Source organism: Amphiura filiformis, chromosome 17, assembly GCF_039555335.1.
Source record: "Amphiura filiformis chromosome 17, Afil_fr2py, whole genome shotgun sequence".
Taxonomy (NCBI): Eukaryota; Metazoa; Echinodermata; class Ophiuroidea; order Amphilepidida; family Amphiuridae; genus Amphiura; species Amphiura filiformis.
The window spans coordinates 51,580,510-51,702,405 of NC_092644.1; the positions used below are offsets into that span (position 1 = coordinate 51,580,510).

General features: G+C 36.6%; 2 protein-coding genes across 4 annotated transcripts; both read left to right on the plus strand.

Annotated features, from left to right (window-relative positions):
- The first annotated feature begins 41,355 nt into the window (after positions 1–41,355).
- On the plus strand, positions 41,356–96,688 carry LOC140137942 (A disintegrin and metalloproteinase with thrombospondin motifs 6-like). Its single transcript, XM_072159745.1, has 30 exons — positions 41,356–41,517; positions 42,314–42,377; positions 45,012–45,304; positions 48,818–49,010; positions 55,252–55,466; positions 57,128–57,211; positions 57,602–57,744; positions 60,340–60,483; positions 60,917–61,057; positions 61,375–61,543; positions 61,715–61,807; positions 62,297–62,445; positions 62,693–62,756; positions 63,326–63,437; positions 64,179–64,315; positions 65,077–65,197; positions 65,427–65,507; positions 65,641–65,952; positions 70,681–70,872; positions 71,232–71,402; positions 71,908–72,037; positions 72,811–73,018; positions 73,542–73,707; positions 74,784–74,995; positions 76,009–76,201; positions 79,641–79,865; positions 81,228–81,383; positions 84,239–84,415; positions 85,075–85,280; positions 91,938–96,688. Exons 1-30 carry the CDS (start codon positions 41,440–41,442, stop codon positions 92,106–92,108), a joined length of 4,800 nt encoding a protein of 1,599 aa, XP_072015846.1. The 5' UTR covers positions 41,356–41,439; the 3' UTR covers positions 92,109–96,688.
- Positions 96,689–101,798: 5,110 nt separating this feature from the next.
- LOC140137943 (A disintegrin and metalloproteinase with thrombospondin motifs 6-like) lies at positions 101,799–120,813 on the plus strand. Of its 3 annotated transcripts, XM_072159746.1 has the most exons (24): positions 101,800–101,955; positions 103,675–103,738; positions 104,012–104,304; positions 104,859–105,030; positions 105,544–106,130; positions 106,429–106,512; positions 107,060–107,214; positions 107,560–107,703; positions 108,652–108,783; positions 109,928–110,090; positions 110,679–110,771; positions 110,965–111,064; positions 111,491–111,673; positions 112,210–112,339; positions 112,629–112,842; positions 113,135–113,320; positions 113,618–113,771; positions 114,397–114,617; positions 115,102–115,269; positions 116,028–116,193; positions 116,657–116,812; positions 117,149–117,331; positions 117,907–118,085; positions 118,955–120,813. In XM_072159746.1, the coding sequence occupies exons 1-24, from the start codon at positions 101,890–101,892 to the stop codon at positions 119,123–119,125; spliced, it is 4,164 nt and encodes a 1,387-aa protein (XP_072015847.1). In that variant the 5' UTR covers positions 101,800–101,889; the 3' UTR covers positions 119,126–120,813. The 3 variants fall into 3 exon arrangements, with proteins under 3 accessions (XP_072015849.1, XP_072015848.1, XP_072015847.1); XM_072159748.1 differs by lacking the exon at positions 113,618–113,771 and having other exon boundaries at positions 101,799–101,955; positions 113,135–113,288; XM_072159747.1 differs by lacking the exon at positions 113,135–113,320 and having other exon boundaries at positions 101,799–101,955.
- The last annotated feature ends 1,083 nt before the right edge of the window (positions 120,814–121,896 follow it).

The window sequence follows — 121,896 nt, forward strand, 5'->3', positions numbered from 1 at the left end:
TTGCAATATTGCACTATAGACACAACAGGACACAACAGACATGTTTGCTAATTTTGAAATAATGAACAATCATATTGAGCTACCATTCACCAGTATACATTGGCGTGCCTGATGTTGGGGATGCGGAGGCGGGGGATTGCCCCCTGACAACTAAAACAATTACTTCTTCTCAATACTGTTTAAAATACGCACACATTTGGTTAACACCTTGATTTGGGTGTAAAATTTGATTAGGCCGGTGCAAAATATGAACAATTTCTATCAATTTTTACTTTTAATAGTATGAACCTGAACATTTTTACGTGATGGGCGTGCAGATATGGGCGTGCAATTTGGCCGAACTACTGGTCACTTGCATTTTTTCTTTTTGATAAAAAGTTCAGGTACGCCACTGCCTGTACATAAAGGGCTGCATTCGTAGGTTAGGTTTGAATAAGGGGCTAGTATATAATGCAAATAACAACAACATGGAGTCTGCTTGTAATTATAAGGTAAGTTCAATTTCGGCCAAAATGCTAGGTTACCCTACAGTCGTTTTAGGCTAGTACGGTAGTACCGGCATACTACATTCAGTTAGTACGCAGTAATAGATAGATTGCGAAATTAACGTGAAACGTGATGCGGGAACGCCATTAGTCGAAAATCAGTTAGTATGCCCTCTAGAGGGTGAAATCCATTGTGAATTGGTCAATCGTGGAATTACCGTAAGCGGTTTAATTTTGGTAGCAAAAAATGACGTTCCAAAATGACAAAAAAGGCAAATATTATGTTTGTCATGTAATGAAGTGATTTCAAGTATCCAAATAGAACAAGTAGAGACCAACATAATAAAATCCATTTTGGGGGTTACAATTTGACCTAGTATAGACAAGAAGCGAATTCGAACGGGCAAATTGCCTATTAATTTGTGTGTGGAGAATGCCGTCCAAAAGTCATCTTGCGAAAAGGCGTTTTTCGTGTAACTTTATGTTTACATAAAGTGGTGTAATTAGGTTTCAAGGGGTTGTTAATTCAAGCATGGCCGTAAAATTGATTCGATCGATATTTTGGTTAATGCGTTGTATCGGAGCAGAGTTGGGTTTGGGCTTTGATAAAAGCCAGGTACCTCTCCGATACAATGCGCCATCGAAGACAGCAAAGCATTGCTGAGCTCAGTAGCCCATAAAAACTGTCCTCCCTTTAATAGATATATTTGTCTCAGCATAGCTTCTTGCAATTGCGTTTACATGTAGTCTCTGTTCAGACTGTATGCGGCTATCACTAGGAACGACGAGCGTTAGGACCGACACAAACTGGCTGTGTAGGAGGCTAGTTTGGATGTGAACGGCACTATGGCGTTCTACCGCACAATGTCGTAATACGTAACCCGTATGGCGTTTTTACTGATTTTAGCAATGACTAGAGGAAGACCTAACAGAAGTGATTCCTCAAAAGTCTCCCGATGTCGTTCTAAAATAGTCGTTCGTTTTCTATATTCGTAGGGCTTGTTCTAGAATTCCCGTGTTGATCACACACCTTACCGGTAAGTAAATAAGGCAATTCTGTCAGCTTGACATGCGGTTGCTTCGAAAACAGCAGATTGTTGCAGCCACTCATACAGAAATCCTGTCAAACAATGTAATGATGAAATTAGAATTACATAGCATGCAGGAAGCTGCAGGACATGTTTACAAGTTGTCCGTCCCTTAACGTAGTTAGTTTAACGTTGCGTGCTATGTGGTCTGCCAGTTGTAGTGGCTGTTTATCCCTTCATTCACTGCTAAGAACTAGTGTCTACACTATACATAGAGCTGGTATTTCTCCCTTGATAAAGAAAAGATTTTTTTTGAAACGTTGGGTTTTTAACTTCCTGTATTTATTTGTTTTAAGCCCCATTGGATGTTCTGTTTGATGTTTTAAATTTATTCTTTGTTAATAAAATAGTGTGACATCCGTTGGTTCCCTGCTGTTCAGGTGGAATAGAATTGTATAGTTTTTACATATAAAATGATTTGGCATAACACATACACACATCTCACCCCGACAAGCAAACGATCTTAAAATAAATAAAGAACAAATGCTTCCTTCTTTATCTTGATCAGAGATCAATAATGAGGGGAAAATCGCGTTTTGACACTAGCAAATTGACCTTGTCATCAGTGATTGCAATCATCCAACATGCCTACGACACTTTTCTATTTGTTTGTTGCTATATATGCCATGCTTGCAGGGAACGATGTCCCAGTCTACCATTTTGCCGAAATTAAGGTTCTTCCAAAAAATATCTTCAAGGCCAATATCATTAAGGTCAATACACTAGTCTCAAAGTTCATTTATGCTCAAACTTTTCGAGACTTTCTAAAAAGTTGAACCGTCGAGGGAATGGCCTGCATGGGAGCTAGTACGGATAAGGTTAAAGAACGCGGTTTGAATGAAAAATGCTGAGTGCTTACATTATAGCCCTGTTTACATTAAAACATCACCAAGATATTTACAATTGGGGTAGGGGCAGAGAGTTAGCGTAGCGGTTCTGACCCGAGCTTTGCACTGAGGTACCGGGTTCGAACCCCGGTCGTTCCAGACAACTTTATGTATACTAATATTTGGTTTCCAGTCCATACTCGCTGCAGCCTGTCGCATGTTTTCTCTGGGTCAGCTGGCTCCTAAAACTGAACCTTCTTAAACGGTTGTAAAGTTTCGGACCGATTTCCGTATTGAATATATTTCAAGATATAATATAGGCCTATCCGGTATTGAAAATGGCACAAATATCATGAGTAGCTGAAAGCGCCAACAAAGTCAAACAAATAATAAAATTGGGGTGTTTTTAAACACCCCCAATTTTATTCACATTTTACTATAGCGCACAAACTACATAAATATGAAAGGCGGGGCAAAATCTTGTGGGAAATCAGCGAATATCCAAGCATCTTTTTAGATTACAGTCTGATGAATGTCAATGTCGCTCTTACATGTAGATATCAAGGTCTGATTTTAATAATACCCCTCAAGTAATACTGATTGTACATTGAACTATGCGTTCAAGGTTGATAGAGAAAATAATAGAGGATTTTTGTGATTTTGATTATATGGTTTTAAGTAATTGTCTTACAAATAACAGTTCAATTTGAATTTTGACCCCTGTATTAACTTTGACCTTGGTTTCTGCCCACCAGGTACCTATTATATTCTTTATTCTTTACACTTCTGGAATCAACTTGAAACAACAAATGTTAGTCGTAGTCAACGGCAATATCTACAGATCTACTTGAACATAATGGCTTCACTTAGAGTATAAATGTATGGTGACCAAGGAAGGTCTTATGGATGGATATATACTTTGGAATATTTTGATCATAAGTTACTTCTGCTACGTCGATTATGAGAAAAGGCAGGTATATAAAATAAAATATCTTTTGGACAATGCTCTAACAATAACAACAATATTCAACAATAATTTCTACATACCTGCGATTTTTTAAATATTATTTTGTAAGATTTTCTGTTTTTGCTGCACTTTGTTGAGTCGCATACTATTAAACTTCTGCTGAAACTTTACTTAACTAAATTGATGGTTTATTTTTGTTATTTTATTTTTCAACAACGTCAATGCCAAAATTACTCTTTTTCAAATAAAATAAAATAAATTTAGCATCACAATAATTGTCGGTAGAAGAAACATTGTTTCTTTAAATAAAAAAAAAGGAATCTTTTTCATCGTTTTCATGCTCTTTCCTTTCAATCATTCACTCAATTCACAATTTTTTCAACGTATATTATTTATGCCAAACTACATTCAATTTTCCAATTAGAAACCAAATCATTATGAATTCATAACAATTTTTGACGATATAAAAGCAGATGTTATGTAAGCATAATAACGTCAACATTTATTGCCTGCTCTTTTTGCAACATAAGAAACACGCCAAACTATATTGATATTAATCTAGCACGCCCTTATTGCCAATTTAATGTAGTATGCTATTTATAATTGGCGCCACATCACATTTTTGAATGTACACTTTAAATATACGCCTCATCTCCTTTAGTAGTTGTACTAGTAACTTAAACCTTTTTAATTATTCTACTCTATATGAGGGATTTTCCTGATATGAGCAAAGTAAATGGAGCTAGGAAATGGGTCTAGGATGTTACAAATGACATAATATTGTTATTGTTGCTGTTGCTCTTACCAAATAATATTCGATAGATAATGTTGTAAAATTATTGGAAAGTAGAAGAAGGTAAGGTTGATTGATCGCTTATGTCAAATGCAGTCCGCTTATATCATTTTTCACCCTGATGTTACAGTGACGACAGTATTCCGTGACCAAGTCATTTGTTGAGAACCAGAAAGCCTTAACTCACAATAGTTTTCATTGTGAGTAAAGGCTTTCTGATTCTCAACCCTCTTAGTGTTTAGGGTGCAGGTCTCACATACCTAAGTCCTGGTTTCGACACCCATTTTTCTTGTTTCATTCATTAAAGTATATTACTGTTTAAACCCATTATTAATGGGTTCATTCCTGTAGTTTAACCCACCCTCCGCTTTTAAGTGTATGTCGAATTTACAGTATCTTGAGGAACAGCTTTCGCAATTCTGACGTCCTGGGTTCCTCCTTTATGTTACGACGCCAAACTGTTGAAGTATCACACAGAATATGAAAGATGATAAAATGATATGATATGATACATGTCCTTGATAAAGTCTATTAGTCCTGGCCCTGTCCTACAGACCCGTATACAATTTTTCAGGGAGAAAGTTTGAATGTTGATTCGAGTAGGGTATGCATAGGTCTTTCAAATTCTACTAGGTGGAAAATTCCAAACCCGGGCAAACTCTGTATATGGCCGTTTTTCAAAATGGCCGCCAAAATGTACTTATGAACCAGGTATAATGACAATAACTCTGAAACTATTTGACCTAGAGGGGTGATTGAGGTGTCTATCCCCACTAAATCAAGGCTGTCTGATTGAATGAAGGGGTTTCATGGTTGTCCGAGGTCTAGGACACCTGAAATCCAAGATGGCCGCCCGTAGCAACCATAATCATCATATTCGCCAGATGAAATGACAATAATTCGGAATCTGCTTGACCTACAAGGGTCATTAAGGTGTCTATCCCCACTAAATCAAGGCTTTCTGATTGAATAAAGGGGTTTCATGGTTGTCCGAGGTCTAGGACACCTGAAATTCAAGATGGCCGCCCATAGCAACCAGATAATCATCATATTTAATATTAGCCAGATGAAATGACAATAATTCGGAATCGAGTCTGCTTGACCTGCAAGGGCCATTTAGGTCTCTATCCCTATGAAATCAAGACGGTCTAATTGAATGAAGAGGGTGTCATGGTTGTCTGATGTCTAGGACCCCCGGGTCTAGGACACCCACAATCTAAGATGGCCGCCCATAGCAACCATATAAATATTCATATTAACCAGGTGAGATGACAATATCGCTAAATCAGGGCTGTTTGATTAAATGATGTGATATCATGGTTGTCTGAAGTCGAAGTCACACCAAACCAGATGGCAGCCATAGCAACCACTATTAAGCAAGTAAAATGTCATCAATTAGAACCTCTGTAACATAGAGGCTGGATTAATGCCGCCAAAATGTGTTTTTTCACTAAAAAAATGGGTTAGAGTGTCATTGAAACAGCATTATAAGCAATAAATATTCAAAATAATCGATGAAAAATGGCTTTGAGGGTTATAGCAGAAACGTTTCTCCCTAAATGATGTTGCTAATATGTTTTTAATCCAAAATGGCGCCGATTATGAGGTCCAAAATGGCCTTCAAAATACATTTTTTCACTCAAAAATGGGTTAGAGTGGCAAAAAAATGGGTTAGAGTGGCATTAAAACAGCATTTAACAAATTAAATATTCAAACTTATCAATGGTAAATGGCTTTGAAGGTTACAGCAGAAACATTTCTCCCCAATTGTGTTGTTAACATGTTTCAAATCCAAAATAATGCCGATTATGAGGTCAAAAATGGCCACCAAAATACTTTTTTCACTCAAAAATGGGTTAGAGTGGCATTAAAACAGCATTATAAACATTAAATATTCAAAATAATCAATGAAAAAATGGCTTTGAGGGTTATAGAAGAAACATGTCTCCCCAAATTATGTTGCTTATATGTTTTAAATCCAAAATTATATTTTTGATATTATTAGGATGAAAAGGCGACCAAAAATATATATATTCACTCGAAAAATGGGTTAGAGTGGCATTAAAATAACATTTAACACATTAAATATTAAAACTTATCAATGGTAAATGGCTTTAGAGGGTTACAGCAGAAACATTTTCCCCCAAATTGTGTTGTTAACATGTTTCAAATCCAAAATGGTGTCCATTATGAGGTCCAAAATGGCCGCAAAAATATATTTTAAGCAGCCATAAGTAGTATTAAAACAGCATTAAACACATTAAATATTCAAAATAATCTATGGTAAACCGTTTTAGGGATTACAACAGAAACATTTTGTACCAAACAATAGGTTGTTAACATGTTTTAAATCCAAAATGGTGCCAAAAATGAAAACCAAAATGACCGCTAAAGTATTTTTTTCATACTAAAGGCGACATTAAAACAGCATTAAAAGCTGAGAAAAATGTATTTGGCCGCTATTTTGGGCTTCACTTTGGGCGCCATTTTGAATTTGACACCTGTGAATGACACAATTTGGTTACAAATGTCTATCTGTAGCCCTCAATGCCATTTACCATTGATAAGTTTGAATATTTAATGTGTTAAATGCTGTTTTAATGCCACTCTAACCCATTTGTTGAGTGAAAAAATGTATTTTGGAGGCCATTTTGGACCTCATAATCGGCGCCATTTTGGATTTAAAACATATAAGCAACATAATTTGGGGAGACATGTTTCTTCTATAACCCTCAAAGCCATTTTTCATTGATTATTTTGAATATTTAATGTTTATAATGCTGTTTTAATGCCACTCTAACCCATTTTTGAGTGAAAAAGTATTTTGGTGGCCATCTTTGACCTCATAATCGGCACCATTTTGGATTTGAAACATGTTAACAACACAATTTGGGGAGAAATGTTTCTGCTGTAACCCTCAAAGCCATTTACCATTGATAAGTTTGAATATTTAATGTGTTAAATGCTGTTTTAATGCCACTCTAACCCATTTTTTGAGTGAAAAAATGTATTTTGAAGGCCATTTTGGACCTCATAATCGGCGCCATTTTGGATTAAAAACATATTAGCAACATAATTTAGGGAGAAATGTTTCTGCTATAACCCTCAAAGCCATTTTTCATCGATTATTTTGAATATTTAATGCTTATAATGCTGTTTCAATGACACTCTAACCCATTTTTAGTGAAAAACGTATTTTGGCGGCATTAATCCAGCCTCTATGTTACAGAGGTTCTAATTGATGACATTTTACTTGGTTAATAGTGGTTGCTATGGCTGCCATCTGGTTTGGTGTGACTTCGACTTCAGACAACCATGATATCACATCATTTAATCAAACAGCCTTGATTTAGCGAAGTTACACGCCTTAATTGCTCTTCTGGATCAAATAATTATTGAGATATTGTCATCTCACCTGGTTAATGTGAATATTTATATGGTTGCTATGGGCGGCCATCTTAGATTGTGGTTGTCCGAGACCCGGGGGTCCTAGACATCAGACAACCATGACACCCTCTTCATTCAATTAGACAGTCTTGATTTCATAGGGATAAAGACCTAAATGGCCCTTGTAGGTCAAGCAGATTCCGAATTATTGTCATTTCATCTGGCTAATATGATGATTATCTGGTTGCTATGGGCGGCCATCTTGAATTTCAGGTGTCCTAGACCTCGGACAACCATGAAACCCCCTTTATTCAATCAGAAAGCCTTGATTTAGTGGGGATAGACACCTTAATGACCCTTGTAGGTCAAGCAGATTCCGAATTATTGTCATTTCATCTGGCGAATATGATGATTATGGTTGCTACGGGCGGCCATCTTGGATTTCAGGTGTCCTAGACCTCGGACAACCATGAAACCCCTTCATTCAATCAGACAGCCTTGATTTAGTGGGGATAGACACCTCAATCACCCCTCTAGGTCAAATAGTTTCAGAGTTATTGTCATTATACCTGGTTCATAAGTACATTTTGGCGGCCATTTTGAAAAACGGCCATATACAGAGTTTGCCCGGGTTTGGAATTTTCCACCTAGTAGAATTTGAAAGACCTATGCATACCCTACTCGAATCAACATTCAAACTTTCTCCCTGAAAAATTGTATACGGGTCTGTAGGACAGGGCCAGGACTATATAAACACTGCAACACACTTGGAGTTCGTTAAAATTGTGATGAAATTGTAAATCGGAATACAGAGAATCAATAAAATCTGTATTCACCTTCAATTGAACTTCTGCCGTTAACAACCAACCTATTTCCAGCTAAACAGCACAACTCCTGTCAATCAAAGGAAATCTTCGATAGTCAGGCAATTTGAGAGAAATCTTACATCACTTTATCCCTTAATTCCTCAATTATGATACTTGTGTTCAATCTAGATAAACAGCTACAGGTTTGATAATAGAAGGATATGAACTTCCTTGTTTATTTTCTCAAATACCTTAACTTGTTCCTGCGGGCAGAGGAGGCATTAGATTCGTCCATTAAGAATAAAAGTACATTAAACAAACAAATTCATTAGTACAATAATTACAACAGTAACGGTTGAGATATTATTGGAATTAAATAAGAAAAGCAAAGATACTGAATGTGTAACTGTAATAGTATAAATGATAGAAATGATAGAGAGGATATTAAGTATCAAACGTTCAAAAAGAAAGAATGAAATAATAAAATGATGAATGGATGGTAAAAGTAAGATTGTCATAATTATGCGTGTGGTTGGCCGCGTTTATCCCATGTAATACAGAACTGTATGAAAATCTGATTGGGGAGTGATGGGTAAGCCGAGGGAAAGCCAATCCAATAAGGTAAAGACAACAACAACGGTATAAGGCTTCATTTCACTACTACTGAAAGGTCAATCAAATAAAAGGTCGTTACCATTATACCCTGCCTCTAACCTTACGGCTATATAGTAATACCAAATTGGAATTATGGATGAACGTAGGACTAAAAGGGGACCGAATACACCGGAGTTAACTTTTGCAGAATCTGTAAAACCATCTTTGGTTAAGAACACTGAACAGGAAAATGTGGAGAATTTGAAGACGTAAAGAAATCTCTTGAGTTAGAGCACATAAGACAGAAGTAATAATTGAGACCTTACTGGTCGGATCCACAAGTTGCATTAACGGCTTCCCGAGATGCAATGCTCTCCAGCAGCTACAAACCAGCAGGACTGATATTACACTTTTGCTCCTCTTTAAATATCCTTCTTAATATTTTTAACCGTTTTAAGAAAATCTTAAAACATGCTTCCATGAATCCTTTTTAAGTGTTTTTTTAAATTGTATTTACCAAGCTGTCTTAATGTAGAAAACAACTTAATGTCCAGTTAAAAATTGAAACAGTTCTAGAGCGCGGATATTATGGTTTCGATTTGCTTAGCATGGGTAAGGCTTTTTAAACTTTCACCTAGACTTGATTTTAACTGTAATATCATATCAAGTTCCTTTTTAACATTGTTCCTGAAACCTTCATTCTCATCATTCATCCATGCCTTTCAAATTAATAATTGAACAAACCGCGCATTGCATCGGCAATTTTGATAGCAGGAGCCCATCTGCTGGAACGCGCTTTATAGCATCGTTTTGATTTTCAACTTTTGAAAATGCACCATCATTATATGCACTTTCATTATTAATCTTTGTCAATTTAGAGTTTTTGGTAGCAAATTTGGAATCACATTAGAGTTAAAACAAGATTCTGCACACGACCTCATCCATGCGCGTATTTTGAGGGAGGCGTGGGGGCGCAAGCACCACGGGGTAAAAGCAGGGGGCGGCAAAAACGAAGGGGCTGCGGAAGATGAAGGGGCGGCAACAAGAATTATTAAAGAAAAAAAGGTGTGGTAGAATGGGCGGGAAAAAGAATTATAGATTAAAAAGGGCGGAATGATGGAAACTAATGTAACTATAACTTTTAGGGCCACAGCTCGAGGAGGTGGTGGGGTTAATAGGGGGAACACCTCGAATTCTTTAATTTAAAAAATTTGGTGAAAACATTTTTTGTTCCAGCTACTACCGAAACTTTGAATGTTTCCACGTGTAATCTGAAGCGTGGACAAGGTAACATAGCTGTGGGAAAAAGTAAAAATAATTATCAAATATACAGATAAAATTCCAACACGCTCATAAAATTTGAGGTCAACATTATTGTAACAAATATTTTAGCAATGAAGACTGAACAATAAAGATGGAATGCTTACAGGTGCAGTCAAGTGACTTTATTAGAATGAATTATGGGATAGTATTAATACAACCGCTGGGTCTGATCAATATTGTATCTACCCTTAGATAAAGTTTGATCTCCTTTGGGTCTCGACATACGAGTAACCATGTAATGGAACTTGACTTCATGAAATGGGATGTGTATAATACAAACACCGCAGGGCGTTTTCCGAGTAAGATGTAACATATTACATTTTCTTCGACACTTTCATTTTTTCGCTTATACTTTTTAGTCGGATGTAGGCAATCTTATCTCATAGGATATACCCATGAATGCCAATGTATACTGTAGGTTACAGGTTTTATGTGACTTATCATTTGATAATGGCATTGAAGGTACCTCTCAAATAAAAACGAAATTGCCTAGTACATGTAGTGCAGTTAATCTGTAAAACAATTATTATATCTTGTATATATCTCGAAACCATTTTCTGCTTGTGACACTATTATTGCTAAAGGCTCTGGACTCACAATCAGAGGATTGGGGGTTCGAACATCGGCGGTGCCATCATGTTGTGCAATTAGGCAAGGTGCTTTACCTGATTTGTCCCACCCACCCAGGTAATACGGATTTTTATCCGAGTGGTGTTTGACCAATATATAATTCTTATTAACTAAAGAATAAAGTCCGATATTAATAACGAATAACGCCGCTATAAGGCGATTCAATACATGGGTATCGGATACCGGTTAAAAGAGATGCTGATGGAGATAAGGACGCAGAACTGAGATAAAAACAATAGTGTTTGTTGTTGAACCATTTGCTGTCAAGAAAAAAAAATTTTTCAAATATGTATCTTTAATATTTGAAGACATCGAAACCTTGAAGTGGAAAAACATTTGAAAAATTGAACAAAATAGGTAATTCAATATTCCCGGAGAGGAATTGTTTATTCCATATTGCTAATGAGCTGGGCAGATCCGATGAGTTATTTTGAAAGCTTATCAATCCCGTTTTATCAATCAGAGAGTTTGTTTGGAAACATTGGAGTTTTGGTACCAAAGCTTGGGAGCAATGTCAAAATGTCAATTGATGTAGCGCAATGTCAACTGATGTAACTTATTAAACTAAAAGCCAACTGATGTAACTTAGTGTCAACTGATGTAACTCATTAAACATTAAATTGTAAGTTTTACAAAGAACTGGAGGGAACACATTTATATAACGGTCGATATTCAGACAGGCCCATCTTTTCAAAACAAGTCTGGTTCCGTTAAATACCCTTTTTATTGTTCTAATTACTACGTTATTGATCATTGATACTGTTCGTTACCTCAGATAACATTATAAGCTAATTTTGCCAACAATGATGAGGACTGAAAAACATATATTCTGTTTCTCTAGCATGAGCAACAATGGAGCAGCAATGGTCTATTTATTTATTTATTAAAAGACACTTACAAAAAGAAAACCAAGGCAATTTTATAATTTTATAAGAAAATAACTTTAACAGAAAACCCATTACAGTATACCGAGTATATATAGAAAGTGTACATTATCATACACCTAGGTTCATTACATATTTTTCACGGAAGGTTCTTCACAAATAGAAATAATATGGACTCTACAAACGAGGAGTGTATATACAATATATTCAATAATAGAATGGGTTTCTTTATGCTAAAGCAAATGTATACCGGGCCCGGGGGTTCTTAGTGGGAATGAGGGTACGAGGATGTGCGGCAGATTCATCGCCTTTTTTCTTTCTTTCTTTTTTTTTATGGCAAAAAAAATCCATCCAATCGCTGATTCTATTTCATTCATCGATCACTGATAACTAACACGAAACATCGCTGATGCAGATTTAATCCTCAAAATATTTCCGTAGTGAAATAGGTCCATCATTTATGATGCTAGCAATTACAAATCATTGTTCATCTTCGTGTTATTTTATTTTATTTGGATAACCATTCATGTCCACAACCAAATCAATCACTCTTTTATTTGTAGATGTGGTGATGATTTCAGATTTCTTATCATTATCATAATTTCAGAAGCGTTATGAAGATTAATTTATGCATAAGTGGTAAAGGTAAACCAAGTTCATAATTCCAGGACTGCGAATGGTTGTCAAAACACACAAGTTTGTACAAGCGTGGTTAATCAGGAAGCGAAAGTTAACGTTGTGTGATGAAATAATTTTATACACATATCCTACCCTCTCACAAGCCCACCCCCGGGACATGTGTGTTTTTAATTACTCAACCGAGGACATCTGCCAACCGGGGACCTCCCCGGTTGGATAGACTATGCCCCTTGCTCTTCCTATGGCTAAAAACCTTAAAATGCGATGTTCATAGGGGTCATGCCCACGAATGGTTCTTATTTCATCAAAAATGTTTTTGGAATAGGGCATTTTGTGCCCGGTTCGGGGATTGAAAGCAAACTTAGTGTCCCCGCTTGCCAAACAGCACGGACAGGGGTGAGATAGTTTGGGCGCATACATACAAATCTCGTTCTAAGAAGGTACATAATGCGCCCAGCCAAAAGCGCCCTATATAGCTCTCTTAAGCCCAACGAAGCTGTATATCGGTTTTAACACTGGCAAATTGAATTTGTCAGTGATTGCAATCATTCAACATATATGTTTAGGACTATTTCTTATTGATATATTACTGAAACATTTCCAAGCCTGTCGTTTTGCTGAAATTAATTGGTTCTTTAAAAAATATATTCAAGGTCAATATCACAGCCAATTCATGTACAATAATGCTTATCTCGTATTAAACTTTTCAAGACTTTATATTGATGCGACATGAAAATGGTCTTGATACCAAAGCACGACGTCATGACGGACTCTTAATATTCACATTTTACTATAGCGCACAAACTACATTAAGGCGGAGTAACAATCTTGTGGGAAATCAGCGAATATTCAAGTAACTTTCTGCTAACATAATGGCACTATAGACATATTAGATATAGTCTGAATGGGCTATTCCAGTTGAAATCCATACACTCTTATATGAAAGACATGACCTTCATCCACCACACAGGGGGTGTAGATTACAAATGGAGTCACTACACTCTCTGTGTGGAAGATTAATGTCATGCGTTACAAAGGGGATGTAACTGAAATAGCTCACTCTTACATGTAGATATCAAGGTATATTGTACTTTGCTTTCGTGGTTGATAGACAAAAATAATGATTGTTCATCTTGCAAGAACGATTCCATTTGAATTTCTATTCAACCTGTATGAACTTTGACCTTGAAGCCTGCCCTACCCACCATATGCACCCATTTATTTTTACAGTTTTTTAAAGACAATCATAGAATAGCACTCTTGTCATTAACCCCACAAAACCTTCGATAATCATTCAATTTATAGAATTCTTGCATCACTTTATCTTTTAATTGGTGATATTTGTGTTCAATGTAGATCAACAGCTATAGGTTTGATATTAGTGGGGTATGACCTTCCTTGTTTATTTTCTCAAATCGTACCTTAACCTGTTCCTAAGGGCAAAGAAGGATAAGAGCAAAAACAGTATAAAACAGACAAATTAATTAGTACAATATTGTAAAATTAAGAATTAAAAGCAATCTGTGGCACACATTTAAGGTAAAATTAAAATAATAAAATGATGAATGATTGGTAAAAGTAAGATTGTCATGTGGGTGTGGTTGACCGTGTTTTATCCCATGTATTAATAAAGAACTGTATGAAAATCTGACTGTGAGTGATGGGTAAGCCCAGGGAAAGGCAATCCAACTCGGTAAAGACAGCAACATCGGTTCATTTCACTATTTCTGAAAGGTCATTTAAATAAAAAGTCGTTACCATTACTCTGCCTCTAACCTTACGACTATATATAATACCAAATTGGAATTATGGATAAACATAGTACAAAGATCTAAAAGGGGACCGAATACAGCTGAAGTATTTTTTTGCTGAATCTGTAAACCCATCTTTGACTAAGAACACTGAAAAGAAAATGTAGAGAAGTAAAGGACGTAAATGAATCGCTTGAGTTAGAGTATATAAGACAAATGTAATAATTGAGACCTTACTGGTCTGATCCACAGGTTCCATTAACGGCTTCCCGAGATGCAATGCTCCCCATTTGGTTTGAAATTCAAATATCTTTTTCTCTTCTTTCAATTTTGTGAGTGCCCTTTCGGCTGGTCCTGTCGCTGAGCGACGTGATGCATGCGCATTACAAATATAGGGACACAATCAATATGGTTTCCTCGAGACAATAGCATTCGCTTGTACACACACGATCAAAGGTGTTATATTTGTACGGCGCAGTCACTACCTCGAACAGCAGCGCGCGCTACAGATGCACCGCCTATGATCACATGCGGACGCTACTTTCTAGACTTTACTAGTCACAAGAACTATAGGACGCATGAAACAAACACAAAACTTTCATTACAAAAAGAAACTTTGAATGTTTCCATGTGAATTCTGAAACGTGGAAAAGCATTGAGACAAATAGCAAATAGACGTTTTTAATAGCATTGAGATAAATAGCAAATAGCCGGTTTTAGCAAATAGACCCTTTTAATACATACAATAATGCAGATAAAATTCCAGCATGCTCATAAAATAAGAAACTGTCAATAATGCAGATAAAATTCCAGCATGCTCATAAATTTTGACGTCAACATTATTGTAGCAATTGTAGTAAATATTTTAGCAATGAACACTGAACAATAGAGATACGCATGGAATGCTTACAGGTGCAGTCAAGTGACTTTATTAGAATGAATTATGGGATAGTATTAATACAACCGCTGGGTCTGATCAATATTGTATACAGTTTGATCTCCTTTGGGTCTCGACATACGAGTAACCATGTAATGGAACTTGACTTCATGAAATGGGATGTGTATAATACAAACACCGCAGGGCAAGATGTAACATATTACATTTTCTTCTACACTTTTATTTTTCCGCTTATACTTTTGGGTCGGATGTAGGCAATCTAACCTCATAGGATATCACTCGTGAATGCCAAGTTCAATACATTTATATTGCAGGCTACGGTTTTTGAAACTGTAAATGGTGCATTATCATTTGATAATGGCATTGAAGTTGACTCTCAAATAAGATTTAAAAAAAAAGAGATTGCCTAGTGCATGTGAGGCAGTTTAATCTGTAACGCTGTAACACTGTGGCGCCCCAGTACCAAGTCACATACCGCTACACTACGCAGACCAAATTTATCTAAAGGTCGTTCATTTATAATACTTAGGGACGTACCATTAGATATTATCGGGGGGGTAGGGAGTTTTTGAAAAAAAAATTGCCTCACTGATGAGTAAAAAAAACCAATTTTGCCTCACTGATGAGTAAAAAAAATTTGTCTCACTGATGAGCAAAAAAAAATCCCCCTACCCAGCTCTGCATAAGGTATACATTAAAATTGAAAATAGACAACATCGAATTTTGCCTCCAAAGGCAGCAACAAAAAAAATCGCCGCCTTGAGGCAAAAAAAAAAAAAAAATTCTGCCTGACCCAAACTCCCTAGCCCCCCCGATAATATCTAATGGTGCGTCTCTTAATGTATACATTTACAGAATAAAGCCCGATATTAATAACGAAGGCGGTTCAATTTTCTTATGGTCCAGGAGCAGGTTACGGAGCCAGAATCTCCAATTAGCTATTTATACCCACATGTGTATTGGATACCGTTTAAAAGAGATGTATACCGATGGAGATAAGGATGTCGAACTGAGATAAAAAGAAGAATGTTTGGTGTTGAATCAATTGCTGTCATGGTCAAGAAAATTTTTCTATTTCAAATATGAGTCTTATTTTAAGATATTGTATGCTTTAAATGAAAAAAAACAACATTATTTTGGAAATTTGAACAATTATTATTTATCCCAGATTGCTAATGATGAGCCGGGCAGATCCGATGAGTTATTTTGAAAGCTTATATCAGCTGTCGACTGTTTTGAATACCCATCAATCCTGCTTAATCAATTATAGAGAGTTTCGTTGGAAACATTGGGATTGGTGACTGGAAGGAGCAATGTTAAAAACTGTTGAAGTAGCTCGATGCCAACTCGTGTAGCTCAAAATCAACTGGTGTAACTCATTAAACTAAATGCCAACTGATGTATCTTAGTGTCAACTGATGTAACTCATTAAACTCAATGTCAGGTGATGTAACTCATTAAACTCAATGTCAAGTGATGTAACTCGAAGCCAACTGATGTAGTTCAGTATCAACTGATGTAACTAATTAAACGTGATGTCAACTGATGTAGACCAATGTCAACTGATGTTACTCATTAAACTTAATGCCAACTAATGTTGCCAAAACTGATGTAAACTCATTTAACACAATGTCAACTGTTGCAGCTCAATGTTAACTGATGATACTCATTTAGCTCAATGTTAACTGATACATCTCAATGCCAACTAATGTCGATGGTGTATTTAGAAGTGGGCACATGATTCATGAGAGAACTTCTGTCCTTCGGAGGGGACTTTAAACCGTCGGTCCCATGTATAGACAATCATATATACAATATCGCAGTCAGTTTCAAAAAGAGTTGGGTGACTGACTGTCCGTACCGGTTACACCCAATCCGTGATAGATTAGGCGTCTGGCTCCGATAACAAGGAAACGAGATATTCTGGTAATAAAGTGATGGTGTAGATAACTGTTATATAATATCAAAATAAATTTAACATGCCAGAGACCGAGATTAATCTCTCGGTATTATTTTGTACGAAATTTTATTGAAAGAATGAAAGAACGGAACAGAATACAAATGCGTTGGTGTACCATCTGATTGTTATACTGCCCCACTTATTTTGCTCTAGAATACTAGTAGATCCATAATGCTCATTAGAAAGCAATATTGTTTTCAAGAATTTGTTTAATATTTTAGAAATGTTCATTATCTCCTCTTATAATCAAAATTAATTTAAAAGTCATTTGGTAGGTTATATAAAGCCTAAACATAGTATATTGCAACAAAAGACCAGACTTAATTTTTTGCTGCGTTTTATCTCAACCATATCAATTGATAACATAACATTAATGATACGCCTATATTTCGTATTCATGCAACAAAATCATGTTATAATTGAAATTGAAATCCTCAATCTACGAATCTTTCTTAATTAAGACTCAAATTCAAATCCTTAATCATAGAAATTACAACCAATATACTCAGATTTCTTAGTACTTAACGACACTCATACAAATTGTCAACGTTATTTTGAAATTAGGAGCTTGAAATTTCTTCATGTGTGTTTAATAATATAGCCGTAGCAATCAGTCGTAAGTTTTAATACATAAAGAGGGAGCACTTTTTATATAACGGTCGAACCTTATAATAGAGATAGCGGTCCTTTGAGACAGAGGGATGTTGCGAAATCCATTGCCTCATCACAAGACTCCTCGACAAAATGGGAGTTCGGACTTATCCTCGCAACCCAATTCGTAGTCTCGGGCTCAGACTGCACGTGGTTATGGTCTGTTAGAAATGACGAGTGTTGGAACACTAAACCAACTGTGAAGACGACTAGCTAATTCGTTGCAAAGACCTTAATCCCCTGTCGTTAAGCACATTTTAATTGGGTTACGTAACTGATCTGCTCTGGTGACTGCACTGACGCTGAGCAGTGCAGTGCAGTAAACAACACCTTTTGGGGACTAAATTACGATAAAAAGCAATCAAATTATGATAAAAATTCCTTAAATTTTGATTGTCAACAATGTAAGCTTGAAGCTTGACTTTAAATCACCGTAATCGGCCACACAACGGCCGAGATGCATGCGGATATGCTTTATACACAAACCTGTTCGGCGCAGAAATTGTGTCGAAAAATAAACTCAAAAATCACCTTTTCTTGAAAAGTGCACCTCCAGATTTCAGATATAGGTTGAGACATGTTTTCGAGAAAATCGCGTGACGAGGCGATACTACGCGCATGTGAGAAGCATGTTTTACTATCCCCATGGAAAATCTGGGCCCATTCGCTACTTGCACGGTTCCGCCATTATGCACTATGTGCGGGAGAGCCTCGAACTGGCAGCATACATGAATGGGAATTGAACTAGTCATAACGTTCTGTGTAAGGTTACATAATTCTTCCTTTCATGTATGCTGCCAGTTCGAGGCTCTCCCGCACATAGTGCATAATGGCGGAACTGTGCAAGTAGCGAATTACAATTCGATCTTAATCCGTCACACAACGAGCGAGATGCATGCGAATACGTTTTGTAAACCTGTAAACAAATTGAAGAGGGTCTATGATAATCCATAGCGATAGTAAAAAGTACTTCCCTTTCCCTCAGAAATACCGATCGTGATGCAATTTTCTGTGAATGTCTAGAAAATATGTCTTAACCTAAATCTGAAATCTGGAGGAGTATATTAAAGAAAAGGTGACTTTCGAGCGTCGTTTTCACCACTGCTTCTAAACATGTTCAATTCGGGCATAGAAACGCGTTGACGTGGGTCCTTTCTAGATGCACTATGGAAATTGGGCTAGCCAAAGTTTTGCATGGTGCCCGGGCATGTTGCAGGGAAGAGTGCCCTTTAGATTGATCACTAACATGACTAATAATGTTCGTTACCTCAGAGAACAGTCAAAGGTATTTTTGTAAAAAATGATGAGGAAAAGGAAGCATAATTATATTCTGTTTCTCTAACTGAATTTAGTTGTCGCTAGGTCATATATTTTTGACCAATGAGATTGGTCGTCGCTCATTGACTGAATATAGATTAAGTTTTATTCCCGAACCTGAATGTAAAATATATGTCCTAGAGAATTTATTCTAAAGAGGATATTAACGCCAAAAGTAAAAACATTAAAATATACTAATCCTTAATGAAAATTAGATAAACAATATACAACACAAACTTGATTTCCCAGTGGTTGCCGCCTCGAGTTTTCTCCTAGTAAACGTCGTTTATTCAATGTAGAACGAGATAATTACAAAAAATATATTACGTGAATCAGAAATGGTCTGTTCATTAAAAGACATTCAAAAGAGAAACGAAATTTCATAACTTCAAAGAAAACTCCTGAAATTTACTTAAGCCTTTAACAAAAAGTCATTATCCTGCGTTTACATAGCATACAAGTCATACACATTTCCCCTTACAATATTTTCCATTTAGGTTCTTAAAATAAATAGCAACAATATGAACTCAACAAACGAGATGAATGCCATTATTGAATGGTTTTCATGATGCTAAAGAAAATGTGTAGGTAATTTTAAATTGTTATTTTCGTAATGGGCAGAAAAATTATCAAAAGAGTGTTTATAGCACGGATATATGAGCTTCAGCCTTCAATAGGATGTATACATTCAATAGTTTGTCCCAAGGTAAATCTTAAAATACCATCCAATTTGCTGCTTCCGTGTTAATGGTTCTGAGCACTGTATCGACTTGTCTTACAAACCGCAATTCAAAAGGATGGGCGCTTAATATTAATTTACAATATCTTACTAGTCTATGGGTAAAAGGAATCTTCTTCGTGTCATTTTCGAATATTTTAGTCAATCAGAATCGATTGTAGAGGTCCAGTTGGTTTGATGTGACATATTATTATTTTTTATTAAAGATTGTATAGCGTAAAGACATTGTATGATGCAACATATGAAAATTATATTGAATATTGCAAAGATATAATCGTTTTAAAAACAATTGTTATGCTTAGTCCGTCTTACTCGATCTATTATCAGTTATGTTTGCCATTTTTTGCAGTGACAGTGACACAAATATGGCTCACCCTCCTAGGCCGTTAGGATGAAGACTATAAAAAAGTAAGAATTAAGGTTTGAGTTCTAAAAGAACTGTTAACATCACCTAACATCGCAAATGTAGAAGAGTCGATGTCAGCATCATTAATTTTAAGGTGCTGTAATTAGCATGAGCCGACACATTGGCTATCTTCAGCCAAACCACCTGAGGGCGTTAGCATGGTTAGGGACAATCCATTTGAAATGTAGTCTGCGCTACCTGAGACGAAGTTATATTCGTCTCAGGTGTTACAAACCATGTAACTATATTATTCATAGGAAGAGAAACTACTGGGTACCACACACTCACAAAAACCACCAACCCCTTTATCGCGGTCTCTATCGTAACACAGACTATTTGCAAATGGGGCAAAATATTTCAACTTGTTTAATGAGCATCACAGACAATAACAATAGAGCCCGGATATTTTCTTTAAACAGTCGATATTCAGGCCATGTCCCTCGTTTCAATCTTAATACTGTATTGATGACAACTTGATACTGTTCTAGTCCTCAGAGAACAGTCCCAGCCATTTTGATCAAAATCTATTTTCCTGCAAATTGAGATAAGAAAAGAATATTATTCTGTTTCCTATTCCCGAACATGAGGGCGAAATTTGTTTTGTCTTGAATGAAAAATCTATGTGCTATAAAAATATTTAAAGGGACCTTGAAAAAAATTCAAAAAATCTTAATCCGTAATAAAATTCGAGTAGATAAAACACCAACAGGATGGTAAGACTGTCAAAAATTGCAATAATTTTTCCCAAATGTTATAAAGTGTGCTGAACGTCTTTGTGAACATCGTCGTTGAAGTACGATAATTATAGAAATACATGACGTAAAATCATGGTCTATTCAATAAGAGATTTTACAAAATATAAAAGTAAAGACAATTTCATAACTTCACATGAAAACTGGTGAAATTTACTTAAGCTTTTAACAGAACACCATCCATTACATTTAGTTTACATAGACAACATGTGCACCATGTAATTTATTTCAGTTCAATTTTTTTCTAGTAACGGCTCTTCATAATGGAAACAATATTAACTCAAAAAACGAGGAGTATATGCAATAATAGAATGGTTTTCTTAATGCTATAAAGAAAATATGTAGGAATTTTTAAATGGTTATTTCGTCAGGGGCAGAATTTGAATTTAGTCAAAAAAGCTTGTGGCACGTACATGTAAGCTTTAGTTTTCAATAGGATGCATACATTCAATAGTTTGTCTTATGTTATTATAATAACGTACGGTAAATCTGAACACGCCATCCAATTGGGTGATTCCGTGTTAATCTATTCACCGATCACTGACAGCTAACACGAATCATCGCTGACGGGAATTTATTCCGTAAATATTTCCGTTGTGAAATAGGACCATCATTATAATGCCAGCAATTACAAATCATTGTTCATCTTCGTGTTATCATGGGTTATTGCAATCCTATTTGGATAAGCATTCGTGTTCACATCCCAATCAATCACTTTTTTTTATTGCACATGTGGAAATGAATACGAATTCACATCAATACAGAATCTCATCAAAACCGCACTGTACAAACATTCTTCCTTTTTCACATTTCTTATCATTATCATGATTAACTTTTCAAAAGCGTTATTAAGATTAATACGTGCATACGTGGTAACGGTAAGCCATAATTCCAGGACAGAAAATGGCTGTTTCACACGACAAGTGTCAAGGTGACACTTGTAGTACTTTTGTTAAAACAATTTGCAAGTGTTTTAGTTGTTTTTATCAACATTCAAAGCTATAGCTAAGTGGAAATTACCGCCTGAAAAATCCCTAGTAGAAAGATTGCATTTCCTAAATCCTTGTTGGAAAGATTGCATCCCTTGAATCCCTTTCCGATAGATTGCATTCCCTGAAACTCTGTTGGAAAGATTCCATCCCCTGAATCCCTCTCTGAAAGATTGTATTCCCTAAATCCCTATTCGAAAAGTTGCATTCCCTGAATCCCTATTAGAAAGATTCCATTACTATAGAATCCCTGTTCAAAAGATTGTATTTCCCGAATCGTTGTTCAAAATATTGCATTGCCTGAATCCCTGTTCGAAAGATTGCATTCCTGAATCTCTGTTCGAAAGATTGCATTTCTGAATCCCTGTTCGAAAGATTGCATTCCTGAATCCCTGTTCGAAAGATTGCATTCCTGAATCCCTGTTCGAAAGATTGCATTCCTGAATCCCTGTTCGAAAGATTGCATTCCTGAATCTCTGTTCGAAAGATTGCATTCCTGAATCCCTGTTCGAAAGATTGCATTCCTGAATCCCTGTTCGAAAGATTGAATTCCTGAATCCCTGTTCGAAAGATTACAATCCTGAATCCCCGTTCGAAAGATTGCATTCCTGAATCCCTGTTCGAAAGATTGCATTCCTGAATCCCTGTTCGAAAGATTGCATTCCTGAATCTCTGTTCGAAAGATTGCATTCCTGAATCCCTGTTCGAAAGATTGCATTCCTTGAATCCTTCTTCGCAAGATTGCATTTCCTGAATCTCTGTACGATTAATGGTGAAAACGATGAAAGCTCCTCACTTCACTTGACTATGACTTTCATCTTCATATTGGTTGCAAAATAAAAACACGCCATTTATAAAACTATTGAAAGTTGTTGGAACTTAACTTTAAATTAAATGTCACTTGGCCGATATCGATATATGACATGCCTGCTTTTAATTATATATTTTTATTTATTTATAGTTCGTCTAAATTTGGTATTGAACTTTATCCTGATAAATCACCAACTTTACGATATAATACACGCACAAATAATACGACTCGTCTTTACTTAAAGGCCCATTCAGTGATTTGCTCATCCGGACGATTCGTAACAATCAGCAAAATTCAGGTTTTGGTACCTTCGTCATTGCCATTGTCATAGATGTGCCAACATAGACTGCTAGTGGTTCAGCCGAAAGCCAGGTATTTAATACAAAAGAAGGCATCTTACATGAATCTGTAATTTATATACTGACAGTATATAAATATTAGCTACATGTATTTGAATGGGGCTACAACTTTGTCAATACTGCTGTTTTCTTTGTTTTTTGCCAAATTTATCATTTCAAAAATACCAAATGACAATTGAATGGCTTATCCTTCACTTTTAAGCAATTTATAAACAATTTTAATTTTTATACACTTTCGCTGGGATCACTGAATGGGAACCGCATGCATGTACGCCGAGAGTGCTCCACATGCTTCACGTGTTTATCCACTCCATTTGAATGTGTTTATATGTATGTTGTCATAAAATATATGGTACCTATATCAAACATGCATATTAAATGTCGCGATGACCCTCGGGGTCCTACTTACCCGGTGGTGACGGGTTAAAGAAGATCACATTATAGTGTTTAAATTTAATACGACGAAAGGTGCGCTTCCCACAAGCATGATCTTCTTAATGAACATGGTAAACATGGATAGGAGGTGCGTGGTATACTTAGCACGAGAATTTGGCCTGGATTTCTTGTAGGGAAAGGGAACGTGTGAAAAAGGTTGGAGGACGTTATAAATTGTGCATTTATACCGGGGCATTATCTGTTTCAGAATTAAAATACTGAAACAGTTACCATAGCATTTGAACTATTAGTACAAGGCGCTATGTGGTGATATTTGAGTTAGCATTTTGTTTTGCTACATTAATGGAACCAATGACTTTTGTCAGCCTTACACCTCAAATGAAAAAAAAAACCACGAATTAGTTCCTTAAATACAAAAGTTCTTGTTTATTTCGGTATAAAAACGTTAAACATACCTCAATGACGTTTCGTAATACAAAGTAGTACTTTCTCAAATTGACTCTCACACTCCTCGTCTGTTTCCTGTTGGAACTTGACGTTGGTGGCGTTTAGGAGTGGAGTAATTGGTCATAAATGTGGGGTAGGAAGTGGTTACCCTTGTCTCGGTTGAATGTATTGGCCCCCTTTGCCGGATCAAGATGGCTTCCTACCCCACATTTATGACCAATTACTCCACTCCAAAACGACACCAAGGTCCAGTTCCAACAGGAAACAGAAGAGGAGTGTGAGAGTTGAGAGTGTTTGGTAACAAAATTGGTATCAAATTGGAGCACACGATTTTATCATTCAAATTCTTATAACAAGATCAGGTTTTTCATGGCAAACCGATTTACAAGCACATCAAAGATCATAAATAGCGACCATACAGAGTTTTTCTATATTAAACGACGATATTTATATTTCCACAAATTTTAATCAAAAACCTCGTTACCACTAGTCTTGCCCGGGACCACTTGCTAAACATTCGATAAAACATTTTGTCATCATGAATTTCTTTATGTTATTACATTGGAAACTATAAACTATGATTAGAATAATCCTTCATTATCCATATGCTGAGAGCTTGTACTTGTTAGGTCTTGTTCACGTTACAATAAAATTCCCCCAAAGGGTTCAAATTATCCAGTTACGACAGGTCAGGAAAATTAACACTTGCGGTTTAATGTCTTATAAGATTGTATTGATTATTGCCTAAAGTATCGACCCTGTTAAAGTTACTTATGAAAAAAGAAGAAACAAATTGTAGTCGTTAATTAATGAAATAAAAAAGCATTTGACTCGCTGAATGTTATCTGGAAAATATTAGATTCTAATAAAAAATGGCCAAGACTTAATTAAACCGTCCAGGTTAAACACTAACTTTAAAAAAATGATGTTTTGCGACCACTGAATATTTGATCGATAGCCCAGGGTTGGGAAAATTAACTGTCATGTCAAATTTGTTGATAAGTAAAGTGGATGGTGTGTGAACTCTAACATCTGAAACATGATGATGTATAAAAGCTTACCCTAATATACTCTCTTAGAAAAAGAACATTTCACTGAGATTGAAACCCGTGTTGACATTTGTAATGACATTGTGACAAAAGGAGTTCTAATTTTAATTAGAACTCCTTTTGGTTAAAACCACTTGTTCGTATAGCTCATAAAGTGTATAACAATAAAAGAGAATCGAAATACGTATTTAGATATTGGGTGAGAAACATACCATTACCAGAAATAACGGGCGTGTTGTTCATGACTGGTGAGATGTTAGTTGGTTTGAGGTTTAGACCAATAAGGGACCGTTCACAAACACTTGTAAGGAGGGGGTCTGATGCAAAAAAGGGGGCCCTGAAAATTGTTGACCCTCCTAAGGGGGGGGGGCCTGAAAAAAATGACCACAGATTTACCTGGAAAAATTGAGTTTATATGCTTTTCTATGGGGTTGACCCATAATTTTCATGTCAAAAAGGGGGGCCCTGAATTTGTCGAAGTCTGTAAAGGGGGGGCCGAAAAATTTTCGCGAATTTTTTTTTGTGCATCAGGTCCCCCCCCTTACAAGTGTTTGTGAACGGTCCCTAATGTTGCTATGCAGTGTTTCTAAATACGAATATGTATTTCTCTTGTTTAAAATTTATTAACCTGGTCAAGATTATCTTGGCCTGACCACGATTATCTTGACCTCCATTTGGTACTTCCCATTATGGGTAGGCCACAGTAAGGCTTTGCACTCCCAGCCTCTTGACTTGTAGTGAGTACCTCGCACACCGACATCGCCTGGCTAATAATTATTTGGTGCAGTAGTGACATTAAAATGAATACACGGGATCGATACACGTGAATTGCTATGCACGATTTTGATATCAGACGAAAATCTTCGGATACTGAGTTAGAAAATGATGAATATCTCCCGTAAATGAATTTTTCTCAAGAAACCAGATGTGGTCTCATACACTTGAAAATACGCGTTGAACAGATATTATAGTCGTTAGCGTTCGCTTTGAAAATTGGCCGTGCGCTTTGAACTCAAAATTTGACCAAAACTCTCAATTTTATATTGCGTTGGTCCTGTGACTACAGCTCGCAGCAGGCTATAGCGGCACTCACTCAAGTGGAGAGAGTATAACCATTGACCGCAATGTCGTATACAAGCTTGCTCACAGAGCGAGAAATCAATTACCCGTCTATTGTGGTAGCCTTAGTCAGGTCACTTCGCTAATAATATGCATCTCATAAGGTCCGAATAAAATGGTCATGGGTGGCTGTGGATTCAACCTACCATGGCGATTTCTACTATGAAGATATCAGGGCGATGTCACTGTGCCTCGGGTTAGCTGCGAAGCTCCCATGGTCGGGTAGTATCCCGGGGGTTCTTGCCTAGTATCTAATTTGCATAGACTGTTGAGTGTTTTTGGGTTGAAGATAAAGGAAGAGGAGATAAAGATTCCCTCGTCCTATGTTTTAATCAAGTGTGCATAATTATTCAGACTTTGATCAAAAGAAATACAATGGATAATGATTAATGAAACAAAAGAACAGGGCAAGACATATTTCTTGATAGTAATTGATTGATATTGGCACACTCATTTTTCTTGTCTGCTACGCAAAAATGTCCGTTTGAAAGTAATAGAATTGTTTCCGTGTGCCATGTTGTTTCCTGTATACAGGCTGTAACAAAATGTTTGGTACCCATCAGGATTGATGCTTATTAAAAAGCTTCCAATTAATGCAACGTAGAATCTTCTTGAACCGAACATAATTTATAGTTACAAGACTGTTTAACACATTAATCAACAAATTATGTGGATCCTATGTTGCATTTTGATGTGGCAGTGGTGTTCATAACTCTAGAACCAATCATTTTGATACAGCCTGTACTCTGAAATTCAATATAAATATAGATTTATGTTTTTTCATTCATTTATTTTTTTTATTCATTCACTATTTCATTTACTATTTTATTTAATTAATTAATTAATTAATTAATTTATTTATTTATTTATTTATTTATTTATTAATAAATTAATTAATTAATGAATTAATGAATTTATTTATTTATTCATTAATTTATTCATTTACATACTGATCATAGACTACGTATCGGCCATTCCAATTGACCCACAAATGACACGAGTGATACTTATACATTTTATACACAAGAAAATCCTGCTGTCTGAGTTTAAATCCACAATCTACGATTCTTTCGATATTAAGATTTCAAACTAAATCCTTAATCATCTAATCAGAGAAATTACAATAAATTACATAACAAATCTGATACAAAATTTAAAATTACCTTGAAATTGTGAGCTTTATGAAATGTCTTTATTTAAAGCCGCCACATCCTTCGAATTGTCGATAGAGAAAGAGTCTGAACATTTTGTATGTAACAGCTGGTCCAACAAACTCTTATTGAAAAGGGTGGGGAGCTTAAAATTAATTCACTAAATCTTAATAGTCTATGGGCAATAATTGTATTCGAAGCAATCTTCTTCTGGACATTTGTGACCGTACACCACGAATGAGCCGTAAATGTCCTCAATTGTATTCTGAGTTACAGTGTAAAATGGGCATGAAGGTCATATTCATAGGTATTTCAAATTGGTGCTACGTGTATCTCATTAAATGAGGTACACGTAGCACCAAATTGAGGTACCTATGAATACGACCTTCATGCCCATTTTACACTGTAACTCAGAATACAATTGAGGACATTTACGGCTCATTCGTGGTGTACGGTCACATTTTTCGAATATTTTAGTCTATCAGAATCGGTTGCAGAGGTGCAGTTTGTTTAGATGTGACATGTTGTTCTTAATATTGATCATTGTATACAATAAAGACAATGATGCAAAATGTGTTCCTAGAGCCTAAAATTATTGGATATGACAAGGAAATATCTGTTTTGGAGAACAGAACTTAACTTGAATATTAATTAAGTGCAGTTTATTTTGAAAACAATACAATGCTGTCAAACATGCTAGGGACGCACGTTAGGACAGCCATGGGAGTTATTTGATAAAAAAAAACAACTTCGCCCACAAGTGGGACAAAAATATAATTTCGCCTTCCTGATGAGTAAAAAACACCCACCCAACTCTATAAAGGTATACATTAAAATGTATATATTTAATAAAATTTATTTATCTTACTCAAAACAAAATCCCCTTACAAGTCGAATTTTATAATCATCATCTACTACTTAGCTTCTAAGCAACTTAACCAATTCTACCCATTAATATTTCACTCAAGTTTGCGCATATTTAAATGATCTAATCCCGAAATTGCACGACAATTTTGTAAACAAATTATAAACCCGCATGTACGCCCAGGGTGCAATTCGCGCTTCACGTGTTTATCCACTCCATTTGAATGTGTTATGTATGTTGTCATAAAATATATGGTACCTATATCAAACATGATTAAATGTCATGATAACCTTCAGGGTACGATCTACCGGTGGTGCTGGTTTAAGGAAGATCACACTGGTGTTTAATATTACTATGTCGAAAAGTGAGCTTCCCACAAGCAAGATCTTCTTAATGAACATGGTAAACATGGAGGGTATATACGAGAAGTTGGTTTATGACCTGGATTTCTTGAATGGAATGAGAGTGGTTTGAATTTTGCAATTTTGCAGCACACTCTGTTTTAGAATTAAAAGACTGTAAGGGTTGTCATAGTATTTGAACTACACATAGTTTTCAGGTAATATAAATAGAAAATCGATTTGGCTGCTTTGGCGAATAAAGGGATTTTTTCCAACAACAATTTTAAGCACATAACTAATTCAAAATCTCAAGTTTACCTTGAAATTGGAGCGTTCTGCTATATTGTTGGCCTTAACTCAAGAACCGCAATATGAATGCGATTATTGGCTTCATTGACTCGTTTCTTATACAATCAATTATTAATATTAAGAAGTACTTTAAATGGGTAAAACTGGGTCCTGACATCATTGCTCATAGACAGAATATGAGACAACAACAAAACGTTACTTTGAGATACGTATTGCCTGACACACCAGAGTGTTTTATTGCCATTACTCTTTCACTCGTATAAGTAGGCAAAAACATTTGTGCAAAAATATTTAATATAAGTATCAACAAATATCCATAAATATTTCAAGTGGAATTCTTACACAGATATTATTGAGCATTATACTTGTTATTCCAATTCAAATGAATACAAACGGCTGTTTTTATTAATATTTTATTTACAAGACAATGTTACTCAACATTCCTAACAATGATTGCATTCCTAAAAATTGTAATTGTAAATGGGAGCACAAATCTACTAAAAAGTCGCAGGACATAAAGGAACTCTGCTCAAACTAAATTTAAACCATGGGTAGTAAAGGGGACCTTAATACTACCGAAGAATTCCCTCAAGATATAACGGAACTCTACTCTAAACAAATTTGTTACCACGGGTAGAAAAAAGGACCTCAATTCTACCACAGAGCTTCCATCGGAACTCTAAAAATAAATTTTTACCATTGGTAGAAAAGAGGACCTCAAATCTATTATTATCGGTATTTTATTAAATCACATATCGTGGCCAAATGGCCAAATTACATGTAAAATAACAAGACAATAATTATACATATTAAAACATTAAAAAGATTGAACACTTAAAGAAATTTAAAAGATACCAAAAACAAATTGCACACAAAATATTAACCTTTACCAAATATTGCACATGTTTTGGAAAACATCAAAATATACTCAATTTCAAAACAATTATAAATATAGACAATAAAGAATTGCAAATATTATAACAGCTGCACCAGACCATAAAAAACAGCATTCATAGAATTCTCGCTATTCACAATAAGGGCGCCGCCAGCGGTTTGCGATGTAATCGTGATGTATCATGGGAAAAGGTCGACATCCAAGTCCGCGCAATACGAATATTACCATGCTCTTACATAGCAACACGTGACAATATTTTTCAGTTTGTCAAACTAGTTTGTTTAGTTTACTCAATAATACTTAATAATGTGATTTGAAATGTGCACAATTAATTTTTTCTCTATCGATTTGCGTGTAATATACCGTTATATTGACAAACTAAAAATATTGTCACGTGTTCCTATGTAATAGCATGGTAATATTCGTATTGCGCGGACTTGGATGTCGACCTTTTCCCATGATACATCACGATTACATCGCAAACCGCTGGCGGCGCCCTTATTGTGAATAGCGAGAATTGAAGAAGAGGAGATTACTGATTTAAAAGATCAACAAAATATGGGATAGGACTCAGCTGAATTAGTTGCTGGATGAAATTAAACAAATTAAAGTTAAATATGGACAAAACTGAATTCATTTTATTTGGTTCACCACATAATACCAGAACATACTCTACCGATCATCTGACAGTTGGAAATTCTATTGTAATGTCATCTACATCCGTTCGCAATCTAGGTGTTCACCTGGACTCAACATTATCAATGAATACTCATGTCTCTCATCTGTGTAAAACTCTGATTTTTCAACTAAGGAACATTTCACGCATTAGGAGGTATTTAGATAATGACTCATGTAATCACATTGTTCGTGCACTTGTTAAATCTCGCCTGGACTATGGCAACTCACTTTTAACTGGAACTACAGAAACTAATCTTAACAAGCTTCAACGCATTCAAAATCGGGCCGTCCGTCTTATTTGTGGTTTAAAGCGACGTGATCATATTTCTCCTCATCTTACTGAGCTTCATTGGCTTCCAGTTAAAGAACGCATAAAGTTTAAACTTCTCACCATCATATTTCAGTGTGTGCATGGGTTAGCTCCAACTTATTTGCAGGATTATGTTCACCTTTATTCGTCTGTTAACACCAGACATCATTTGCTTCGTTCTTCTCTTGATACAACCAAACTCCACATTCCATATACAAATCGCTGCCTAGGGGATCAGGCTTTCCATGTTGCTGGCCCACGGATATGGAATACTCTTCCACAGCATATCCGTGAGGCCCCACCCTAAACCGGTTCAAAGAACTCCTCAAATCACATTTATTTCCTGTTGCATAATATTGTTTTTGTTTATATTCCATGTTTTTTGTAGCGTAAGTCTTTTGTAGTTTAAGTCTTTTGTAATGCGCCTTGATATTTGATGATAAGGCGCAATATAAATTTGTATATGTATGTATGTATGAAAGCGCTCGGTTCTGGCACAAAATTTTGGTAAAAATTGTGGGAATTACGCAAATTGCGGCCATGGCTCTGAGCACGAATGCGTTCGTTCATTTTTAGGTAGCCCTACAGCAAACCTACGACAGTGTTGCACCCTCCTATCAGACAGGGATTCAAGTTTACAGCTGAGCAGCGCATCATCATATGAATTGTAATCTCCTCCCAGGATTGTTCTACAGGCTCTCTCTTGGATATACTCAAGGTCTTTGGATTGCTTAATTGAAATATTCGAATGTCACACAACACTGGCGTACTGAAGAATCGTTCTAACATAACCACTGTAAACAACACTCAGCTCTTCACTATTAAAGCCAAACCTCTTGAGGGATAGCATAAACAACCCCTTATTGGGTTTTTTTTAAAGCATGTTATTAACCTTGGTATCCCACTTGAGGTTGTCCTGAAGATAAATACCAAGGACCTTAACTTCTGTGACGTATTACAGTGGTTCTGCACCGATTCTCAAGTCGCCAGTCTGGGGTTTATTTTTACTGAAGCAAACTTGGAGGGCCTGACATTTGGAGGGATTTAATTTGAGCAAATTACCCTTGGACCACTCAGTAAACTGATCAAGATCAGATTGTAAAAAGCTGGAATGTGTACATAACCTTTTTCAATTTAGTTTTAGTAATAATGGCCGGTTTATCGAACTTTTGTACATATCGCAAATTAATTGTTAGGACGTGTGTGTATTACATATTGTGAGAAGCATATGAATGTGATTCCAAAAAAGGCACGTTTGCAGGCAGTATGGATTTGTTTTTTATGATTCTGTTTCCATTTACATTCTCTGCTTTGCAAATGTCAGGTCATCCACGTATTTCCAACAACTAGAAGTGGAATTTTGAGCAGCATCGTTTATAAGAATCTGAAAACCAATAGGGCCGAGTTTCGTGCCCTGAGGTACTCCCCCATGAAGTGGAACATAGTCTGACAGAGTGGCATTAAAGCGAACATATTGCTGCCTATCATGAAGGAAATCACAAATCCATGGAACGATGGACCCACGGCCTCCCAAGCGGATTAACTTATGGTCGACCAAGTCAAACGCTTTCGAAAAATCCGCTAGGACCACCGCTCCAACATTGTGACTTCCTTCTGCGCCTTGATGCAGATGGTGGAGAAGGCTAACAAGGTAAATGGATGTTGAGACACTTTTAACATTGCCAAATTGGCGCTCATCAATTTTATGTTGAATATCATACCACCCCGCAACAAAACCTTCGGCAACTTTAGCAAAAACAGAGGTGAGTGACACTGGTCTCAGTTTTTCAATAGTGGGGGTAGTTGCTTAGTAATAGGCACAGCTATTGCTTGTTTCCATTGTTTTGGAACTTTACCTTCTGAGTAAGAACTATTTAAAGAGCTCCCTTATGATGTAAAGGAACTCTGCTCTTAATAAAAAGAAACTCATACTTCTGAATTACACATTAGCATACATTGTTTCCTCTTTTCTTTTGTTTCTTGTTTTGTTACCTTTATAGAACAATTGTTATCTTCCTGATATATCAACAGCATTGGGATGGGTGGGTGGGACAAAATTTTCCAGCCTTTATGGTGTGACATAGAAAAGCCAATGATGCCAAATACTGACAAAGAAAGAGAGCTAGCCAATACACATCAATACAGTAGCCAAACAATGCTTAACAAACAGCTCACAACACAACACCAGGGGCAAAGTTCCAAAAGTCCAAGGAGAATATGCATGCAAGGGAACTTAGCAATGAAACTGCTCGAGTGCAAAATATTGTTGAGATCCCACATGGGGTTATTTATCAATTTCTATGTTTCTTGCACATCCCTAACTATTTTTGCAGGACCCCGTTATTTTGCGGGCTCCGTCCCATTATTTAGCGGGCTCCGTCCCGTTATTTAGCGGGCTCCATCCCGTTATTTTGCGGGATGAGTCATCCCGTTATTTAGCGGACTTCCATTATTTTGCGGGATGAGTCCTCCCATTGTTGCGGGATGACTCATACCAGGATGTGTGCCCATAGTCCCATACTCAACAGTCTATAATATCGAATTGATTAATTCGAATTAAACAATTCATTGATGTAGTAGCCATTACTACCAGTAGACAGGAAGTCTAGAAAGGTGACCTCAACGCTGTAGGGGGTCTTCCTGTGCTTTTGAATGGGACAGCAGTAACCTTGGCCAATGTTTAGACCAACATTTTGGATTTTTCAGATTTGTGAGAGCATAACAAGACTATCCGTCGATGGATTTTTATTTCCGTCAATAAATATTGTTTTAATTTAGTTTTTCATAACATATTAAAAGGCAGAGACCCCTGCTGTATAATAAATTAGCTAGGTAAGTTTTGAGTAACCTTGGTGAAAATTATCAAAAAAGTGCCTATTCTTTTGTATGTGTACGGTCCATCACCTGTCACTTGGTAGTCTTGTAAATGTCTAATGGCGCTGCCCATGGCCACTCGATGAATTGTTTAATTCGAATTAATCAATTCGATATTATAGACTGCTCAACACAGACTCCACCCACGCTTTAGCGGGCCCCCAGCAGAGCCCAAAAGTGTATATAAGGAGCAGTGGACCAGAGCTGAGAGGCATTTAGAGCTTGGCTTTTGACCAGACAACATCTATGTCATTCACTCTGTGTGTAGATACACTGAACAATAATAACTCTATATAATAACCTAGAGCTTGTGTGTGAGACTTATTTACTAGTCATTCTCTACCCAAGAACCCAACAATATAATACAAATTGATTTAGATTTGCATGGCTGCTATTAAGAACCCTTAACTGGCCTTGTTTGGCTAATCCCAGCACTCCTGGCTAAAATGAAATCTACTTGAGAAATTGAAGTCTTAAAAAGATTCATAAATTCACTTTTTCAAAACTTTTTATGGATGCGCTGAAGCTTACTCATTTCCGTTTGAGGGAAACCATTATAGAGCAAGCTGTTGTTGCAATCTACGATAGATTCAGCATAAACTTGAACATTGTTCATTGAACAAGACGCTCAGTTGTGGGTAATGGTCTAGAAATGTCAGCAATTGCGCAATAGTACAGAGAGAGTATAAGCAGGGGCATGGCTCCTGGAGATGCCATTGACAGAATTACGATGATCGTCTATATAGTTCTACTATACTACAATATCACTCGCTGAGAGAACCGTAAACTGCGAGAGACAGATTTGCACAGGAGAAAGACGCTCAGTCTTCTGGAAACGAGATTTGGTGAGAATGACCTTATCTCAGTTGTTCATTTCAGTTTGTCTGGTATCTGACGCCATGCTATCTAATCTCTGCTGAATTCCATGCCCCGTTAACCATTTGAATAGATTTTTAAAAGCTCTCCGATATCTGGCATTACAGCACCCATATATAAATGGATTTATAGACGAATTCATGGAATACAATAATGTTGCAGCAGCTTCGAAGCGGGCATATGCCTGTGGAGATAGCAAAGACATATTACAGTAATGATCCACCAGTACAAAAACATTGAAAACTTCGTATGGACCAAGTAAGATAAAGAATGCTACGCTGTTAATAATAAGCATTTTAGCTACATCCTTTTTGTACTGCATACTTCGCGAGTTGGACGCGGTTCCTTCTGGCATATCTACTGCTTCGACCTTAATAATACTCAATTGCCTTACGATAGCTATATACATGATTGAACTTGAGATGAAAGTCAGAATAAATTGTATTGTATCGGTCAAATATAGTGAATGCACACAACCGATGCACGTTTCCTCGCAGGTTTGCATTGATATCCAATGGTTTTCATCAAGAATAGGCCATGGATAGCATACTTTGATGATCTTATCCGGGATCAGACCAGGAGCAGCTAGGGCCAATGACACTGTCCAGCAAAAAATGGACAATTTCACTGCACGAGAAAAACTGTTCCAATTTCGATGTTGTATGGGTATACAAATAGCAAAATATCTTTCTATGGTGACCATTAGCAAGAAAAATACACTTGCAAAGTAAAACGCGTAAGTGAAATACAGCCTAATACTACAGCCGAAGGGAGATCCAGGAGACAGTTGAAGTTGTGGAGATATGGAGTAACTCCATGTTGTTTTTACCGCGTTAACTACCAATATGAAAATATCTGCGACTGCTAAATTTGCTAAGAAGAGACCTGTTGCTCCTCGCATGATAGGATTACGGTAGAGAACCAACACAAAAGTGACATTCGCAATGATTCCAATCAGAGAGGCCACTGGTATGAAGCCCACGTAAATTGCAATCGTACCTGGCGTATATGCTAGACGCAAGATATCGCTGTGTTGTAGAATAGTAGAATGATTTCTGTCACATGAGTCATTCATCTTGGTTTGTAAATTATTCAGACAATCCTTAGAATTCGATGGGTTAATATTTTATATAATTAAATGATTGAATCCTTCCTGTCTTTTATCTTATATATATCATACAGCATCTGCACAGCTAGAATGTTGATAATTCGTATGTACTGGCGAGAGAAATGTTTAACAAAAGCTCAATATTGTTTTCTGTCATTCTGAACTTGTAACTGAATAATTAGATGATTGGCATTGAATGCAATTAAAAGCGTAAACATAATATTTTCATTTTCATTATCACTCTATCGTATGTTGTTTTTTTCCTATTGTTCTTCACAATTTAATTATTCTCGGGTGTTCTTTGTTTATTAAAAATAACATCAAATTGACTAATTAATTACCTTTAAAATATTAAAAAAATTCACCAAAATCGATTAGAATTACAACCTTGCACTTCAAACAACTATTTTTAATATTGCGCAGGAAAAAAAGGACATACAGGTCAATGTCTGGAAAGGCCTGCTTTTTGTGAGTGGGTGTGTGTGTGTGTGGGGGGGGGTGGTGATGGTTTGGTTGGGGTGGGGGGTGTTGTTTTTTTTGTATGGGGTGTGTGTGTGGTGTGGTGTGTGTGTTTTGTGTTTGTTTGTTTTTGCCAAAGTACACCTGCATAACATGGCATTTTTGATAGATGTAGTTGTTGGTGACTGCCTCTCGCATGGTCAAATCATCAATCTATTCGCATATACGGACATCTGTATGTATGTCCCCAGCCTGAACACTGATTGGGACCATCGACCACCTCCTATGTATCTCCTGTTAACATTGCCCATGCAGTCATTTGCTTTCTACCAGTAGGTTAACCAGAAAATGTGTGATCAATGGTACAACAACACCCTTTGTCCAAGCATTAATGCTTCATACTTGGACGAAGGGTTTTCATCGTGTGGTCGATTACATCAAAAGCTTTGTAGAAGTCCGTAAGTACTAATCTCGTTCTAATGTCAACAAGACTTCTCTACTCCCGTGAGAAGATATTGGTGCATACCAATCAGACAGACAGTTAGTAGTGGAAATTCCTTGCTGGTTTCCAAACTGTCGATTATCAATATAGGGTTCAATTAGGTCACTGATCAGTTTTGAAACCCTAGCCTCTGTATAAACCTTTGTAATACTTGTAAGGGGTGCAGGTGTATGCTTAAGAATGGGAACTACTTTTGCCTCTTCTGTAATAAGTAATTCCCGACGGGGGTTCTCCCTGGTTGAAGGTATACGGGGATGTGCCACGGTTTTGGGGTACCTTTTCAGCACTTTTGGTATATCGATGGGTGGGTGGGCAAAAGTGCCCCTAAACGCGCCCAATTGGATGCTTTTTGTGAAAAATTGGTATACTGATGGGTGGCAAAAACAGGAGAAAGTAGGTACAGAGAAAGTCAGCATCCGAAAGTCTGCGTGGCACATCCTCGTGAATTTTTTTTGAAGACCCCCCTCCCGGAAGTAATTCATTGATAATTTTGTAAAGAAATTACAAACCATAATCTACGTACGCCGAGGGCGTAATTCATGCTTCACGTGTTCATCCACTCCATTTGAATGTGTTATGTATGTTGTCATAAAATATATGGTACCTATATCAAACATGATTAAATGTCATGATGACCCTCAGGGTCCGACTTACTTGTTACTCGGTAGCTATGGGGTTAGGGAAGATTACACTGGTGTTTAACGTTAAATTGGTTGAAAGGTGAGCTTTCCACAAACACAAACCTATATAATGTAGGCCCTACACGGTAAACATGGATAGGAGGTGCTTTGGTAAACCAGAGTGTGACCTGGATTTCTTGATTAAGGGATAGGGATATGGTAAAAGTGTGAAGTGGTTGCATGAGGTGAGAAATGTTTTTAGCCGCTGTCGTGCATCTATCGTCTCATATAACACGGGCGACATCATTTTTTTTGGCGTAAAACAACTCGGCTTTGCCTCGTAGTTTTACTTAAAATAATGATGTCGCCCGTGTTATATGAGACGATAGATGCACTCCAGCGGCTAAAAACAATATCATTATTCTCATTCTTAAACACTTCAAATCAAATAAAAATATCATACAAATTTTAATCAAATTAAATCTACATTTTGCAAGGAATTATATAATACCTAGGGGTTAAAATCGATCAGTCCCGTTGTTGCTGTGCGCCTCCCGATTGGTCCAAATAGTGAGTACGCGACACGCGTTGACGCACACGAGCTGACCCGTGTGATATCGTGTTATATATCACACGTGTAAAGCTGGGTAAGAACCAATAAGAATGCAGGAACGTTCTCAAGTGTTTAAGAAGGTGGAGTATAATAATGTTTTAGATTTATGGTGAAAGGTTACCGCAGTAGTATTGGTATTGACTGACGAATAAAGGAAATCATTTCATGATGATTAGTAATCCCGATCAGCAAAATTGACTGTCATGACATACTGCAGTTACTGTCCGTTTTCCTATACACAATACACAGTGCTCTCACCATTGACGCGTGACCTCTAAAAATGATGTACGTTGGAAGAATGGGCACTTGCCTAGTTAACATCACTGTGTGAAAAATAACCAGCCAATATTTTAGCTATTCTCCAAACTTCTAGCAAATATATTTCTCTAACATGACCTAAAATTACAGCTAGGTTAGATGTTCAGAAATAGTCGCACTTTTGTAAAATATGAGTGAGGGCAAGGCATAGCTAGCCAACTCCCCGTGTTAATTGAATGGAGATTTGACCGAAAATATTGGTATCGGACCGCTCACTTCTGAAGGATGCCACAAAAAAACGGTACAAGCTACATTTTAACTATTCTAAATAGGTTCTAGAATATATAGTTTTGTAACATGTCCTAAATTTTTAGCTAATTTAGATGTTTGGAGAGGGTCGCACTTTTGTGTTTTAGGAAGGATATGTAAACGACAGATAACACCAAAAATATGAAGAAATTATTTCCGAACCGTGTTAAGTCAACAATCATTATGTTGCTCATTTTGAAGAATGCTGGTTAACAAAAAGCAGGTCTTTGTCTCATTTCGTGAACAAAGCTACACATACCATTGTTTCCTTTCGTTTCCTTTATAATCGGTTAACCAACTGAAGCTATAATACCAGCTTTATTGCGATGTCGCACATTGAAAACAGACACTTGTGCACAACCAGAGAAGATCTGATTTATTCAGTTGAGCTGCTTCAATGAGTGTTATCTTGGTTTAATAGCTTTTAATGGGGTTTAAGTCCTGCAAAGGTCGAGATGAATTCTACTGTAGACATGACTGCATCATGACAACTTTGTTGACAAGTAAATAACTGCCTAAAGTGGTGGTTGCTCTGTGAACTATAACATCTGGAAAATATAATTGGTCAGTTAAGCCTCCTGGTCCTGTACTGTCTTTAAAAATCCTAAGAATATTGGATCGATAGACTAATTATTAAGCCTCGTGGACGTATGTTTTCAAAATTGTAACCACTTGCTCTGTTGGACCGCAGGGTTATTTGTATACAGTGGCGACACAGGATCAGGAAAATCCACATTATTAACACATGTTGTAATACTACTGAAGGTGTAGGTAAGTATAATCAGAGATAATGATTGCCTATAAATAGTAACAATATGGGAGTGGACAAGAAAACATCAAGTAATGGGCTGTTTTCTCTTGCTGCTTGAACATTCTTTTGATTTATTTGTTTTGGTGTTTCTTTGTGTGTTGGAGTGGTGTTTGTTTGTTTATTTGTATATAAGAACGCGCTCAAAATAATATCGGTTGCTTGCATTTTAGGTTGCTAATATAAAGAGGCCTGATTCAGTGGCCACTTAAGGTACTAGCTAGGACTAGGGGAGAAGAGACACTTAACTATGACCTTTATAATACTTATGTAAGATGAAACCACGCCCGAGTTGTCTTCAATAAATTTCTATTGCGAGTCAAAAATGCCATGTTGAAAGTTTAAAAATCAATACAAAATACGAAGGAGGCTCCACTTATAGTTATAATAATTTCTGATATAAGTTATGTACCTATCAAAATGCATACTATCTGTTAAAATGTCAAGCTAAGTCTTGGTGTGTCCTGTAAAAATCTAGTCTAGCGCCATCAATTTTCTTGCTACCTTTTTGTACCTTCTCCAAACGAGAAGAGGGAGAACTCACTGTTCATTTATTTTCCCTTCTTTCTTAAACTTCTCATTTTTCTTTTTTTCCTTTATTCATTTATCCATTTTTTATTAAATCAAATTGTCGTTCGCGTCACTTTCACTTTTATGCACTAAGGGATCGTTCACAAACAATTGTTAGGAGGCCTGATGCAAAAATTTGTGGTCAATTTTTTAAGGGTCCCCTTTAGGAGGGTCAAAACTTTCAAGGCCCCCAACCCCAAATTTGCATCAGGCCCCCCTAACAAGTGTTTGTGAACGGTCCCTAAAATGAAAAGTTTTACGATTAAATTTTATCGACTTTCTAAGAGTTGAGTTATAGCGTTTTGTGTTTCACAGAAACAACGATGTGTTTCGCCGCGATTCTTTTGTTTGTGTGTTCGTTCGTTTTGGTGTTGGGGTGGTGTTTGTTTATTTATTTGTTTGTTTGCTTGTTTGTTTGTTCGTTCGTTTGTTAGTATGTTTGTTTGTTTGTTTGTTTGTTTAAACGGTCGATCCGTGCGGAGAGGTCCTGATGGGACCAGGCTCGAACAAAATACTCAAACGAGGCTAATAAGGAGCGTATTGACCTTTTTTCCTCTATCCCACAATGCACTATTCCAGGGGGTATGATGACGTAGTTCATCAACCTCATAGATCGTGTGCATCCGATGGTCTTTGCCAGGCCTTTGCAATTATTTTGTCTTAATATGGGCATACTGATTATGGGCATGCGGATTAGGTCTATAAAATGTAAACAAAGTTAAGTTTCAATATAACAGGAAACTTTTTTTGGCGACGACACCATGTCAATAAGAAATGTTGTTTTTTGCCCCCGAAAGGTATCAGTGATCGTGCGCCATTATCATGATTATCGGGGATTCCTTTTTTGTAATGAAGGAACCAGCCGAAATGTCCGTATGTAATGAACATAACTCTGTACTCCCCCGGGGAGATGATGTATTTTGCGACACTCATACCCCCGGAATAGTGCATGATGGGAAAGAGGGAAAAAGGTCTATATCATGCTGGCGCGCGCGGCCTACATGCACTCTAAAATAAACGGACGCCTAAAATTGTGTTCAGGTTTTTAACACCAAAGGTGTTCTAAAATTGTTAAACACGTTAAAGTTATAGGCCTATATTGAAATATTTACCCGTGCTGTCCATGTTTCCTTATTTAACGGTGTTCTGTCACACTAAAGGCTGTTAAGGAGAACAGTTTTTCACGCATTCCAGGCCATAATTAAATATTTTATATTTCAGTGTGTTCAATTTTGAACACCAAGTGTTAAAGAAAAGAACACTGACAGAACACATTTTGGACACCTTTTTTGTAACAGTTTGGGAACACTATGTGTTCTAGAACGTCAATTCAAAATTGAACACATTGAAAAACAAATGCTGAGTACCAAACTATTAGTAGGCCTATTGTGTATTAGGGTCCTATGGGCACCCTGCTCGCGTTTGGCTCGATGTATTGAAATATATAGAAATATCTATTGTATTTTTAAAAGAAGAAATTTTGATTTAAAATTCGTGTTTTTACTACACACTTTAAAAAGATACAAAATCAGAGTGACACCGTGACACCGTACTGACACGATATGAATAAGGGCACTTTCCTATTCATACCAAAGTTTACCTGCAAACCATTCAACCATGTCATATTCGTCATCAAAGGTTATACCCAATAATCTTTTGTCATGTAAATACGAACTCACAATAGATCAATATACCAGTCAATACGTTATACCATACACCAGTGTATAACTGTGTGCCGTTATGTTATAAGTATCAGCGGTTCCTTTTTTGTTTCTCAATTATTATTTCATCGGTGATCATACAACTCTCATATATGTTTTGTCGGGATGATTATTAGAATGTTTAATACAATAAGCATAATCCTGCTGTGGATTGCAGTTTTCACAGTTCCAATCAAAAGTGTGGTGAGTATTAACCTGTACTTTCTACGACTATAGTTGTGTAATGTAAATTACATTATAGGTATAGGCCTACCTGTGAAACGTAAACACATGTAACGTTAACACTCACATATTATGAGTGTTGCTTCTTCGATCAGAGCTTAGATGAAAACGATATATACAACAAGAAAGTACATACACTATACAATAACGTAAAGAGAAGATGCGTGTGAAATAATAGAGAACTACAAACCTGATGGTGCATCATTACCCCGGATTCTTCACAAAAAAAACTAGATTTGCATGATAGGCAAGTCTGGGGTTCTTTTCTAATAATAGCTGAAAATGAACAAAAATTAAATATACGTGTGCTTCAGTATGACTAAATCTCAATACTTTAAAGTTATTTTGTATTTTCATTTAATCGAGAACTCTGCCCACGATAGTTTGATGCAAAGTCAAGTCAAATGCGTAATATCTTCTGCAAATGCGAAGGTCGAGTTCTCAAGTTAATTTTCATATTCAGCGCTAATTCTGTATAGATCTTGCTTTTGAACAACAGACAGATAATTATTATAATGTAAAAAGGAGGAGGGTAAATATTTTTGGCACATCAAAAGGGGGAGGCAAAGATTTTTTGGCACGAAAAGGGGGCAAGCGATTTTTGGCAGACCATTTTGAGAATTCACCACCCCGGGAGTATACATACATAATTTATATTTATTACATAACTCCTGAACATCGTCTTCTTCCTTTCCACTGTCTCTTTGAGAAAGTTTATAAATACCCGAGTTATATTCTAAACTTATTTCTATTTCAGCTCATAGACTTTATGTCTTCAGAAGATCTCAAACGCTATTTCGACGTGTCTTCGATCGATAAAGGTAAACAGACCATTTCTACTTCTGAAGATTAACATTAGATTTCATCAAATAGTTGAAAGAATATTTTGCACATAATATTTTTAGTATTTTGAAATGAGATAGATTATGCTCTTGGATGTGATTCTTCGTGGATTCCCGTTATGTGTATATAGACACTGTAAGAACGGGACTTAAACATGTTAAATTAACTGACGCCCGTATTTCGAAATTTCCCGTAATTTTACGGGAACCGGCCCATAAGCAAAACCGGGAAGCAAAACAGATTTTTGTGATCAGAACCACCTATACATACCTTGAAATTACAGGTTAACCGGAAAATTTGCTACGAGGAGTTTTCCCGTATCAAGTTTGCGGGGACCAGTAAAATTACGGAATTTAAATTTTACTTTCAGCATGTTCAGTGTGTGTAAGCAGCATTAAGAGGGAATTAGGGATACACATGGGTTTGTAGTATTACATGGGGGTGTGGGGGTGGGTGTGGAGGTAGGTAGGTGGTTCTGATCACCAAAATATCTTCTGCTTATACGGGTTGCTTCCCGTAAAATTACCGGAAATTTCGAAATATGCGCGTCCGTTAATTTACGGCCCGTTTTGACAGTGTATGTTTTGATTTTTCTCATATTATAGGACAACATGTACATGGACCAAAATAAAACATATAAAGAAGTGGGCGAGGAAGTGGGTAATGTTTTATTAAATACAATTTGAGCGTGAAATTCAGGTGTATATGTAGACACTTCCAAAGACCAGGACAAAATAAACCATTTATTATGTGACCTAACCAGCAAACACAAAACGTTTTACAGAAAACATTTAAATGTCGGTTATATATTGGGTGTAAAACTTTTAATAACATTTGAAAAACATTTTGAAAATTTAATGCAATACATAATGTTTTGGCAAATTATTTTGCAACATTTTTGCCAAAAACATTTTGCAATAACATTTTGACAACATTTTAAAATGATGTTGTAGTGTGTTTTTCATATAAAACGGTTTAACAATGTTTTCATGACCTTTATATAACCCGACATTTAAATACATATATGTTATTAAAATGTTTTGACCAAAACTAAAACACGTTTACAACACGTTTATAATGTTTAAAAAAGTGTTTCTGTTAGTTTGCTGGGTATAATAAATGAATATACACGTTTCAGGCATAAGAGTGGATACAATTAATATGTAGGCTTAGCTTCGAATCTCAATCTATTATTGGGGTGATTAGGCCTGTCACCTCAGATTTGTTTCAAAACATTTGCAAATCAGTAAATTGTATCCGCTTTAATAATATTAAAAGTGAGAAGATTTGAAAAACGAAAAGAAATGGTTGGTATATCCATAACGTAATAGCTATTAATATCGTCATTATCGTGTCTGTATGCTCATAACATTGATTTGTAATTGTGTTAAGGCATGTAAGGGGTGGGGTATGAACGTTTGGACAGTATTTATTGTGGGACATTAGAGCACATCAGACATATCGAATTGCATTCTGAATACGAAGAATGTCCTTCTGATATCAAATAATTTTGATTTTGTGAAATGCGTAATGTAATAATATAACTATATTTAACTGTACTCGAAGTATTATATAAATCTGATGATTTACAATGTATAATTAAAGTGTATGTAGGTGGGATGAAAAGTCGACGATCAATTGAAAATTTTGACCTTTCGTATTGAAGATATGGATTTTTCCCCAAACACCAAAAAATTAGGTCTTTTGGGAAAAAAATCCATATCTTCAATATGAAAGATCAAAATTTTCAATTGATCGTCGGCTTTTTTCCTCCCAGCTACATACACTTTAAGAATATGTCATTAGATTTATAAAATTTATTTCGAGGACTGTTATATATCAATTTTAATAATTTGTCATAAAATTTGTATCATATCGTGAATTTCATAAAATGAAAATTATTTGATATCAGAAAGACATTCTTCGTATTCAGAATGCAATTCGATAGGTCTGATGTGCTCTCATGTCCTACAAAAAATACTGTCGAAACGCTCAAAACGCTCATTCCAGATCCCTTAAGTTAAAAAAGTTTGGAAAATAACAGAATATATTATATATTGTTCTGTCTCAATCACGAATCACGATATGTTTAAGTCAACATTTAGTATGTATCATTAGTGTAAATTTTAACTGATTCACACCAGCAAGTAGAAAAAATGTTTCGTGGCTATGCTCTTGCTTTGTGTATCAAAATGATTGGTACCCATCAATTGGCCAAGATTGCCACATTAAAACGCTGCTTTGCATTAGCATCCATCGTATTTGAAGAGCTTAGTTTCAAAACCCCTTACATCCAAATTGAGCAATTTTTAGAACACATCAAAAAATCATCAAAAAAATCACTGATATATGGGGGTTTTCAACAAAAGCAGTTTTTGGCGGGATGCTTGGGTAGGATGAGCATCCCGCCAAAAACTGTTTTTGAAACTAAGCTCTTCATTTGTTGATTTATAAAATGGCATAAAACAAACTGTAGTTATTTCAATGGGATCTAATAGCATTTTATTAGACAACAAACCTGATGGGTACCAATCATTTTGATATACCCTGTACATGCAAAATACATGTAGGTCTATGATAATTAATATTATTTTTTCTTATTGCCTCCACAGTTCCCGAATACGAAATCGTCAGTCCATACATTGAAGATGAAAATGGACGGAAGAGACGAGACATTGAAACTGAAGATGAAATGAAAGAAATTAAACTAAAAGCATTTGGTGACAATTTTCACATGAGATTAAAAGAAAACAGATACCTCTTAGCAGATGGACTGGAAATAGAACAATTACATGCTAATGGGACTATAGATAAAATACCATTGGGAAGGAAGCGGTGTTTTTATATAGGTCAGCTGGTATCGCATAATATATCGAGAGTAGCTGTTAGTACTTGCAAAGGCATGGTAAGTAACTGGTAAATCACTCTTTTCTTATTAAACCTGCTAGATACTTCATATATAGTGTCAAGGACACTTTTGTTGAATAAAAATGAAAAATGAAAAAAATTACCTAATTTGCATATTTTATTGGCGGCCATCTTGGATTTTATGGTGTCGGATTTCAAAAGAGTCCAGGAACACAACGAAATATGTTACAAACATAATTCTTTTTTAAATGAAAGATAATAAAGAAACTTAAAAAATGTAGGAATTAGATTTTTATAAAAACATTCCATTTTCTCAGGAAAAGATAAAATCAATTTATAGAGGGCGCTATTGAGTGCAAAATATCCATGTTTTTCTTTATTTTAGATTTGTTTTTCCTTTCATTATAAAATGGAACATTTTATTAAAAATCTAATTCCTACATTTTTTAAGTTTATTTATTATCTTTCATTTGAAAAAAGGAATTAGGTTTCTAACATGTTTCGCTGTGTACCTGGACTATTTTGAAATCCGACACCCAAAAAAAATCCAAGATGGCCGCCAAAAAATATGCAAATTAGGTAATTTTTTCATTTTTCGCTTTTATTCAAACTAAGTGTCCTTGACACTATATATGAAGTGTCTAGCAGGTTTAATAAGAAAAAAGTGTTTTTGGTTTGTCGGACCTGAGATTGAGAGCACACCAGACAAACCACATGTATTCTGATTATGCTTTATGTCATGCTTTTACCATAGTAGCTCATAGTGGCTTTAACCGATTATCAAACAAGCGGTAATTTTGAACCAAATTGTTATTACCATGATTACTCCATATGATTTATTAGAACAACTACATGGGATTTAGACTTAAATTAGACCATGTTAAGGGATCTGGAATGAGCGTTTTGAGCGTTTCGACAGTATTTTTTGTGGGACATGAGAGCACATCAGACATATCGATTGCATTCTGAATACGAAGAATGTCTTTCTGATATTAAATAATTTTCATTTTTTGAAATTCACGATATAATCCAAATTTTATGACAAATTATTAAAATTTGATATTTTTCACATGTTTGATATATAACAGTCCTCGAAGTAAATGTTATAAATCTAATGACATATTCTTAAAGTTTTATGTAGCTGGGAGGAAAAGCCGACGATCAATTTTGATCTTCCATATTGAAGATATGGATTTTTCCCAAAAAAGACCTTAATTTTTTTTGGCGTTTTGGGAAAAAAATTCATATCTTCAATACGAAAGGTCAAAATTTTCAATTGATCGTCGGCTTTTCATCTCACCTACATACACCTTAAGTATAAATCATCAGATTTATAAAGTTTACTTCGAGTACTGTTAAATATCAAAAATATCAATTTTTAATCATTTGCCATAAAATGTGTATTACATTGCGAATTTCAAAGAATCAAAATTATTTGATATCAGAAGGACATTTTTCGTATTCAGAATGCAATTCGATATGTCTGATGTGCTCTAATGTCACATAATAAATACTGTCCAAACGTTCATACCCCACCCCTTAAGCCAAATGGTTATTAGACGTAATGTGTGTCTGGCATAATAGCCATTAGACCAAAATTGTTAGACCAATTGGTAAATGGGATTAGAATAAATGGACGTTGGACTATAGATGGTTATTAGATTTCTTGGTTTATATATCATTTTAGACCTTATGAGGATTAGACGAAGTGGCATTAGATCATTTGGCAGGGAGGGGTGGCCATTGGCGTCCCCATGATCTTAGTGTGAAGGGGCAAACCCGATTTTCGTCCCCATTTGTCAACTTTTTGTCACATGTTTAGTCATTTTAATGAATTTTTACTCTTTGCCGTCGTCATTTTATCCTAAAAAATTGTCTGAGGCAATTTGGCGGCTGCCCCTGGCTATGCCACTGCATGAGGGTGGCGAGAGGAGAGGAAGAAAAGTATAAAAGGGAAGAGGTTCAGGAAGAAAGAGACGGGAGGAAACGAGAGATGAGACGGAAGAGAGAAGTTTAAAAGATGGACAAAATGATGGAGATGTGAGAGGTGAAAAGTATACCGAGAGACGAGATTTGAACTATACTAAAGTACTTGATATGCTAGCCAAATATGTAATATCACACGGAATTACAGTAAATAAAATATTGCAATTTGAACAAAAAAACATTTGCATGTTTTCACTCGAGTATGATATTTTCATTAGCTATTACAAATAAGGCGGATAATCCAATGCTTTTAAGCAAGTTATAACAACTTGCTCTTGAACTAATCTTTTGCACCGTACCAGATTCCGGGACCAGATTTAGAGGAAATACCAGGTTATAGTCCAAATTAATAATCACGAGTGTTTCAAAAGGCACTGAAAACTACATTCTTGTTAAAACAGTTTATGCAGTGACCCTAAATATAGGCCTACACTCTTCTTATGACCTCGGTGGTGATTTTCGTTTGGAATAATGCAACATATTCAAATATAACTCACTGTTTTAATATTCTTACAGAAATGTTTTTAGTCCTTCATGATCCTTGATGTGCGAAGGTTGACAATTGCTGACCTTTGTCGACAAGTGTCAATCGGCCTACAGTGTAGGCCTACTTACTTCAAATTGATACTCGTTCGAGCTGAATTTACATGTATATATAACGCATATAACAGGAATAACAATTATAATGAACAAGAAGATTCAATGCAGTATAAACTTAAAACTTTAAAGCCTGTAAAGTATCCGAGTGTGAGCCGAGTCCTTTTGTGTTCAAGTTCAAATTTGAAGTTATGGATTCATTAAACGATTCTAAACAAAGACAAAGAAGAATTTGGAACAAATCCAACACTTAGTTAATCATTTCACATTTTACATAAATTGGACTAGACTCGGACTGGACTCGGCTTCAAGTCTTTGTTCTTTATCCGACATAAAAGTTGACTCCAGTCCGGAACTCAAGTCCGGACTTGTCGAGAATGAGAACAATACATCACTGCTATACTTTACATGTTCACTGCTATATACTTTACTTGTCAAGGATGAAGTTTCAGGGGGAAAGACTATTTTTGATGATTCTATACGGTGATTTCGATTTTGAGTACGATATCAATTATTGGCAGTATTTTTGCATTCATTCATTCATTCATTCATTCATTCATTTATTCATTCATTTATTTATTTATTTATTTATTTATTTATTTATTTATTTATTTATTTATTTATTTATTTATTTATTTATTTATTTATTTTTATTTATTTTTATTTTATTTTTATATTTTTTTTATTTATTTTTTTAATTTTTTTATTTTTTATTTATTTATTTTTTTTATTATTTATTTATTTATTTATTTTTTTATTTTTTTTATTTATTTATTTATTTTTTTTTATTTAATGTCTTTATTTATTTATTTATTTATTTATTTATTGATTTTTTTATTGATTTTTTTTATTTATTTATTTATGTTTGTTACGTATATGTCTAGTACCGTATTATGCCCAGGTGTTTGGACATATATTTGTAACTTGTTATGATGCCATGAAATTAACGGTTTCATTTTCATTTCAGATGGGCATTATTGCAATGGAGAAAGAAAACCTATTCATCCGTCCTCTCAGAGACGATCACGCAGCCGAATATAGGCGAAGACGTAGGGATGTAGACAATCCACATATTATTTATAAAAGAAGTATAGATGATGAAGGCAAGCCAAAATATGAAAGAGGAGCTAACGCTACACACTTCTGTGCTCTTGATCCAGGTTAGTTTTCATTCTTGATTGGTTAGATCATTAGGGCGAGTTTCCCGACAGGAGTCTTATTAAGCCGTAGTCTTAAGGTGGCCTTGAGGCTACTAAGCCTAGCCCGCTCTCGAAGCCCGAGTCTTAACTCTAGCTGGATTTCTTCAACGCAAATTCAACCTAGTCTTAGTGGCCTTGCAGGCTTAACGCTTGACAACCTCGTCCCTTTCAACCAGCGACTCAATTGTATAGGGTGTTGGAGGTAGATGTACATAAGCTGTGTTCCTCACGGTTTACCGTACTAACAAGGTTGCCGTCTCATTATCGCAATGTTCCCGGCGCAAAGACTAGCCTGGACCCGCGGTCTTGTGCTTGGGCTTATACCGTACACAACATGATGCAAAAATATTGTGTCTGTTTTTGTGTCTTTTATGTATTATTTTAATTCCACTTGACTTTTTATGAGTCCAACTGGTATGAATGATACGTCTATGCTTTATACTCGTGATTTATTCTTTGCATCCCAAAAAGGGTAAAACTGTAAGCCTAATGGAAAGGAATCTGTGATTCCCCTAAAAAGGAAAGCAACCAACGTGCTATCTACTGCTGATATCAGTAGTCTTCTCAGATCTCACATGAAGTTATCTGTTGGTACAATATTTTGTAATCATTTAAGTAGAAGATATAGCAATATTATATGCATCTTATCCGTAAATTCAGTTTTAATACCGCATGCATTATTGTTTCGTGTCAAATATTTACTATATCTTTACCAATTTTGTCCTTCTTCTATTGTATTAAATTGATGTCCAACCTGGTATAATATAGGCACTCCAAAATAATATTGTAATAAGCCTACTTATGAAAAGTACGAGTATCAAACTATTAAGGCTTGGATAGGGACAGGTGGTATCATATATGTCTTCATGATGATGATGATGATGATGATGACGACGATGACGATGATGATGATGATGATGATGATGATGATGATGATGATGATGATTATGATTATGATGATGATCATGATGATGATGAAAGAATTTTTTTTAAATTATATTCGTTGTTAAAAAAAACATCATTCAAAATGAGTAGGTCTTATAATAGCAACAGCTACTTAAAAAAATTCAACTAACTTAAATGAACACTAAAATAAAATGCTGACATGTTCAACTAAATCGAACAATTACTTACCCACAGTGGCGTAACTAGACATTTTCATTTGGGGTGGGGTGGGGGAAAGCGGGGGCAAACATAACAAATGAGGGGCAGGCATCGTTCATGCTGTTTGACATGGGGGGAGGTGGGATTGAAAAATCTTTAAGGTATTAAAGCTGGTGACATATAGGCCAATGGTACAAAAGTGGGATAAATGCAATTTATTTAACCTTCAAAATTGAGTTTTTAAGGTTAAAATGACCAAATAATGAGGTTAATTAATAACTCTCAGAAGTAGGCCTAATTTACCTTTTTTTCATGGGGGGCAAGAGCTCCCCCTGCTCCCCCCCCCCTGGTTACGCGACTGCTTACTCATGTTAATTGAAAGACCGTCAAAATATGAAAGATAAACTTTGCGTTACAATTTAAATAATTTGTAAATTGAAATAGACCAAGGCTTACGACCTAAGACCTGCTCTGAGGCAGGGCCAAGAAAAGCCGCTGTAAGCCTGGTCTAACAGGCTTGCGTAGACTACGGCTACAGAAGACTGATTTCGAGAAATGCAAATTTTACTGAAGCCTGGGGCTAATCCTACAAGCCTGGCCCACGGGCTAACGAAGCCTCGAGGCTATGGTAGCCGTGCTTCGGGAAATACGTTTTCAGTTAAGCCTGGTCTTACGACCTCTTAAGCCTTGAGGCTAGACAAGCCAATTGCTAAGCCACCCGTCGAGAAATTCGCCCTTAGTGTCTTCGTGATAACATTAATAAAACATTTAAGGTGGTACTACACCCCCTGATAAATTTTGTGACTAATTTTGCATTTTTCTCAAAAAATAACTGCACACTGCAAAGTTATGTATATTATAGGGGCAAGGCATCCAATTACTTCACTGAAATTTCAGTGATTCAAGACAAGTGGTTCATTGATATATGTTGAGGCACATTCTATAGCGGTACCTCTTTTCTTACCATAAGTAACGTGCCGCTTGTCTTGAGTCCCTGAAATTCAAGTGTATAGTAACTAGATTCCTTGCCCTATAATGATATATACATATGACTTTTGTGTAGTGTTTTATGTGTTATTATTTTTTGAGAAAAATGCAAAAATAGTCACAAATTTATCAAGGGTGTAGTACCACCTTAAAGTCAATAAACGAATACGAAGAATGTCCTTGATAGTAATTTTGATTTTTTTTTAATTCGCAATGTAATACACATTTTATGGCAAATGATTAAAAATTGATATTTTTGATATTTAACAGTACTCGAATTAAACTTTATAAATCTGATGATTTATACTTAAAGTGTATGCAGGTGGGATGAAAGGCCGACGATCAATTGAAAATTTTGACCTTTCGTATTGAAGATATGGAATTTTTTCCCAAAACACCCAAAAAAATAGGTCTTTTGGGGAAAAATCCATATCTTCAATATCAAGGTCAACATTTTTAATTGATCGTCGGCTTTTCCTCCCAGCTACATACACTTTAAGAATATATCATTAGATTTACAAAATTTATTTCGAGGACTAGCTGTTATATATCAAAAATTTTAAAAATATCAAATTTTAATCATTTGTCATAAAATTTGTATTATATCGTGAATTTCAAAATATGAAAATTATTTGATATCAGAAAGACATGCTTCGTATTCAGAATGCAATTCGATACGTCTGAGGTGCTCTCATGTCCTACAAAAATACTGTCAAAACGCTCATTCCAGATCCCTTAAGTCAGTAGTCACACCTGCAAATTCTTTCTTATCATGCATAATGTTTACCATGGCACACCATGCATTGTACATGTTTATTATGCTGCCTAACTGTTTTCAAGAACTGAATGCATGTGTACCGGCATGACCGACAGGTAGATTCTCATTTTTTTCAATAATCATTTATCGCTTAGGATCACTGGTTTCATTTACTCGACGTAGGAACCAGCAGACAATAGTGCCCTTTGTTATTGCCCTTCACACACTGAATTCAATTGAAACCCATGAGTCATACTGTGAGTTGTAGAAATTCAATGTGGCCTATATTGGAATGAACTTGAATCAAGCAAAATGAGCCTAATTTCCCGGGCAATATAGATAAGTGCTGTATCATCACAACTGTACTGTACATCAATTTTTTTTCGAAGGAAGGAACAAGCAAGCAAATAAATAAATGAAAGAAAGAAAACAAATGAATGAAAGAAAGAAAACAAAGAAACGCAAACAACGAATAAAGATACAAAGTCAATCAATTAATAAAATTAATTAGTTGCGCGTATTCATTATGCTTATTATTTATTATACCATGTATACCGCAGAGTGAATGAGTGACGCTAACATCTACCACTGCAGCAAATTTGGGATGGGGATCCTCTAACCAAAGTATTCTGGCTAGAATACTTTGATCTTAAACGCATAATACAGTTTCATGTATTGTAACAATTTGTAAGCCTGTTTTCATATTAAACATGCATATATAGCGACACCCAAATAAATCGGTACCTTTACTATACCATGTAAACATAATGCACGCTAAATTAAATGCCTTAGATAGTTTTTGGTGTTATTTGCGCTTCATTTCCCATGGTTATTTATTTATACTATTTATCATCAACAATGTTTTGATTTTGTAGCAATCTTTGACAAACCTTGGTGATGACTAATATCATGATCAGGTCCATGTTAGAATAATTGTCCTGCTTGTGGTTTCATGAACCTAAAACAAAGTTACCTCCACAGGTGACTTTGTTCAAATTTTTGCAGAAGAAAAAACACAATGAGAGTTCAGTCAGTATACAATTTGATATAGAGTTAGTTCATTTATTTCATACATGTCACTGGAATATATCTCACTATGGACCAGAATGGCCTCATCCCAATGACATAATTCAATAACCTCAATTAAGCAATCATAGTGCAAAATTTGACCTCAAGTTTCAGAGGATGAGTTTTTGTACCCAAATTTTCAAATGCCATTCAATGAATGCACAAATGTATTAGGGTTAAAGAACTATGCCCCTGATAGATGAGCATGTTTTGGATTCTAGTGTCTAGTGAAAGTTGGCAACAATATGATTTATTATTTTACTGTTTATATAGGTTTGTTTAAAATGTACACGGGTCACAGAATGAAGCACATCCTATTTGGATTGACATAATTATTCCCATGACTATTCAAAGTTCGTTGTAGTACGTAAATGATAATGAACCGAATGACTTGGTAATTTGCATTATATTATTACCTTTGTCAAACTTCTTATTCAATAACAACAATGAAATGGTTGCCGACTTGTAAAATAGAACGTGATTCATAAATGTGACACATTCTAGCCAAAGGAGGCATTTTTGAAAATTGAGTTTGATTATTACCTTATTAGGTTAAAACACCAAGGGTCTAGCATACTTGTTTCTAAAAGTTATGAACTTATTTTACGTCTATTTTCTTATATATTTTGTTGTTTTTTTACTCCATGTTTATGCCCTATGGGCCTCCATGAACCAGATCGCGATTTGCATTTTTCATGGACCAGATCGCGATTTGTATTTTCATTTTAGCAATGGAAATACATGTTTTGAACTAACAATATGGTCGCTCAATCCATATCGTTTAAATCAAGGATACTTTTCATTCTGAATCGTAACCTTTGTAACATTTGGCACTTACACTCTTGTAGCCACTAAAGCGTCCATATAATATCATGTGATATAATAAAACGGACGAGTAAGTTGCGATTGCATTCAGATGATTTTATACATAACGAGTGTTGAGATGTTCAATTTGCAGATCAGTGTCAATCTTAGAACAGTTTCGTGAAAATGCATTATTAGAATAATTGCCCATTACTCTCTATCATCGATAATTTTATAGTGAGTCAGTCACGAAATCGGTCCAGGTAGGATCCATTTTGTACCAACAACAGAACTGTTCATTGTGTCTGTACATGTTGGTACCGAAATGACTATTATAATAAAATAACAAATAAAACATTATCAACAAAATTACGTCACAAAATATCAAATACCATCGATCATTACAAAACTACGATCAAAGCGTCAAGCTAGTATAAGTTTTAGGGAGACACTGTGATATTCTATAGGTTAAAACCTATTAACATAGTGTTATTTTCATTTTATTCGAGTTTGGTTTAAGACTCAATTACCTTAGTTTCTTCTCAGAACCAGATAATACCCAAACAAACACAAAATGTTTTTATAACGTGTTCGTGACATTTTCAAATTTTCCTTTTCAAATTATTTTAAAAGCATAATTTTCAGTAACAATATGGTGTTTGTGGCAACCAAACTTCAGTTTAAATGAATAGCCGGGTTTTTACCTCCCTGCTCCTTTCAGTTGAATAGACCCTTTGGGCGTCCGGCGTCCCTCACCTTCACTTTTCATTACTTCCCAGCAAACACAAAAATGTTTTAACTAAGTTATATTTTGGTTTTTGGTTTAGGTAAAACGTTTTAATAACATTAAAATGTCGGGTTATATAAAGGTCATGATAACGTTTTAAAACGTTTTGTATGAAAACAAGCTACAACAATATTTTTGAATGTTTTCAAAAAATGTTATTGTAAACTATTTTTGCAAACAGTTTTGCCAAATATTTTGTCAATACTTAAATAACATTATGTTAAAAACATGTTAATAACATTTAAATGTCGGGTTATATAAAGGTCATGAAAATGTTTTTAAAACGTTATTGCAAATATTTTGGGCAAACATTTTTCGCAAAATATTTTTTCAACCCCAAAATAACATTCTGTTTAGAATGTTTTGTATCAAGATTTCAAAATGTTTTTGGAATGTTATTAAAACGTTTTATACCCTTTATATAACCCGACATTTAAACGTTTTCTGTAAAACATTTTTGTTTGCCGAGCAGTCGATTATCAAATAATGTTTTTTAAGGTTATGAAACCGTTTTATACTCTTAATATACCCTTTATATAACCCGACATTTAAGCGTTTTCTGACAACCATTTATAACCTTTTGCGAATGATGTCGAAAACGTTTTATGTTTGCTGGGTTTACACATGAAACGATTAAACACGAAACAAGCCTGTAGAATTAACCGCCTTCTTTCTGTTTTCGTTTCCTTTTTCAGATTATTATGAAAATGCCACGTATTTTCATGATGTCGTCAAACTTTCCAAACATAAAGAGGCATACTTGAAGAAAAATAAAAGCGTACACACCATCAAAAAGAGAGCCGTCGGTTGTTCCGTTAAATTTATTGAAATTCGCCTGTTGATCGACAGAGACATGTTGAGTTACCATGGCCAAGATGCAATCGATTACACCATCACTCTTATGAACACTGTAAGTACTTCAAGTAAGGTTTACACTTTAAAACATATTCTTCATCTTGATGTCCATTGTATCTTTTGGTGTTTTTTTTTCAAGCATTGTTTCACCTATTTTTACCATATTGTGATTATATTAATCGCAAAATTTCTTTCTGGATAAATTTACTCCATTCAATTTTGCTTAATTATATTATGCTCAACTTAACACGAATTACGACTCAAAACGAAGCAAATACAATAACATTGGTATCAGTGTATAATTTCCACTTCTTAGTTTAACATGCATGGAGATTAAAGGTGAACAGAATGTATACAATATTGGTATCAGTGTACGCTTTCCACTTCTTGGCTTAACATGCATGAAGAATAAAAGTGAAGAGAATGTATACAATATTGGTATCAGTGTACGCTTTCCACTTCTTGGCTTAACATGCATGAAGAATAAAAGTGAAGAGAATGTATACAATATTGGTATCAGTGTACGCTTTCCACTTCTTGGCTTAACATGCATGAAGAGTAAAAGTGAAGAGAATGTATACAATATTGGTATCAGTGTACGCTTTCCACTTCTTGGCTTAACATACATGAAGATTAGAAGTGAAGAGAATGTATACAATATTGGTATCAGTGTACGCTTTCCACTTCTTGGCTTAACATGCATGAAGAATAAAAGTGAAGAGAATGTATACAATATTGGTATCAGTGTACGCTTTCCACTTCTTGGCTTAACATGCATGAAGAATAAAAGTGAAGAGAATGTATACAATATTGGTATCAGTGTATGCTTTCCACTTCTTGGCTTAACATGCATGAAGAATAAAAGTGAAGAGAATGTATACAATATTGGTATCAGTGTACGCTTTCCACTTCTTGGCTTAACATGCATGAAGAATAAAAGTGAAGAGAATACATACAATATTGGTATCAGTGTACGCTTTCCACTTCTTGGCTTAACATGCATGAAGAATAAAAGTGCAGAGAATGTATACAATATTGGTATCAGTGTACGCTTTCCACTTCTTGGCTTAACATGCATGGAGATTACAAGTGAAGAGAATGTATACAATATTGGTATCAGTGTACGCTTTCCACTTCTTGGCTTAACATGCATGAAGAATAAAAGTGAAGAGAATACATACAATATTGGTATCAGTGTACGCTTTCCACTTCTTGGCTTAACATGCATGAAGAATAAAAGTGAACAGAATACATACAATATTGGTATCAGTGTACGCTTTCCACTTCTTGGCTTAACATGCATGAAGATTAAAAGTGCAGAGAATGTATACAATATTGGTATCAGTGTACGCTTTCCACTTCTTGGCTTAACATGCATGGAGATTACAAGTGAAGAGAATGTATACAATATTGGTATCAGTATACGCTTCCCACTTCTTGGCTTAACATGCATGGAGATTACAAGTGAAGAGAATACATACAATATTGCTCTCAGTGCACGCTTTCCACTTCTTCCACTTCCTGGCTTAACATGCATGAAGATTAAAAGTGAAGAGAATATATATGATATTGGTATCAGTGTACGCTTTCCACTTCTTGGCTTAACAACATGAAGAATAAAGTGTACAGAAGGTATATACAAAAAAGCCTATTCATTTATGACTAATGTCGCAGTCAAGATGTGCGCATCAATGATTTGTTTTTGTTTTGTTTTAGGTGGCAGCCAGATTTGCGGAGACCTCATTAGGTGCATTGGTGCACCTGCATATCGCAAAACTTGAAACGATCATGACAGACAGTGTAAGTGCGATCATTTCTACTTTTGCACAATGATTTGAAAAACATGAATATGTATGTGAATATGTATGTTTGTCAAAATTTTGAAAATGCTCCCTCAAAATAGTCAAAAAAATATGGACATTTTTGAGAAATTCCACATTGCCAAAATTTTGAATTTGTCGAATCATGCGTAATACGTTTATTTATATTTCTGTTTTCATTTTTTTTAAATACTGTCATAAGCTTTATGAAAATTTGACAATTATACTACCGTACTTTGTTGATGAAGCAAGGTGACATTAGCGTCAAAGAAGCACGCCGTCGGTCCAAGGCTAAAGAAAATAATTATAAGCTCGAACAAGTCTTCGATTATTTCTTATTTTATACCTTTTAATTATTTGATACTTCCAGTATACAGATCAGAACGGTAATAACTTACAGATCTCTGCAGTTGGTCAGACTACCCTAGAGAGTTTAGCAGCATTTCAACGTAACTCCTACGTATATGATGACAATGACCCAAATCACTGGGATGTCGCAGTTATGGTGACAAGGTAAGCTTGGTGCGTGGGGTATTGGTGTATTTTTAATACTGAGCATTGGGAGTGACTCTAAATCACCGCAGATTTACCCAATATATTTCTGAGGCAAGTTATCTTCTGAATAGCCCGTAGAGAGAGTTGGGCAATTCAAGTATGATGTAGTCTACCGTACTACTTACCACAGCAAACTTAAAACCACTTAAATTTATCACAGCATTCATGACAATATACTATAATCATGACGTGAGACACCAGTAAAATAGTTGTAACTATCCTGCTGGTGTCTCAAACTTAAAAGTTTGGTACAAGACATTGGAATGAAGTATCAGTGTATATTTGCTAAATCAGAAGTATTCTTCGCTCATTGTACACTTACATTTTATAGCGAGAATAAATGCAGCACCATTGGTATCAGTGTTTACAAGCTTTCGACTTCCTCGATCATGCGTACAGATTGAAAATGTAGAGAATTATGTATAAAACAGTCAGTAGTACGATTGCCTTTTATTGGCTTAACATACATAGAGCTTACAAGCTTCAAAATTTGTATCAATGTACGCTTTCTTGGTGTACCATGCGGGATGATTAAAGTGAAACAATGTATACAATATTGGTATCGGTGTACGCTTTCCACTTCTTGGTGTAACATGCATGAATATTAAAAGTGAAGAGAATGTATACAATATTGGTATCGGTGTACGCTTTCCACTTCTTGGATTAACATGCATGAAGATTAGAAGTGAAGAGAATGTATACAATATTGGTATCAGTGCACGCTTTCCACGTCTTGGATTAACATGCATGGAGATAAGAAGTGAAGAGAATGTATACAATATTGGTATCAGTGTACGCTTTCCACTTCTTGGTGTAACATGCATGAATATTAAAAGTGAAGAGAATATATACAATATTGGTATCGGTGTACGCTTTCCACTTCTTGGATTAACATGCATGAAGATTAGAAGTGAAGAGAATGTATACAATATTGGTATCAGTGTACGCTTTCCACTTCTTGGTGTAACATGCATGAAGATTAGAAGTGAAGAGAATGTATACAATATTGGCGTCAGTGTACGCTTTCCACGTCTTGGCTTTACATGCATGAAGAATACAAGTAAAGAGAATGCATACAATATTGGTATCAGTGTACGCTTTCCACTTCTTGGATTAACATGCATGAAGAATAAAAGTGAAGAGAATATATACAATATTGGTATCAGTGTACGCTTTCCACGTCTTGGCTTTACATGCATGAAGATTACAAGTGAAGAGAATGTATGCAATATTGGTATCAGTGTACGCTTTCCACTTCTTGGCTTAACATGCATGAAGAATAAAAGTGAAGGGAATGCATACAATATTGGTATCAGTGTACGCTTTCCACTTCTTGGATTAACATGCATGAAGAATAAAAGTGAAGAGAATATACAATATTGGTATCAGTGTACGCTTTCCACGTCTTGGCTTTACATGCATGAAGAATACAAGTGAAGAGAATGTATGCAATATTGGTATCAGTGTACGCTTTCCACTTCTTGGCTTAACATGCATGAAGAATAAAAATGAAGAGAATGCATACAATATTGATATCAGTGTACGCTTTCCAATTCTTGGCTTAACATGCAGGAAGATTACAACATGTACAAGTGAAGTGAATGTATACAATATTGGTATCAGTGTACGCTTTCCACTTCTTGGCTTAACATGCAGGAAGATTACAACATGTACAAGTGAAGTGAATGTATACAATATTGGTATCAGTGTACGCTTTCCACTTCTTGGCTTAACATGCAGGAAGATTACAACATGTACAAGTGAAGTGAATATATACAATATTGGTATCAGTGTACGCTTTCCACTTCTTGGCTTAACATGCAGGAAGATTACAACATGTACAAGTGAAGTGAATGTATACAATATTGGTATCAGTGTACGCTTTCCACTTCTTGGCTTAACATGCAGGAAGATTACAACATGTACAAGTGAAGTGAATGTATACAATATTGGTATCAGTGTACGCTTTCCACTTCTTGGCTTAACATGCATGAAGAATAAAAGTGAAGAGAATGCATACAATATTGATATCAGTGTACGCTTTCCACTTCTTGGCTTAACATGCATGAAGAATAAAAGTGCAGAGAATGTATACAATATTGGTATCAGTGTACGCTTTCCAATTCTTGGCTTAACATGCCGGAAGATTACAACATGTACAAGTGAAGTGAATGTATACAATATTGGTATCAGTGTACGCTTTCCACTTCTTGGCTTAACATGCAGGAAGATTACAACATGTACAAGTGAAGTGAATATATACAATATTGGTATCAGTGTACGCTTTCCACTTCTTGGCTTAACATGCAGGAAGATTACAACATGTACAAGTGAAGTGAATGTATACAATATTGGTATCAGTGTACGCTTTCCACTTCTTGGCTTAACATGCATGAATACATTGTATATAATATTGGTATGCATCACGACTTCATACTCCTGCTGTTGCTGAATGCAGATGATGATGATTAATGATGATGATATTGATGATGATAATTTATGAGGGGTTTTGACAGTTTTCTTATCTTTGCTTTGTCTTTAACACGTGTACAGAAAGAATCTACGTTACGGGTCCAGCACTGCTTTACAAGGTATTGCATTTGAGGATGGTACTTGTGATGTGACCTATGGCGCTGGTCTCGCCCAGGACAGTGGACTAGCAGCAGGACAGATTATTGCCCACGAATTAGGACACACGTAAGGGATGCTTAATTAACGTAATTTCATGTTAATATAATCTCCGTAACGTTGTACTTTGAATGAACAACTTCACAAGGTGTGTCAATGCTTTGGGGTCACATATCTGTAAAGTTTTATTTCCACTGATTAGTCACAGGGGTATATGCAGGATTTTAAAAACGATAAGGATTTACTGCTTTCTTTTTTCTCTTTATTTACGTGCAATAATTTCGTAATATATTCTTATCAGAAAAATGATCAAGTGTTTCACGGATTATACTTACTCTAAACACAGTTAGTATTTGAACTTAGAAAATGAATCATATTATGACCCATATTATAGTTCACAGGCCTATACATTTTTGTAATTTTTAAATTACAATGAAAGTACGTGGTGATATACCATTTCATACTCCATATAAATTCGTTATCTTTTCAATCTATTCTACAGGTTGGGGTTAGATCATGATGGCTCTGGTCCTAATGCTAACTGTCCTGATAACGTCAATGTAATGTCCTCCGCAAGACCATACGGTGCCGGTGCATATAAATGGTCTACTTGCAGTCGACAGCAGTTCGATCAATATCTAAGGTATAGTATTTTGGCACTTTGAAAATTTGTGTTCTTTATGTCGTTTCCAAGAAGGGCTGAAGCAGTGAAAAGAGCATATCCATTCGTAGAGCGGAAGCTTGCATATTCTCAGACAACGGACTCAGTCACCATCACTGATACCGCTTTTTTAATTTGTCCGGTCCGAAATTTAAGTAAATTTGGCAGGTGCCTATTTTTGGAAAGCCTTTGAATCAGTCTACTTTACAGTAAACAAGATTTGTAAACAAGACTTGTGAAGACAGATCATTCCAGTATAATCATGGTATAACAAATTCCAATGCTGTGTTATTTTGTAGTGATCCTGGTAGGAGTAGCTGCTTGAACGACGTACCAGTCCGCGTTTCAATCCACCCTGTCAATTCAGGGGCTTTACCTGGCTATCAAGTCATCACAGCAGATGAGCAGTGTAGATTACTCGATAGCGAATATACAGGAATGTGCAATTCTAATTCAAACCAGGTGGAGGTGAGAGGGAGCTTAATAATATTTGTTTTAAACAATAATAAATGAATGAGATTTAGTACGTATGTTTTCCAAATATGCAACAAAGTAATTCAGTGCTTTTTCTTCATTATTTATCAACTTTCAAATACACAATCACTTATAAATCTGTGAATGATGTTGTTGTTGTTTCAGACAATATGTGAGCGTTTGTTGTGCACACGACGTGACAACAGGTGTTTTTACCAGGTACCTGCTGCTGAAGGTACTGCCTGTGGCCAGGGAAAGGTAAGTTATCACCAGGAGTTCCCAAGATTGTCTAACATGATGATAACTTTTAAGGCGTATACTCAAACCGTTTTCATTTAGCTCTTGATTGAAGCCTCAGTGACAGAGAAGGTCCAGGCGAGCCAGCTCTGTGACCAAGAACGCCAGAGAAATGGCACAGTAAACTAGAAATTCCTAGTTATCTAGAAACCCCACTCACCATTCGGTCACTCTTCAGATTAGTGTGAGAAGGGTGTGGCATAGTAATTCTTATTTTTTCTTCCTATTTTTTATTGGGTGGGAAAATATAGGTTGGCTTGGCGCAAAGCTAATATCCGGGGCTAATATTCGTTCTCCGTGATCTCTCCGTGAGATTCACATACAGTCATGAAGCATGCATATGTCACTGATATTTAGATTGTTATATCTTCTCCCAAATAGCTATATTTTCTAACATCACATATCACGACCAACCTCTTTACGGTCCGTTTCTCCCCGGTTTCTTTATAGTGGTGTATATCAGGTGCATGTGTGTCCTCAGCAGGTCAGTTTCCTAGTGCCGTTAATGGAGGCTGGTCTTCATGGGCGTCCTACAGTCAGTGCTCACGAACCTGCGGAGGAGGTGTACGAACAAGGGAAAGATGTTGTGATAACCCTAAGTAAGTGATAAATCCCCGCTACATTTAGATTTATGTAAGTGAACCAGAAGTGTACCCCATCCTTAGGAGGGGACATTATAGGTCGTTTGTACTGTGTACAAAGAGCCATTCCTTTAACACATGTATTATATTGAGGGGTTTTTCAAAGATATTTAATGGATATCCCATTCTTATAATTTAATAAATAGATTATAATTAATCTTATAATTTAATAAAACATATTTCGCACCTTCTGTTTTGAATACAGGCCTGAAAATGGCGGTACCCCATGCTCAGGAGTATCCTCGGAAATTGAACTCTGTAACACAGAGGTAAGTTCTGCCATGTCTTACGTAATTTGTCATCGATCGACACCATTTATCTATACTTTATACATCGTTGCTTTGTAGACAAAATCTCACAGGCTGGAGTGTCCATCTTTCTTTCGAAGCGATTGGGACAGACTCTTCCTTCTTCCATGACATATTGCTGCAGGATCGATACACCTGCTCCACAACTAGTCTGTTACCATCCGGGCATTGCATATTAAAAGCTGGTACCCATTTGTATATCTGGCTGGGGAGAGGCAATAGAGCCATGCCTAAGTGCTCAACATATTGGCGCCACAAGGATTCGAACCCACGACCTCGAACTACCTGCGATTATGAGTTAGACCACTGCGCTATACCGTGCCCCCACTGGTTTTAAAATTAGGCACATTTTTAAATAGAAGGTTTTGATTTCAAAGTTCAAATGTACATAGGCGATATTTTTTGTTCTCTGTCCAGCGACGACATGCAGAATTATTGTGTCTCTTGGACGATTTTCCGACTTCCACCAACATTACTTCAATTTATTTTCGTTACACTGATATATTACTGTTTTATATTTTGCGTCGCAGGCTTGTACTACATCTCAGCCAGAGTTTGCTCATCAGCAATGTGAGGCTACTGCCAATGATCCCTGGCAAGGAGGCTACTACACATGGGAAGCGTACTTTCAAGATCAAACCGGTGGGTTCAAGACACTAGGATCCACAACATGCTCATCTATCAGGGGCACAGTTCTTTAACCCCAATACATTTGTACATTTATTGAATGAACTTAAAAAATTGGGTACAAAATCTCATACTCTGCAACTTGGGGTCAAATTTTGCGTTATGATTGTTTAATTGAGGTTTATTGAATTATGCCATTGGGATGAGGCCATTGTGGTCCATAGTGAGACTTATTCAGCGATTTCATACTTATTCAAAAAATCGTAAAAATCATCCAAATTCATTTGTACCTGCTTTTATTATTAAGCCAAAATCCATGTACTAAAGACATTTTTGTCGATACTGCTGTTTTCCTCGTTTTTTGCTTTTTGCAAACAAATATTTCAGAAACACCTTAGATGTTAATAACTTGTCCTCCACTTTAAAGCAATTTACACAATTTGAATTTTCTTACACTTTTCATGCTGGGATCACTGAATGGGCCTGCAGGGTAGTTAAAGAAAATTATTAACGTGTTTGATGCCGATGTGCCAATATATGGGTTTGCGAAGTAAAATATTTCATTCTCGCCTTTTTATACATCATATTACTCATATAGATATCATCTTCGCCCTTTTCAGAGCATTTACTGGAATTGAGAGGAAAGCTTACAAAATAATGCTTATAATTATAAGCTGTTATAAAAAACAGTCCCTTATTCTTGATAAACAAATAAGCCTAATCATTATTTTGTGTTCCATCATTGCTTACTAACAGAGAAAGAGCTTTGCGAATTCAAGTGCTTAAATAACATCAATTGGGTCGTTCCTCGTGGAGCATTTTTCCAGGATGGTACACGGTGTTCTGTCGATTTCAGAAACGAATTATTAAAATGTGTACAAGGAAACTGTGTGGTAAGAAAACTCAGTGATTTTCTCCTTGTTCCTCTCCTCCATTTTCATCATTTTATTCTCAACTCATCTTTTTGTTAACTAATTCTTCTTTATCTATTTCCTCGTCTACAAACCTCATTCTTTTTCTTTCATTCGTTTTTTAAATCCCAGTTATGCAGTTATGTTGTTTTAGATCTTTTCTCCTTTTCTCCTCCTTCTGCTTTTTTTTTCTTCTTGTTCATTTCTCGACTTATTATTCGTCGTCTAAAATTCGTCTTTATAGCTAGTTTGATCAGCTCATACTCGGCGGGAACAAATTTTACCACTACGCCGAAAAGTAGACCCACGATTAGAGTGGTATAGACTATAGTTGACATGTTTGGTCTTTATTGTGCGTATTTAAATAAAGTAGACAGAGTAGATGTCACAAGACAATTCTCAAAATATCCGCGATGTTATAAGGCCCGCCGATTACGAGCTGATCAAACTATACTTTCGTACTCTACCTATATTTTCACTTTTTCCGTTTCTTCTTTTCTTCGTTTTCCTTTCCAGGCTCCTTATTAATTATTTCTCCTATTAAGTTACAATCAGCAAAACGTTCAGATCATAAAGTATACCTTCTTTCATTATTGATCTATTTCCTCAATTAATTTGTGAGAAAGTCCTAAAATTTGAAAGATATTATTAGTTTCACCTATAATTATATGATATAAATAGGCCTATTTATAATGATAATATTTATTATGCACTAATGGATGTCCTTTCCATTTCACCTGCAGGAGTTTGGTTGTGACAACAAGATAGATTCAGGCCAGCGATTTGACAACTGTCGAGTTTGTGGCGGAACAGGTTCTTCTTGCTCCCCTGTCACTGGACTTTATAATGACGGAACACCATATCGTACGTCACGTCCAATATTAACAAATGTATCATCATTTCTGATATTTTAAAATAAATGGATGATAATAAATAATTAATTCTGAAAGATATTCACACATGGTAAACGATAATAATGTGTATTTAAAGTATTGCAAAGTGTGCAATATGAAAATGAGAGAATTGTGCAATATGAAAATGAGAGAAATTTCACGATGATGTAATAAATCCCATTTCTTCAAATCAATTTCAGAGTTAACGTCTTTTCTTGATATTCCTGCGGGATCAACTTCAGTTGAAATCAGCAATACAACTCCATTAACCTCGTTCATGGGTAAGTCTTATTCATAATCATATATCTATTTGGCATGCGTATTTGAGAAATTATACCACCGCGGGACCGACATTTTGAAACTGCAGCTAATTAGTTTAAGATCTTACCATCAGCTCTCATTTTGTTTCTTTAGCCCTCAAGACGACCAGTGGCCAGTACTTGTTTGGTAACGGTCCTCAGCCGGTGAGTGGAGAATACTACACAAATGGAATATTTGTTAAATATTTCTACAAACTTGGCAGCGAGGATATCGTCATTGACGGACCAACACCCGTGGCATTTACGGCCGAGGTGTATCGAGTTCAGAGAAGTCAGAGACCCACAATCTCATATACATATTATACTTCAAATGGCGTGGCACCACAACCACAACCAACACAAGCACCTTCCCCCACCTATTATTGGCAGACCAGGGAAGGTCCATGCAGTGTATCATGTGGTAGTGGTAAGTTATGTTACGTTACCAGCGCCTGACAGAATGATTAATCAGCATTGTAAACTACGTGTTAACATGCGCCCTCACATTACTAAAATCAATTCATTATACTTATTAAATGTTTGGCTCGAATATTTTGTCCGATCAAAATTCTGACATATTGCAGACTATAGACCTTTTTCCCTCTTTCCCATCATGCACTATTCCAGGGGGTATGAGTGTCGCAAAATACATCAACTCCCCGGGGAGTACAGAGTTATGTGCATTACATTCTGGAATACGGACATTTCGGCTGGTGCCTTCATCACCAAAAAGGCATCCCCGATAATCATGATAATGGCGCACGATCACTACTACATTTCGGGGGCAAAAAGCAACATTTCTATGCCTTATTGACATGGTGTCGTCGCCAAAAAAAGTTTCCTGTTATTGAAACCTAACTTTGTATACATTTTATAGACCTAATGGTGAAAAACTAATGACGGGACACGCAGTGATATTTTGTCGGCGTCCGTCTCACTTTTTTTCGGAGATGAAAATAAAATGTAAACAAAATCTCTTACACATACCGTATTCACTCGATAGGTAGCACATGTGCTTCCTATCGAGGGCTTTGAAAACGTGCAAAACGAAAAAAAATGAACAGCGCCATCCACAAAAGTGACAAAAGTGTAAAGGGTTTTGAGCAAATCATCGATACACATAGCTATATACGAACAATTAAACCTACAAATTTGTGTGTTAACTACATTAGCTCAGTTGGTAAAGCGGCAGAATTTGAATCATCTTAAGTAGAGCGAACTGAGCTGGAGTTCGAGGCTCGTTATAAACTTTTCTGTTGATTAATTTTTATTTTGGGGTTTGAGCTTTTTGATAAATTTAATCTTTTTTGCTTTGTTTTTCATTTTGTTTCTTTATTGTTTCTTATTTGCTTTATTTTGTTTTGTTTTTTCTTTTCTTTTCTTTTCCTTCTTTCTATTCATACTGGGGTCATGGGCTGTTTATTCAACAATGTAGTTGGGTATGGCCTCAATGTTAAAATGAGGTGGTCATGGTCCTCTTTGCCATTACACGCTACAGAAATTCCATATTTTTCAAAGGCTCTGATGATGGTTCCTTCTATCAAATGACTATCATTGAAGACTGAGTTCCGCAGTCTATTTCAAAATACTGACTTCGTTTTACATCAAGAAGGACACAATAACTGCGACTTAAACGTGATATGGACATGCTTTTTAACCGCAAAGAAATCTTTTGCATTTTATAATTTTAACCTTATCCATTATACTTTTATGATTTTGTGCAATACGAAAAATAGCGTGTTTAGTGAGCCAGATTATGCGGTATTTAGCTGGACTGCCACGCAGTCTATATTTGTTTATGTTTTACTAACCATTGCAAATCTAGACTGCGCGGTAGTTTAGCTAAATAACGGAAAGATTGTCTCACTATAATAGTATAAACACGCTCATTGTGTGTAAAAGCCGCTCCGATTCAATTGTGGCTGTTACATTGTGTGCTTTATTGAATCAGGGACCTTGTATAGAGGCCCTGCATGAAATTATCGATGGCTCCAGACAAAGGATTTGAACCGGTGTCCTTCACCGTAGTTATAGCGGAGTGCAGTCCATTCAATCAAATGTTGTCATCAACCTATTTGATCGTAGTGCAGGGTTATGTGTGTGAGACGAACTGTCACGGTAGATTGCAATCATGCTTTTATTGAATGTATTTGAGTAGTCCGCCATATTTACGGGATGATACGTCACATGCAAGGCCTCTATATGGAGGGACTGTAAACGGCTTCCACCCATTGTACCATGCGAGTTGCAGGTTTACAAATTATCCTCAGTTGAGCAAGCATGAATAATACGTTGATCAATAGACCCTACGAATCCAAGCACAGTTACAACACAGCGCGTGGCTTGTCTTGTACATTGCGAAATGAGCCTACATGTTTGCCTATAATGACAGACTCTAGAAATGCCAAGAACATAAATCTTCAAAGAACATCATCTTAAGAATTATTTCAGTATCGAAATCAGTAGGAATACCAAGCGTACGGTGTACACATTCCAGAAAAAATATAATTTTGTTTGTTCTAGCATTCTGTATCTCCACAAAATTATCACATTTTGTCTTCAAAATCCTATGAAATGATTTTCCATGCTACACAGAAATTGTGTTCGACAAAGGATAGACATTTTACACAATTTTACATAACTTAAAAAAGATATTGGAATTTTTTTTTTTAATATTTAGTAGGGCAACATGAGTAAATAATAAAATTCAAACATAGCGCAACTCGCATACAATCGAAGGTCGAAAAGATAATCTGATAACAATAGCTTGACAATAATCTGTTTCCAGTCCCTGATTAAATGGCCAAAATACGCCAACAATGACATAACAGCAAGCCAAAGACGAATTCTGATCACCAAGTGGGTTGGAGAAGTATATGGAAGGACATTGCATACAATAAAGGGAACCAGACATAGACCTACTGTACATATTTCGATGAGCATAACAAACACCAATTGGTGTCGTATGACCTTTGACATGCATGCATTCTTTTGTCGAGAGTGACATGGTCTTTCAGTTCGTGCCGAGTGTCTATGAGCGTGTTTATAGTGAGACAATCTTTCCGTTATTTAGCTAAACTACCGCGTAGTCTAGATTTGCAATGGTTAGTAAAACATAAACAAATATAGACTGCCTGGCAGTCCAGCTAAATACCGCATAATCTGGCTCACTATAAACACGCTCCTTGTCAGACTTGACTATGCATCAGTGGTCATGAAAGGATTCAATTAACCTCTGCCCCATTAATCCCAAGCAATTGTCTGAAATTGCTCCTCGGAGATGTATCATGATAGTCATATAACGACCAAAAGATAAATGACTGACTATCATTGAGGACTAAGTTCCGCAGTCTAGGTGAAGCTGAGTCCTATCAAAATCAAACAGGAAACAATTTCGTGCCTAATTTTAACACCGGGATTTTTTCAAATGCATATCCAAGAACTATGTTTTTATTCAACATTTTTATTCAACATTACTGATTACCGAGAATTTTCAAAGCAAAACGCGTATTTCTGAATTGTGCTGAGTTCAACATGTATCGACCGACTTTTAGCACGACTATGCGTAACAATTCGCAAGGGAAATGTTACGTGTAATCCGATTATCACTGTCAGCTGGATCACGCTTTTGAGTTCTGCACCACGATCGATATGATCGCAACACAAAGTCTATGGCATTCAACGCCATTTATTGTTCTATTGTGTCCCAGCAGCTATGTCTGCCAATTGAAGTGTAGCATGCATGTGTGTAGAAATGCATGAAATTGGATGTCGGGGTGAAATTTTAAAGTTGATCCAATTATTCGCCAGCGAAGTGTTACGTGTAATCCGATTATCACTTTGTCTATTAGAACGAAATGAGCGTATTTATTTGCCTTCAAAAGGTGCGTGATCCAGTTACCAAGGAGTTATGTAACCACTCCACTTTTATTCCAACTGATCTCTAATTGTTCCTTTGGTAAAAATAAATAAATAAATAAAAAGCCCACAAAAAAACCTTCAAGAATTGTCAAATGTAGGCCTATATTCGTAGTTAAAAAAAGACCTGTAAAACAAACATGGCAGAGAAAAAAAAACTAAATAGTGAATTACTGAACAGATTTGAACTTCATCGAGTCTCGAAGTCCGGCGTTTTCCAAACTGAGCTAATGGGGTTCAGACATACATTTGCAGGTTGAATTGTTCGTATATAGGTATGTTTTGAATAAATAACCCATGACCCCAGTATGAATAGAACAAAAAAGAAAGAAAGGAGAAAAGAAAAGAAAAGAAAAGAAAAGAAAAGAAAAGAAAAAACAAAACAAAATAAAGCAAATAAAAAACAATAAAGAAACAAAATGAAAAACAAAGATTAAATTTATGAAGAAAAGCTCAAACCCCAAAATAAAAATAAAGCAACGGAAAAGTTTATAACGAGCCTCGAACTCCTGCTCAGTTCGCTCTTCTTAAGATGATTCAAAGTCTGTCGCTTTACCAACTGAGCTAATGTAGTTAACACACAAATTCGTAGGTTTAATTGTTCGTATATAGCTATGTGTATCGATGATTTGCTCAAAACCCTTTACACTTTTGTCACTTTTGTGGATGGCGCTGTTCATTTTTTTCGTTTTTGCACGTTTTCAAAAGCCCTCGATAGGAAGCACATGTGCTACCTATCGAGTGAATACGGTATGTTCTGCATCGCTCCGTAACTGCATCACTCGTGTATTCAATAATTGCATACTTAGTAACATCGATGGCCTTTACGATAATCCGCATATAATGGATCAGTATGCCCATATTAAGAAAAATAATTGCAAAGGCCTGGCAAAGACCATCGGATGCACACGATCTATGAGGTTGATGAACTACGTCATACCCCCTGGAATAGTGCATTGTGGGATAGAGGGAAAAAGGTCAATAGGCCTAATCGCCGCCAAAATTAAACTCGGAATGATTTGTCTGACACCATGTTTAATAACCAGACGTAATATAGGCCCTACTGCGCATGTCAGCAAACAATCACGGCGCGCCTTTTCTCTGACATCGAGGATGATCAGGCCCAACACATTTCGATCTATGGTGCCGGTGACAAATTTAGACAATTATTGAGTCATTTGAAAATTACAAATATTCAAAAACGATTTGTTTTCCATCCTTATCTAAAACATGTCAGGTACAAAACAGGTCTCAGCCCAGTGTTTCTCTTCATCAACGGGTACCGTCGTGACAAATACGTTCTGTAACCCCGCAACAAGACCAGCAACAACTCAGCAATTATGCAGTCTCCCTGTCTGTCCGACACCGGCAGGACCAAGCAACTACTGGATGGTATCATTCGGAACTTGCGATGTCACATGTGGATATGGTAATTATAATGATATATAAAGACCCTTTATTGTGACGCTCATCGTTTTCTCACCAGTGTAGCAGGCTTATAAATCAAATTCAAATGCCCGTTGGTTATATTCATGATATTGGCGCAAAAATGCAAAATGACTGCTTATAATTATATTCTACCTCTGAAGAAAATAAAACGTACCTCTCCCTCTCTTTTAACGTATCTCATACTAGTACTTTCCCCCATCTCCTCCTCTTTCTTCTTCATCATCATCAATTAATCTTCATTTTCCTTGTATGATCTTTCAGAAACAGGAAAGCATACTTTATCACCCTCTTTCTCTCGCCTGGTGTTCATGTTGTAATACCTACACCTTTTACTTTCAGGAATGAAGTCACGCAGTGCAATTTGTTATTCACCTTCACAAGGCAGGACGGTCGCCGATAGTGAATGTGACCCAAATACAAAACCAGATACCAGCCCTCAGCAATGCTTTGAGCAAGTATGTAATTATTGGATCGAATCGGAGGGTCCTTGTAGTGCAACTTGTGGTTTGGGTAAGATAATATTATTTGATTTATACATAAACGCTAACGAATTCATCGTCATTTAGAGCAATCGGTTCTGTCATGCTCTCTTTCTTGGCATAGGGCATATAGGAACTATTAATTAATAAAATTCCCTTTAAAAAGGGATGTGACGGGACAAATATGATTCCTCAATCGTATGTGAATACTTTATACCGGGACTTTATAGAGCGGTGTATAATCATCCCGGGATAATCATGATATACAATGCAATTATCATTACTGTATTCGAGGGCTAATCCTATCAATAATACCCTAACCGTTTGCATACCCTAACCACGATTGACATCATTAATAGTTGGTCCATAAAACTTCACACGAAGGGCAATAGCAGCTAATAGCTCGCGAGTCAAAAGTATACCTCAATCATACTATAGCGGTATATACTTTTGACTCATAACTCGCTGCAATTAACTGCTTCTTCTATAGAATTATCCATAATCCCTCTATGTTCTCCTATTTTACAATTTTACAGGAACTAGTGTGAAATCTTGGCGTTGTTTCTCGCCATCGAGTAGTGAAATAGTCGCAGACAATATGTGTGATGCATCCTCGAGACCTGCGAATACACAACAATCATGCTTCGTCACCGAGTGCAATGCAATGTGAGTCAAGTAAATGAAATCCTAGTGGTTTAATATCATCTTGCCTTGTGCCTGGCTTATCATTAATAGGGGCTTCAGACTGAGAGTAAATGCGCTATAAAAACAAAATCCAAAAGGAGGGTATCTCTTCAACTATAGGCCTAGAGAGTATTATTTACAGAAACGTTCTTGCTGCGCTGATTTAATGTTCGGTCTTAAGTGTAGCCCTACTTCTTACAATATTAACATTCAGCATGTTCAGTTGCTGAAAATCAAAGTCTTTATGTTGGTGTTTTACCAGTATATATTAGATAGAAGTTCAATCTTTGCCTGAACCCTTGCAAGAGGATCATGGATTAAAGAACTTAAAACCATGATCTTCCTCTTCTTGCCTTAATATTTTATTAAGAAAATGTCAAGAAAATGAAAACCTAGTGGTTTAATACCGTATCATCTTGCCTTGTGCCTGGCTTATCATTAATAGGGGCTTCAGACTGAGAGTAAATACGCTATAAAAACAAAATCCAAAAGGAGGGTAGGCCTATCTCCTCAACTTTAGAGAGTATTATTGACAGAAACGTTCTTGCTGCGCTGATTTAATATTCGGTCTTAAGGGTAGCCCTACTTCTTACAATATTAACATTCAGGTGCTGAAAATCAAAAGCTTTATGTTGGTGTTTTACCAGTATTAGATAGAAGTTCAATCTTTGCCTGAACCCTTGCATTTACAAGAGGTTCATGGATTAAAAGAGCTTAAAAACACGATCTTCCTCTTCTTGCTTAATATTTTACAGTTGGGTGACTTATCCATTCGGTGATTGTGATGCCACTTGCGGCACAGCGTATCAGTCTCGTGCGGTCATATGTGCAATCCCTAGTGGGCAAAGTCAGACACGGGTACAAGACAGCGAGTGTGCAGGTCAGACTAAACCAGAGACAACTATATTATGTAATCGTGACTTACCATCGTGTGGTGTGTGGCACGTCGGACAATGGTCACAGGTAATTATTCATTCATTTTCTCACAGTCCTGTAGGCCTATACTGATTAAAGTAAGGGAAAGCAGTCACGATAAACATATTTTCCTTTCCGGTGAGGAACTCGTAGCGGATGAAACACTTCGAATATTAAAAATTGATTTGCAGTAGTGCCATGTATATAGGGCACCTCGAAACCCGGATTTCCCTGGACCGGCCAGAAACTGGGTCCATCTTTCACTAGTTTACCGGTCCGGTAATTTTCCGCAATGCCCCAAAATGTCCCATAATTTCTCGATCATCCTGCATAGGGTAAAATGTTTTTAAAGCGCTGTTTTCCTGACTTCACGGTTGAATCTTGCATGTGTCAAATGTATACATATTTTTCACGCAGAAAAAAAAAATCCCTAACGATTTCTCACAAGTTGCAGTCCTGCTATGTGTGCTTCTGCCCGGCTTCTGCTTTCAAGCGTAAGCGAATATCTTCCCGACATATCCAACTCCTTCCTTTATAGTATCCACTGCTTAAATCATTCGTTGTTCTCTAGTGTTCAGTCACATGTGGCAATGGCTTCCGATTCCGGACCGTGGTTTGCCGACCAGAAGGATACGAAGCCTACCCTAATCCGCCCGCTCTGAGTGACAGTGAATGTCGGGAAAGCAAGCCGTCCACACAACAATCCTGTGACAGTGGAGTTATTTGTACAACTACGGGTAAGGAGTCAAGACTAGCTTATTCTCTATACCAATGATGCTAAACTCCGTGTCTTTTTTATGTCAAATTTAATCTCAACGGTTAAAATAAGTCGTCCTAATAACCATCATCCAAATAAGTTGAATATCACAAATGTCCTTCAAGCAAGCCCTGGTAAATATTTAACAACACCATAGATCCCCGTCTCACACCAAAGACCATATCAGCACCTTTAGTCAAATATAAACCCAAGTTTTGGTTTCCACTAGCTCTCTGTCACAGAAGTGGTGAGTCTTTTAAGGTCACATGCATACCCCGGGGTACATACCAGGCCTAGTATTTTAATTAGGGATTCAATCATGTTTCACCGTTGTTCATCACCGATTAACAACGATGCGTCCGCGTCGTCGGAGTGGTTTACTTCGCGAGGGCAGCTTTAGCTGCCCGAGCGAAGTAAACCACGCAGACGCGCCGGACGCGAGTTGTTAATCGGTGATGAACAACGGTGAAACATGATTGAATCCCTTTCAACAACGAAAAGAAGCTAAAGATCGTACCGGTGATCGTATAATTCACGATTATTTTACGAGGAATGTCAGTTAATCATTGCCACTCAGCCTTTCAAAAACTTCGATGATTTCTCTGTTGATATCAGCAATAAAACTACAGAATAAAACGGCAATGTTTAACCGCTACCTGTAAAATACTGAATTCAAATTGTAAGCTTGCATACACACAAAGGTTCCAGGCATGACGAATTTTACGCGCTCTCGCGTAACGCGTAGTCTCGCTCGCGTTCGCGTATACGCTACAGTAAAAGTGTGGGTTCATCACGGATTAACAACGGTTGAAACCTGTACAAAGGTATAGGAAGAGTTGTTGAATATCTGGTCATGATCTAGATAACACGACACACAATGATTCAAATTATAATTGGCCAAAATCATTTCTATCGTGTTTCACTTTCCGTATAATGTTTCCTACCGTGATTTGTGCAGATATCTGTGCAGTTTTCAAATTTTCCGATGTATTTTTGAAAGACCATGTATCCTCCAAATTAAAATCACGCAAATGTTCGTATTTCTTTTTTATACAGACTACTACTGGGCCCAAGGCGATTTGAGTACCTGCTCCGTAACATGTGGTACTGGTATTCAGACATGGGAAATAATATGTGTAGCATCGAGTGGACAAACTATGTCAACAGTTGCTGACTCCTTTTGTCAGGGCCTGCCACAGCCACCCACTCAGGATTACTGTGTTGAACCAGCATGTCCAGGTGTCTGGCAAACATTGTCCTACGGCCAGGTAATTTATGACAAAAATAGAAACGGCAACATTACGTTACCTTCCCCCGTGAAAAACGGTACCAGTATGATCATTGCATTCATTTACCTATCATGCCTATTGGAGATACAACCTGATTTTTTCACATTCCCGGCGGCTCCCGTGACCCGGGCAGTATATGACCCATATTATGGCGGAATGAGGTACCTAATGTCAATTAGTCCACCTGCAGATTCTATAATTCTATAGTTTGTGTTTATTGTGGAGAAATTTCACATTTATTTACTTGAAACTAAAGAAAAATCCACAAACAGTCAGCTCTGAAATATGACAATGAAATTTCCGACCTATGGGAATTATAAAATGAGGGAACATCTGTTCCAAGTGAGAATTATTTAGAGTGAGCAACAAAGGATCGGGCATTGTGTAGGTTTGAACCACAAACCTTTTGTACAATGATTAGCGCCTTACAGATATCATTACACATGTGAGTAGGCCTATGGTTAGGGTATATTCAGTGTACCGTTACTCCGCGGACCGTATACTCGTTTGTGCACATAGGATAGGGGAACACCCTGGAAATAAATGATTTTTCTTGTCTTACCGCCAGGGCCAGTTTTGCGCGCTTAAAGGTCCACAATCTATGGCCTGGTCAACTGACCAGTTGGTAGGCGACCTTGTCCTTACAGATCACACTCCTGTATACTTCTCTGGACTTAGGTGGTGTCTGGACTGACATGCCCTGGGCCACATCTCAATTATGTAGTTCATTATTCCAGATGTGGTGGTGGACCTTTAAGAGTATAACGTTGACCATTATCTAGGGCAGCTTGACAGAAGATTACCTTAACCACAGACAATGTGTGGTCAATTCATTTCAGTAACGGACAAGTGTTATGCTAGAAGCATATATTTGGCCACAGAATTGTGAAATAATTTTTTTGTCCCCTTCAAAGAACCCAGATTTATTAATTTCAATCCTGGTACATGCAGCTATTACATACTCAACTCCACAACCCGTTCTTAATTTTCAGTGTTCAGTAACATGTGGCTTGGGAACACAGAGTCGTCAAGTACTGTGTCGTCCTGAAGGCTACGAATCACTAGCTAGCCCTCCCATTCTACCCGAATCTCAATGTACACTGGACACCAAACCAGAATCACAGAGATCCTGTTTCGGCACCTTGATGGCATTTTGCTCTATGACTACGCCAGAGTCTGGACTAGGTAAGCTTTAAGGGTACTTGTCCATCAATTTCATTCAGGGGCGTGTTTGAAAAACGGCACAGCGCATTAGTAAAAAGAATAAAAAATACTAAAATTCACACCAGGGTTCGAACCACTGGCAAGGCACTATGAATGCTAAAGATGCCTACTGTGCCACGGTGCTTGTGGTTATCATTCGGCGATTTTCAAAGATACACATATCAACACGTTACTAGTGTATTGAAAATCAGATTTTGGTAGGAATACAGTCATAGAAAGACATATGACTCTATACTTGTCTGTTTGTTTTTCATTTAATACAAATTAATTTTGATGAATTGAACTGGTATGACTCTTAGGACTCGTGATAAATGACGATTAATTTTGTAATAATAAAATTAAAACGCTGGGTCATTCACAGCGTCATTGTAATTCTGGTCAAAACCTGGGGAGCGACCACGCACATTCGTGTATACTTGCGCGATTGATACTCAATGAGGCAGACAATACTATTTGAATATACCGCCCTTATGTATGCATCTGCTTGACATATATGGTCACTTGCGGGAAGATATACTATACCCTAATACATGTAATAACTTACAATAGATACCCCTTGAGAAATACAACTAAGCAACTTAAAAAACTATACAATTAAAGGAACTATTAACCCTATTTTGCAACATGGCTGCCAAAAGTTAAGTTCTGATACGGTATATCAAAAGTGAAAATGTCTATAGTACTGTTTTAACTCGCCTATTTTGATACCAGAATATTATACCTTTATATTAATATTCATCTGAATCAAAATAATTTTCACTACTGTCCAAATCAGTGTCTAAATCAATGTCCAATTCTTCAGTGTTCACATTAGTTGCCACATCATGCAAATATCTTGGAAGTGCTGGCTTGGAATACCACATTGGCAAACATTTGCCCTCTCTCAAAGTCCAACCATGTTGCAAAGGTGACGGTGGAGCATCTGGGTTCATAAAGTTGAACCAGATGAATGCCTGATAGTTTCCTCTTGTCACTCTCAAACTGTGCGAATCGTCATCAGGAGGGATTCTCAAAGTTGACTTTCCCTTCGTCGCTTCCCATTTCTTAGCTCGCGCCTTCGTGAGCGTCTTGCTTGTTTTGTCTGTATATATATGTACCTGATTGTGAATTGGGTCATGTCCTGCAGTCACTGGGATACTTCTCCCAAGTCCCTGAAGAAGTTTACGAGCATCCCCTATGTTCATGGCACTGTCGAATACGGATACTTGTCCATGTCCATAGGAACTAGATGGACATGGACATGAAAGGGGGTGATTACATTCGGAATCCCTTCGTTAAACAGTGTTAGTGCACAGTTATAAATACTCTTCTTCCGTTTGATTCCCAGTACACCATCAATTTGGTGAGCCACATGTCATTGATGCAGAAGATACAGATGTTGTGCATAAAATACACACATAACTTCAGCTGAACTCTGAATTATACAGATGTTTATCACAAGTAAAATATTCAGTAAAGGTTTCTGTAATAGCAAAGTATTCGTATAATATTATCGAATTGCAACATATCTTGCAATAAATGGGGGCTCACTTACTGAACAATTTTGATTTTGAGATCTATGTTTATTGATCCTATTGTGACATTCGCCTAGGCTTGTAGTTGGCTTTCAAATGTTGACAGTTTTACTATATGGGGTATGACACAGCCATTGAAGGCACTTAGTTTTCTGCGCATACACTTAGCCAGGACACTTAGATTTAGATTAGATTAGATTTATTTTTATCTTTTCACTCATTACATGATACAAGAATAATACATAAGAATATTACATTATAAAGATATAAATAATAATACATACGGTATATAATAACTATGGAAATGCATAATACAACGATGAGTGAAGGAATTACAGTTGAGGCCCAAAGGCCTGTAGCTCTGTAACCCCTTGATACAGGTATATGACATTTATTTGACATGGCAGCAGGTTGGTAGACAACAAAAATGCTGAGTCGAACCAACCAGCTTTCATGTCTATCAATGACATATCCTATAGATATTAACATTTAAAGCCATATTATAATATTTGCTGAGGAAGACGCCCTCACTGAATTTTTAAAATTCCTTTTTTACACGATTAAATTGTACTTTATTAAACCAATATACCCTGCAAAAATCAAGACTCTAAGTGCTGTAGTTTTGTTAAAATCCGTGATTTTGAATTAAAGGCTGATTCGGTGCTTTATTATTACGATGGAATTATTAGTCGAACGCATACATGATCTTACTATAAATAGGCTAATGTTGTATCTATGTGAGTCCATCAAAGGCTCCGTCAGTTTCCATCCAAATGTCGCCAAATTCATACGGGAGATCGAGGAACATACCGAGACGCAAGTGAAGAAATTTGGTTGAAAATGATCAAGAATTGGCTGCAAAAACAGTGAAAATATGAGTAAAAACGGGGTTTTTGTTATGAAAATCGGTTACCAGCCTACGCGTCACTGCAGCTGGCCGGCAGCGCGTCGGCGCCGCGTGCGTAATGCGCATTGCGCAAATGCGCGCGTAAACGGCGCAGAGCCACACGACTTGCGAGCCAGAGACCAGTGGATATGATAATACGGAAAGAAGGAAAAATAAAGGACAAAAAGGTACATGGACGGGTCACGGGATACCGGGTGAACACGTCCGCAGACACGCTATGAGAGGACGTAATAAATACGGGAAAAGATGAAGCGGTACTATAAAGAAAAATAAAATTAAAATGGGAACAAAAAGGTACGAGTAATTAGGCCAACGGGTTAAAGTAACTAAATGAAACGGGAACGAAACAAAGAAGGAAAGAAACTAATCAGGAATTGTAAGAAAAAAAGAAGCTAAAATAATGAGAACAGAATTAAGTAAAAAACATGGAAACGGGAAATCACAAGCAGCAAAAAAAAAAAGATGCTAAAAGGGAAATTTAAGAAAGAACAGATTTAGAAAATAATGATTCAATGATTCTACCTGTTCAGTATTTCTTCCTGTTATAGTGAACGCTCCCATTTACTCATCTAGCGGGGACCCGCGCGAAGCGCGGGTATCCCGCTAGTGTTCATAACACACAGTACGTCACGGCGTGCGGGACGGTGATATACACAACAAAGGGTCGTACCACAACATGACCGAAGGAGTGGTACGTATTGGCGACATGTGCGCTGGTAGTAAATTCCAATTTTCTTTGCTTTGCCGTAGTTGGCAAAGAAATGCTAATCTATTTTGTTTGAAAATGTTATAATATTGCTTTAAGGAAAAAACAAAGAAAAACAAAATGCACATATCAAAAGATAATTATTGAAAGTAAATTAATGAAATTAGTCACGCGGGCACATAACTGGACAGGTACCGGTATGACTACTTATTTTTCACTTGTTAACCATTTTATATATACTTACCGTTGCAAATGTCTGATTCATTCATATAGAATACCTATGGCTGCCATTCAATTGGGACCCTTGTACCGCCACCTGTGGCTACGCAACACGGACACGCCGAGTTTGGTGTGTCCAAAATCGATATAATAATTATGTATTAGTAGACGACGATAGTGTCTGCAATGGCCTTTTGAAGCCTAGTACCACTGAGGTGTGTACCGGACTACCAGACTGTGATGGAGGCCAGCAACCCCCGACCAACAATCCAGATCAAGGTATGCATCCACAATAATGGTAATTCACTGCATTGAAATCTGAATTGAATTGAAATGAGTTTGGGTGATTTTCATTTCAGTGCTTGGGTATGAATTGAATTGGATTGGAACCGAAATAATTGTAAGCAATGAAGAATTGGAATGGTATTGAAATCATTTTGAGTAATATTAATTCACTGTTTTGAAATTTGAATTGAATTGAAATGAATTCTTGGTGATTTTCATTTCAAATTCATTGGAAGTAAATTGGAATAAAAATGATTGGCGTGGGCATGAATTGTGAGCAATGAAGAATGAATATGATTGGATGTCATTGTTTAGAGGTTAATAACTGCGCATCGGTTTTTTGGAGGGCATTGTGAAAAATCTAAACATTTTGCCTTTGGAACCGAGGAATATCCGGAGGGGCGTAGCCCCGAGGGATATTCCGAGGTCCAAAGCAAAATGTTTAGATTTTTCACAATGCCCGACATTACGATGCAAAGTTATTAACCTCATTCATAACCGTCACTTTAATCTCTTCACCTTACAAAATAACACCAAATTTTGCTCAAAAGTTTATAAAAATAGATGATTTTTACATTTTCCCTTTCCAAAAATCGATCAGGCTAAAACAGAACGACTAATAACAAAAGTGCGTATCAGAATCTGTGCAAATATGGTATCGCGCAATCCAAATACGGCAGCCAGCGCGCGCGCAGTTTGTTGGACGCACAATACGGCGAACGCGGAAGTCAATTGTGTGCGACATTGGAACAATTACGCATTTTGCGGTCAATTGTGAGATATTAATGACCTCGATTTGCGTTCGCGTTTTTGCAAATAATAAAATATGATTGGATCGCACGCATCGCGTTTATTAATGAGGTTATGAATTATAGATATAATAATGGTAAACAATAATTACAGAATCATACATGACAATGAGTTCAAAAACAGTTTTTTATTGTCTCTGAGGAGTGAGACTGAGAAGTACACAGTTTGATATTCTCCGGCAGCCTATAACATAAATTAGATCATATTTGAGCAAAATACCAAAAGGGTTAAACACCTATATTTGTGACACCATCTGGTCCATGAGGGCCAAACTCACCGCCAAAGGCAGCAAATTTGAAACTGAGATAAAGGTAAGTAGAAAGAAAGTAGACATCAAAAAACTTCATAACTTTAGAACCAAGTATGCTTGATCTTTTGTGTTTTCAGTAAATGGTAGCCTATTGTATGTATAATGTAATAATTACAGTAACTCAATTTTCAAAAATTCCTTCTTTGGCCCCCATGGACCAGATCGTATCACATTTAGGCTTTAATTAATGGGATGATTAAGTTTTTAATTTTGAAATCTTTTCCTTTCTCTTATAGGTTCACCATGTGCTGGTTTATATACGCGATCATTTAACAATCTTGATCATATCACACAATCTAATAATGGTCGATATTGTAACGAGACCATAGTAGCACCTGTAGGACAGAAGATCCAATTAACATTTCATCGATGCAACATACAGTGTGATGAAGGTATGCCATTGCAATATCTGTGAGAATGTTTGCTTCTTAAACTTCTGCGGGTCACTAAATTCTTCTTGACACCTTTAATTCCCAGAGAAGATATCTTACCCTTCCCAGAATCCTTTGCAACATGATACATCCCCTCATTTCATGACGCTCTCATCACTTTGTACAGGTGCCCAATGTTTTCATTTTGAGAATAGACTGGACTGGCTAAACATGAGTCGATAGTCAAGGAATAAACATATTTCGCAAGATCTGGATGTGCTCGGTTCATTGAGGTATATTTCGTCACTATCAACCCATGTTGCACTACATAGCAAATCAGTACAGAAAGTTGAATGGAAGAAATGCATTATGGGAAGTGTAAGACATCTTCTCTGTTCAGTTAAAAAATATTATCGGTGCCCTGCTATATGTACATGTACCTAGCTGAGATTACCCCTTTCCCATTGGTTCTCATAGCGGTATGTGACCCAGATGTGGAACAGGGAGGGTTTTGTTTTACATCAGTCCAGCTTTCCAGGAAGTGACATTTACCTAAGGCAGTTGGTTGTCAAATGTAGACAGTTGGTAACAGGTGTATAGGCAATCAGTTACATCAGATGATCCAGCTTTTTAGAAAGTGACCTTCACCTGATGCAATTGGTTGTCAAATGTTGGCAGTTGGTTACAGGTGTCATGATAGGCAATCAGTTACATCAGATGATCGTGTTCAGTCCAGCTTTCCAGAAAGTAACCTTCACCTGATGCAATTGGTTGTCAAATGTTGACAGTTGGTAACAGGTGTCATGATAGGCAATCAGTTACAGGATGATCGTGTTCTGTCCAGCTTTCCAGAAAGTGACCTTTACCTGAGACAGTTGGTACCAGGTGTAGGCCTAATACTGGAAGCATTTTTGTTGTTGGATGAATTATTGCCCCTCAAATCTGACAAACTGCTTAAAGCATAATGTGTAATTTTGAACACATTTTAATTTTGTTATTCTTTACCAAATATTATTACATAATATTAGTAATAACTGTCAAGGAGGTTTTCTGATCATTTTAAGCCGAAATAATGAGGTAAAATGAAAGAACCCCACTTAGCCGCTCAACTGTGAAGCTCTATGGGGGAACTGGCGAATAAAACCGGGAATCCCTAGGACATGTTTAGAGTACACCATTGGGTATTACAATCGTGCAACCAGTAGAAGTTCGAAAAAAAAATGAGTGCGTCCTTGTGTGCAAATCGCACATTGCTTGAAGGGATATGCAACATAACGAATTTGTATTACTTCTAGTTCTTAAAACTGAAGATAATAATTTATGGTAATTTTTCGTTAACGAAATGCTTTTTATTGCACAATTGGTATACTTTTCATTCGACCACTGCTCTGTAAAGACACTTGTATCCCGGGCTTGTATCAACATATCTTCATAACAATGATCCACTTTTTGTACCGGGGCCAGCAAAGCTGGCCGCGGTACTTATTAGTTGGATATAAAAAATTGCTGTTTCTAGGCTATGTATGAAACAGAAATTCATAAAGAAAGCACGTACCTGAATCAAGTTGTTTTGATGATGATTTATGCTTGTAATGTGTCAACATATAACTTGTGGTTGAACGGATATCAGAAATATTGTGTTGATTTTGCATGGTAAGGTAAAATAGGTATATGTTTTAGGAAAATAATTTTTCTGAATCTAGACTAGGAAGTTTTGCTGGTTCTCTTCACTAGAACACTTATCTTGGCAGGCTATGGGATCATGTGGGCAGACACACCGGGTACCATACATGCTTTGTGTGTGTTCAGTATCTCAGTGTGTTGTATGGTATGTGATCCAATATCTCTGGTGAGAGCTACCTGCTGAGTTCTGATGACATATTTAATTTACACATCTTACTCTATTCATGTTCCTAGTGCTCTGTCTGTGGTGGTCTGTTATCTTAATATGTGTTGGATAATTTTCAACTACATGTAACATGTTTGACCATGCAACATGCAGTAAACATGGTAAAAGTTGAATCCCTCACATCGAAGACCTGTAGGCCTATTAATAAATAAGCAAGATCACTGAATATTGGAAATATGTACATTTCCTGGTAACACGATGATGACCAAAAGCTATTGATGCACACATCACCTTCAAATATTTGGGTCTATTTTTATGATGACAAATATGTCACAACTAGAATGAAGCTTTAGGGCATAGGTCCTAAGTAATGATTGAATTTTGTTACTAAGAATATTATCAGTAAACATTCAATTATTGGCTTTAAAGGTGCTATTTTTGGGTTCAGTTTTCGAAAAATAATATTTCTCGAAATTTTGCTTGTTACTTTGCATGCTTAAATTCTCAAAAAACAAAAAAGAGCTATGAATGAATTAATCTATACTATAAGGTGCGACCGTCAGTTGTTTTTTAGGCCACAAGACCATTTAGCAATCCATGTGGGGTATTATGTGTAGGGGTGCTTGTACCCTAACAGTGTCTGCTTCCTACTCATGCCATCCAAACCTGGTGATAATAATATTTGAGTAGGAGGACATGTGAATTAGCGTCAAATAGGAATAATCCTTTTCACCATGATTACCACCAATCAACCAGTACTTCCCACCATCCAAAATCTCCCTATTTTGCCAGCCAACAATATCACATAATTATCAGAGATTACCCCATATGATTAATTGCAAGCATCCAACCAAGGCCAATCAATTAGATGTACATCCTTGAATCACAATTGTCATTTTAAAACCATGTCTCGCCTGTCAAATATTACACATTACAAGCATCTTTCAGAAGGATTATTTAATCTTCACATGAAATCATTCCTGTCCCGGTACATCCCTTTTTAAAGGGTTTTTTATTTCCACATCAGGCGATGAAGGTGCTATTCGTGATGGTCATCGATATTTTAAACTCTGCTGCAAAGATGATACATTCCAATGGACATCAATATCTAATGTCGTCCAATTAGAACAGAAGACTACGACCAATGGGCATGGGTACGAGATTAGCGCTCAGTTCGTCAGCAACACAGGAACAGATGCAAATAGTAAGGAATGTTTTCAATTTTAATACTTTCTTATTAATTACGGGATTCACAGCAAAATTCTGTTTCAACACAATATAAATAAAATACTGGTATGATATATACCTCTCTTTGATCAAGCAGAGTGATGGCAAAGCGGAACAACAACCATGCAAGTTTGAATTGGATTGCTTAGCAGTTATATATTTAGGTCAAAATAATTATCAAAATTTGACATCAAGTAGCCAAGATGTACTGACATAGTCACATAAACTTGATTCATATTTAATTTGCTTCAAAAATGCAGGACTTGCACAACAAGATTCCTATTGTGGCTGCCTGCAAAGTACACCGTCGCTGAGGTACCTGACTGGTACAGAGTACCTACACAGAATCAATGCTGATACTGCACAGGACTCACCAGCAGTGGTACTACACTGGTACTCCCTGGTACTGCACAGTATCAGCTGAGCCAAGTACTTTAGTGACAGTGTACCTGTGCAGGCGGCCTCAATAGGAATCTTGTGGTGTTTATGGGGTTTGGTGTATAATTAAGGTAATGGGGTAGGCTATAGGGTTGTGTGGTGGGTGTGTAATGAAAAGGTGATAATCAATTGAATGTTTCACCTTCTTTTCATACCATGCAAATTAAAATGTCATCTTTTTCTCAACTTCCTTTGCAGACTGTGACAAACTATTAACCTCAGCTACAGGTTCCATATCCAGCCCATCATTTCCTTCAACATACTCATCAGATCAGACATGTGTCTCAACTATAGTAGCCCCACCAGGCAGGAAGGTCTTACTAGATTTCCAAACCTTCGATCTGCTTGTTGATGCACCCTGGGCTCCTGATCACTGCTTCTTTCCATCCGATGATAATTTGGAGGTATGCCTATAGTTTTTGTTTTTGTGTTTGTATCTTTATTTGCCTGTCTTTCTTTTCTTCCTTTTCCGTTTTTCCCTTTCAGCACCTACATGACCTAGCAGAACCTTACTGCTCAGTGCTCTTGCATTAAAGAGCAACGATGAAAATAGATCAAATTTTAGCCATTATGTTATAATACCATCGTACTTGGTACAATGATGGCCCACGGTCCCTAGATTTAGCCCATAGTAGCCGCAACCCTACAGCCTAGAGGTATATATTCATATATTACAAGAAGTAATAATTATGTGTAAAGTGTCACAATAAATGAGAAAGCCATGTATGTATGTTGAGACATTTTAGTGCAAATCCCGTTGACATTTTGGTAGTAATAAGGCCTTTCACAGTAACATGCCTGGCATTTTTTTCTTCCATCTTGATCTTCTTATATAAGGTCAAAGGTCAACGCACATTGTTTATCATATTTTCATAAGAATTTCAAGTACCATGATTATAAACTCCTCTTTATTAAAATTGCTCTGGTGTTAAGCATCTCCCAAGTATTAGATAACAGTTCTGAGGTATCGAGGCAGGTTCATTTATGTCTAGGAATTCAAAATAGCCGACAGTGAGTAGTGTACGATGTAGGTTTACAAGAGGGTTTGGAGCAGGTGCACGAGCAGGAGTGAGCAATGTGATATCATGATCTTACAGAAGTGGCACGAATGACAGGAAATCGCGAAATCTGCATAGTGTAAAGTAGGATGTTCTGGTAAAACGAGGTGTGAAGCATGTGATACTACCGTACTCGTTTGCGAATGAGCAGGTTAAAGTGAGCAAAAGAGCCAATAATGTGTGAATGAGCAGGTTAAAGTGAGCAAAAGAGCCAATAATGTGCGAATGAGCAGGTTAAAGTGAGCAAAAGAGCCAATAATGTGCAAATGAACAGGTTAAAGTGAGCAAAAGAGCCAATAATGTGCGAATGAGCAGGTTAAAGTGAGCAAAAGAGCAATAATGTGTGAATGAGCAAAAGAGCCAATAATGTGCGAATGAGCAGGTTAAAGTGAGCAAAAGAGCCAATAATGTGCAAATGAGCAGGTTAAAGTGAGCAAAAGAGCCAATAATGTGCGAATGAGCAGGTTAAAGTGAGCAAAAGAGCCAATAATGTGTGAATGAGCAAAAGAGCCAATAATGTGCAAATGAGCAGGTTAAAGTGAGCAAAAGAGCCAATAATGTGCAAATGAGCAGGTTAAAGTGAGCAAAAGAGCCAATAATGTGTGAATGAGCAAAAGAGCCAATGTGCGAATGAGCAGGTTAAAGTGAGCAAAAGAGCCAATAATGTGCAAATGAGCAGGTTAAAGTGAGCAAAAGAGCCAATAATGTGTGAATGAGCAAAAGAGCCAATGATGTGCGAATGAGCAGGTTAAAGTGAGCAAAAGAGCCAATAATGTGCGAATGAGCAAGTTAAAGTGGGCAAAAGAGCCAATAATGTGCGAATGAGCAGGTTAAAGTGAGCAAAAGAGCCAATAATGTGCGAATGAGCAAGTTAAAGTGAGCAAAAGAGCCGATAATGTGCGAATGAGCACGGTGGCCCAATGGTTAGGGCGCGAGCTTCATGATCGGAAGGTTGCGGGTTCGAGCCCCACCACGGCCAGTGTGTTGCATCCTTGAGCAAGATAGCTTAATTCCCAATTGCTTCACTCCACCCAGGTGTAAAATGGGGAGCTGCTGGGGTAATCACAATCTAAGTCGCTGAAAGTACCTGCGCATCAGTTGCGGACTTGGTGAAGCGGAAATGATTCTGATATATCCTAATGGCAGCGGAATAATTGTTGAAGTGTGCTGATAATTAGGCCATGCCTAGCTGAAGCGCACGTTAAATCAAACAACATTTATTTATTTATTTATTTATGAGCGGGTTAAAGTGAGCAAAAGAGCCGATAATGTGCGAATGAGCGGGGTAAAGTGAGCAAAAGAGCCAATAATGTGCGAATGAACAGGGTAAAGTGAGCAAAAGAGCCAATGTGTGAATGAGCAAAAGAGCCAATAATGTGCGAATGAGCAGGTTAAAGTGAGCAAAAGAGCCAATAATGTGCGAATGAACAGGTTAAAGTGGGCAAAAGAGCCAATAATGTGCGAATGAGCAGGTTAAAGTGGGCAAAAGAGCCAATAATGTGCGAATGTTAAAGTGGGCAAAAGAGCCAATAATGTGCGAATGAGCAGGTTAAAGTGAGCAAAAGAGCCAATAATGTGCGAATGAGCAGGTTAAAGTGAGCAAAAGAGCCAATAATGTGCGAATGAGCAGGTTAAAGTGGGCAAAAGAGCCGATAATGTGCGAATGAGCAGGGGTTGTGTTTTTTTGGGGGGTCATATTTTAATTTTCATATAATGGTATAAAATACACACAAAAAATTGGAAATGTTTTATCTGTTTGTATTCATATTGCACAACTTTAATATATTAAAAACCCAAGCCTAACATTTGACTATGACTTTGGGGCTCTGACTTTGAAAAAAATTAAGGCATAATAGTGGTGGGATGTGGGAGGGTTTGAATTGTGTGGGGGTCACGGGCATAGATATTTGCACAGCTGTGACATCTAGTCATTGTCTTTTAATACATATTTGTGTTTTGGGTTTTTTTAATCTGTGAGCTGCAGTGAACCATCTGATTTACCTATAGAGTGTAACTTGCTGACATCTCAGCTTTATGAACTTCTGTATAGTTCATAACTGATCATTATGGCTATTGCCCGGGGCTACATGTATTGTTGACAATTGCGCTGTTGTATGCTGTATACAAAAAAAAAATTTATACAATAAATTGGTTGTTAGTCATACTTTATTTACAACGCTTGTTCAAACTTAGTCATACTCTGTCCTTGATTTTTACAGAAACACAGAATATGGATGTGGGTTCTGCTTGATGGTTACGACCATCACACCATGCCAAGTTAATGTACACTGTTAAGACAGTTGTATAAGATTCGACCAAGCATCGATGGTCCATCGAAAGATAGAACTAATTTGGTTCTTGTGCCCTACATAGCAATTTTTATTTAGTGAATCGCGCAACTTATTAAACGTTTTTCCAAGCGTTCGATTTTTTTTACAAAACGTTGGGTAACATTTTACGCAAGTTGTATGGTTTTCAAAAAACATTTGCATGGTTTCGTATAGTAAACAGCACTGTGTAAAATTTTAAACAAATATTTGATCAGTGTAATAAGTGGTACATAGTTCACATTTTGACACACTTGAATGCAATTTGTATCTGGCGATGGTTCCTGAATCGTATTGTGTTTGTTGCCAAGTAGATAACAATAAGTTGTGTATGCCTATTCGGATTGTCTTCGGTCACCTACGCAATAATAGGCCTATTGTCATAAATGGACTTGATTTTGACGTGATATAAATCATACGACTTGAAATTAACCCCTCCATGCATACATGCACTATTTCTTTTGTTTTGTTGTTGTTACAATATTTAGTTTTGTTGTTGTTGTTGTTACACGCAACCCAATTTATCTAACGAGATGACCATGACTGAAAAATACAGTATGATGAAAGTTGCAAATTGTTCAGCATCGGACCAGGGGGTGGCTCCAAGATCCAAAGGGCTCATCATTTGAGAATTTTAAAAAAAGGGAAAATTTAATTTAGTAAAAAGCAAGTGGAGGTCGGACTCGATGGAGATACCATGCAGAACTTCAGCATACAGAACCCAAAAATTGAACTTGGTTGTTGCAGTGTCCCTCTTTCAACATAGCCTAAGGCCGTATAAAATTAATGTTTTGGTTCTCGTCCAGAGGATTTTCATGAATTGATGAGGGAGGGAGGTGTTTTTTTTTTTTTTTTTTTCCAATGTAAAATTAGCATTGTCAGTAGTTTTCGGTCTTCTCCAACAGTGCTCGAGGAAACGATGAGGCCCTTTTTTTTTTTTTTTTCAAATGTGAGATTCTGAGGGATAAACTCCCTAGAGTACCACAAAAAGACTTGGAAGTGATGCTTGTTCTCTAATAAACTTATTTTTATGTATGAAGATTTCATAAATCATTCCAAAGTCTAAAAAAAATTGAAAAATCTAAAAAAAAAAAAAATCTGACAAATCCCAGAAATTGAGGAGGAGGGACGAGAACCAAAATATTAATTTTACACGGCCTAATAGTAGCCACGTCACTGATGTTAAAACGTTTTTCATCAACTATAACCCGACAATTAAACAATAAAACATTTTCTGTAAAAGTTTTGTGTTTGCTGGGTTATTACTCCATGTTAATTTGCCCTGGCAAAAGGGTAAAAAATAGGCATGGTTACAACATTTCAAAAGAGACACCTTTTAATTACAATTAATGTCTTTATTTCAGTATACTAACTTTGTATTTAAACCTAACGCTGCACACGAATACTTAGGAGGAGGGTATTAAATTAGGTATCAATGTGGTGTGGGTGTCAGGCGGCGGATGACATGATCGAGCCGGCAACTCGTGAAACCGCCCGGCCGTATGGCATTTTCCATATACTCGGTTAGTTTTGTGGGGTTCATTATCGAACCCCAACGGTTTTAGCTTGTATTTATATTATTTATCAACATAGGCCTATTTGTTTGTGATACTAGTTCACCCGTTGCTGTGAGAGTAACTGATGGCAATGCTATTTGACCCCTGATGACTTTTTGACACGTTCTCCTCATCTCGAGGATTCTTTCTACCACTTTTAAGCCCAGTTGGGCATACTGACCCCATATGACCTTTGCCCTCGGTTTGATTTTGTTCATGCTCCCGTGATATGGAGAATTACTTTCACCAAGTTTTACCCGAAATCAGGCGAAGTTGAAAATGCAGCCCCTGGATGACATTTGACCTCGGATGACCTCGATTATATTTTTACGTGTTCCCCTCATATCAAGGATTCCACCCACCAAGTTTGAGCCCGATCGGACAAAGTTTGAAATTTGAACCTCTGTAATGACCTTTGACCTCGGTTGACCTCGCATTTTATTTCGCGCATATATTCCCCTGGTATCAAGGATTCCACCTACCAAGTTTGAGCCCGACCGGACAAAGTTTGAAATTTGAACCCTCCGTGATGACCTTTGACCTCGGTTGACCTCTGATTTTATTTCGCGCATATACTCCCCTGGTATCAAGGATTCCACCCACCAAGTTTGAGCCTGATTGGACAAAGTTTGAAATTTGAACCCTCCGTAATGACCTTTGACCTCGGTTGATCTCGCATTTTATTTCGCGCATATATTCCCCTGGTATCAAGGATTCCACCCACCAAGTTTGAGCCCAATCGGACAAAGTTTGAAATTTGAACCCTCCGTAATGACCTTTGACCTCGGCTGACCTCGCATGTTATTTCGCGCATATATTCCCCTGGTATCAAGGATTCCACCTACCAAGTTTGAGCCCGACCGGACAAAGTTTGAAATTTGAACCTCCGTGATGACCTTTGACCTCGGTTGACCTCTGATTTTATTTCGCGCATATACTCCCCTGGTATCAAGGATTCCACCCACCAAGTTTGAGCCCGATCGGACAAAGTTTGAAATTTGAACCCTCCGTAATGACCTTTGACCTCGGATTTTATTTCGCGCATACATTCCCCTCGTATCAAGGATTCCACCCACCAAGTTTGGGCCCGATCGGACAAAGTTTGAAATTTTGACCTTTGACCTTGACCTCCGGTGACCTTCAAAACCACCCGGTCAACATGCTTTTCCCGATACATATCCATATCCGAAATATCGGATCGATGCGTCGAAGCGCGGCGAAACGCATAGCCGGACAACCAGACAGACAGACAGACAGACTCCGTAATGACCTTTGACCTCGGATTTTATTTCGCGCATACATTCCCCTCGTATCAAGGATTCCACCCACCAAGTTTGGGCCCGATCGGACAAAGTTTGAAATTTTGACCTTTGACCTTGACCTCCGGTGACCTTCAAAACCACCCGGTCAACATGCTTTTCCCGATACATATCCATATCCGAAATATCGGATCGATGCGTCGAAGCGCGGCGAAACGCATAGCCGGACAACCAGACAGACAGACAGACAGACTTCGCTGGTTATTTTAGTATAGTAGATTTCAAGCGTTTTAAAATTTCAAAATAATCCCATTCAATTACACGGTTGACGATGAAAATTTACTGAATTTAGGGACTGCATGTCATACACCACCTGTGGGTGTACGAATACAAAGTATAATATGCCAACTTCGTGAACGTGGACAACAGGAGGTTAAATTAATTTCCAGTAAAATGTAATATGTTCACGTATTGCTATTAAAACGTCTCTTTCTTTCTTTCCATTTCTTTTCTTTTTGCTTTCTCTATGTCTGTCCCTCTCTCTCTCTCTCTCTCTCTCCTCCCTCTTGTCTCTCTCTCCCTCTCCCCCTCCCCTCCTGCCTCTCTCACCCCGCTCTCTATCCATTTCCTTTCTCTTTTTTCTTTACTTTTTTTTTTCCTTTTTCCACTGTTTGTTTTTACATTTGGCACTATAAAATATCTATAATGACATGATGTTACTAAAAACTACGAAAGAGAGTGGGGAAGGGAGAGAGAAAGGAGGGAGTATCAAAATACATATCAATACATAAAATACATAAAATTATGATTATCATTTTTATCCTCAAATCTAACATATTCCAACTTTATTTCTCATTTCAGGTGTACGACTTGGACACCAACACGGGGACACGTTATTGTGGTAAATATAATGACATATCACAATTAAGAACAACTCCATTAAACAATAGAGTTATGCTTAAATTCCAAAGCAACACAGACAGACGGGGGAGTAATGGATTCTCTCTTAATTACAGGGTTATTGATGATTAAAATAAAAGAGACTTTCTATATGATTTATGTATACTTTTTGTGCGAAAAAGCAAGTTGAGATTTATTTTTGTACTTCGACAAAAACGTATAAACTCTATCAGAAGAATTCGCTAGGAATATCAATATACCGTAGACATTCGTTAATAAGGATATTAGCATAATTTATGTGCCGATAAACGAGTTACTCGGACAAGAATAAATTTGAATTTTAGGGTAGTTTGCTAAACTTTTTCATTTTGTTCCTTTTAATTTAGAAACATATGGGTTACAGATATCTGTAAATTCAAAGAAAAAAATGGAAGAAGTTTAACAAACTGTCCTAAGAATTCATTCTTGTCCGAGTCGTTAATAGGCACATATGCTTATTAACGAATTTTTACGGTAGTATGATTTCTGCATACGGATCAGGAACAGTGCTATTATATTGCACAAACACTCAGGTGCTGGAACGCCGCAAGTTTGTGTTAATGTTTAAAATTGATTAGTTTTCGATTGTTATATTTTTGACTTAAAGTAAACATACCAAAAAGTAATTCCCCCTCTCTTAAATAATGGCCATTATTCCTAAACGGTTGATCGTATGCCGAATTTGGCAATAGGATTTTGCTACCACTTTCAAATCTTTGGTTACTTTCATTAAACTGAAATCAAATAAAAAAATAAAAATCAATCAATATTGGGAATATTGCAACAAATGAGATGTTGTCATAATGCGCAGAAATAAATTCTGCATCGACTGCACATATCCCAAATTTGGCATACGATCAACCATTTAGGAGTAATGGTCATTTTAAAGGGGGATAATTACTTTTTGGTAGATCTCTATTATGTCGATTGATAGTATTTTATTTATCATATCGACAAAGCAGATTTGGATAATTAAAAATTCAAATTCAAGTATCTCTATATTGTGAGTTTGATTCCTTACAAGAGGAATCAACTAAGCCGGACCGTTTTCCACATTATGACTGTCCTATAAAAATTATATGACTATTTTTACTAGAACCGGGAGAGCTGTTGAGCTCAAAGAGGGGTTATTCAATTTTTTTTAGAGCTGATACAATAACTATAAGTGTTACTATTTTTAAAGGAGTATTTCGTGACCCTAACATCCTCTTTTTATGACATTTTTCAGTAGATATCCACGAAGAAAGCTTACTCCCAAAATTTCAGTTGATTCCCATTTTGCGTTTGCGAGTTATGCATGATTGTTGTGTATTACACTGCTCCATATTGCCAATATTATTGGCCACTGTGTACCAGAACGTAATTCGAATTCGACGATATTTTTGCTAAACGAATTAATCTGCAAGTATTTTTATGCATAAATTTTATGTAGCCAGAGGTTTTCAATAGTATAAAAATCTCAATTGTTTTTGAGAAAAGTGGAGCTGTGGATCACGAAATGTCCCTTTAAACATAAAGCTTATGTGCATTTTGATAAGGATCCTAAAACCTTATATATTTTCACAATTGCATGACCACTTAGTACCTTAGAGGAGAGCGTGTTTGTTTATCTTTTTAAATAAAAATTATTTATTTATTTAATATAATGTATAGATATAAATATATATGCATCTTTTATGTCATGTTTGCTGAGAGAGAGAGAAGAGAGAGAGAGAGAGAGAGATAGAGGAGAGGGATAGGGAGAGAGGGAGGAGAGAGAGAGAGAGGGAGAGGACGATATCTACTCGTATTTATGTAGACATAACTTCCCTGTTTATGCGTTGCCAAGTAAGTAGTACAAATATTTTGGGAACGTAAAATAATGAAATGCATGAGAATAAAAGAAGATTCCTATTGAATAAAAACAATGTTGTTAGCATTGCCACAATACTGCTAAGGTTGGCTAGGTTTTAAATGTACCGTAACTTAGTCAAGGTCTGTGTTTATGTCGTAGTGTTTACTACGCACAAAAAGTGCTTTTATACTTTTTAACAAAAAGGGTTTCCTAAGACACTGAAATGAAAATAAAGTGGTTTACATATGAAGAATTTTGTTCTGCATATTTTGATACCTCATTAAGTCTTTATTTTCCCAAGCTAGTGACGTGGTCTACGTATTGAAATTTTATTTGTAGAGTTTCAAAAATGAACGCATTAAAATGTTAAATGTAGAAAAGGACAAATCTCTTTTTTTCATTCCAATTGATTATAGTTGGGGAAATACAGGGATCAAATGCGGAGAATTTTGTTCTGTTTCTTATCAAAATGCGCAGAACAAAATTCTTCATAATAATTATATCGACCACTTTATGTGGTATCTAATCGCTTTTGTTTTGTGTGTGAAGATACTTTTTGTGTCCGGTATGTTTTGTATTGAAAAACTGTTAGCAGTAGATATATTTTGTAGTGTTCTCAGAAAAATTACTTTTAACTTCCTCTCGATGAGTAATGTTAAATCATCTTTTATTATTAAAATTAATATTTTTATTTTTTAATATATACATAAAGACTTTATACTGATTTGTATATATATACTGAAAAGTTTTAAATAAGCAGTTAAATTATTTCTGAAATAAAGTTGTATCCGCTGGCTGAATGAAGATTCAAGTGTTTTGAAAACTAATGATAAATTATTCTTAAGAATCATATAGTCTCTATTTTGTATATATTCTGTCGGTGTGTGTATTTGTTTAGGTTTCAAGTTTATAGTTAAAGTTGAAAGTTAAACAATGTTATTATTCAACGTACCGATATATGATCAAGGAACAAACCAAAAAGATCGATGAAGCCCTATACGAAAGCTGACCCCATGCGCGTATTTTGGGGGGGCTTTGGGGGCGCCAGCCCCCCGGGGTCAAAGTAGGGGGCGGCAAAAACGAAGGGGCGGCGAAAGAAGAAGGGGCGGCAAAAGCAGGGGCGGCAAAAACGAAGGGGCGGCAAAACGAATTGGCAAAGAAAAAAGTTGTTTTGCTCTTCACTTTTTCAAACGACCGTGAAAAAAATTGGGTCAACCTTTTCGGGCTGTTAAGGTAGGGGCGGCAAAATTGTTTCTTCTTCAGCCCCCCGGGGTTGGGGCGGCCACGGTACGCCACTGGTCCTGGTGCATGCTAATTAAGTTGCATCCAATATTTTTACACACTTGGATTCATTAAAACATAATAATGAAAATACGGGAGTGCCGTGACCATGAAGCGTTGATAATAATAACATGAATGAAATACGGATTTCTAACGTTTCTTGGTTTCTTGTGTATTTCTTTCTCTTGTCCCCTTCTTATCCTTCAATTGTCTTCATCTCCGTTCTTGGTCATCTTCATTTAGTTTCTTCATCCTATGTTTTTTTTAATTAATTAATTGATTGATTTATTTCATTTGAAATTATTTTTACGTGGACATCCTGAAACAGAAAAACGTACTTTGCTCTTTTACTTGCTTCTTGCCGTTTTGTTATCAATGTTCTCATTCTCTAAACTTAAGCAAGAAAAAGGGCATAGGATGAAGAAGGTAAATGAGGAAGAAGGTGATCAAGAGTATAAAGATGGGGGAGATGAAGAAAGTTTAATCATAAAAAGGGGAGGAAGAGAAAGAGAATATACCATAAGAACTAAGACTCAAGAAACATAAGAAGTAGACCAATGAGTTTTTGCTCATATGAAAGTTCTAAGGTTTGTGGTCAAAATGTCACTTGATGTCTGGGTATCAATTCAGCTTTATAGAGATATTGATAACATTATTATGTTATATAAAAGCCAACTGCAAATGGTTTCATTTTAAATGCAATGAGTACATTTACCGAAATGTCAAATATATATATGCCTATTCCCGCTGGATCGGTGTTTATGATATAGGTTCTCTGATCCACTATTTTATTGTATGTGTGTTCTTATTTTTAACTTTGAAGTGATATTATTTTGTACAACTAAGATTTGCTATACAGGTTGTATCAAAATGATTGGTACCCATCCGTTTTTGTTGTTTACTGACAACTTCTCTTCTTATATGCAACATTATAGATAAGTACCCAGGCCCATACCCAGGATTTATAACATTCATCTATACAATAATATAAGGTATCTGCTAGTATGTTGTATTTTGACGTAGCAGTCTTGTCTATAATCACTGGAAACTGATGGGTACCAATCATTTTGATACAGCCTAGCGCCTGTACAAACGAGTGAATAATTTATTTCAAAACTTTTCTATTTTCTATACATGATACCATTATAAATTGTTCTCATGGTTGCTAAACGAGCTGAACTTTATATCACGATCATGTTGGTTGAGAGAGTTCCTGTTCAAATCAGCAATAATGCTTGGCGTGCTGAGTCACGATAAACACAACATTTTACCTGGTTTTCACCGTTACTTGTATTATTTAAATGAATAAATGTCACATCAAGTATCTTGGGTATGTGTAAATAAATTATAAATGTGGTTCATTCGTCTATTTCCATGACGAACGCGAAACATTTGTGATTGGTTTGTGACCGGCCATTACATACTACCCTCGGGCAAAAACAAGCGAGTATTGTCATGATATGAATGATGAATCTATAATCTATGTGTATATATTATATATTCAATGTAAAAATACTTTTTTGATACCAAAATAAAAATATTTTTGAAATAACGGTAACTGAATGTGTCAGACTGTATTTTAGACCTTTAAAAAAAGGACATATCGTAGAATTCCAGTATAGCATAATGCATCCAGTGGGTTTTTACGATAGAGACGAAATGCGGACGCCCTCCGCAAAAACATTATTTTGGAGTTTGAGCGACGATAATACTGATACAGGCGGCTGTATATACATGTATTATTGTAAGCAAATATTTGTGGAGGTGTCTTCCTTTTGTCTTTCTCAAAAACCACCCATTTTAGGTATATATGTATTCTACGTGTGTTATAATTTAGACATCCCGGTTCTCTTTTGTTAACCGATCAAAAATATCAATTTGGCAGGGGTGAATCAAGAATTTCGGTGGTGGTGGTAAGTAAGTAAAGTGGGTGACGAAGAGCGAAAGTCCCGGCGAAAGCTCTACACGAATTCTTTACTATTGCTTTTTTTATCGTTTATCATATCGAACATTTAATATGAGTCCATATTCTAGATAATGAGGAATTATAGGCAACTGGTTTAAAAATCACTATGTGAAATTGGTTAATTTGTTGAATCATCAATTTTTTGGACAATTTGAATTGAAATGTATGTCAAAATCGCCAAAATAATTTTTTTATCTTTCTCTCATTTTACCTTATTATTCATATTATTTCGACTTAAAATGGCCAGAAACCTTTCTGACATGCAGTTGTTATTAATATTATTTTATCGTTTTTGGAAAAGAATAATTAAATTAAACTTTGACCGGTTTTTGGAAATACCATATATATAATACCTTTTAAGGTCCTTCATTGTTACCAAATGATTTGGCTTTAAGACTAGCCTTGACTCATTTATAGATCACTGCATTTTTACAGAAACTTATGAATCTGTCATAAACTGCATGTGATAATATTTTAAAGCAACCCTGAAAGCTTGAAAAGCCAACGATTTTGGACTTCTATCGGGGTATCTTATTAAAGGCCCATTCATTGAAAAAGAAATTGCAATTGCGTATAAATTGTTTAAGGGCTCGGTTACTCACCTTTGCGCAGTATTTTTGTGGGACCTGAGAGCACATCATCAGACATATCAAATTGCATTTTGAATACAAGGAATGTCCTTCTGAACATGAAGTTTTTGAGGGAAGGGAAAACTTTATGTTTATATCTTCAATACGAAAGGTCGGCTTTTCCTCCCACATGTAATTCATGTAATTTAAATCCTTGGAAGTTATAATCTAAGAGCTTGCTCGACGTGCGTGGGTTCGATTCCCCGTCCCACCACCGTGTTGCGCCCTTGGGCAAGGCGCTTTGTCTCGCTTGCCTCACCCCACCCAGGTGCAATGGGAAGCTGTTAGAGGTAGTCACAGTCGTTGATCTGATGGAACCTGCGCCACTTGTAGGTTGCAAACGTGGTTCCGACATATTCTAATGACGGCGGAATAAATGTAAAGCGCTTTGAGGCTGTTTACGGCATAAATATATATAAATGCGGCAGTATTTAGCAAGAGCTACCCTCATGTTTTATTTGAGGGCACCGATATGAAAGAGTGGATCACTTACCCCACGGACCACTCACTCTCCCATGTGTTTTTTCTCGTGAGTGGGGAACGCCCAAACCGGTTCGTGTTTTTTTTTCGGTTTTTTTTTTTTTTTTTTTTTTTAATTTTGGCCCATACTGCAATACCTATGCCTATGGAAACACAAAACTGGTTCCTTGACTCATTTCTTATAAGATCAATGCAGTTTTTTAGGCCTATAGCTAAATCTGGGTACTCCTGTCACCATCCCCTCTCCCCGCCTTAGAATATCCCGGAGAATATCCTAATATCAATAAGTCATAAACTATTAAACAGGATTCCGGTTAGTCCAGTTGAATAGATTTATATGTTTGATTCCAATTTAGACACGAATGAAAAAGTTCACTAAATGAAATATTGCGCATTGAAAGTTGAAAATATTGCGCATTCAACTTACACGGTCTGATGATTAGACAAGTTTCAAGAGCGAACAGGTGAACCCGTTGCAGTTGACCAGTTAACCAGAACTGTTTATAACTTGTTGATAGCAACCTACGCGCATGCGTGTCATCATCGGTCAACGATTATTGATATGAATGCCCAAATAAGGAGAATTAATATTGAATCAAAGTTCTAAAGATTTAGTGATCTGTACGTGATAGACATGATAAAGTGGTATATTATTTGTATGACTTAAAATAATTCCAAAATTAATTAATTAATTAATTAATTAATTAATTAATTAATTAATTAATTCATTCATTCATTCATTCATTCATTCATTCATTCATTCATTCATTCATTTATTTATTTATTTATTTATTTCATTCCTTCCTTCTTTCCTTCCTTCTTTCCTTTTTTCCTTCCTTCTTTCCTTCCTTCCTTCCTTCTTTCCTTCTTTCTTTCTTTCTTTCTTTCATCAGTATTGTTGCTATTGAGTATTGTTGTTGTTATCATCATTATTAGCACCCTCATTATCACCATCATCATCAGCAGCAGCAGTAGCATCACTCATCATCATCGTCGTCGTCGTCGTCGTCGTCGTCATCTTCATCATCATTATTATTATTAGTTCATTTTTCAAAATTATTATTGTCATGTTATTATCATTACTACTAATAAAATTATACTTCTACTACATGTATTAAACCACTTTTGAACTTTTTGATTTAGTGTATTTGTAATCATACTGCTCATGAGGAAGGGAGGGCCAAGAAGGGGAGGAGGATGGGGATCTTGTCATCTATGAACATGATGAAGCAATATTATATTTGGCCAACATAAGAAGTAAACATTCCCAGGGTTGTTATGTTTGCGTATTCAAGGCCTAGCTGTATAATACCACACCTTTATGGATCTGATGGAAGTTCAAACTATCTAGGACATACTAGGACTGTTGAAGACTGATGTAAGATTTGTTTAATCAGCAAAGTTGAGATGCTGAGTCATTATGGTTACTATTTACATTGAGATCAAATAATAACGTAGCATCGTAAGACTTTTTTATTTAGCTAAGTGGGCAACTTTTTCAGAACCTTTACCACAATGAAATAACAGATATAGAGTTCATAATTCGATTGCCAAATCGACCAATGACACAAAAGCCACAAAATGGATGTGGTATTACGTACTATTCAATGAAATGATAACTGAGCTCATCATTGACACGAAAGGGTAATTCCCTTCGATAATACGTTGCTTTGTGTGGTGTTAAGTTCTTATATATTAGCACATGACTCATGCAATGACGAGAACCTATTGAATAATCTAATAAAGTACAGCGAAGAAAACCTGCTATCTTCGGTAGATAGCAAAAATATCAAATGGTGTTAAAAAAAAGCGCAGTGATTTATAGTGTGCTACGCACAGGCACAACGCCTAGACGTTGATCCACAAGCCTCAGCACACTTTACAGATGTTTGTTTGTTTGCTGGGCGGTGATTTTGTCTGTTTGGTGTTATGATGTTATATGTTTGAATGTTTTTGTTTAATTGTTACATCATAACGAGTATCTCCTGTGAAATCTAGACTGATATTTATGCGATAAGAGTCTGCCATCTGCAGTAGATAGCACAACTATTTAACTACATCCGAAGAGATGAAACTTTTTTTTTTGTACGGTGGGTTGGGTGTGTTCATACGTGAATTGTTTATTGGGGTGGGGTCTTTGTGTGTTTGTTATAGGGTGTCGGTTTGTTTGTTTGTTTGTTTGTGTGAATTATTCTCTCCCCTTTTCTTAAGACCCATTAATACCTTTAATCATTCCAATTTTCAATGTCTAACGCGTTTTACTAGACTGGTATCATTCTTATGGGATTTCTTTATTTTTATTTAAGTGAGGAAATATAAAAGATTCGAACAAACTAAAGACAAGTGATCTGTGCACACCGTATCTGAGTTTAACAATTTGGAAAAAAAAGAAGAGATTTTTGAAAACCTGAAAAGGTCAACGTCCTTGAGCATATAGGTGTCAAATAGAAATCTACGCCAGTGCCTTTTGAAACAACGGAAGATCTGAGTTCGTCCTGATAAAGTTCACCAGAACCACTTTTTTTTACAAATCTGGAACTTTTGTGGCCTTCAAACGTGCATTGTAATGGTATCGTAGGTGTGAACATGGCTATTATTATCCACGCCAATCAATCATGAACCTTAAGACTTTCACCCCAGGCTTAGATGACTCATTAAAATAATTATTGACGGTCCGGGCCTGGGAACTAAATATTATTCATGTCGGCCCTATTTTACAAAGTTCATGAAGAACGTAAAGTTTAAAATCTATGATTCAATCCTTTTTCACCTGTCGTCGATGTAAATTCGGGTTTTTCGTCTATTGTTTCATCAACTATTATTATGTATAGGCCTAACCATATGAAACTAAAAACCCGAATTACGATCGACGACAGGTGAAAAAGGATTGAATCTAGTAAAAATGTGAGATGATTTTTAGAGAAGCCCGATATTTCATTTTCTATGCATTCCACTCTCCTCGTCTAAGCTCAACTCCTAATAGATTAATCTCAGGTATAATAGTCTCAGATTTATACTAAAGTATTATTTTCCTTTATCAATAACACCGCCTTATTTCAATATTTTCCGAGGCTTTCAAGATATTATGCATGTGAATTTTGTCTAGTTTTGATCCATTCACGAACTTCATCCACTTATGACCTTTCAAAGTCGGAAATTTCAAATAAAAGCAAAACTGCAAAAACAATAAATATACTGAAGAAAAGAAAAGACTTTCCACCAAAATATTAAATTAATGTGACATTTGCCCGAGTGCAACACTATAGAACTGTATCAATTATTTCTCAAATGACCTGCGGTAATGACTTTGTAGGCCTATATTTCATGATTCAACTTAACAAAAACCAAATAAACAAAAATACACTGACACGAAAGATTACAATGATACCTGCCAAATTTGGGTGTAAACAAGTGCTAAACAGACAACAAAAGACATTATGAGTCATAGTAACCATTGTGAAAAGAGATTATTTCCGACGACTAAAGGATTCCCTATGACGTAGTCGTGAATCGACCAAGCAAAGGTCCCCTTTTGTTATTTAAATTAGCTATTGAGCTCGGTTCTTATATATTTCGGGGTTCTGCACTCGAGCAAGTCAAACTTATCGGCGATACCAGCCAGTCAAGTCGTATGGAATACAAGACAATTTATTTTGTTATGTAATTTATGGTTCTGCACAAGTGATGAAAATGTTTTACCAGCTCATATTTTTTGCCATTTTGGCTGTTTACAGTTCTGCCTTTCGATTGGTAAGTTTCTTATTTGAAATTATTTTCTACTAAAGTAAAAACGTATGTTTTTTTATGTTTCATTTTAAAGGAGGTTTAATAATGCTAGTTTCTTGTTATCGCACTATTTGTACTTTAGAAAATAGATCTTTAACTGGAATATTTTACTTACACGTTTAGTTTTACACAACAATTACTATATAAAAATTTGACCTTATGGTTTTTCTTATAATATGTGTCGTTATAAATATTTATTTGCAAGTCGCTAATTAAAACACAGGGTTAATTATTGCATACCACCTCACACCGCCGATGTAGCAAAAGAATAACAGGATGAAGTTCAACATTTTGACAATGTCTGCAAGTTCTCAAAGCTACAGTTTTGTAATGAAACTCGGCTTTAAAAACTGATTCCAGGGATAAATTTGTTACAAAATCATATGCATACTAAATAAGACCAAGTTACTCAACAATTTATTTGGGTAATTCGACGTGTTAGGTCAGATTCAAGGGATAAATTAATAATTTATGCGGACCATTTACTCAACAATTTATTTGCGTAATTCGAAGTGTTACGTCAAATTTTAGGGATAAATTTAAAAAAATTGCATATTAAATAACCAAGTTACTCAACAATAATATTTATTTGTGTAATTCGGCGTGTTAAGTCCGATTCTATAGGGACTCATAATAATAATGTATGCAATACTATGCATATTAAATAACCAAGTTACACAACAATTTATTTGCGTAATTCGAAGTGTGATAACCGGTGTAAACTTTTTGATATTTTAATTTGCTGAACCAAACAGAACAAAACATTAATTTTGATGTTGTTTACGTCAAATTTTTACGTCAAATTTTAGGGATAAATTAAAAAAAAATGCATATTAAATAACCAAGTTACTCAACAATAATATTTATTTGTGTAATTCGGCGTGTTAAGTCCGATTCTATATATAGGGACTCATATAATAATTTATGCATATTAAATAACCAAGTTACACAACAATTTATTTGCGTAATTCGAAGTGTGATAACCGGTGTAAACTTTTTGATATTTTAATTTGCTGAACCAAACAGAACAAAACATTAATTTTGATGTTGTTTAGAAATACTAGAACATATTATATGATTTATAACTCAAATGATATATCACATACTTTCTTAACTTTCAATGGACCGCTGTTTATTGTGCAAATATTTTCGTGTTTGTTATAATGTTTCGGATATCAGGCATGATAGGACCTGTTGTGATTTTATTATCACAAGCACTAATTAATTCCTTTAATATTTAGTTTTCGACATTAATTTTTATTGCTTATCTCTGGCTAACGGATCGAAGTCTTGTCATTTCCCATAGTTTAGAAGTTTTCAAGTCTAACATTGATTTCGTAAAATGTACTTCTCTGTTCCATAAATATTCAATATTTCAATGAGGGTTTGTGAATTTATCATCTGTATAATGCAACTTCGAAGTGACCAATGTCGATAAAATAAATTCAATTTGGCTTGAGAATATTGGTGGCTAATAGCAACTACTATATTACCAACTTGTATTTAAACTTTACCAATTTCGACAAAGTATAGAATAAACATGTTAAACATGAGACTCTGGAGTAGTTGTTGAATGCCTCATACATTGATAAACAAGCAATCGGAGACAATCAAATTTCTTTTTTTTTTCCCTTTATCACATTAAATTAATATAGGCCTATAATTGCATTTTTATTTTAACAGGATCTTGATTTTATGACATCTGATGATTTAGAAAGATACTTCAGCGTAACTACTCTAGAAGAAGGTAAATACTATACCATTATTTTACTGTTTATTTGTTTAATGCCAGTTTTTTAGTTAAAGACCCATTCAGTGATCCCAGCGCAAGTGTAAGAAAATTAAATTTGTGTATAAATTGCTTAAATGACAAAAGTATACCAAATTCTGAATTTGGATGATTTTTACGATCGTCCGGATGAGCAAATCACTGAATGGGCCTTTAAGACGTACAACTGATTACTATAGCTTCATGCACGATTAATAACGTTATTTTTCCACTCCCGGGTTTTCCGCACAGTTCCCGAATATGAAATAGTCGACCCTATCGCCTACAGCGCCGGAGGACGACACAAAAGACACATCGAAATCAAAGAATCTACCAAAGAAATCAAGCTGAAAGCTTTCGGTGAAGAATTCCATATGAAATTAGAAGAAAACACACAGCTCATAGCTGAAGGTTTACAAGTGGATGTGCATAAGGAGGATGGCACCGTAGAAAAGATACCATTGACGACAACGAATTGCTTTTACCACGGTCAACTTTTATCTCATGAAGTGTCAACGGTTGCAGTTAGCACTTGCGACGGATTGGTACGTTGTCTTGTCGTTAAATCGGGTTTCTTTTGGGATTTTTAATGATAAGTTTTACAGTTTACCAGGGATTGATCTAGCCCGGGCCGGAAGGAATCAAGAATAAAGTGACATGCATGGTGTGGGCGCAACTTTACCATGGTCTCACGAGGGCAATAATATGTGAAGAATTGAGTAACTTTAGGCACAGATATTCCAATATCTGTGCTTTGGGGGATCTTTAGGGAAAATGTGGGGTCTAAGGACCGCACATAATGTAAACCTCAATATTGAGTGCCTCGTGGGGTGGAACAGTCCCGCCCCTCCCCACCCTTACTGATATGGTTTTTTCACATCTCTTTCTTCTGTTTATGAGTTATGAATCTGCTCCCCAATCTTTCCACTTTCCTGCTTTATTCTATTACATGTATCATCAGTACACACATGACACAGGTCGGGCGTTCACGTTATTCTGTTTAACTGTGATTGATCTATATACAACCCTTTTAAGATTTTTCAGTTATATACTGCACGAAGGATGTAAAGAAATGATGATTTCTCATTTATTATTGCAGACTGGTATGATAGCAACAGATACGCATGACTTGTTCATTCGTCCCCTGAGCGAAGAGCACAAAGAAAAGTACAGACGCAGACGTCGTGATGTTGAGAACCCTCATGTAATTTATAGAAGAAATCCACCAAATCATGCAGGAGAAGGCAGGAATTGGTGTGGTATGGATCCAGGTAAGGAAACCTTCAAGTTGTCCTAAATAGCTCATTTTCAAAATAAAAATAATATCAAACAACGATCCTACCGAGCCCATTTGAATTTGAAAGACTAATTATTTCTTCTGGGGCCTTCGTATTCAAATAATGACCCATGGCATTTGCAAGGACCGCATGATGATCAAGCTTTCGCAGATTCAATTTTAACTTATTTTGAGAATTAGGGCCTACTGACTTATATAACTAAAAGCTAAGTAATTGCGATATGTTGTCGCTGCTGAGAGTTTTGCACGTTCGAGCTATAAATATTTCAGTTATTCAATATATGGTTTTTAATAGTTGGTGCACGGTGGAGTGCAATTATGAAGCTCTACTCAGGGCACAAACGTTGAAATTAGGAAAGAAACCCCATCCTTATTTGAGTTGAACGTGCCCAATAGGGGATGGGGTTTCTTGGCACTGTCTGTTGGAGTCCGTCTTTAATACTATAGCGCTCAGTAAAAAGTAACTTTTTTCGGTGTCTCTTTGCAGAGTACCATGAAGCCGCTTATATGCTTCGCGAGTCAATGTCAGAGATACATCGAATGCATGCGGCCATGGCACCACCACCCCAAGAATATTTAGGCGACATAAACTTCGATGATGAAACCACCATGCCAACATACTATGAGGATACCACAGAGGAAGATTCAGGGTCAAATGAATACGACGATGACGCCGAAGGTACCGAGTCCAATGAATACGACGATGGCAGCAACGAGGCTACAGAGCCAAATGAATATGACGATGACGCCGAAGGTACCGAGCCAAATGAATACGATGATGGCAGCAACGAGGCTACAGAGGCAACCGAACCTGCTGATGGCAGTGATGAAGACGAAGACAAAGGTCGCCGTGGAGAAAGTGGTGGCGGCGGAGGTGGTCGTGGACATGGTTCCGGTGGTTCCAAAGGTCGGGCTGATAGCGGAGGCAGTGATCCCGACGGTGGTAGTAGTCGTAAGAAACGACAAGCTAATGGGCAAAAATATTTGGAAGTAAGAGTTCTGGCTGATGTTGATATGCTCAACTACCATGGTCAATCTGGCGTGATACAGTATACACTTACACTTATGAACATTGTAAGTATATTCAATGACATTCATGTTTATTGTGTTTTCAATTACGTAAACTGTGTCCGGTATTAAAGTTGCCTGAGCTGATCCGTAGATATAGTTCTGTATAGTTATACTTAAATTACGTATCAGCATATGAAAAATTTCATATTCTTACCGTACAATATAAATCAATTCATCTGAGTTGTTCTGCTCTCCTTACACGTACGTATAAGTATAGCCTGCGTATTGATGATCGCAAAATATTCTAGGATGAAATAAAAAAAGAATTGACTTATTATTTCATTGCTATTATTCTGTACAGGTTGCTGCTCGTTATATGGACCCAAGTTTAGGTAGGACCATCATTATCCACATCGTAAGGCTGGGATATCTAACAAGTGATACTGTAAGTCAGTAAACATAAAACTGTAGAATATTGTGTTTTATCAATTTTGTTGGGGTTAGGGTATACACACTGACCATGTCGATTAGTGTTGTCTGTAAGACAACCAGCTTCCGCTATGACACTGTATGACAAGATATGTTAGTAGTAATAATTTGTCCTGTTGCTAAATAGTAAACACGACAAAAACAGCTCACTCTATACAATTTTCGGTCTAAAAGATTACAACAGTGTCATCAGTCTCTTGAAAAAGGACAAAGACCTTGCTGCTATAGCTGCTATGATTGTCCATGATACAAGAGCTTGCAAACTCATCATTCATGGTTGCGAAGGTTAATTGTAGTTTATATATTTGTGCGCCTAGTATTTGCTGCAGTCCCTGTACACATTAATGTCCAGGTGTTAAATGGTGGAGGGATTGGGGGCCACAGTGCTGTGTAAAAGTAAAGAGGTTTAACATAGTCGATACACTATAAATCGTTTTCTTCTCCCTCATTAATAATCCCAAACTGACTAAACAACTAAAATAAATTTCAACTTTACACCGCAGGGTTCTGAGCGGGCACCGAACGGCCGTACCGTGAGCTTCAACGTGTATAAAAATGGTGTCTCGACTCTAAATAACTGGTCCCAATATCAGTATGCTACCAATCAATGGAGTGACAATGCAGCTGACCATTGGGATCATGCAGCACTCATCACCAGGTAAGATCCATAGATTGGTTTAATGATTGCAAATAATCGATTCATTAATGGTTGATCGATTAAATAATTGAACGGTAGATTGAATAATTATATGAGTAATAATTTTTATGTTTAAGATTGAAGTTGCTTTTGATGTGATTTATCGTAGTTGGATACAGTTGGAGTTGAATTAATCACAAAATGTGAAACGACTGCCGTTTTTAGGCCTCTAAGGCGTGGCTCAGTTATCTGACTTTCGAGGCCGAAAAATATTACAACAAGGCCATACATTTATTTCGTATTGGACACTGCCATGTATTTGAATTGTTGATACCAATCATTTTCTTCTATTTGCCCTTTTTACAGGAAAAATCTTGAAATCAATGGACAAAACAGTTTGTTGGGAATAGCTTGGGGGAATGCAACGTGTTATCCACCACGACAGGCTTCAGCAAGTCAGGATCAAGGATTATCTTCCGGCATAGTCCTAGCACACGAAATTGGGCACTCGTAAGTTAAGCCAAATTAATACCGATCGCATTTTTGTACTCCCCAAAACTCTGCCCAATCCTAAATTTCTGACAAATGGGCTGTATCCGATTTTGAACCAATAAGATAGAGTTTCCTTTTGCTATTTAGGGTGGTGCAATAATTATATGTACCCCGGGGTGAATTCTCAAAATGGTCTGCCAAAAATCGCTTGCCCCCCCTCTGGCCGTGCCAAAAATCTTTACCCCCCCCCTTTCGACGTGCCAAAAACCTTTGCCCCCCCTTTGATGTGCCAAAAAATCTTTGCCCCCCCTTACACATGCAAGATTTTGGGGAACCTGAATTTAAAACCTTAAATTGTCTTATCATATAGTGCGAGCGCAGCGAGCAGGAAATTTTGCATATTTGAACGTGTTCCTAACGTTTTCCTACACCTTTTAGGGCATAATATAGAAACGGTGCGCAAAATACCCAAAATTGCTTGTGCCAAAAATTGCTTGCCCCCCCTTTTGACCTGCCAAAAATGCTTGCCCCCCCTTTTGGCCTGCCAAAAATCTTTGCCCCCTATAATTCACCCGGGGGGGTACACATAATTATTGCACCACCCTTAGGAAACTGGCACAATTAGCGAACCAGAATACTGAGTGATAAATTCTGCTTTACACGTCTATGTTTTCTCTTCCTGTCCTCTTTTTCAAACTTAACACTAATTTACCACTATAATACTCCCACTATATAGACTATATCTTACTCACTGGGTAATCCTCATCAGCAATGCTCTCCTCCGCTCCTACAAGTTTCCTTGTCATTTTTAACGTTTGTTTTCCTGAAATCTGATTTTCACACTTGGCTCTTTCATTCTCTTTACCTTAAAGATAATGTTCTTCTTGGTTTTATATGATTGCGAATTTGTTTATCCTTTCAAACAATCTGAATGCAAATGTATTTCGATTATGAATTGCGTTACAGGCTTGGTATGGAGCACGATAGTGACAATGGCTGCGTCAATGGTAAAAATATCATGTCATCAAGCAGACCCAACGGAGGACTATCTTTCGTCTGGTCAAGCTGCAGTCGTAATGATCTTAATATTTTCTTCAGGTAAGTTGCTCCATCAGTGATCTAAAAATACAAAGTAGGGTGAGATGGTCGAGCTGAGCCATCAGTCGGAATAATACGATCTGCATGAGTTTGAGTCAATCCTGCGCTTGAACTTCCCAAAATCGTTACTACATAAAGGTCGGGAATATGTTAGCATGGTTTGTGTATCAGATATATTAATTTCTCTGATTGCGAAGCATTAAACAATATTGTATAATTCCTTCTCACCATGCACCGTAGGCATACAATTAGAAGAACATGCAGAAATAGGTAATGTGTTAACGGCGTCTCGTGGGTTGGAGTCACGCAAATTATGCTGACTAGGCTGTTACCCATATTTGGCGGTTCTCAGCTGTCGCGATTACCTGGCTGATGGTGACTGTACCCACCAAGTTTTATGCCCATACAACAGTTTTTACTTATTTGATCTCAAATGACCCCTGGTGACTCCTACATGATTTTCCCAAAATTGAGCTCTAAATGGTGACTGCACCCACCAAGTTTCATGCCCATACGACAGTTATTACTAATTTGACCTCAGATGACCCATGGATAACCCTCCAAATGACCTTTCAAAAAGTTGGCTCTAAATGTTGGTCCCGTTCAATCCTTGCACGTTGAAGTCTTTACTTAACCCATGAAGACATATTAGTAAATAGAAGTGAATTGATTTGTCTTCATGGGTTAGGTAAAGACGTGATTAAAGTGTAGCTTGAAATAGCAACCAGTGGGTGGAATTTAGAGATGGATGAACCCGGGACCTTTGATTACAGGTGGAAGTGTTTGTATTGATTGTCTACGCAGAAAGGATGGGATAAGGGTGGTTTACTTTATCAAATATGACATCTGTACTTTAGCATTGGGTTAGATCGTATATACCTTATTGGTGATCCACAACATGCTCATCTATCAGGGCACAGTTGTTTAACCCCGATACATTTGTACATTCATTGAATGACCTTTGAAAATTTGGGTACAAAAACTCATATTCTCTAACTTGAGGTCAAATTTTGCACTATGATTGTTTTATTGAGGTTATTCGGGAGGTTATTGAACAATGCCATTGGGATGAGGTCATTGTGGTCCATAGTGAGACGCTTATAGAATTCATGGCTACTGTGTGTTTATCTGCATTTCCCTACAGTGATTCATTCAAAACCTGTCTAAATGACCAACCAATAGGAGCATCACAGTACCCAGTTGATGCAAACAGCCGACCCGGTAGTACATTATCTGCTGACCAGCAATGTGTACTGCAATCGACCGACGTACAGACATACGTAGGTTCATGTACGACCAATCTTGCTGTAAGTACATTTTATTTGCTGTCATTCATTTTGTAAATAAGGGCAGAACGTGGGCAAATAGTCATGAAATGTCACAGACTGCTGAGTCCAGGGATTCTAATAGCATGATTTGGCCTACCAGCAAGTCGCGACCCTTTAAAAGTGGGATCTCCAGACTACCCACAAATATTAAGGAAGACAGCTTGTGACACAACAACATCGGATAAAAGCATAGGCCTATAGCCTATTTAAATGATTCTGTTAAGTTTTGAGTTGCTTAAATCCCGGGCGGAAAGACCGGTTTGTTTGGTCTCAAGCCCAAACACCTAATCCCATCAACCCTAACCCTACCACCAAGTTTAGTTTGGTAGGCCTTATACTTCAAGTCGAAATGTGAGAATCCATCATAGATTTGAGTAATCAATATTTACACTATACACTGTCCAAAGTGTCCCAACATTTTGTCTGTCATTATAGACGGACTTCGAGGTCTTTGCTTTGCCTTTTGTAAATGCCCCTATTGGGTTTTGAAATGGTCACTCAATTAAACACTTATATACCAATAATGTTGCTTATATTAATTATCGTTTTTGTTATTTGTATATTTAGGGCATCTGTGCCAATCTGTTTTGCCGTAGTGCCAATGGATACTGTTCTGGAATAGTAGCAGCTGCAGAGGGCACCAACTGTGGCTCAGGAAGGGTAAGGTTTTCTCAATTATTTTTAGTAGTATAGTATTTGTTGTTATTTGCTTGTTTATTTTGTCTGTAATAGCATGGAATTAAATAACTACAGCATGCTTATGATGCACCGGCATTCCACAATGTAGTTTTTTACCAAGCATCGAAACTTATATTGTTTTCTTTCAATTTGTTTCTTGACTTTCAATTTACAGTGGTGTATATCTGGCCAGTGTGTGACCAATACGGGCTCCAACAACAACAATTACGAGTGGAGAGTGAATGAAGGTCAATGCAGTGTTACTTGCGGAAACGGTAGGTTTACAGGTCTTATATTTCTTTGCTTAAATTAAAATGACTTGTAAATAAAAGTTTATTGGGAAAGATTATGAAATTAATTCAAAAATGTTTGTATTATTTGACAGGTCTTCATTTTATTCATTGAGTTCTCCTTCCACTAAACTAAGCATTTTGAAATCAATTTGATATCACGTGAACGTTATAACTTGAAAACATGAGATATATAGGATATAGCTCCATACGATCCGATAATCCCGGCCGATAATATAAATAGACCTCGCCCGCCTGCACGAGCGGGATAAATTTTTTAAATTAATCAATACTTTTGCAGCACGTTTCGTTTGTAGCCCCCGTTTCACCACTACCCGAATACACTTTTATGACTAATCTTCGAAGCAAAACCCCCTAAACAACGTTACAATTCTCTTCAATCTCCTGCAGGTCTTTCCACGCAAGTTGTCCAATGTTTCTCATCCTCTTTGAATACAAACGTGGACATTAGCCTGTGTGATGCGTCAACAAGACCCAATCCAACAACCCAAACATGTTTCCTAGGTACTTGTCCACAGACCAACAACAATTGGAGCCGGGTACCAGGTCCATGCAGTACAAGTTGTGGAAGTGGTGAGTCCATAGGGTTTATATTCATGATAATATGTTTCACCAAAGTAATAGGCCTAATGGCTGGTAATGTCCTAAGCCCGGTCCTAAGACAGGAACTCATTGCCTGACATGCCTGAATACGTCAAAGTGCTATTAAGCTGAGGTATTTTGTCGTCACACTTTGGAAACCACTGTAGACTAGACATGGTAGAAGGCGATTACTAATATTATGTGACCAGTTGAATTAAAGATCAAACATTTTGCGACCAACAAACATGACAAACTAAGCTAAACTAGGATCTATGTCGTATGATCTAAAATGTCAGCATATGATCATAGTCTCGTACTAGACTTTATGATATATAGAAAAACTATTATTATGGACTCACCTACCTTTATAGATTTATAGATGAATGCGGTGTAGTCTAGGATATAACGCTGCCCTATTGTGTAATATCTCGTATATCACTCGTATAGTCATGATCATGATGATACTTCACTTCTATACTTTGAGTACTCTTTTCATACATTCATAATGTATTTCCCTTTGACCTCAGGTACCAGGACAGATGCCATCTCTTGTCTGTCTCCAACAGGACAAACTCTTGCAGACAATCAATGCAATCTCGCCACCAAACCCACAGCCACTACATCTAGTTGTTTCGAAGCTGAATGTCCTACTGCATTGTAAGTATCCTTAAGTATTACGAAACCCAAATTACTGGTAACAACTAAGAACAAATGACAATATTTTAAACCATAATTTGTGGCATTAAACACATGTGTACTGTTTGATATAACAAATTTGCCCAATAACGGGTTTTCTGGTGATATAGAGCATATGTTATACACAAAACCCTTTCATGAATCTAGGCCTTAAACTAGTCTACTTATATAACGTTAAGGGTAGTTCGATTTTATGCTTTGCTATAGTTCTTTGACACTATTTTAACATCCTTGACTTTTATCTTTCTAGTTGGCAACCATTTCCATATGGATCGTGCAGTGTTACCTGCGGTACCGGTACTCAGACTAGGGACGTCTGGTGTGTTATTTCTAATGGACGGAATCTGGTCAGAATGCCTGATAACCAATGTAACCAGCAAACCAAACCACCAACCACACAACAATGCAGCAATCCAACTTCGTGTCCTAATACAAATGTCTGGGTGACGTCATCATTTTCACAGGTTTGTTTGATCAGTTGATTGTTGTTAACTTTTATTTTCCTCCCATAAGACTGACGCGATGTTTATCCCGGGCTAACATCATTAGTTAGAAGCCACTCATATGAAGCAGTTGAAGGGAGCCTCTAAAATGAAGTTGCTGTAGACCTTTGGACTTCGAACCAGCTTTAAAAGACTCACATTTCACTCAAATTACAAGGTTCAAGTTAAAAATCCATATCTTAGCTAAGTAAATGAAGTTATCAAGATTTTAATACACTAATTTAAAACCTTGTATAATTTTGATTCATTACAGTGCACCGTTACTTGCGGTGGTGGTATACGAACAAGAACAGTAACTTGCAGGTCATCGTCAACATCCACCGTAATCCTGAATGATTCGCAATGCCAAGGGACCAAACCACAAAGTTCTGAAGCTTGTAGCACACAGAATTGTCCCGTATCTCCAAGTCCCGTCTGGGTGACGTCATCATTTTCACAGGTTTGTTTGTTTGTGTTTACTAATTTGATCCCGTAAGACATTAGACTGACGCGAGGTTAGCTAACATCGTTAGAAACATACACATGATATAATAGGAGCTGAGACTCTAAACCGTTTTGAATTAAGTTGCTGTAGACCTTTGGACTTCGAACCAGTTTTAAAAGACTCACACCCAGGACTCACATTTCACTTAAATAACAAGGGTCATGTTAAAAGTTCATATCTTAGCTAGTAAATTAATTTATCAAGATTTTAATACACTAATTTGAAACCTTGTATAATTTTGATTCATTTCAGTGCACCGTTACTTGCGGTGGTGGTACACGAACAAGAACAGTAACTTGCAGATTATCTTCAACATCCACCGTAATCCTGAATGATTCGCAGTGCCAAGGGACCAAACCACAAACTTCTGAAGCTTGTAACACACAGAATTGTCCCGTATCTTCAAGTACGTATCGAGAAATGTTCCATCGGTAGTAAATAATTAAAATTATAGGATTCGCTTCAGCATGCGGGTTCCCCAGGGTTTCATTTTGGGACCACAACCTGTAATATCGTCGTGTGAGTGCAAGAATATTTTTATGCGAAGTTGAATAGCTTCTTCATGTAAAAATGCATTCTTTGTGCGGCGCAACCTGGACATTATCAGTGATTATAAAATGTTGTGTTTTTTTTTTTCATTTCTTGTGACCAATCATCCCAAATTGTTGCTTTGTCATTGCTTGGTATTAATTCGAAGTTGTTCGTTGTGATAATGCAAAGGGGCAGCTATCTCCGCCCATAGTATATTTTTGCAAACATGACAAGTTTCAGAATATTGCATTGTGATAAAAGCTGCCGCATGAATCAAGTTATAATATCCTTTACACCTACCCGTGAAACATGAGGCTGATGCGTATGGATCAAATGCTACAAATTATGCATACTCCTCTCAGAAAACATTTGATAATAATTTATTGTAAGCATTCCTCCCAATCACAATCCGTAATCAAGGATAATACTTTGTGTGACTAAATTAAAGTATCCATTTGAATTCAATAAAACTAAATTTACTTCACTTATTGCATCCTCAGGATACACCTGGTTCGCGACGGAAAGTTATGGACCATGTAGCGTTACCTGTGGGTCGGGAACGCAATCAACGCTCACTCTCTGCGTCGATAACCAGCTTTTGGTTACAGTCGACGAATATTTGTGTGATATTAACATCAGGCCTCAATCGACGACCAGAGGGTGTAATACAGGTGTTTCATGTCCCTCAAGTGGATCGTGGGAAACTGGTCCTTTCTCTCAGGTAAGCCAATAAACTCAGTGATCAAATAATTAAGGAGACCAGTAGAAAAGGTGACCCGCTCGGGAAACATGGGAAATGGGATTCTAACTCTCAAAGCACATGAACACCTGTGTCTTAAGCAAGCTCTTAGTCACTTGGCCACAGAAGCCTGATGATTTATAAGCAGGTTGCAATTCGACCTATAAAGTGGTTTACTTAATCCACAGATATTGGAACCTCCTCCCGCAAGTTGAACATAGCTGCTAGGGCCTAAATGCGAGAAATAAATGTTATCCTCCCTGTATATAGGCCTAGCTAGAGGAACTAAAATTGGATTCAGTTGTCTACATAATTAATGAACTTTAAACTTATAACATGGCAATAATCACCATGGCTCTGTTTTTCCATATTCATCATGGAACATGGAAAAACAGGGGCATGATCGTATGTAAAATACTGATGTACACGATAATAATTATGTAAATGATTATCTCTTTCCTCTCAGTGTGATGTAACTTGTGGGGAAGGCACTCAACAGCGTGCCGTATTTTGTACCTCAACTTACACCAATGCACAAGTCTCGTGCGACCCCAATACTAAACCACGAACGACTCAATCATGTTACAATGGACAATGTCAGAGTGGCCAGTGGGCACACACGCAATACAGTTCGGTAAGTAAAGCATTGTCATGAATTTCTTTCGCATAGTGACGAATAACGATCCCTATCAAATAACGCGTGGAATGCTTGGCTTGTAGCGACCATGGCCAATACGGCTTTGCACTGCCAAAAATACATGTCGCTTATGATTGATACTAATTTCTTCCACAATTAAACTAAACTGGTTAAAAATAAAATCCAGACCAGGGTCCAAAAGTAAAACAGGTTCAAGGGATTGTACTGCTTGTACAGTAGTTTTATCAGACAAGTTGAAAACTTCACTTTCCTGACTTTGCTAGTTCTGCACAATTTCTATTAGGCCGAGTGAAATAAAATACATGTTTCTCGTCCGCGCCCTCCTCCTTTTTTGAAGATTTTTCAAATTTCTTTTTATTTTGTAAACTTTCAGTTATAACTTGTTGAAAAAGATGTTTCAGAAGTTGAAACTTATTTTACAGCATTGTAAATGCATACATCATTTACAAAGAGTTTTGTGATCACTAGAGGGGCCTACCTCTCAATACAATAAAATAAAAAGGGCCTCCTCCTTTTTCTCAGATATTAATCTGTATGTCGAATACCCAAAATATGGTGCCAAATACAGGTATTTAGTGTCGTTTTCCAATAAAAAATAAAAAGCCCCTCATTCTCCTAATTTTCAAAAACCCGGACGAGAAACATGTGTTTATTTTTACTTGGCCTTAGATAATAATTGTTCAGACAAGTGAACGACATCATCAAAATATATATTATTTTCTACTTACTTTCAGTGTTCTGTAACGTGTGGACAGGGTATACAAACACGTTCCGTGTACTGTTATTCGCCGATCGGCAACAATCAATTAGATGAATCCGATTGTGATGCAAATACCAAACCATCAACTACGGCCACGTGTAATGCAGGAAACTGTCCATCTACCAATGCCCCCGATCAAGGTATGTATCTCGCTCTCTTCTTCTTCTTTTGTTCCTTCCCTTTTCTCCTCTTTCTCTTCTTCTTTTTTCCTTCTCTCATCTTCTCTTTATATTTCTACTCCTCTTTCTCCTCTTCTTCTTCTTTTCTTCTTCTTCTTCTTCTTTTTCTTCCGGATTGTATGGATTTCAACTGGAATAACACAATTAAGTAAGGCACAGGATGGTATTAAGAATCCAACACATTTTACAAAAATTCCTATAAAGTCATGGACGCTCATTCCACATAGTCATGCTGAAGTGCCGAGAGTTTGTAGATTATGTTATGTTAAACGCCTGCATCATCCTCTAAACTTTTAAATTAACACTTATAAGTGTTTACAAACATTGCCTGTTAATGTATCATTGTGTTTATATGCTGATTAGTAATAACTGTCAGAAAGGGTTTCTAACACATGATGTGTTTGATTTAACGCTTACTTTCCAGGCATTCAGTGCGCTGGCCTTTGGACAAGGTCCGGATTTAATTTGAACCGATTTTCTTTCTCAACTAATGGCCGACTTTGCAAAGAGGCTATTGTGGCTCAACCAGGACAGACGATTCGACTTACCTTCAATCAGTGCTACATCAACGCGGCTCAAGGTATGTCATCATCAAACCCATACACACTGTAAAACATTATTTTTTGAATTCAAACTGAAAAACCTGTAAAATATTAGAATAAAAAAACCTTATCAAATTCCATGAAATATGTATAGGACTACTTATGTACAGTTAAGGGGCTTAGCCTATATAACATCATTATAAATATTATGTTTTTACTTCATCAGCATGTTTTAAATGTTCATTATAATGTTTGAAAATCAGCAGTGAGAGCCTAATACATTATTTCGGGGTCAGAGGTCAGTTTTGGGCTCAAATTCACACCCTCGTTCACATAACTTATACTCACGTTTCTTTTCTTTTTTTCCTTCTTAGGTGATCAAGGGTTTGTTCGTGATGCTCAAAACCTTCTTCCCTTCACTTGCTCTGGTAATCTTGATGACAATGGCCAGCCATTTGTTTGGACATCAACTACTCATCTTGTACAATTAGAGCATCTTGGTCAAGCTAATCATGGTTATGACGTGACTGTGGAATTCATTGGACAGCCATCGAATGGTAAGAGAATCCTTTAGTTTTGTGTTTATAGCTGATTAGTAATAACTGTCAGAAAGGGTTTCTAACTTTCTGTCCATTATACTAAATAACTAGGTGAAGTTTAACCGTAAAGTTTGACCGTTTAACGTGAAGTTCTATGGGGGCTTAGTGTGGTAATAAGACTTTATGTCAAAATCGCTCCAATGTGGAGCCACACTTGGGTCCTGATGGGACCAGGGTCAAACAAAATGCACAAGCCAGGCTAAAAAGCCTATATAATAAGCGAAGAATTAAAGACAGAAACAGATTCGGAAGATAAAGATCAATTAAAAGAGGCCACTCCCATCAACCAAGTGAATAATTTTACTGTCAGCCTCTGGGTCAATGTCCCGGGTCAATGTGCATCATTCCGTTTGGGTGTCAGTAGGGACATGTGTAAATATTATAAATATAGAAGAAAAAAAATCAGGTTTGAAAAACTTAACCAATTTCATCATATTATAAGATTCACATTATGGCTTTAAGAAGAAGTTGTAGATATTTGATAGGTAGTCGTTATGGAAGCTTACCAAGTTTTTCCCTCTCATTCAATGCAGGTTGTGACAGAGTCCTCACCGCACCTTCAGGAACAGTGACTAGTGAAAATTACCCATCCAACTATCCAAACAACCAACGGTGTCAAACTTCCATTATGGCTCCACCAAACAAAAGAGTTCAGATGAACTATCAAGATATTAGACTGCATAATAATCGGCTGTGCTCGGATAGATTGGAGGTTTGTACATTAATTCCATTTTTTTACAATTATTTTAGTTTTTAAGCAAGTGCACAATGATTTTGGTAAGGTAGCGTCTTGCATTTTGTGACTTGCATTAAGTTCTCAACAATGTCAGCAAAGGAAAAGCGTGAAATGCAGAAACATGTGTCTTGCGTGAAGACCTGTCTTGCCAAGGTGTCGACCCATTATGATGTCATAGGTTTGCATTTACATTCAGGACGCCTTCTGTTGTTTCACACAAAGCTTAACCCCCTAGACACTGCCGTACTGGTCATCTAACAGCATTTCTGATTGGTGGATAACTTGAAATGCTCATTTCAAAACTTGCATTTGCAGATTATCTTATTAATACGGTACCCTAATTGATTGGTTCACAATTGGACACAATTGTATATTGTGGCAGACTGCAACAAATCTTTTCAAAACCAAACTTGCAAAATCTTAATGGTATCATCTAGGTTTAGCTATGAGCATCACAGAGTTGCAAAGATACATTTTAGTGACATCATAAATTTTAGACAGAACCATTATCACATTTCAGACTTTGAAGTTATAAATATTTAGTTTGCGAAATATAGCTATTCTGGCTTCTTATCAAAGAGCATGTGTCGAGGGCAGGTCGGTGCCGGTATTTATTATGAAGAAGGTGTGGAATTCCCAAAATGTGGACCTCCAGAAAGAAATCAATCTATATACCAAAAAAGTGAACTTTAACACCCCAACAGTGGATTTTTGTTTGCAACCCCTCCCCATAAGGGTCTGCGCATGCATTTCCCAACTTTTAAATAAGATACCAATGGTGCTATACATGCTACATGTTGAAGAGTATAACGACTATTTGTTTTTGTTTCGTTTTTATTCATCAGGTTTATGACGTAGATAGTGGTGATGGTGTTAGGTACTGCGCATCTCCATCCAATGTATCAGGACTGAGACAACCTGCTCATGATAACAGAGTCCTTGTGCAATTTATTAGTAATAATGACGGCAGGACCAGCCGAGGATTTTCTATCAGTTATACCTTTGTAGATGCGTAGGCATTTCACAAAATATACAGTGGCGACGGTAATGGGGGATTTCCATTAAGAGCATGGGCTTTCCACCCAGTCAAAATCACTTACCCCCTTCCCCAGGAAAAAATGATGGTGCCACCACTGCTTATAAGTATTCAAACAGCCTCAGGTACCATTAAATTAATGGCGGGTCTTCATTGATTAAACCGTTTTTGTTGCTGTTTTCAATAAGCTGTCACCAGGTTGTTATCATGCATCTCACAAAAATGTTGCTATTTTTATTTGAGGTATAATGCTAAATGGTTTTGACCTTTTGACAGCTTTTTCAATTTGTTTGTATTTCTAATTTTTCAAATTTTGTCAAAGTAAAAAAATGATTTTGTATTTTAAAGAGTTTTGTGGTGTTTGAACCGAACAGTTCAAAAGTGAAACTCAGGCGTTATAATGGTTATCAGCCATATGTTATTTATATACTTAAGGCCTTAAATATCAAAACTAAAATATACTATAAGGAATTAAGGAACCGGATAATATAACATTATTGTATGAATTTAGCGAGGCTTATTGAGCCGTATAAGTGCAATATGCAGGTGATTCAATTCCATACATGACACTGAAAAACTGACAATGCAATTGCGAAACCCAAATGACTTTTTCTGAAGTTCGTTTTTTTAACTGTTAAAAGCCTATTCAGTGATCCCAGCGAAAGTGTAAACATTTAAATTCTTGTTTATAAATTTCCAATAAGTGAGGCATAAGTCATTAAAAATTGTCATTATGTATTTTTGAAATGAACAATTTGGCAAAAAAGAGCAACCACAGTATACATATAGCTAATTTCACTACTTAAGTAGAGACATTACAATTTCATGTAAAATGTCTTACTTTGTCTTAGTACACGGCTTTCGGCTTAACCTATGGTAGCACATCTACCAAAGTGCCAAACTCTGGTTTTTACGATCCTCCCGATGAGCAAATAACTGAATAGGCCTTTAATAAAGTACCAAACAGGAACAATCTCCGAATACTGAAATTAATTGTAGGTGGAATATACTTTAGTACCGCACAATTTGACATTTTTATCATATGTATTCATCTTATAAATTTTCAATTTGAGCACAATATTAAAATACGTATTTCAAAGAAAGCACTGTAGTTTTACGGGTATACTATTCATAAGATTGAGCAGCACGGCGTGGATGCCTTTTTTCTTTGTACAATCAAATTGCTTTAGTATTAGTCTGCCAGTTGAATCTATTTTATTATATTCTTTGTATTCATTTTACGACATTAGACAATGTTTTATTTGTCAATAATTAAGAAGTAATTGTCAAGAACCATACAGTACATTTTAATTACTTCAAAGTCATCTGAATCACCGATGTTTAAGATTTTAATGCAATTCAAATTTTGGTACAACGTCCGCTCTTTAATAACGGTGCAAATCAGTGAGTTATGAGGATATGTGTGTGTGTGTGTGGGGGAGTAATATGGAGAGAGGATATATGTGGAGGTGAGAGAGTGTGTTTGTTGGTGGGTATGTAACGTGAAGTTGAACTAAGCTCTTGAAGGGCAAAATATGTAATAATTTATTAATATTGTGCTAATACTTCATGTATATTTGTATTTATTCCAAGCCTGGCTGGTTCCAGGTTAAACAGTTAAGTTGGAGAAACTTAAAAAATAAATGTGTTGATCACAAAAATAATCAATGATTTGGTTTGACTCATGATTCTTTAATTATTTATTTTGCGTGGTGTATAATAATGGTTAATTTTATACCACGTGTCATTGTCCTACCTAGGAAAATGCGACAGACCGGCAGAGCAAAGCCTGTTAAAAATATGCAATTGCAACCTATTTTGAAGAAAAAACCTGAGGAAACCTGCATAATAAACCAGGCGTACAATAGCGCCATCTTCATTCTATTCCTGAGGAGGCGCCCTATTTATAGCGTTGGCTTTGGATGTTTAATTATTTTCTTTATTTTCCACCCAAATAAAGAAAATAATTAAATGTCCAAAGCTAACGTTAAATAGGGATCCTCTGCCTAATTTATTTACGCATTTAGTTTGGCTGAATTTTGTTTTTGTCCTTCAATAAGATTTTTTTGTTTGCAAAATAAACACTTAAAAATGCTTTAAAAGTAGGCCTACTAGAAGACCCATTTAGCCGTTGACCTTTTACTGAAATGTAACCAACTAGACCCTAGCTTCATTTGTGGGGTTTTTTTTTGGGGGGGGTACAAGGGTCTCCTCGTATTGTAGAGCCGAATTTTACGATGAAAATCGCCAACTGCTTGCCGTTTAGTCAGTGGCATAGCCAGGGGCCTGTGAGAAGTATTGTCCCTGGAATGCTGACCGCCTTGATATTTTTAGGCTCTTTTTGTCCTTTAACCGAATTTTATCAAATCCCCCCTCCCCCACTAGCACTGAAAGTTACCTTTCCCCACTTCCCCTCCCCTTAAAAAATATCATATCATGCGCAGTTTGTGCACATTTATGTCAATGCTATCTTCAGAAGATAGCCCTCCTGCCTGTTATCAAATATCAGTGCAGTACGTGGATAGCATGTAGCATGGTTAGTTTAATTTGGCTTCATAAAACATATAAACATCAAGGTTTACATATTAAAGTTCGTAAGCAACAAATCGGAAAAATTTGAATTTCGTCTTTCACCTGGCGATATGAAAAGTATAACGTTTGAATCTTATTCGGGGAAGTTTACACTCCTTTTTATTCTTCAACTATACTGCAATATAATACGGTTATATCCTGACAGCCTCTTTGCCTAAA

What these genes read in the sequence shown, in the direction of transcription:
- LOC140137942 (XM_072159745.1), top strand. Translation starts at nt 41,440, where the DNA reads ATGATTATTAGAATGTTTAATACAATAAGCATAATCCTGCTGTGGATT. An exon ending in CTAATTCAAACCAGGTGGAG is followed by an intron (nt 61,544 to 61,714) that starts GTGAGAGGGAGC and finishes TTGTTGTTTCAG; the next exon opens with ACAATATGTGAGCGTTTGTT. An exon ending in TACGCCAGAGTCTGGACTAG is followed by an intron (nt 76,202 to 79,640) that starts GTAAGCTTTAAG and finishes TCATTCATATAG; the next exon opens with AATACCTATGGCTGCCATTC.
- LOC140137943 (XM_072159746.1), top strand. Translation starts at nt 101,890, where the DNA reads ATGAAAATGTTTTACCAGCTCATATTTTTTGCCATTTTGGCTGTTTAC. An exon ending in GATATCTAACAAGTGATACT is followed by an intron (nt 106,513 to 107,059) that starts GTAAGTCAGTAA and finishes TTTACACCGCAG; the next exon opens with GGTTCTGAGCGGGCACCGAA. An exon ending in CACACACGCAATACAGTTCG is followed by an intron (nt 115,270 to 116,027) that starts GTAAGTAAAGCA and finishes ACTTACTTTCAG; the next exon opens with TGTTCTGTAACGTGTGGACA.